Genomic DNA, 113,062 nt, shown 5'->3' on the forward strand with positions numbered 1-113,062 from the left:
TACGACATGCATTGATTACTAAAGACCAGGGCCCACTTGCACAAAACGATCTTAGAGCTACAATTATTGTAAATCCTTAAGATCGCGATCTTAGGCTTCGGCTACAATCGCCATCCACTTGCACAAAGCGATTGTAGGCTAAGATCATTGTAAGTTACAATCAAAACTTACAATTGGTCGGAACCAATTGTAAGGAGCTAAGATCATTGTAGTCAGTAGCAAAATGGCGTCCAAGTTGGTGTCAATTTCACGCAAATAATTAGCTTTGCGTTTGGGGATTGCTTTCATATTGCATAAAACTGTACGATTCGCCTTGACACTTCAGCGACACAGAGAATGCAACATCGATTTAACGTCAGAAATATCGTTATTTGCGGTAGTGAACAACATCATTATCGAGTCGATATCATAGAGTACAATTCTCACCCGGTTCAGTGTTGGGAAAAGTATGAACACCATACCTTTTTGATAAACAAAGAAAGGATAGTAGATCTAACGAAAGGGGTCTGCATGCGATTAGCAGTGGCCATGACCTTTTCAATAACTCAAGGGCAGCTAATTTTAGTTTTTACGCAAGATGGGAGTGGTTTCCCTTTGTAGATTATGCCGTTGCCGTAAAATCTGCCATGCCCAAATACAATGCATGTTCTGTAGTGACAGAACAGATATCCACATATTTCTTTTCGGTTAATGATTTTGTCTTAGTTTATCACTGAAATAATCTACAGTTGGATAAAGTACAAAATTATGTTTTTTTCTACTTGTAAAAATTGAATCTGACGAGAGACAAGAGTTTTAATCTATGTATTTTAAATATAATACAAGTATTTTTCAAACGGAAAAATACACTAGCTAGGGTATGTTATTTTTTTTTTAACAAAGCGAAAAAATAATTATCAAGAAACACTCCCACAGTCATGTCACACTTTCATATCTTTACAAATCTAATGGTTGTGGGATATATATGGGATTTTACTCCAAATGACATCGATGCCAAACTATGTTCAACTGACAGTCACTGGCAAATCATGGTACATTTAGGTGTTATGTCATAAGGAAATTTTATTTATGTGTTATCTTTTAATTTCATGATTATTAGGTCAATAACTCAAGACCCAATCTGTTAATGTATTTGTTTCTATTTCAGTATTTGCATAAAACATGATATTTCTGTGGTTGCAGTATCACATGTTTAGTTCATAAAAACTTAGAATGTAGAAAAAATAGAGAATAACCCTTGAGGTACGAGTGATTATACATGTTACCTTCTACGTTATCGCTTCCTTCAACGTTATCATTTACTTCAAAGATTTGTGGGTTGGGGTTGTTTGGGTTTTTCTTTTGTTTGTTTGGTTATTTTTATATTTGTTGTCATGACAAATCTGCAAGGTGCGATTAAAGAAGGAATGTCATCTGTGTGCAGTAACCAGTTCCACGTTTTATTTGCGCTGCATGCTATGCGCACTTGAAGACAACTGTAGACAGGAGTCGAGTTTAAGAAATTTCTACCTCCAACGTTGAAGAGTTCGATCTTAGTTAAGATTGCGATCTTAAATCTATGCTGTCTTAAGATCGTGTTTGTGCAAGTGGATTAGAGCAATTGTACGGTGATTGTAAAGTTGATTGTAGGTGCCTAAGATTGATTGTAACTAAGATTGCTCTGTGCAAGCGGGCCCAGTTCTAACCCGGTGAACTTTTAGGTTCACTACTTAATCGGGTTACAGACAATCCCACATGTGACCACGAGAAAACGGGGCCAGATTTCTTCTAAAGCATTTTTACACTACAAACAGATTATAGAAGAATGTGGGTGAACTTGCATGCGAGATAAAGAAATATTGAGGCTATTTAATTTCCACACTGACATGTATGGTTTGGTATCAATGTAACACTAATATTCGATTGTTCTGAGGACACGTTTTCTCTAAAAAACATAATTCCTTGATTACATATTAATTAAATATTTGAAGGGCAGTTAGAAGTGTAATAATGACAAAAGCAACATTTATGAATGTCAAGTTCTTTTTTGTGAAAAAACACGTTTCGGAGTTGTTGATGGAGTAAGTATACACTCCGACACGTCGTGTTATTCATAATATAGAACTTGATATCCGCAAATCTTGCTTTTCTTATAATATTAAAAACCAAAGGTGAATATAAGTCACATATGAGTGTGTGGTAGAGTTTGAAAATAAATAGAAGAGTTACTCCGTTTTGCTGTGTATGGATGTACGGTTAGTAGGTTCAGGTCCCGATTACTCGAAACAAGCTCAGTGCGCTTTTTTTTTATTAAATTTTCATTTAAGAGTTTACTCAAATCTGAAAAACGCATTTCCATGAATGAACCGAAATCGATATTAACCTCATACAAAGTGTACTATTTGAATTTAATAAATTGAATGCTTTAGTTGTTTTCGTATTTTTTATTTTAAAAATGCAGTTAAAAATTCAGCTCTTTTGAAGTGTCAAACTCAGTTTGAAATTTGAATGAAAACTTAAGTGTGTTTCGAGAAACAAGATTATGACCACTTACGTCAGCTTGAATCATGCCAAGTGAAAAAAACCTCGACAAGTCGTGTCAGAATATCCATCAAGTGAAACTCCTTGATGACGGCAATCCAGCTTATGGTGGCGTTAAATCCGTCAAGCTCACTTCCAACATATGTTTATGTCCCGTTTATATTTCTCATTATCATTGTTAAATATAACACACAACACATCCTGAAAAAAAAGGTCAGTAATAAACTAAGTCAATGAATACCCTATATTTACTATAACTATTTACTAACCAACCAGGCAAAAGAAAATTATCCCATTTAAAATAATTGTATGGAACAGCACCAGCACACATTCAGGTGCAACTCCGGCTAGTCAGGCGTTGTTCTATCAGCTGTCTGTCACCCCCGGTGTGAAGCGTGAAAACAACTTTTTCCGTGATCGACATGAAAACAAACGCGTCAGAGTTCATATTCTGTTGGGTACAAAGGTTTATTTATGTTTTGGGTACTTATCCCAGTTTCGTGTTATTTTTTTTTTTTTTTGTCGTTCTCATTTGAAATCAAACGGACCTTAGGACACGCCATCAGCAGACGAACAGTCCTTCGACGGATTGGTATTGCTGGTATGCGAGTGTTGAATGGCTTTGACACGTCTTCATCGTCAACGCAGACCGACTATGGGCACGAAATGTACGACGGTGTCAGCGACGTGCCTGCATGGGAAAGATGCATTATGGTTTAGGGCTGCATTTGTGGCCAGAGAACAAGAAGACCGGTAATCTGAGTGCCAAGCGATACACGGATGAAGTGTTGATGTCTTGGTGACCTTTATTCGAGAACGCAAGGCCTCGTAACTCAACTGTTCGAGAGTACCTGCACAACGTTAACAACAGTGTATTGCCTTGGTCGGCGCGTTGAACATCTCTGGGATCATCTTAATCGTCAGCTGAGGCAGCGTGTAACACCCCTAGAGAACTGACAAGAACTTGAACTGACCCTCTTGGAATAGGATTCCTGCTGGCGTCACCATGAGGAAACTTGTGGTGGTCTATATGGATGTCCAGGATGGTCAATGTCGCTCGTAATGACTTGATCCTCGACTCCTGTTTCATAATGTGACTCCTTATTCATTTTTTGAATGAACTCAGATTTGTGTCATTTTTATGTCAGTCTGGAATATGAAGTTTTAGATGCAGAAGAATCAGAACAGAATGACGAAGGGGTTTCACCACTTGAATATTCTGACTCTTCATCTGACGTTTCAGACAACAAGTTAAACTTCATAGTGTTTAGTCCAAACATATCGTTCGTCTTCATGGACAAGATTTTATCTTTCATCCTCCCAAAGCTCTCATTATTTCTTCCCTTGGTTTTGTGTGCTGCATATATACACACGCCTAATACGAGACCAACAAAAAGCACTACACCTAGCACGATCAAACCCGTGTACAGCTTGTACTCCAGCATCAAGTTATACAACCGTTTATACAAAGGCGGAGGTGGCGTTACGGCAACGTTGTACCACGCAGTATGCCATATCCTTTCTGTCGCCGGGTCTGTAACTGCGCATGTCCAATTTCCTGTGTAATTACTTCGTACATTTTTAACAATGACTTTCTCACTTGTGTTCGTCTTTACACCGGGTACATATTCTGTATCGTTCACGAACCACTTTATTCGTATCTCAGGGTACATCTGAGACAAAGCATTACTATTGCAGGTGAGCTCCAGTGCTTCAGTCTCACGTACACTTTTTGTGGGGCTTTCTGTCTTCACTGTCAATGAATAGATCCCAACCGTTTTAAAATTCTTCTTGCTGTATTCCATCAAACAGACATACACACCGGTGTCCTTGAAGTTTACATCCCTGATGGAAAATGTCCCCTTGAATAAAAACATCCGGGAAGCATCCATTACAATGGGGTATTCGTTAACGGACCAATGATATACAGACTTGGGATACTCAGCTGCAATTTTCTGCGAGATTTCGTTTTTACAGGGAAACTCCACGCTGTCACCTGCGGTCATCACGAAGTCAAAATGCATCTTCTTAATGAACTTCACCCACATTTTCTCGGCTTCTGATGACAGGCCGTCATCTATGAACTTTTGAAACATCTTTTTGTTTTTAAATTTATCGTAAAGCCAGAACCGCTTTTCCCTATGTAACGCCTTATCACCCGAAACACCGTTGTTGTCACCAGTATGGCCATCAGTCCGGATTCCTGAAGTAACAAGAAAACAAAGTCCTCAATATTCTCCGCAACGGCAAAATACTCACTATGACTATGTCTACTAATTATAGGTCAATGTTTTGGATTGATATGGCACACTGAAAGGAGAGTATTGTAAGGTTTTACAGTTCGGTTCCGGAAAAGAACACTGCCAACAATTTCAGTCGAAGTCGAACTTGTTGCCATGGAAACGCTAAAAGTAAAATTAGTACACTGGTGTAGCTCCCGGGAGGCATATCTAGGGATCATGGTGAACATGTATTCCAAGTTTGATAAAGATAAAGTTTGGAAGATCTGCTCCGAGCAAGATGGCATCTTCATTATCAGTCATGGTCACAGCCTAAGTCATGTTTCCATGGAAACCGCATAAAACACAATTCCTATCTGGGTCTAATACCCTAAAGGCACATCTAGGGATCAAGCTTGATGTGTGCAGTTTGATTAACCTAGCATGTATAGTTTAGGAGATCTGCTCCGGACAAGGTGACACCATCATAGTCAACGTAAGCCATATTCCCATGGAAACCGCAAAAAATAAAATACACATCAGAGTCTAACCCCCAAAAGGAACATCTATGGATTATGCTTGATGTGTATACCAAGTTTGGTTAGGTTATCACGAATCGAGTATTGTGGACCATTCTCTAACCATGCATTATAAACCTCTGGTGACGTCATCCCTTTGTTTTGCACTGCACCTTAACCTGTCCTTAAGACCTGGATGTCACCAAGATAAGTCTATCTGTGACTTAAAGGCCTCATATATATGAGGTATCTTAGTCACAGATAGACAATTTAGTGACGTCCAGATCTCCCTAAGTGACAGCAGTTGTGCTTTCAATAGAGAAAACTGTAGAAATGACAAATGAACCAAACTGATCAAATTTTGAAACTTTGATAACTTGACACACTGACCTAAGCACGACTGCTTTTCAATTACAATAAACAAGGTTTGTTTAAAGCGGTTTATTTATCAATATACAAGTTAAAGTTCATAACAAAAGAGAATTGGAGATTGGTGGTTTCCTCGTGTTTGTTCGAGAGGGACTCCATGACCGGGGCTGAATTTTTTTGTGCGGGGATTCCTCAGACGTACTTTTACTCCTCTTCGAATTGCCGTACAAGATGTCTGAAACCGTAAGTAGGATTGAATGCCACAAGATGCCCCATACAACGATTGCCTTTGTCAATCCTGGCCGTCCTCGCGTTTGACCTCAAACACGAAATGTTGCAACGCGTCGTTCAACAAATCGTCGGGTTTGTATCACGTATAACCAAAGTCAAGCAGTGTCTTGAAATCATACTTGTAAACAGGGTTGGCCGGGGTCGGTTCGGACACCATACGTTGAATAGCCTCTGTGTCCACAGGTTCACCAAACTCCAGACGTTTACCAAGACTGTCATTTTCTTCTGTGTTCTCTTTGTATTCAATAAACTTACTTTGTGAATAGCTCTCCGTCTCTCTTCTTGACATGGGCTCCCACTCTCTGCGTTGTGGCATGGTGAAGTTGTGGATTGTCAACTGTCTGTAGCTCCTTTTAAAGGAAACGTTCTCACAAGCTGCATGGGAAGTCTGTCGTTCACATGCACTGAGCCGTTATGCGTGGGTGTTCGGATCAAACCCGATGCTGGTGTCTTTCAGCACCCTTGTTTTTCGTTGTTTTTGACAATGTTTCATTTCACTCAAACTCTGAGAACGAAAACACAGACATGCTAACTGTACAAAAGATGTTGGGACCAAAAGATGTTTCGGCAGTGTAATTTGTTCGATGTATCTTTGACCAAGTCAGTGAAATAACCCATCATCTGTTCTTTGTTTGACATCTTCTCACGAAGAGTGTCAATTAGAAAAGATGGAAACAGAAAAAGTAATTGTGGGGCAATGATGATTTATTCATTAATTATTTAAGAGTATCAATTGAAGTGCACAAAAATGCAAGCGTAACCTTCGTTAGATTTTTTTTTAAAAGATCGTTTTGCAAGGTAATTACATGAAAAATGTCCTTACTGTTGCCACCATTTAAAGGGAATAGAAAAAAGTAGGTTCTATTTATGCTGTCTCATAAAGTGTCTCAAAATGTTTTAAACTTACTTTTCTTAGAATTTGCTTTAACGGAAAAGCTGCAAGCAAAGTTACCTATTATATTATATATATAAAAAAAATTTCATGCCTCAGTATTCTTGGGAGTCACAAGTTGAACGTAGGTAGGTTAATGAAAGTAATTTCAAACAATATCGCACCTGCGTTTGTTTTTCTTTCTCAACAATAGTCTTGGCTATCGACGGTAACCATAAAGATGACATTATGGACATTAAAGAAAATCTTTTCATATTACAATGCAAACGGAACAGAAGAAAATATTATTTGTATTGCTCACTTGAACTAAATACTACGGCGTGAGTGAAGAGGTCATTCATCTCCTTGGTCTCTCACTGAAGCGCAGACTTTGAGGGCAAAGTTAGTTTGATGTCTTAGTAAAGCATCAAGCAATGGCAGCGCTCATGCAGGTGTTAATTTCATTTTATCAGCTTTGAAATTTAATAATCTGCTTTTCTGTGTAATTTTACAGTCGTAAGTAGGCCCATGTCTGCGCTAACGTAATTCTCAAAGAACGTTCATTTTTTTCAGAATTTAGCACATTTTGAGTTGGAAAAATAAAATCGGCATCCAGCGGGGAGAATTTCACAGATGAAAAGGATTATTTCTTCCAGCTTTCCTCGCATTGGCTAGTCATTTTGAGATGCGACAAGGTTAACAAATAATCAGACCCTACATTATATTACAACACCACTGGTGCTTAGTATTAGTACTTAGTATTAGTAAATTTTACCTATTTTAAGGTCGGGCGTTTGAAAGCAATCATGAAATGTTCTTAGCCTTTTTAGGGAATCAGATCCAGTGTAACCGGTGTTTTAATTTCCTCGGAACACAGTCCATCCATTTGTTTTTGATAAATATGTGTTTTAACAGTCATGAAAGCCATTATTTTGGGCTAAGTTAGACAGCAAACACATTTTCGCTTTTAATTTATCACGCAGAAAACACTTTTAAAATGCCAAGAATGTATGAAAGCATGAATATACATCACAACAAGCAGGAGATTGCTGATGCCTGATGGCATTTTTCGCGTTCAGTGCGATTTAAGGAAATTTGTTTGTTTCACAAGTTTTTGTTATAATGTGATGTTATATGATATCATATAATATAACGACAATAATAATATTTTATTCTACCATGACTTCAGTCATTCAGAGGTACGCGTTCGGGTTTAAATCGAATTTAGAGCTATTATAATTCCGTTATACACCTCTGATTTTCCAACACAGTATGTTTATCTCCTAATTACTCACCCGTTGAAGATACCACTGCTTAATAATTTTACAAAGTTGTTACACATTGTGTAATAACATCGTGATGCCGTACGTGCGACGCCCAAGTGTTTTACAGTTATGACGTCACAATAGTATTAGACCTTGCTTGACTCACGGAAAGCTGAGAGTCACTACACTCGTTACATTCTTAGGAAAGAAGTACTTAGCTCGATATTATTTTGCTAATGTTGGTGAGTAATAAATAAAATGCTAAACTATGTCCCGTGTAAAACCATATTTATGAAACTCGTAAATGGTATCGGTAGATATCAAACCATTCACTCGTTTCATAAATATGGTATTACACGGGACATAGTTTAATATTCGCTATGTACTACGTATAGGAGAAACTACTCATCCTCGGGTGTGGTAGGGATTGTGAACCCAAATCAGAGGTGAAAATCCGAGGACGATCAGGGTTCACAATCGCTACCACACCTGAGGATGAGTAGTTTCTCCAACTTATCAACCGTCAAGTGACATATGGTATTTCATAATAAATAAGTAATACATGTCATTTGATTCGCAACAACTCGTGTCATTCCGGCAAACCGGTCAAGGAAAGGCGCTGATTCGCACGGAATGCACGTGGTAACCTCAATCACGCACGTGCAACATGCACAGAATTTCATTCGCCTTACGGTCGTGAAGGATACAACGTGACAGACAAGTCAGACAGCGAAAGAGAGCTATTTCTCACACAGAATTCTTTGAAAACGTATTCCGAAGATATTGGTAAGACTAATGACAGCGACGATTTCAACTTTCGGTTTGGGGAACCTTTAAGCGAACAAGAACTATCAGCTAAGATACGAAGTTCTGTGTCAAAACGAAAGAACATGAAAAACAACTGGGCACTCGGCATTCTTAAATGATGGCAGGAGGAAAGACGACATAGATGCATGGACGAAAAGATTGCTTTGTCTGAGAGCTGTTTGAAAGGGAATTATTTACTAGAGATGTCTGTCAGTGATATTAACACTGTACTTAGGTACTTTGTTTTCGAGGCACGAAAACAAGACGGTGGTTCTTATCCATCATATTGCATCTGTACTGAAAACGAATGACGCATCCTTCGAACTATTTGAAGACGAATTTAAGGACACCCGTAATGCTCTTGACGCTGCAATGAAAGAGGTCTGCGATGGGACTGGGGTCAAATACTCAGAAATCAACAGAACTTATCGCATTCGAAGAGCAAAACATCTTATGGAACTTAAATATTCTCGGTGACGATACTCCCCAGGAGCTTCTCGATACGGTACTATACCCTGCAGCTGAGTACAAGTTTACTGGTACTGACTGACAATTTATACAGTTCTCAAACACCAAATAATATATCAGTCGCATTATACACGCATTTGGTTTGTAACTAACTCTATACCAGTTTTGTCAGTTTTAAGTAATTAGTTCAAGACATACCGATAGTTTGCTAGTTTAATCCATCAAAACAACGCATAAAATATTTTATATTGGTTTTATGGAATGTTGTTTTGAACTTAAATGTTACAATTTTAAATTTTACAGGGCTACACTTTGCGCTGAGGGGTGGAAAAGAACAACGAAGTCTGCGAATGGTTAGCAGCCCTCAGAGTACTGGTCCCCATACCGACGGTAGCGGTAGACGTTTTCTGCTGTATGTTGAAGACGTGTCGAAGACCAACTACGGTGGATTAAGCAGAGGAAATTATAGGGGAAAGAAGTACGGACCTACGAGAATACTGACGAACCAGCTAGAGGCTATGTCCGCATATACGAGAGGTACAAAACCATGTGGTGAGTTTCAATAGCGTTTTGTCATGTAACGTTTTGACGAAAGTCGATTTTGCAATTAAATTTTATTGAGCAAGTTTGTTATTTATGTTCCACACGTTTTCAGCCCAAAAAGCCTAGATGGAAAGGATGCGTTCTATCTAACTCCACTGAAAATACCCAAAGAAAAGGAATGGTTTCACTTGATTCCAGTTTGTCATAACACTGGTGACCGCAAACCATTTTTGAGAGGCATGAGTAAACACGATGTGGGGAATTTCCAACCTGATGAGTGAGACAAATGAGAAAAAAAAATTGAAAAAAAATTAGGAAGTCCCCACACCCGACTCAGAGATGCAAATTACCCCAATTGCATACATAATCATGATAACTAAATTGTAGATGAAATCTGAATACCCTGGCCCTGTTCAGATTGTCCGTACATAGATTTTTCCTAAATAAGTACTCGTTTGTTGTCATGTTACAGACCCCTGGAAGTGATTGTTTACCAGCAATAAAACAATAAACGTTTCAGCTCTTTAACATTTTGTAGTCGCAATGATTGAATGATCAGAAAACAAACAAATGAGTGGGTGTGTTTAGTTTTACGCCACAGTCGGAAATATTCCAGCTATATGATGGCAGTCTGGAATCAGTTGAGTCTCTAACAGACAATCCATTAATCCACAGCATGATAAATGATCTCAGCAATTAAGAATCAATGTCATGTCAACCTGGCCAATAAGTATGACCGCCCCATCACATTAGCATGGGTTACTAAAGATCAATTTTAACCCAGACCTTCACGTTTTTACGTCCTCACAACGAAGCTTGAGCTCCTTTTTGATTTCCCTTGTCAGTGTGTGACACTTCTTTAACAACTCATTGCGCACATGGTTTGGCTTGCTGTCAATCCACTGAAATGTTTTATTTTTCAAAAACATGATGTATGCCTCATTGCAGAGAGTAGTTGCATTTGGCCGTACAATGAGTAGGTGATCGAGTAATCCAAATATACTTTCGGGAAACTTGTTGTGCTTCACCATGGATTGAGTGAGTTCTCATCTCTGCACTGACTTTCTCATGGTCACCTCCTGGTAAATGATCCTTCACAGCCTTCTCAATATATGTTATCCATGATGAGAACAGGAACTGTAACATCTGCTGACAAATGGTATCAACATCAGACTCTGCTAGTAGATATTCAAGGACGCAGTCATGTTTCACGTGATCTAGAAAAAGTACTTGCTTCCCAGCTAGGAATGCCGACCTATTAATTGATGCCTCTCTGAGAAATGATGGAAGAAGAAAATAATGCTGATTCAGGTCGAGAATATGTCCCTTGGCTTCAATCACTCTCCACAATGGGGATGTCAACTGCTTCTCTGTCAGACCTAAAACCTTTGTGCCCGCACGGAATGCTGGAACTTTGGAGTCAGCATGAACTGTTGTCAAGAGTGTGTTAGATTCACCATGAACTTCTCCCATGAATTCTGTAATATCTTTGGAGTAGTAGTAGACTAGGCCTCCATCAACAAACAAAATATTAAACCTATTCCCACGAAAGGGGGCAAATCGGAGGATTTTATCCCTTTGGTCGTCAATATAGTCTGCAAATGTACTGTAAGCTCCATTCTTCTTGTCCCTTCCTCTTGTGAATGCTTTGCATGCTGTCCTCACATAGCGAACTGTTCCAACTTCAGACATCTTTGTAAACATTGTGGTTTCAGGCAAAGCTGGAGCTCCTGTATCTGTCAAGTCCAAACTGGACTCAAATTTCTTCAGGGTAGTGTGGGTTAGCTCTGCTAAATTTACAAGTAGGTGTAGTCCACAAAAGAGATTGTACATTTTAGCACAAGCACCCTTCTGATCCACAGTCAAGTCCTGTCAGTTAGCTGACTTCAGGAAGTATATGAGATATATACTGAGTCAACAAGTCATTAAAGTGCTTCTCTGTTGCAGCTTGATCAGACATTGTGCATCTGATCTTTGAGAGAATTTGATGTCCAGTGTGTTTATGATCAGCTTCTGATTCCTTTGTAGTGTTATCCAAGCTCCTATCGATATTCGACTGCACCATTTTGAAGGAATCTAGTGTTGTTTTACTTGACTTGTTTGCCATATTTCTTAGTCCCAGAACCCACATATTTCCTTCTTCATCACTGACATGATATCCACCAAACTTGTCGTTTCATCAATGTATAGAGTCATCGTTTCTGCTGCTGGTTATACTTCAGCTGCCTGCATTTGTGACAATCCCAGTCGCCTTGTAGTCCAATTTCTCACAGTAGACTCTTTTGGCAATCGGTCAGTGTCTGTTTTTCCACATAACGATGCCACAGATTTAATAACTCCACCAACGTTATCAAATGCCACCTTATAATCAAGTAACTTATATACACAGAGTTCTGTTTCAGGTTCTGTTTCACATTCTGGTGTCTGTATCATACAGTCCAAGATGATCACTTTGCAGATCTCCAATAGACTGCTCAAGATATCGGCAATTTGATTCCAGCTCTTCATTCCTCTTCAATAAGTATGATATTTGGTCAGATTTTTTCTTCATTTCAAGTTCCAGAGTTGCCCTCTCCTTCTTCAAGGGTACAATCTGTGATTCAAGACTAGCATTTGTGGTTTCAATACAAGATATATGTCTGCTTAGTTGAACTACCTCTGCTCCCAAATTGGACTGAGAAGACTTTAGTGAACTTCTTTCCTATGCCTTGTCAACTTGACATATATTCATTTCTTTTCCCAGTTTTATAGCTCCTTTTGTACATATTTTGACTTTCTCCTTCAGTTCTGATACTTTCTGTATCTGTAGATACTTACCACGTTTCATCTCTCTCTGTTTATTACGTTTACTAACTCTTGCTGATCTGTGATCTTTGTAGCTGCTGTGAATGTTAAAAAATCTACACTCTACTTCTATCTGGGGTAAAACTCCAGTACAAGGCCATTAGTAATACACTTCCCACTTGGAAGAACCGTTTGGGGAACATCAGACGGTATGATGCCAAACTCATGAGCAAGTGCATATTTATAAGCCATCATGAAATGTCACAATAAAGTCACATAAAACAGATGAATCACACAATCTAAAAATACAACAGCCAATCAGCTCCTGTGTTTTGTTGCATGTCAAGGGCAAACAAGCCATTTCTTATTTGCAATTTCCATCTTCAAATACATGTACATTCGGATTTTCATGTTGCGGACAAAGACTTTGAATGTATGATACGAAAATCTTCCACATTCCTTCAAGTCATGAATGATTATCTTTTCTGCTTCATTTATAACAGTTGGTAGAACACGTTCCATGAAATCATATAACTTTTGTGCATGGACAACATTGTGCATTTCTGTGACAGGCAAGTCTCTAAACATGGATTTTAGATTTCCCAAAAGAAATTTTCCTTGTCGAGCCATTCTGCAGAATTCAATTGCATTTTCATATCATGATAAAGATTTGGAGATTTATACAATGTCACTGTCGAGATGCATTTTCTTTATAATCTGAATCAATGTAGTTGAGTCAAAATACCTCAAATTAGTTCAAATTCCTCTGCATTGATTTATGCATATCTGCTGGTTGACGTTTCACGCACGACTACCTGCGAAATGTAAACAACTAACATGTATCTAAGATAAACATGTCGGCCATCTTGGACACGATGGCTGCGTTCTCAACTTTTGTTTATCGTGTTACTGCGTCTCTCTCACACTTCACATATGGTCATGGACCGTTTTAGTCGGACCCGTGAAGGTACCGGGGTAGAATAGGCCTTCAGCAACCCATGCTTGTCGGAAGAGGCGACTAACGGGATCGGGTGGTCAGGCTTGCTGACTTGGTTGACACATGTCATCGGTTCCCAATTGCGCAGATCGATGCTCATGTTGTTGGCCACTGGATTGTCTGGTCCAGACTGGATTATTTACAGACCGCCGCCACATAGCTGGAATATTGCTGAGTGCGGCGTAAAACTCACTCTCTCACTCACCGTTTTAGTCGTTTGTCTATACATTCAACTTGCGTTAGCCATCAAATATACAAGACGACAAAGGTTACACTTATGCATGTACGTTTATGAAGGTCTCTATGAAGTCTACTCACCTTGGTCTCTCTCTGTCCAAATGCAAAAACGCGGCAAATCGTCAACTACAACTGGTTTGAGTGGGCACCAAACCGGAATTGAATGCATTTTCTACCTTCACGTGTTGAATATTTTTCCCCATAGCGTTAACATTGTGAAAGAACACGTAACAGTGAACCCATTCTGCAAACCAATACCCGTTTCTGTAAACATGCCACCAGGCGGCGTAATTGTATTTCCGGTGCGGTCTCTAATAACACGCTCCAAGATACTGGCAAGCGCATCTGTAGAGCAGCCGGTATCAGTGGGAAGAAAAGCAGCCATTCTCCGTCACACGATTGTATCAAAGCAACGTCGATGAGCAGACCATATGCGAAAAGACAGGTAGGTAATTTGATGTTTTTATATTAAGCATCATTGTACATTTAAAACCACATTTTTCAGATGTTGATATTTGCAGTTTCATTTCAAAGTAATGATATGTAGGCCAGTTTGCATACTAGAATAAACAGGCAAAAAGGAAAACACTGTTCATATTTCATTATTTCATCAATTTTTTTTCAGGCCACAGAAGTGACGCTGTTCAAAAAATACAAACGAACACATGACGACCAGAGAGCGGCTGTGAGCGGTCTTCTTTAAGCTAAATCCCGGAAGGTGGAGGAGAAATGTCAAAATGAAACACCTGAGAAGAATGGAGACAGCCAAGAAGTAAACCACTCAGCTAGAAAGGACTGAAATTGAAGGCCGCTGTGTCACTCTTACCTTCAAATTTAAATGAAACAATGGCAATAAAATTCTGAGCGTTAGTTTTGGGGTTTTTTTTACAGTGAAGGTTTACAATTTTGTAATCCCTCTTACGAGGGTTCACAATGTAATTGTATTCCCTGGTATCAGGGTACATAATACAATTGTAATCCCTCGTACCTCTAATGTAGGGGTTGTGAAAGTGAAGCCATGTGATAAGATAATTATCAAACACACCTCCTCATGGTGGAAATGAGTCTTCTGATTTGCATTTGAGGAATATGGTTCCATTCCTCTTGGAGTGCCTGTGTAAGTTCTGCAAGACATCGCCAGGAACACCAGCTCGCACCTTACGGCCAAAGATGACCCGTAAATGTTCAGTGGGATTCAGGGCTTTTCGCCGGCCAAGGAAGAGTGTCAATGGTGTTACCCTGCTTGAAGATAATCCTTTCGTGCATGGGCGTTATCATTCATGAACATGAGACTGCTTGGCAGCGGATGATTGTCACAATAAGTCGCAACTCCGATCCTCTATGATTTGAGTACCTTTGTCCATTGTGGTTGCCCTGCACTTGGACAAGATCAGTCTGGCAATCAAACAACCCCAGACAATCACCGAATGTAATTTCTGGTTGGATGCCATGTTGATGCAGGGCAGTTCCTCCTAGACGTCATATCCGACCTCTCCCATCAACCGTGTGGAACAAAAACCTGCTTTTATCTGGCCAATGGATTCTCCTTCAAGACCGGCTAGTTAAGCCGCGTCTTGTGGTGCTCCAGTGTAACAGTAACTATTCTTGCATGTGTATCCGGGTTAGGAGAGGACGTAGAATTGGACAACGTGAAGCAGGTTCACTGATTTCAGCCTTCGTTTCACCGTGCTAAGGGACACTCTGGTGTTGACTTGCCACATATCTTGTCGATAACGGGTCATATCTGGCAAGTCCAAAGTGCAAATTGTCATCACGAGCATTCGTGTTTTGAAGTCTTCCAGTTCGCCGTCTGTCTTCAACGTCCCCAGGAGCCACGTACTTTCGTATCAGACGACCGATGACCGTATGGTAAATAATGAGTCGCCTCCCAATTTCCCCACATGACCTACTAGTATTAAGCATACCGTTGATTTGCCACCGTTAACGGTCACTAATTCATCGTCTAGGCGTAGTTGGGCAGTAGAAAAGAATGGATTTCATTCTGTAATGAACATACGAAGTAACACATGAGAACTTGAATTTTTTCGAGCTTGGGATTACCATGTATCAGCAACTATCACATGGCACTTGTGTTTTGCATGTTACCCCATTATTACATAACCTCGTTTCAAACAGTATTTACCGGATTTCCCATGTGTTGTATTCTAGGTCAACGTTTAATGTTGAAGTTGGTGGTGCTTATCTTTTGAGCGGATAATGATATGACATGATACAGGTTGAAGTATTGTATGGGCTGTAGGGCAGCCAAGTGGTTAAAACGTTCGCTCGCCATGAAGAATAAACCCGTGAAGGTCCCGGGGTAGAACAGGCCTTCAGCAACCCATGCTTGCCACAAAAGGCGACTATGCTTGTAAGAGGCGACTAACGGGATCGGGTGGTCAGGCTCGCTGATTTGGCTGACACATGTCATCGGTTCTCAATTGCGCAGATCGATGCTCATGTTGATGATCACTGGATTGTCTGGTCCAGACTCGATTATTTACAGACCGCCGCCATATAGCTGGAATATTGCTCAGTGCGGCGTAAAACTAAACTCACTCATGAACATGTGTGAACCTCATTTTTGGTTTTCCCGCCTAAACTAAACTAAACTCGCTCACTGAAGTGAGTGTCTGTAAAATGAAAATATAAGATCACACCATTCTAAGTATAATTATTCGTACTACGTTTTTAATCGTATAATGTGTTCTTTCGTTTCATCCATGATCAAATCGAAAAAGATGCTGCTGCTGAATATGATGACATTATTACCATCACTATTATTATTATCGTAATTATTATCAGCGTGATCAGGGAACGCTTTAACCACTAGGCTACCCCACCGCCCCTAAAATGATAGGAAGTCTCAGGTTGATAGAATTACATGATTATAGAATTCTGCCGTTTTTGACAGCAAACGAGTTCACGTTTGGTTAGGGTTAGGGTTCGTGACACTTGGTATCCCGTATTCAGTAACTGTACCGAAAAAAAAAACATATCCTACCTTGAAGACTGAGGAGTGATGCCACGACTATACAACTAAGCACGGTCAGTGTAGCCAAGACTAATTTTGTCGGATTCATTGCTGCGGTTGTTGTTCCCGCGATCATCTCTGTGACGTAATGACAATGATGTACGTCATGATCACTGTTACGGCGCAACCGCCCAAACATCATGACGTCATCCTCAACTTAGAGTTATCTCCCTTTTCATGGCATCGTTGCCTGACTTCCGTAACAACGTCTTTTTTACGGATATTATTTTCCGAAATATATACAAATGAACAACAAAACATGAGTAGCTCAGCGCCAGGTGAGTTGTACTATATATTTTCAGGGAGGATGGTTTATGGTTTGTTGTTGTTTCTGTTGTGCTTTAGTCTTTTTCAATTTTCATGACAAATTCGAAATTAGCACTGATGTACATCCTATTCCTATGTGATTTCAACGAGGGGCAAGTAATTAAAAAATAATGCTTATACTTCAGTATATGCCAATCATATTCATCTTCAACTGTAGTCAATGCTTGTTTAAGGGGCGATTAACGGAATCGTGCTGGTCAGGCTCGCTGACTTGGTTTGCACATGTCACATTGATGTACATGTTGTTAATCACTGGATTGTCTGGTCCTGACTCCATTATTTACAGACCGCCACCATATAACTGGAATATTGTTGAGTGCGGTTGATTGATTAAATAACAACCCAAATGCGAAATCTGCTGTCGCCTTCCCATTTTCCGCTCAAATTTGCAGATATCAACAACTTCAACCAAATAAGTGACATATACCAACGTCTGATTATTTAAGTAACAACACCTACATGGATGACATATATTTAGATGCTTGATTAGGAGATAAACATACTGTGTTGGAAAATCAGAGATATATAACGAAATTATAATAGCTTTAAATACAAAGTTTAGAGCTATCATAATTTCGTTGTATACGTCTGATTTTCTAACATAATACGTTTATCTCCATTCAACCATAACTGCGTTATTCAGATTTTAAACAAATACATAATGTGTTGGAAAATGAGAGGTATGTAACGTGATTATATACCTAAGAATGACTTTGGTTAATCAATCACTTTCTAGTATTTGCTGAAGTCATGGTAGAATCCTCATTCTGTCACTTTAGATTCTGTCATGATTGTAGGCACGCCAGTGTGTGACTGGGAGTCTGTGGTCTTAGGAAGGGACAATAGACCAGATGCTACACCAGATAATGGGGCAAATGGAAACAGTGAATCGCCTTTATCTACCAGGTGCAGTCTGACCTCTAGGAAACTCCAGTTTGAGGTGTGTATTTGGACCCTCTGAGATATGTATCTCCACCAGAGGAGCTTCGAAGGTTTAACAAAACAGACTTTAAGAAATTATTATGATATGTAAGGATGGATTTGATCTCTAAACGAGAACAGTATTTTTGATGTTTCAATGTTTGGATATTTTGGTAGTTATGTGTAGGAGGTATACATATCAAAATAAGTATTATGATTAGATTTTGATGATAATGTAGCTATCACGTTTTACTCTCACTGGAATACCATGTAATTTTTGCTTGACATCGAGACAGCATATTTAGTAATTGGTCCCGTTTAATTACATAATATCCCTGCTTGATTGGTACATGAAATATACCTGATACAATCTGTGATTCAGTTGTGTTGACGTAAAGCTTGTGTTATATCGCTTTGACAAATCATTTAATTTAAATGTTACGTTGTTTGTAATTGTCATTTTGCGGCTATTTTCAGCCAGACGGTAACGGAAATACAGCTGGCGCTCCACGCATTTCATTAGAGTCATGGAGAGACACTCTAGAATGTTCACCGCCATTCCAAAACCCAGCCAACACGCACTTTGTGCCTCCAGCTGGACACCAGCAAAGTCCTCATCAGCCATTGCAGACACGGGCCCACGGGCCAGGCTGTACAAGCAGCTGTAGCAGAGCACCATTTCGAAGTGAATACACAGGTTTTCAAAAATATGACATTGGTGAACAATATACATCATATGGATTAAATTATGAAACCCATACATATGGTCCCCGCAGCATCAATGATATCAACAGATGTATCGTGTATTCAGCTCAGTCTAATGATCTGACTCCGATCAGTAATATGTTGAAGACGTGCCAAGCGTTTCATCCTCTGGACGCAGTTCCAAAGACGCCTCGGACGTCTCCTGTGAAGGGACCAGTACGGTCATTGATGGACGGCGGTGATGCATTGGATGTGAGGGGCCTGGCTTCACGATTGTCTAAGATGCAGTCGGAGTCCAGTATGCGAGATGCATTGCAGGAGTACATCCACACCCACGTCCCTTCTGTTGATGGTGCTGTGGACTCGCTGATTGAGGACACTGTCCAGCAGATTGCTACAGTGAGTCTTCGAGACAAGAATCCCAGGAGATGTGTCTCTGGTCTTACAGCCACACGCGACTGGCTGAAGCTTCAAAATGCCAGTGGAGCAGGGGCATCTCCTTCCACAAGCAATAACCATGGAGGGCCCCTGCCAACGGATCCGGATCGGTTAAACTTTAAGTCTGTAAGTCCGAACCAAAATGCCCTGATGTCAACAGATCATCACCAAACAGCTCAATCTTCATCCATTCCAAATCAGTCGGTATTTGGTTCAGCGAATCAAAACTCGCAACCCGTACAATCCTTTTCCAATGGCTCTCCTGTATATGTTAACCTACCTTCATCACGTTCCAGTTGGGATGATTCCAATCAGTCGCAGGTGTCCCAGATTCAAGGTGTGTCATCAGAGATGGCTGACTTGGACAACATGAGACTGATTAGTCTACACCGGCGAAATGAATACACGCTCCCAGGATGCAATAGCGACAACCAGAAGGTGACTGAAGTGTGCGACATTAGCGGCGATGTTCTCTACACCGACTACGTGTCGCCAGAAGAACGCCGATACGAGCATTACCTGTCAAAGACGAGCCACAGGTCCAAGAGGAAGTTCCAGGATATTGAAAACGGGGAAGGGCATTCTGGAAAGAGGAAGATGTTTTTTGTGAGGGAAGAACTCACAGATTCCCGGCTTATTAGGTTCAACAATGGCTCTTGGAATTAATGATCAAATTATTTGCAGTCTATTAATACACTTTCATCATCGGAAAATGGAACTTCATTTAATTCGATTAGATGCAGATTAATAAACTAATTAAACCTCGATCAGTGTTTTATAAATTAAGTAATGCTTGAACTTTCTTAGTACAAAACGTTAGTGTTATTTATTTGTCAATGTGAAAAATATATTTATAATATGTATTTTATCTGAAACTAGTAAGCTGGGCACATTCCAGTTTAAATTGCAAGTGTATTGTATTGGAAAGCGTCCGGGACGTCGTCTGCTATATGTTTGGATAATAAACTCCAGTGTTATACAATAATATTTAAAGCTTTCTTTTCATTGCGTTGTAAGGTTATCATAATCGTTTCGTTTAGAATGTGGACACATGAAATCAGCGGCAGTGGAGTTGCATAGTTGTTAAAGCGTTCGCTCGCCGAATTCCACTCTTGGGTACAATGTGTGAAGCCAATTTGTGGTGTCCCCTGCCGTGCTATTGCTGGAATATTGCTAAAATCGACGGCAAACCTTACTCATTCACGATCCGAAATCGTCAAATACTGCCACGATACAATATCTTTTTCGTCATTTATAAGGCATTATCGCTGCAGTCTAAGTAAATTTAGTCGCAGTGTATTTAGTTACACTCAACCACTGAGGATAAGTTTACCCAGACTGTTATCGCTGGAAAGTGCAGGGGAAATTAAACTGTTTTGTTAAAATATGTTTTGGACAAACAACTTCGGCAAGAAATGAAACTCGTGTTTGTGGGCTAGAAACTTTCTGACAGGTAGCCCGAATGGCTCTCAAAATTTGGAAACTATTTCGGACACTTTCGACATGTTAATGTTCTGTTGATTAACGTATATGCAACTATTGTTATTTATTCCATTCTTGCTCACACATCCAGAACAACACTGTAAATTTTTATCATGAAAATATTTTTTATTCATGTAATAAGTCTGACTTGCATATGAACATGAAGACTTGTTAAGTTGTCTGCGAGTGGTGCAACAGGAGTTTGTAACGCAAAAAAGAAACAAGCATCAAGATGTACACTATCACTAATTAGTGTTAGATCTGACGTGGTCAGTGACAGAATATACTTTGAAATTTTTTATTCTGCGTTTTCAATCCCTGTGAGCAGGAAAAGGTCGACGTGACACGAGAATCAAGACGTGAACGCAAACTTGTTTCGGTCTTTGAAGGGCAGCTTACTCTGCACAACCAAGCACTTGCCGCTAGATGGCGGGTTAACGTTGCTATCTGTAAACAATATGGCTGACCACTAGCACGCTTTTGCATCCAGCGAGGTGTTCGACAGGCCCTGTCATGTTATGTAACGTTACCTAATGGAAATTATGTGACACGGAACTGTACTGAGATTGTTGCGGACATGGATTAACGAGAGAAGGTAAGATGTGACGACAGAATTGAATCTTATGCAGAATTTAAATTGATGCACGTCTACGTAGCTTTGGAATGTTGAATTGTTGTCAATATATGCTGTCACATTGTCAGTGTTGTCAATGAATTGTCCAACTAAAAGAAGATCTAATTACACTGAACGATCGGTACTTAGAACTGCATTGGCAGTTCGCCATTTAAAACAATTTAACATATAACAGTTAAATTTTCTCACGTACATACGTTTAACGATGTCACGTTAATCCATTAAGAAGATTAGAAACTTGATTCCATGGATCCTAAAAATTCCTACATAGTATATATTGACCAGTATATATTGAGATTTGCTTGGCGTTTGACTGATTATATTCAATGAAAAGCAATGTTGAAATGTCTGGTTAATTTTCAAAGAACTTACTTTCCATGCCCATACTTTTACAAGGCCTGTAACCAATTTTGTTGTCAAGATTAGGCCTTGTTCGTTTCAAGTAATAGGAAGTTAGAGCGATTAGATGGGATTCATAAACCTTTTAAAACATTTTCTATTTCAATGCCCAGCAAATTTACAACTATTATGGGCTAACAACTGCAAGGTTATCATGAATTTGTAATGTCTTCATTTAGGCATTTTATTCCATGAACTGTGAACAGTATGTATAATTAGATACAGTAGTAGAAATAGAAACAAATTCTCATGTGTTACCATTCACGTATGCTGTGTCATTACAGACATGCAAATTTATGTAGAGTGTACATTTTTTTTCATGTTTACCGCCATATGAGCAAAATCTTATATAAGATATAAAGAAGTAATATCTCCAAATGTAGTCGTCAGTGTCATGAATTAGTGATACCAGAAGAAATGTCATTAAAAAGTTACAAATCTTCCCATCTCAAAAAACAACAGGGTAAATATTATTTGGTTAGGAAATGAAAATGTATTCTACCCAAATTTACTCCTGAAGGAATTAACCAGGCACTATATTGTTTTATGCATAATGGTGTTAATTACAAAAAACAAACACTTGCATTGCACTTGGGTAAAGAAATAAATGGGTATAGAAATAAAGCAAATGAAAGCTGTTTCATATCAGGGGGACAAGAATGAAGATCTGACGACATCTCCAGAGGGGCCAATGCATGCTAAAGTGCTGCTGTAATCAAGGTAGCAAATACAAATACATAAAATAGTGAAAGTCCTTAAGCTATTGATAGTCAATAATTGTCCTCTACAAAAGCAATAATATCAACATAGACCATTGATGTTTAAACCTGTAATCTATGTATTACTACATTCTCATAGCGGTAAATGGATGTTTATCAGGATTGAAGCTACTTATTCCTTATTTGTTTTTTTCCTGCCCATAATGTTTATTTTACAGGAGAATAAAAACACTGTCTGATCTTAAAAAACAAAGTTAATGCCATGTTTGTACAGAATATCCTCACATACCATCTGGTGTTTAGCTGAATACCACAGGGTATTATGATCAGGCTGTGTTTAGTCGCCAGTGGGGATCTTTATCTGTATTCATCAGTCTTTTCAAAACCAACCATTTGTGAATATCATGTTTCTTCTATTGATAAGCCATACATCAACACCCATTGATTTGTGAGGTGGCATGGAGAGGGGCACTTCACAGTGTTGTAAGTTTTAGAGAAGCCTATGCCGGACATTAATCAATTTGGATCTCCACAGTATTGACACTTCTAGAGTCTATGCGGGCTATGTTTGAGGTGGGTGGTTTTTTCTACAGACTATTGAAATGGTTATCGTGCAGAATATAAATACTGGTGTGTATTTCACTATGGACTGATGTGTATTAATGTTTCAGCTCTATAGTAACCTTGTATATTTTAGCGATCAGAAAAGCACACGAGCTGTGCAGCCACATGAAATCTTTAAAATGATTAGTCAAAATTCATACATATGTTAAGCATTCAAAGTAGCTTCTGGCCTTAGAGCCATATGCAGGCAGACTGTGAATTGGGCCAGTAATATATTGTTGAAGCTGTCCCTACTGGCGAACAGAAAATCTCAGATAATTTGTTCTTTATTAAATGCACATGAATATGATAAAGTCAGTTATAAAGTGTGAAAAGTCTATCTGCAAATGTTTTTTTAAAATCTTAGTTTTTGTGTTTGTTTGAGTTCTACTGTTTCCAAGGGGTGACAACAACTTACCATCTTCAGTTACCTATCATTATACCAGTTCTCACCAATATTCATTTTCATATTAATATTTTATGTTAATGTTTTGCAGGGCCAGTGAAATATGAAGTGGTCTAGCAACATTTTTATTTAACTAGCTCTGCTTGCTCATGACTTTTCAAAATTAATTCATACACTGCATATGTTTAGGTTGCCTGAAACAAAAATGAAACAAAGGCAACCTTGTGCATGTGTGACCCTGTGTGACAGTGTATTTTACTTAGATGCTTTTATCAAGTGCTGTTGTCAGTGTTTACTGTGACACAGAAAAAACCTATGTATTCAACATAAATTGTCTGAAATATGCAGTGAATGTAGAAGCCTGTGCCACTCTTGGTGCAGTGCTACTGGGCCCCTAGTTCAGATAGTCTAAACTTCTAAAACTAAAAGTTTGCTACGCAAATGCTTAGTCTCTTAATATATATAATTTTGATAATAACAAACTAGCCCATGCAAAAGGAAAAGGACCCCCAGGGAAACCAGAGATCCTGAACCTGAGGGAATCTAGACTTGCTTCATTTAAGGCTTTAGCATTGCAGAGAGGATTTGGCAGTAGGGAAAATAGTGTATTCAGGGACAGTGAGACAGACTAAATGTACCCGTGAAGGTCCCGGGGTAGAATAGGCCTTCAGCAACCCATGCTTGCCATAAAAGGTGACTATGCTTGTCGTAAGAGGCGACTAACGGGATCGGGTGGTCAGGCTCGCTGACTTGGTTGACACATGTCATCGGTTCCCAATTGCGCAGATCGATGCTCATGTTGCTGATCACTGGATTGTCTGGTCCAGACTTGATTATTTACAGACCGTCGCCATATAGCTGGAATATTGCTAAGTGCGACGTAAAACTAAACTCACTCACTCAGTCAGACTAAATGTTTGCCAGTTAACTGCTCAATGCTGATTAAGTACCTTACCTGCCTCACCTTGTTTTTTTGTTGTCATTAAGCAGTCCCAAACACTGTTCTTGTCCAACAAATATCAACATGTCCAAATAGGAATTTAAGTCTTAATTTTTCTGTCTTTCATTCAACATTTGTTTAACTCCTATATTTAGAATTCTGTGAGTTGTAAAAGGTGTGACTTTTACATATGGAAACAGACAAAATTACATTCTTACTCTTGAGTGTGTTCATGCATATATTTTATAATGATAAACAGCAAGATATGGTACTCTCTGAAACTAGACTTTTTCAAATCATAAACAGCTTTTTATGTCAATTATAGTTCACTGATGTGTAAATTTCCATGTAATTTCAATGGTAACCACAAATCCAGATGTTTTAGTGACAAGAGTGAATGTAGTCTGTTCCATGTTATTTCTGTAAATCGCTTAGTTCTGTTAATAAATATTCTGATCCAGGACATTAGAATTTCCTTATTAAATCTTGATGCCACTTTTAGCATTGTGATATATACTCTTTTTTATTATTTCATTTCATAATTTTAGCAGATAATCTGGAAATGCATGTATTTTACAATTTGTATTTGTCAGAGGTTTATTAGTCTTGTTTATCCACAGAGATTCCATGGAGTGCAAATAGCAAAACAGTGTTTAAAACCTTGATGGCAATCAGTTACTCTCTGATTCTGTAAAATTTTGAGAGAAACAAGTCCATTTTAATTCAATTTTTGCCTCAGCGTGAAGGGAAAATTTCTGAATTTGAGGACAGTCTCTGTCTAAGTAAACTTAGCCCCAGTGTTATTCCTTACACTTGTACCCTGGGTCTATCAAAACCTAGCAGGAGGTTGTGTCAGGCAACCTTTGAGATTGATTAGTCAGAGCACAGCTTACTTACATTATAATACCAAATCACGAAAGTGGACATTCGCACATACCTTTTGAACTTTTACCCACACAAAAGTTTGTACCTGAACGTTTCCGAATGATATTTTCCCTATGATCGCATCTAGGTGATGCACATGAAGCACGCCACAACAGTGAATAAACAGTCGCTGAAAATAGCGTTTTTGGCAATATTCAAGTATGTTGGCTTGCGGAAATATTAGTCAATGGTAACCATGTCAACAGAAAACAAAAAGCATATATACTGCAGGTAAAGTATCAGTGTTATATACAGATTTTCGTTTGTTGAGAGATCATTGTCAGTGACTGGTGTATTTTGTAAGTCCTACCAAACCCTAGACAGTAGCTGTTGTCTGATTAGTTAAATCCGTCAAGCCGTCTTGCATTTGATTGGACAGTCATAGGTCACTCAAAGGCTACCTCACACAACCTCCTACTTGGTTTTGTTAGACCCAATGCAGGAGTGTAACAAATAACACTGAGGCTAAGTTTACTTAGACTGAGGACAAATCTGGACTTGCTTTGTTTGGCTTTATGCAGAAAGGGCATAATAAATCAGAAAATAAAACAGCCAATCAACACCATTGGATATGGTGTTTCCATTTACAGAATGTTGTTTCCATTTCAGCGTTTTTTAGGTAAAACACTAATATGGGTATTACAAACAATAACCAACTCATTATAGGGAATAGCAAATTATCTTTCCCTAGTTTTATTAATTATGTAATTCTTCCGCCAAGGCTCAAGAATTAAGTAATTAATATAACTTGGGAAAGATAATCTGTCATTCCCAATCACCTATTATTTATTGTCTAAATGTTACACCTATTTCTCAATGATTAACTGGTTAGTGTTCAGATACATGGTGTAAAGTGTCTTGTATCCATTTGAAAGATATTTTGAGACCATAGGCTATGCCTGGCAAATAGCCTTATCAGTGACTCTGTGTGTTACACCGACCTGGATAATGCTATGTACACCTGTATCTGTGTAATGTAAACCTTTAAATCCACTGTGTCTTATATAAACATGATCTCCAAGATGAAATGAGCAAGTATGTTTGGGAATATGCTTCATTTGCAATAGTTGCTATGAATATGTAAGTAGAGACACATGCACAGTTTTTCACATATATTTGGACACAGACTTTTGTATGTTTTATGTAAGCTCTTCCACCAAGGGGTCTTGTCTTATGATTAGACTGATCAAATCATGTTAGGTTAAATGTTTTTTTTGCTGATTATCTGTTAGTAAACATTGGGAAGGAAGACATTGCTGTTTTTTTTTTGTTGAGAAAAGTACCTGAGTAAATTTTGAAAGTTTAGTCTTGTGAATTTGAGAAATAATTGAAACGAAGAAAAGGTTCATGTCGAAATTGAATGAAACAGCAGTGCTCTTTATACCAATGCATGTTTCCTTAAAAGATGTGAGAAAATGGATCAGGGACAAGAATACAGATGCCATGTTTATCTAACATAATATGAGAATGTCATTAAAAATATTCTTATGCTTACTTGGACTGTAATGATTCACTTCTTATTTGGTAAAACACATCCTTTCACGCAGTTAGTGTGTTTGTTATGATCACTAAAATGAAAATTCCCATGAATTCATTTAAGAGTGCATTTTTTAAACCAAATTTAAAAACATCTCAGTCAAGTGCCCTTTAATGGCAGGTTTAGACAACATTAAAGCAGATCTATGTATAATGAAAACTGGCTGAAATATTGTTGCTGAAATTAACCAACCAACATATGGTGTAGAGACTGTGACGAAAGAGAGAAAAGTCATGTTATACATGACCAGCGAAGGTCTGGGGTAGAATAGGCCTTCAACAACCCGTGCTTGCCATAAAAGGTGGCTCTGCATGTCGTAAGAGACGACTAACAGGATCGGGTGGTTAGAATCGCTGGCTTGGTTGGCACATGTCATCAGTTCCCAATTGTGCAGATCTTTTGGGGAATATGGTTATTAGTGTGGAGAGAAAAACACAGACCAAAAAATTAAAAATTGTTCAAACAAGCTGGTAATCATGAAGTAGAAGTTTGTAGTGAAAAATATTGCGCTACTGTTCCTACACATGGAAATAGTTGCAGTCTTGTAATAGTGACAGAAAAATTATCCCCAATAAGACTCCAAGCTGCCTAGGTATCACATGGTGGGTTCCTAAATGACTTACATAGCATTATTCACATGTACTTGCAACCATGTAAAATGTGATTTTTTTACCTTCACAGATGATTACATTGGATAAAGAACCCAGCCTTTTTTGAACAATGATGTGAAAAAAAAACAGTTAAACAGCGAACAACCAAGTTAAGCAATATGTCTGTATCCGTGGAGACTGCACAGGACAAGGATCCGCCAGGATCAGTGACTGGACATGTAACCAGCAATCCTGACCTGAATGATCCTACTGCACTGGCCAGCATGTTGAAGCTGACCTCCAGACTGGACGCCAGCAACAATTCAATCAATGAAGCTGATGAGGTTGATGACCAATCAGTCCTCGATTTTGTTGATGACTTGTCAATGGGGAAGTATGACGCTGATGAGGAAAGCGATTATGATATTGACACAGGAATGGACCGGCATCTGGAAGTTGATGAGGTGTTTGAAGAAATAAAGGAGACTATTTCGAGGAGTTTAGAAAGAAAAAACTCAGCTGTGTCCAACTTGACTTTATCATCATCAAGCAGTGAGGGTCAAGTTGTGAAAATATCTGACAACTTTACATCCATTCCATATGGAATACAGCCAAGAGCTACATACGAACATGGGAAAAAAAACTCTGATATTATGGGAGGTGAGTATCGCCACAAACTAGGGATGGCTAGAAATACCAACATCATCTAGCCTTGTCCCCCAAATGTTCCAAATTCCATGTTCCATAGTCCTTGGGGAGCCTTTTATAAGTTTAGCCTCAATGAAATTGGTCCAGCAGACTAACATCTAGTCTCTGAAATGAAGGTTAATAAAAAATAATCGTAAAATATACTGATAAACAAATAAAGGAACAGGAAAATTCAAGCATTCTTTAAATATTTTCCAGTGTTTATCACCTGGTCTTTGAATAGCACTGTGGATGGAAACCTGAGAATAAATAAGGGAACACTGCCGTGAAGTGCTGTTTCCTTATTGGTTTCTGTCATTATATATTGAAAAGGAGCCCAGAGACTTTCTTCACTTTCAGAAACTTGTAATCTAGACTTGTGACACATTCTAGATTTGCATGAGTTTTCTTAGATATATTTGTGCAAGGGTCTGTATAACAGATTAAGCAGACAGGTGCTTGTTTCCTTCCCAGCGCTCAGTGTGGTATTCATGTCAGATCATTAAGGAAACAGGATTCATACAAAAGCCTGGAATTTGGTCAGTTAGCCTTGAAAAGCCTGGAAAATCTTTTTTTGCCTTAGAAAGCCAGGAAAAAAGACTTAAAAACCTTGAAAAACCCTTCAATTTCAAGTGAAAGTTTGAAGTGAGGATTGTGTCTGCTAAGCCAGTCAACACTGAGGGCTGGTTTTCCGACCAAAACATCTCTAGTCCTTACACACCTTAGGCTGGAAAACTGGCCAGGCAGTAGTAACGTCAAAATGATGCCAAGGTGACAAGAGCCAGGGTGTTTTGGTATAGGTTATTCATGAACATCTTGCTTTGTAGTATTTATTAACTACCTAAGAATCCTAAACTTATATGTTTAGCGATTCATTTTCCAGGCAAACAGACTATAACTATGTACAGAAGTTGTGTTTGCCATTATATTCATCATGTTTTCATACGCTCTTATTGGCATTGATTTTGCCTAGACAAGCCTTGAAATAGCCTTGCTGTTTTGATCTTGAAATTCTGTATGAACCCTAGTAAACATTGCCCAAAAACAACATTTGCTGTCCACCATCTAATCTGATGTGTGAAGTTGAATACATTGTAGCTGTACCTGTACTTCATAGCTTTTTAACTTTTACTAATGCATTTTGATTCATTAGCCTTGAGTATATGAAAGTATGAGCCATTTGCGTCAAAAAGGGCACTTTGCGACGAACATTTTCTGCACAGTTAAAGAATGAACAAAATTTGAGACACTATGACACTGTCCATGTCCATATGAATGAGAACAAACTTAGTTCATTTCATGGTCTGAACTTACAGGAAGGCTTTGAAATATCCAGTCTGTATACTAGTATATCAACACTGGAAATAGACAGGTGGATACAATACATCTGAAAGATTGATTTTAGAGACTTTGTCGAAGGATTATCTGTTGAATACATCTACTTAAACAAAACTACTGACATGCTTCTGTTTAGATTTTCCCTTAAAGTTGAAAAGTCACTTTTTCAGTGATTTTGAATATTCTTGTTCACTTGATGATAACTGAAGTTTTCAATTTGTGGGTATAAGAAGTGCCTTGTTGTTACTGATTTCTGTTTTGCTAGAAAATTTGATCCAATGCTTTGAAGTTTTAACCTGACATTTCCAGTAGACTAAAATTGTTTCTCTCATACTTTGATCTGTAATCGTTCAAAGTTCATAGGGAAAGAGAGTTTCTAGTCAAAGCAAATGGGACAGCATGATAATTAAGATTTCTAAGTGACATAGTTTGAACAGTGTATTTGTCTCCCCTGTCAGTGTCGTACAATGGGAGGATGAGACAGTTCATCATACTGGATGCTAAAGGGGTGATCACCTGGAAGCGGGATGCTGTGGACACAAGAGGTTTGTGGATTGAGTTTTTTGTGTTATACATTGTTTGTTTGTTATACCACAGTCAACCATATTCCATCTATGCTGTGGCGACTTTTAGTAATTATGACAAACCAGTGGTTGATGATAAGAGCAACAACCACTTGATGGCTGATGCAATTTTGTTGAAGACCAAAAATTGTCTGTCTGTCCCTCCATTTGTGGTCTTACAGGAAAACTCACGAAGATCTGAGTTAGGATTGATCTTTTACAACCTGAGTTTGTTCTGAGAGGTGACTAACAGGATCGGGTGGTCAGGCTTGACATGGTATGCAATGTTTATCTTAAGAGTGAGTGGGTGAGTGAGTGAGTTTTCACAGCCCTCAGCAAAATGTCCAGCTATGTGACTGCCGTCTGTTAATAAGCAAGTGTGGTACAGACAGTCCAGTGATCAACAACATGAGCTTCAATCTACACATTCAGGATACAGTGACATGTGTCAACTAAGTCGGCGAGCCTGACCACCCAATGTTGTTAGTCACCTCTTATGACAAGCATGGATTCTGAAGATCAGTTCTAACCCAGATCTTTGGATATCACAAAAACAAACTGATATGTAGGAGTTCAGAAATGGGCTTCATAGAAAATACTAAAGTATGTCCCGTGTAATACCATATTTATGAAACGACTCAATGATTCGGTATCTAATGAGCAAAAGCAAGCGAAAGCGACTTAGATACTGATACCATTCATGAGTTTCATAAATATGGTGTTACACAGGCCATAGATCAGTATTTTATTTATTACTCACCCAACATTAGCAAAAACATTTCCTAAGAATTCAATGAGTGTGGTGACATTCAGCTTTCTGTGAGTCAATCAAGGTCTAATACTATTGTGACAGAGGTATTAGCATTGTGACGTCATAACTGTAAAACACTTTGATGTGATATGTACGGCATCACGCGATGTTATTATACAATGTGTAGTAACTTTGTAAAATTATTAAACAGTGATATCTTCAGTGGGTGAGCAATAAATACACTTTACACACATGAGGAATGCAGCCAAGTTTCTGGCCTGACAAGGGAGGGTTTCAATCACAAGACTTCCCTACCAACTAATATGAGGATTATGTGATTATAACAATGCATGATCTCTCATATTGTTTCATTATTTTGCCACTTAAAACTTATTAAGATAATTCACACCTAAACCACATTGGTTAGTGAATAATTAATGGGGTGCCAATTGCATAGCTTGATAAGAGGTGTCAGTAGATCACATAGTGGAGACTGTAATCTACACTTGTCAATATCATTGATTACATATGGCACTGCAATTGACGCATGTACATTTCATTCCTATTGTAGAGTGCTAGGTCATGGTGATACAGGGAGCTTGTGCAGTCCAGAATCTACTTGCACAAAGCAATCTAAATTCCATGTGAGCATCGCAGAGTCATGGGAGTTTGAATTGTTATGGTGCACAGATCACTTTGTGCAAGTGTGTAATTACAAATAAAGATTTCATCCATAGCTTCATGTGTCAGATGGTGTATAAGTTTGGGAGTAGGGTGGTAAAAAGTCTGCAAGGCTCCATGGAGAAACATCAGAGTTTTTCTTTAAGTAAAAAAATAACATCTTGAAACATGAATACACAATGTCATTTAGAAAGTGGTCAAATTTAGCATATGTTATAAATGGGATTTCACTTGCTCGGTGAAGGAGATTCTTGTACTTTTCTTGGGTTCCGCCTCATCCAGGATTCAAACCACACCCTCAGAGTCAGGTACCTTATTGCTAGCACACGAAATCAGCTTCTAACCCAGCCAGCCACTGCGACCTCCACAAAAATGGAAGTTGGACAAGTGGTAATCTACACTGCGTTTTTTTGTGTACCCCTCTGATAAGTGTAAATTGACAGTTCCGACATCTGAAACCTATGAATACACAATGACATTTTGAAAGTGGTCAAATGTAACATGTCGTATTTAGGATTACTTATCAGAGGGGTACACAAAGTATGATTGTATAAATATGTATTTTAATGCTTAGCACTAGCAAAGTAAAGACCTAATGTTATATTTCAGTGACCCAAGCCCTGACCTATCCGAAATATGAGTACCGACTCATAACACACCTTGTCTATGCAAGGAAACACAACTGTTACTTTGCCCTGGCAAAAGATTTTAGTTTAAAGGTGAGACAAATCTTTCCAAACTCATGAAACATTGACAAATCTTCTTCATAAGTTTTGATGCAAGACAAGTTTATTTTCATATGTTTTCAATGAGCTAAAATACTGGAAATGTGTTGAGAGATTTAAGCTAACTCGAGATGGCCAGTGTCAACAAGATTTCCTGGTTTCTAAACCTGCTTGTTGGAGACAAAAATATCAACTATTCTTTGGTAGTGTTATTCAATTCCAATTACATGTATAAGCAAACATGAAGCATTGAGAAGTTGTTGAGTCAACTACAGCCTTCAAATGCTGCAGTAAAGACAACCTTCTAGGATTTAACTAGTCCTTGGTAAAATTCAACTCAAGCTAGTGGGCAAGCATTAAGTTTGTCAAGGAGTGAAATACTGAATTTGTGTGTATTTGTTGTGCTTCCTGCCTGAAGTAGCATTGTGTGTAGGAGAAATGGGAATCAAGTTTTCTTGTCAGGTCTCCACAATATTGTATATTTGCTGTTCTGCCTGCTCCAGGTGATGAACCGAGACTTTGTAGAGACATGTTCTGTGAGTGCAGACCTGAGTTCTGTGTTGTTTATGTTGTTCAACCCTGTCCGAGATGAGCTAATCACTGGAGGAGTCGGAGGAACAAAAGTATGTGGAACATTTTATCAGATGATAAGAATTAGATAGATTCCCAATTGTTTGTTGATGTTATCTTGTATCTATGACAAGATTAGAGAATAACCTACGAGTTACAAGGAATTTTGTTAGAACAGTGTCTTGGTTATTGTTTGTATTACCGATAGTTGTTATTTTTGTGTAGCTGAATAAACAATGCCATTTAGAAAGTGATCAAATGTAACACGTTATATGAATTTGAGATTGCACTTTCTCAGTTAAGTCCCACAGTGGATTCCATCCCAGACCCTCAGTCAGACACCTAGACGCCAGCACACAAAATGGCTGAGCCATCTAACCTACTCAGCCACCGCAGCTTCCACAAGAATGGAAGTCAGACAACTGGTAGTCTAGACTACAGACTTTAAGTACACCTTGGATGAGTGTAAACTGACATGGCTGCCACAACAAAAATCTGTGATTACACAATACCATTTAGAAAGTGGTCAAGTGTTCTGTCTTCTTCTGTCTTTATGGGTACCTGAATAAGACTTGGTCCTCAGCCCTAGATTGAATAGGATTGTCCAACAACAGCGAGACTGCGTGGGATTTACAGATGTTGTGTGGAGTATTCACACTTACCATTGTGTAATGAGGTTCACAAGATGAATCAGAATGTAAAAGTTATGGTTGTGCGTAGTGGGATTATACACCATTGCTTCAGTAAAATGTAATGTTTTTCTTCTCAATACATCACATACTTGTGTAAGGAGCAAGGAGTGGAATTGAAAGGTAGGGTTCTGACTTGGCTGAATCATGTCATCTTGAGCATATACAAGTATCGTGATACATATGAAATCACACAGCTGGTTTATCACCCCAGACATAATGATGGTGGTGGTGTGTGGACCTGTGTACAAAACTCAGGTCACAAATCAGTGAAGTTAAGCAATGTCGAGCTCGGAGGGTACTTGAATGAGTGACCGTGTTCGGCTGCTTGACTCCAGAGAGTTTCTAGAACTTAAGTCCTGCTTAACAATGGAGCACATGTGACAAAGGTTGTTTCACCTTAGGCAAGTGCAGAAAATGGGTACCCGGTGGAAAAAGTCATGTGACTAACCTTCCAGCACCTGGCAGCTTAGGTTATCTGGGGTTACCATGTGCTGTGCTATTCATTGTTAATGCAGAGTTTTGCACCATATAAATGGACACATTATCAATAGCAGTTGTACCCTCCGTGTCCAAGATTCAGAATTGTAACATCCTCTAAAAGATAGCAACTCTAAAGTCAGTCAGATATTTGTAGATCCCTCATGCTGGACATTGGGTTCACCTTCCACATCATTATCACTTTGGGTTTCGATCCACACAATAGCACTATTACATTCATAAGTCTATGATAAACTACAGCGAGTAACGACTGGTCATAATGCGATGAATACGTTTTGGATTTGACCCCTGAATAACTTCACATAATTTAAACAGAATTTACTTCCTGTCTTCTCAAACTAGTGAAATATATAGAGGATATTATATGAGTGCCTATTTGATACGATGTTTACAACTTGAGTGCCTAAATGTTGGTAACTCTGATATACTCATGTTTAGGCACGAGTTTCATTTAAACAAAGTATGATGTGGGCACAAATATAGTTTGCCCTAGGACATCGTATAGAAGATATGAACCCCCAACATTTATTTGGATGTGATTATGTATTTTACTGTTCTGCTACAGGTGTGGCATTTTCATCAAGTGGCAGCCAAGGCATTTATGGAGCTCAAACCACTGGCCAACTTCAGGCTGACCCTCAGGTACAGCCTCATCAGTTGTGAAGATCAATGCTCATACTGTTTATCACTGGATTATCTGTTCCAGACTCAATTTTATTCAGACCGCTGCCATATAGCTGGAATGTGGCAAAGTATGGTGTAAAACTAAACTCACTCACTCACTCAAATATTTTTGTATGATTTTAGTTCCTCAAAGAATTCTTGGAGGAAGAAAACTAACTGTGGCTGGATGTTTGAAACAAATCTTGATCTTATTTTTTGATAGAGTTACTCCAAAGTATGAGTAAAATGACTGGAAATTATTACCTACTAGGCCTAGATTTTCGAAGCCTCTTAAATCTACGATAATCGTAAGTTAATGTTAATGTATGACACTTATGTCTCTTAGTGCTAAGAGATTGAGCTTTGAAAATCTAGGCCCAGGGCAATAAAAGCACCAGTCCATTACAAAATATGACATATGGACATTGGACTGTATTTTAAAACAAAGGCAGAAGAATGTTATTAGGAGATATATGATGTGTCTTTTGTAGTGCAAACAAAACCTCAATACGTCATTTTCATGTTGTATATGCAGCTATTTTGAAGCCTGACAACTCAGAACAAGCTCCACCTGCCAAAATAATCATGACTTTATGGTTCATGACCTACACTGACATGTATTCTCCAATATATAACATTGGTGTGTTGTAGGTACGAGCTGCCTAATGTCGGAGGGAGCTGGGTGAAGCGGGTGGACATTGACTACAACCTGGATCACTTGTACTGCTGCTCCGACACAGATCTCCATGCATATGACATGCAGGGGAAGCCACTCTTCCAGTTCTCCAAGTTAGTTTGATGACAGTTTTATGAGACTGTGTTTTCTGTAATTTGTGTTGTTATTGATTAAGTGATAGTTATTATTGGGTCACAACATTTACAGTTTGGATTTATAGTTATTATGGGTCACATTTCGTATCATGGTCATGGTACTAGTATTTTCGCGACATGCCTTTTAAGGTAACGCTTTACTTGTTACTATCAAAATTATATATGTTTCTTCCCAGTTGAGGTCAAAATATATATTTATAACAGGGGATTCTGAAATAAACAGAATATTTTAAAATAATTATAAAATTATGTATAGCCAAGTGAGCTCATCCTCCTGTTGATTAAAGTTGACACCCCATTGGTGCCAAGTGGAGCTCATTCTTGGTGTTCCCTTTGGCTGGAAAATGTTTAAGGGGTCATTAACCTTGTTCATAGACTTGTTTGCTTGCTCTCTCAATCTTTAAATAAGTTAACATTTGTAAATTGACATTTTTTTCTATGAAACTTGTATCATTGCATAAGTCCTGATAATCCTTGAACCTTCCTTGAAACCTGGTAAAGTCCTTTGTTATCTGTAGTGATGAGCATAGTGTGTTGATGATGACCACAGCCAGAAATTGATGCTGTTCAGACCAAAGCACCAAAGCACTGTAAACTACAATGACAATGACTGCTAATTTAAATAAAACCATAGTTTGTTTTAGACTAAAATATAACTCATTTGGACAGTACAGTTTGTGCTGTTTGCATTTCATCACTTGCGTCCAAGTTTTTCTGCAAGTGTCAGTGACAGCAAATTGAACATGAGTATCATTTTCTGCTAATTTGTCCATATTATGCAGAAAGTTGTCAGAAGATTTTTTCATCTTATCACCATGTAGATCCATCAATTTTGTCAAGTATTATCAATTGTTATCCTCAGCCAATAAGGAGCATATACTATCCTTATGTATTTATCTGAAAAGAAATCTGCCAATATGAACTCTAGATTTTCCACAATACGATAACATTTCTTATCTTACCTACCTTATATCACTTTGCACACCATCTTTGTACTAGGCCATGTGACCACCCTACTGAAATATATTGTCATTGTCATTGTTGGCTATTTTTCCAATGTTGTCTGTTTGTATGCATGAATGTATTTCAGGTTCATCTAAAGTTTGAATGTGATTCACCTGAGTTTAAATCATGGCAATAACGATGATATGAACACAAGTTGTTGTGATGTTTATATGTTTATTTCAGAGCCCACTCCATGTCCATAACAGGCTGTCAGTATTCTGTAGCATCAAAAGTCTTGGTAACTGCATCTGTGGATTCAGAGGGTAAGTATCACAATGTAACTGGATGTTGAGGCTTTGGGCAGCATGCAGGGTGACTGATTAAGCATGTGGTTTTCATAGCATTGCCTCCAGGAAAGACCCCACCTCTACAGCATTACCCCCCATCAAACCCTCAAATACATGGAACACTTTTCATGACACACTTACATCCTTTACATCCTATAATGAATAATCAGTCCTTAAATAATGATAAGGTCTGTCATAGTTTTAATTTGAAGAAATAGCGGTAGCAGCTGTGTAATTTTGTCATATCCACCATGTTCTGGTATAACCCCCCACCCCCACATCTTGATGAGTCATATTTTCATAACCTTCTCTCAATGTCTCACAACATCTTGAGTTGCTTCATCTTAGTATTACATTCTTCTGACACATTGCAAAATACCAAGTGCAGAAAAAACAGACTACCAAGTATTTTGAGTTTGATGGAATGAAATGACAAACATGTCTGTTTTTGACCTTGTTATGCTTAACATTCCCACACTACTCCAAATGTTTTCACAACCTGCACATGTTTAACAAGAAGATGATGAGTTACGTAAGCATGATAATTTACATATGTTCTTGAACTGTTTAATTTTATTGCAAAACCTATGGACACTTTTGCACAGTACTGACATTTGTGTAATTTCTTTTTGCTGATTTGCTCAATGTTCATTGCACAAGAGATTTCAGTGTCAATGATTTTCAGTTTTTCCCATTGAATTACCAGGAGTTGAGAAGTAAATTTGCAGGCATGCAAGTTGTAAACAGCTTAAGAGTAATGCAAAGCTGTGTAGACTGAACACTTTCAAAGTTCTGCATTTCCATCTAAAGCAATTCTTGGTAAATGTTAGGAAGGCTTTCTGCCATCTGTCTACCTGCTGGAACTATATTTCAGTGAAGGTGTGGAGCTTGAGAGGTGGTCTGGTGCACACTTTCCGGGGTCACTCTCGAGCCGTCACTCACCTCCTGATTCACCCCGACACTTCCACCATAGCTATCACGTCCTCCCTGGACGGCACTGTCAGAATGTGGTCACTCGACACAATGGACGCTCTCTATAGGTGGGCTGTCATCGCAACAGTGAAAATATGGTGTTATGGCATATTAGTACTTGCATCAAAGTGTATCCTCTTTGTGATTTGGGCATTTATTATATATCTGAGGAATGTAATAAATATTGTTTTAACTCTGACTATAGGTTTAGAAATAACTAATTCTGTTGTTTGTCATTGCCACTTAAGTCCTTGTCAATTATGCATACTAGAGCACAGTAATTATGCATGCACACCATTTCAAGATGCCACACATTTTGCATGGACACCTGTTATCTTTAGCATGTTTTAGTTTCTTTGTGTAGACGATCACTCAGGGCAATGAGTTAAAGGAATGTACAATGTAATCTCACTTAGTAGTTGTTGTTTCACCTACAACTATTTTGTTGTTGTTCTAATTCCTGTCAAAATGACCTTGCGGGATGTTATTGTAGCTTGGTTGTTTCCTCTGACGGAGTTCTGTGGATGGGACTGACAGATGACAACCTCCTCTACATCAGCACCGCTCGCAACATCAGCATCTGGTCTCTCAACTACTTTTACCAGTTCTGGAGTCTGGCCAGAAACGAACTGTCAAAGTTGAGTCTGGTTGGCTGCAAGGGGAAGACAACTCGGATAGTAGCTCTGGGAGAGGATAGCAGGTGAGGTGTGGTCAGTTCATCCTGGAAGGGAGACTGGTGGGGTTGGAGGGGAAGACGACACAGATAGTGACTCTGGGAGATGAAAGCTGGTGAGATGTGGTCAGTTCGTCTCATGGGGAGACTGTTGGGGTGGAAGGGGAAGACGACACGCATTGTGGCTCTAGGAAAGGATAGCAGGTAAGGTGTAATCAGTACATCTTAGGTGTGAGACTAGTAGAGTGCAAGAGAAAAACTACCATGGTAGCTAGTAGTGTGACTGAATTATCCTGGGAGCCAGACCATTGGAGAGAAACATTACCTTGGTAGCCAGCAATCTGGGTAGGACAGAGGGTGAGGTTGAACAGTACATCCTAGGATTCTGTCTAGTGGAGTGGGATGGAAAGACAACAGTTATATTCCGGTCAAATACAGAAGGTGTAGTCAGTGTATCTGTCAAGAGAATTTTTTGGATGGGAGGCACAGAATACTCAGGTATTGACCCTTGGAGAGATTATAGAGCTAGTCATATGGATTGGTAGGGAAAGACAAGATGGAAACTGCTTCTGCTACTATACATGGATATGGCGAATCTGTCTGTTCCAGTTTGCGGCTGTTTGCCCGCAGCAATCAGAAGAACATGTCGACAGTGCTGCCCCCTCCCAGCATATCCCCGCTACAAAAGGTGCTCAGTGTGTGCTACAGTCGCGAATTCAGTGTCGTCTTCATGCTGGTCAACCCTTGGGAGATATGGGTCTACACAACACGGTCAGTTTCTTAACTTCCTTTCCAGGGATCAGGGGTGGCCCTGTGATCTATGGCATCATAATGTGCTGTCTAGAGTTGTGTCCCTTGAGCATGCCAGGAATCTGTGATAGTAGATCAAATCTGTTTTGCCCGATTGTGTTGTTAGGCATGACACCACACTACTGTCATGGTTTTCACCCAAGTAGTGAACTTCTAAGACTTCTAAGACCTACATCGTCAGAGCAAGATGAAATCTCTAGTGTTTATTACCTAAATGGTGATAAGGTCATAAAAATGGCTGTTCTGTACAGTTTGTGTTAAGTAATTGAGTGAGTTGGTAATTCACCCCTTTAAGCAATATTCCAGCAATATCATGGGAGGGGACATTAAACCTGAGCACAATGGGCCCATGTGGGGAATTGAACCTGGGTTTTCAGTATGACAAGTGAATGCCTAAATCACTAGGTTACCCCTCCATCCCAGTCCATGTTTAGGAAGAGGGCCTGCTGCTAAGATAACTCTTCTCATTGGTAAAAATTATTGGTTTGTTTTTTGTACCAAGGTGGTTGATAAGGTCATAAAACTGGCCTTGCTCACTGTGCTATACATGTCCTTTACAGTACTGACCCAGCTTGTCGAATCGCTGTGTGGAACGTCCAGGACATCCAGTATGTGTACATCGTGAACAGGTCCAGGAATGAACAGGAGACTAGCCAAGGTGTCAGGTAGGTTTTGAACTGCTCAAAGGGAGAACTAGGCTTTACATGAAGCTATCTTTTTAGAATAACAATTTCATTCAAATCACTTTTGAGAGCTCCTTATAAGATGCATATTTACATATAATGCGCTATAGAAAAGTCACACAATGAAATATGCAAGACAAATAAATGCTATCATATGAAAACTTTTTATGTTGATGCTATGTCAAAATAACAATGCATATTTACCCACTGCATCAAAGTCATGGTGCATATTGTGTCATTTCATGCCAATCAAAACAAACTTAAAGTTTCTCTATCTCCAAATATTCACAATTAAAAAAATCTTGAATAATGCCAGTCTAAGTAAACTTAGTCTCAGTGTATATCGTTACATTCCACCACTGAGTCTAACAAAAACTTGTAAAAGGTTGTGTCAGGTAAAATAGATTTAGACGGTTAAATAGATTTAACCAATCAGACAACGGCTACTGTTTAGGGTTCAGAGGGACTTTCAAAATATGCAGGTCATTGACACAGATCGCTCCACAAACAAACATGCGCATATAACACAGTTATTTGACCTACAATATATATGCTTTGGTGTTTCTGCTATGTGGTTACCATTAGCTAATAATTCTGCAAGATGACATCCTTGAATATTGCCAGAAACACTATTTTCAGTGACACTTTTCGCACCATTGTCAGCGTTGTACGTACATTATGTGCATCACCCGGAAGCAAGCGTACGCTTAAATTAGCATTCGGAATTGTTCAGGTACAAACCTTTTCGAGATAAAAAGTTCAAAAGGTATGTGCGAATGTCCACTTTCATGATTTTGTAAGGTGTGTTCTGATTGGTCAATCTGAAAGGTTACCTGACGCAATCTCCCATAAGGGTTTGTTAGACTCAGTAGTGGAATGTAACGAAAAGTACTGTGGATAAGTTTACTTAGACTGGAATAATGATAAATGCAATAAAGATATGCAACACAGATAGAACAACAGCTATTGTTTGTTAACCCTGATTACTGATCAGCAACCAGTAAAACTTGTTTTCTGTATATGTTCTTTAAATAAATCACTAATGACAAGCAAGCATGGTCAAAAGCTTCCACTCTCTCAAAGAAAAATATCTAGTTTTGATGCTGCAAACAGGAAACAATTTCATTAGAGGACTGGTAGATGATCTAATAGGCAAGCGCTGTGTTTCAAAATTAGATATCTTAAAGGGATGAGCAACATATGCTATTCATGACGTGGAAGTGAAATAACACGATGGAAACAAGGTTTTGAAAAACACTGTCTATAATTGTGTAGTATCAATCTTGGTAATTTTCTTAACACCAAAATGGATGTAGACTAAGGTAGATATTATTTCTTTCAGCACAAGTGGATAAAGCTGTATTAGCCATTAGCTATGTAATTTAGCATTTTCAGTTATTCATCTTTGACTTGGACATTTTGTCATATCTTTGTTATTGAATAAAAACAAATGTCGTCCCACCTCATAAACCTCTGTTTGAAATGAATACCCAGATTTTAGGAATATGGTAGACATAAAAAAGTACAGCCCCCCACTTGAAGTTGGAAATACTCACTTAAGTTTTAAAAGTATTGGTATCATACTCACTTGGTCAAAAGCTTATTACAAGCTTTATATAGGAGTATGCAAGTGATTAAATATTCTTTTTAATCCATGCCTGTAATGTCATTGAATGAATGTTGAATGATGAAATGTCATTAAGGATATACTAACTTCAGACCCAGTAGTAGCTCATCAATCCTCCATGGAGGCCAGACAAGTCACCGAGCCACAGAGAGTGGTGTGGGGAATGAGGGGATCGCAAACTGCCGTTGTCTGTGTGACCTCAACGCCTCGGCCATGATGTGGACAGATGAGGGCTTCTGTTGTCCAGTTAGACATTCATACCTTCTCCTGGGAATGGAGGTATGATGACTTGCATGCTTGAGTGAGTGAATGAGTTGTGTAACACCGTACTCAGCAATATTCTAGTTATATGGCAGCTGCCTGTAAACAAGGGTTGGGTTAGATACCATTCTGATCAGTAAGATTGCATTGTGTTATTGGTATATCGCAATACACATGTAGTGCAATATTTTTTCAGAGATTCAGTATATTGGGTAAAGAACAAACATGAAAATTTTGCAGTTATCTTTATGGTTGAAATCAACACTTACACATACAGATGTTTTCAATGACAAAAAGAAAATAGAATCCACCCATGCAACCTAAGTTTGAGAGAGCTGTTATCAGAACCACACCATATATGTTTAGAGATTTATAATGTAGAAAATAGAATTGACATGTACCTACCTACCTACCTACTCACCTACCTAAGTACCTACCTACCTACCTATCTACCTACTCACCTACTCGCTTTCGCTCGTTTGATACCAAATCATTAACTCGTTTAATAAAAATGGTATTTCACGGCAGCGAGTTTAGTATTCTGTTTATTACTTGCCAACATAACTTGACAGAAACTGCGGCGAAATTGCCTACAGTGTAAGGACTCTTAGCTTTCAAGTCCAGCAAGGTCTAGTAAAATCGCATTAGCAGTGTGACGTCACAACTTTGAACCATTTTGACGTCATAGGTCAAGCGGTTTTACACTAGTGTAATATTGAAGTGAAAATATTACACTGCAGTATCTTCAACGGGCGAGAAATAAATACATCCATACATACATACATACCACCCAATGGAATGAAATGTAATGGGATGACGTCATGCCATGCCATGTCATGTCATGTTGTATGATGAAATATAATACTCTCTGCCCAGGATGGCCGAATATTTTTCATGGACCCTGTGGTGAAAGGACAGAAATACATGGAGTTCAAAGCTTCAAAAGATCCTGTAAGTACACAAGACACATTTACTTTAACCTCTCACTACACCAGTCAAGTACATGGTTTGGTTTGACTGCTTCACTTCCTGTTAGATTGCTTCACACTGTGCCAGACCTATTAGCTAATGAATCAAGACTTTTGTCCGGCCTCAATTCATCCATTCACATATTCAGTGAATCAGACCATATCCCTTCATTAATTCGTGAATTCCATTTACGGTTTGGTGGCTCAAGAATCAAATATTCAAAAGAAGTAAATTAATAGAGGACTTATCTTTTATTTATCTAATCTATATATGCAAAATGGAATATATGTATTAGGGCATTTCCAGAACAGTGAACCAAAATATTGGCTACAAGATGAATTGTTGTGATGTTACATTCATTATTATATTATTGTTAAAATGTATAGACATTAAATATGAATATGAATAATACATCCACTGCTGGTTTGTTATTATATTCGTTAATACGTTTGTATTTAATTATTGTATTTGTGATCTATGTTGTATTCACCTCATGGTGTGATTGTTGCTGACCTACTATTCACCCTGCAGTGACGGGATACCAAGTTGGGTGGTAGTTATATAGGACCCTCCAGTGGATTTAGCCCAGTTTGGGTTGTATACTCCCAAAGGAATTGAGAATATCATTTTAGTGAAAACATATTAATTGAAAATGATGTTATGATTGTGTAGCACCAGGAGCATGCTTACTGATCTGAAACAGAAGAATTGATGTATGAATTTGTTATGTCTCTGCCACTAAATATTATGATGTCGCCAGATTGAGGACATGAGGCACGACCCCGCTCACGACTCCCTGATAACGCTATGTTCTCTGAAGGAGCTGATGCAGATACAGATCTGGAGCCTCCCCGACCTGGCTTTGATGCATGAGGTCTACTGCGCTCTGGACCTCGCACACTACGCAAGAATTGTAAGACCAAATATCTAACTTCATATCTCAACAGTCCTGTCTTAAGACGATAAACAATGTATTAACATTAGTGATACAGATTTTAGATCAGTCAGTTGTTATACGAAACCACTTGTGATGACAGTCATATGTTGATTGTTGTTATTTGCCTTAATAATGTTTTACATGTAAATAATCTTCCCTGTTTAGACTGGTGCAGAAGATTAACATTACCGGTTACAGTAAGGGCAGATAACCATTGTAACCATTGTAACCATTGTTCTCAGTCAGCAAGTATAAGATAAGAAAATCACGCTGTGTAGCAGGCTAAGTTCATATACTACTCAACTGAAATCAGGCATCTGAATATTTTCATAATTACGACTACAGTTAATTTATGGCTGTGAGTATATCAATATTCTACCTTCCAGTTGGATGTTCCTTAAAATATTTTCAACAGTATAATATACAGGATATTTAGATTTCTGTGAACTGACCTCACGTTAAAAGAACAAAAGAAGTTGTATATCCATAAATCATGGTCCTCACTCCTCACATTTAGTATGAAACTATTTTCTCAGTATTGTGGAGCATTCTGTTATGTGTCCCTGTCTCTCTCTCCTCAGAACATGACGTTCTTGACTGGCCACAAAAGTGGTTGTGTTAACGACTACACCTTGACACCAGCTGAGGATCTGGGCATGTACAAAGCCAAAGGTGATTGTGTGGTTGCATTCTCATGACAAGGGGGATGATGAGGTCTTGAAGTTAAAAAACCAAACTCCGGGTTCAGTTCACCTGTGTTAGAACATGTAAATCATTCACTCGCTCTTGTCAAGTGTAGTTTTAAAATGTCAGTGACACACAGTTCTGCCCAGAAAGATGAATGCTATAGTGTGTGGATGGCTGACTTTTTGTGCTGACTTTAGGTGCCTCACTCTGACAGTGTGGGTTTGTGTCCTGGATGGGATTAAAGGTACTGGAATCTGTACTTTACTGAGAAAGCTTAGTCCCAAATACATCATGTGTTACATTTGACCAGTTTCTAAAATGTGATTGTGTATTCATTGTCATAGATGTTTTTTTTCCAGCCATATCACATAGGGTGAAAGTTTTGTTTGAATATCATTTGACTGTGTGACTTGTTTCTTCAGCTGTCCCTGAATTTTCGGAGGCTGTAGACATCTACAAGCGTCCCGAACACAATGAAGCCATCATTGCTCTAGATGCCTGCCAGACCATGAAGATATTCTGTTCGTGCAGGTACTAACGAAGTCCAACTTAAGCCTTGGAAAAAATATGACATTTAGTTTAGTTATGTTTTTCTCTCACTAACAATGTATCTGTTTGCTGTTATATTTCTTATTCCACAAATGGTACATCTAGATGAAGGCCTGGAAATATTTGATTCTGACAAACCAGTGATTGATATCATGAGCAATACCCATGCCTTAATCTGGGTTCTACTGAAAAGATCAACTTTTTCAAGGAGTTTAAGCTCCTGATCCATATACCAGTATTTACTGTATGTGACCTGCCTTGTCCTCTGTCCTCAAGGGTTACCTTTTATCTAACAAATGTCATTTGGCTCTACGTGAGCTTTGTGATGGGATTTTTACGTCTATTTTCTTGTTTCCAGTGATGAGGGTGCTGTCAAGATCTGGGATGAGTTCAGGGTTCTGCTGACGGAGATTACACTGGACAGTTCACTCAGTGCGGCCTGCTTCCTCAACGACTGTGGGGATATGGTAGTGGGCTTCAAGAAACACATGTTTTACATCGACCATACTAAAGGTAGGTGGCAGCCATTGGAAAATGGCAATGAGGTGAAATCTTATTTTGTAATGTTGCATTCAGGATTATTGGACTTGTGTAGCAATGTACATGCATGCGCCTGTGTTTGTGTCTGTTTAGCTGCTCAGGGCCTATTGAATAATGGTAGACCACTCATGTATAATATATTGACTAAGAAAACAAACATGCATACACACATGGTGACTGAAGAGGACCAGGTGGTCAGACTCTTTGATTAGGTTGACACATGTTGTCGAATCCCAGTTGCATAGATTGATCATCATACTGTTGAACACTAGACTGTCTGGTCCAGACTCATTTGTTTACAGACTGCCTCCATATAGTTGAAAAATTGCTGACTGCATTCAACAACCAACCACCAACAACCAAATCTCTTCGCCCCCATAATGCCTATTGCCAGAGGAGTACATGTACCGTCTATCAACATCTTTTGGTTTGACATGTCAGGGGACTTTGAAACAACCTTACTCTAAGTAGATGTGTTGTCACTGAAACCAGATGTTCCCTGAAGCACATCTTTACAATGAAATATATGTGAAAGAATAAATAATTGTGTTGAACATATTTATTTAGGAATGTATTTGTTTCAGTTTGCCCGTCTCTGACTCCTCCAGAAACAGAACCAGACACGTTTGATCAAGGTGGGTGACCTGTCTGTGAACAATATTTACAAGATAGATGTATGTTCATCTAAATTGGTAAAGAACTATATGTCATCTGACAAGCCATGCCGTATGCAGAAACATTTGTGGCGTATACTGAACAGCATAGAAATGCAAGTTTTGAAAAAATGAAATCTCATAAAAGTGAATGTTCATGTTTATGTCTTTTATTTTAAAACTTTAAAAACAAACCGAAAGAGAACTGTGTTTCTTTTTGCTGTTCAGTATAGTTCAATAACTGTTGATTATAACACTCGACTTTTACACAGTGACAAAGAACTCAATGAGACCAACATATCCAGTTAGTCATGTGTCCAACAAGGGTGTTTTGGGCTGTTTTACCATAGTTTTAAAATCTCAAAAAGAGAACTGCAACAGAAATGTCAATACAATTTTTCTGAATATGTCAAAAGCAAGTTAGATAATATGAAATCAGACTGTCTACCTAAACCATGTACCACAAAGTGCTTTTAGTGCTGAATGTTCATAACTTAATTGACATAGGGATAGGATAGTTGTGCTGTGTAGCGTCTGTGGAAAAGGAATTCTTATAAATTATTATCAGTAGGTGTTTAGAAATAAATTACATGTACAGTAGCTGAAAATTAAGCATTTGAAACCTAACTCTTTGAATACGTTTCCAGTGTCAATTTATCTGTATAATCTATGGGTAACTTGGATCTATACTGAATATTAATGTCTTGTCTTTAATTAGGATTAGTTAATGGTTGGATGTTGTTCCAGCTCTGTGTACATAACTGGAGAATATCTCAGCACATGTAGTCAAGGGGAGACAATTCTTACAGGACTTAAAGTTTACGAAGGCAATCTTCTATGTTTGTCTCATATTGTGTGTGACAGTGTTCAGATGAGTGTAGAGGACAATATTCCGACATTATTCCTGCCTGGCTGTTCATTGCAGAGTCGTTTGTGTATGAAGATCCTGCCGTTATGTACGAGGGAGCTATGTGTAACCCTGACCCTATTACTCTCGCTAACTATCTGGTGAGTAACAGAGTAATTGGTTGGTTAGTTGGTTTGCTGTTTAATGCCACACTCAACAATATTCCAGCTGTGCAGTGGTAGTCTGCAAATAAGCACATCTGAACCAGACATTCTAGTGTTCAGCATCATGTGCATTTTTCGATGCCATTGTGATTTGATGACATGTCAACCTAGTCAGCAACTCACTCTTGTGACAAGCATGCATTACTGAATGATTCTAGTCCAGATCTGTATGGGTTGTAGAATAATAGGACATTTTAACCTTGATTATTTTTGTCCTTGATTATTTCATTTCCGTCAGCATCTTTTGAAATATTGATAAAAGCAGGCTAACACTTATTTCAGCATTGTTAAATCGTGTGCTACAGCAAGACACCACATGTAATTATCTGATGGTGCTGATTGTTTCAGGTGCCGTATGAGCTGGAGTTCTCTAAAGACTTCCTGGAAGGAAAGCTGCAACTTGACCCCATGAAGGCAAAGAAAGATGAGGTAGGCTGATTGGTGATGTATGTTCAGTATATATAAACACCAGAATGGGAATCTATTGAAGTGTAGAGCCATATTATCAGGGTTGTCTTTCTCCAGGGATTCACGGGACGTAAATTCCTGAGTCCATTATGCATTAAAATTAACAATGGATTCAACAATATATATACAATGAAAATTAGGAGTATGAGCCCCACAGACCCTAAAATAGGAGTGAAACAGTTGGTTCAAAAATCCCATTGCCCGACGCCCGGGACAAGTCAGTTTTCAATTCGGGCAATAAAATAATGGTATCTTACTTGTCCGTGGACTACTAGATAATTTCCACTTATGGTTTCAAACTTCAAATAATCTTGGATTTAATTTCATATCTGCTCATAATGAAGCCATTAAAGTTTGCAGTAATAATGCAGTATAGCTAGTAGAGAGTGAAATTATCACTCTTCGATAAATAGTCCAGTAAACATTCGCTTTGTGTCATAAAATCAGGACAAGTGGAATATTAGTCAGATCACTTTCTTTCTCGTTCTCAGTTACTTTCTTGAAGTGGCTTTTAAACATATTTTTGAACCCTGGAGTGAAGGTAAATCCCTGTTTCTCAAGAGCCAGCATATTCCAGCAACTATTCGACGTCTGTGTGGTAACCTAGAGTCTAAAGCATGAACTCATGGAATATTGCTAAAAGCAGCATTAAAACCATACTTATAGATAGACAACTTCCTTTTTGAAATGACTGCAGCATTTCAGTGCTGATGCCAACACCTTTATCAGGCAGTTTATGCAAGAAGATGCTAACTGTGTTATCAACTGCACTGAAATGTTGCATCCATTTTAGTAAAGAAGTTGTCTGTCCATTTCAATTGTTTCTGTTCATGATACCAGCTTGTAAATGCCACACAAAGAAAGTATATGTTGGGAAACAACAAGCATACCCTCTTCACTTCAGTCATCGTTGTCCTCTACCTGTTGTTGCATGGTTGTATTCATACCAAGCTAGCTCGTATTTCTGAGGTTACATCAGATCTATGGCTGTCATACTTTCAATGTTGTCATTGTATTATCTCTAATTCTGCAGCAGTATATTCCCAGAGCCCATTCACAGATATGCCTCTATTGGTAGTAGCATGACAAGGACAAAAGCCATTGAATGAAATGCCTTCCTGACAGAAGCAGTCATGCTGTTCCAACTACAGTCCATTTGATTTCATTTGAGACCAATGAATTGATCACAAACACAAACTCTAATAATTGAAACAAAACCAAGTTTTGCACAGTCACGTGAAATCTACAGACCAGCTCTGATGATTTTTTTTCCTACAACTACATACAACTCACTCATAAAACATAGCAAAAAGTGACAACAAAATGATAATCGTTTGCTAAACAACTTAATTATTCAGGTGTCCAAAATTGAGACAAATCATCACAGTTTATCTGTCAATTTTATGTGAACATGCAAAATTTGGTTTTGTAGCAGTTATAAGATTTTGTGTCCTAAATTCATCAGTCTCAAATGAGATCCAACAGACTATAGTTTGAAGTCTATGCTAAAGACTGGGAGTAAAAGCACATTGTTCAATATATGTTCCAGGAATCGGAGGAAGAGTCTGAATTTTCAATGGCACCTACTGAAATCTATTTCTCCCCGCCAGACACACCCAAACCCCTTTCAACCCTTGATCTCACTCTGGGGTCAGAAGTCAGTAAATATGACCTTGTCAAGCACATGGAGAAGACGATCCAGATTCTCATAGAACGAGGTGATTCATGGATTTTGATTTGTTACCATCATCTTATTGCTGTTTGATAAATAAATAATCCTTAATAAAAAGTATTTACAGACTTTTTAAGAGTGCAATAGGTGGGGAATGGGCTAGGATTTTTCGCAACTGTATGTTTTTGCATTCTTCCAGATCTACCATATTTTTCTCTGAAAGGTGTGAATCATATTCACACCTTGCCAGAAATGCATAATTTTTCAGAATATCTATATTTAAACATTCAATAGTTACCTTTGCATCTGGTGCGGAAACCAGTCACATGATTTGGTATTCGAAATGAACTCCCCACAATAATAGTATTGCAGACAATAATAGAGCTTAATTATATAATCACAAAACTGGTTCTCAGATAGCCATTTTTGACTCTGCTGTACAGATGAAAGACACATTGAGCATGACTATTTCAGCAAATGCTCCTGTGTATAGACGAGAGAAGACTCCTCAGGAGAGACCACCCAGCTCTGCCAGAGACTCTGCTGGTACACCCATAGTTACCCCCCTGCTGCTCGACACTAATGGATACTGATCATTTCATGTAGTCGCAGTCTCATTGTAATCCCCTGAATTTCGATAGTCTGTAGAATTATATAACTGATAGTAGTGACATTCACCACAGTTTCTAGTGGTGTTCCGATTAATCGATTTCATCGATGATAAATTGGTAAAAAATAGTGATCAAGGAATTGATCATGATTTCTATGATTGATCGTGATTGGTTACTAGGCATCTACATGTCTGTATAATGTATGCTAGTAAGTATTGACACTGTTTACAGTGTGAATTTCACTCATTTAATACATATGTCACAGTATGTGTATCCATCTTGTGTTATGTCAGTCAGGATCTCGTAATAAATGCAAACATTTATGCAGATAACAAGAAGCTGCCTGATTTGGAAGTTAAACTCTAACTTTTTGATTGATCATTTACCGATGATTGATTGTTTGGTAATCCAATGATCAATCAGGAAAGTTCAACCTATGCCCAAAACTAACAGTTGCCAATGGGCCACAGTTCACTGTAGCATTGCATCCATGAGATGCTGCAGAACTCTAGGAATCCTTGGGTTAAGCCACATTGTGTCTTTGGGTTTCCAGCACCATACCTGATAGTGTAGTTTGTAGATAATTGTCAAATACTTAATTGTAGCTTGGCTGATTCTAGCAGCAACTTTGGAACTCCGTTGAATAGTTTTGAACTAATGTGGCAAAAAGTGGGTAACAGGTAAGTGAGCAGTTAATGAAAGTATTTGCTCATCATGCAGTGTCCAGGTTTGATTCCACACATCTGTACAAATGTAATGATAATGAGTAAAGCTCATATTTCTCCAGGATTATTGCTGAAAGCAACATAAGACAGTGCTCACTCATAGATAACTTCTGTGACCGCTTTCAGTCCGATACACTGGATTATCTTTTTTTCAGACAATCTTTCAGATATTCTAGTCAACAGCAGCAATGAGATTTGTCTCTCTTTGTCTATTTTCAAGATGTGCCAGGGTATTACAGATGTTACAGTTTCATCTTGTTTGAGAAGTGTTTCATTGTTTTGATGGCTTAACACTGCTTACAACACAGATTTTATTATCTTGATCTATTGTAGACACTCTACTGTAGTCATTTTCTTTTTAACATTTCTTGTTCACCAGATTTATTCTAGTCATAGAGATGTTGTTGTCATTTATTGTAGCTACAGTGGGACTTCTACACACGTTTACTCATTTTAGACATTGTATATAAAGATATATATAGTAACAGTTCTCATCATAGATGAAGAGATATCAGATAGTAAATAATTTTTGACAAATTAAGTTGGATGTTGAGGGCATGATTGTTTAAGCGTCAAGAGGAATTGGCAGTAAAAATACAGTGATAGAATGATTTTTAAAGTGTGTTACAAAAACAGCTATCTAAATTGAACTTAAAAGTGGCATATGGCCCTGTTTTGGAGGGTTTAATTCACCTTGAAAGTTGTCATCGTCCAGGTGACGTCAACACAAGAGACAACTATTGCATCATTTTCTTAAAGTATTTTTTGAAACATTTCTGAAGGACCTTGAAATTTCTTTTATAATGCCAGCCCTTTTTAAAATTCACTGACCTTGGGCCACAGGACTGGTGTCAACTTCAAACACTGGTGTCTATGCTAAACAGTGCCAGGATGTCTCAGTGGCAGGCACTGTTAAGACAGTATTCATCTGGACCAGCAAAGTGTGACACTCACAAAAAACTTATTAATGTAGTAAAATCACTCAAGGTAACAGTGTCACTTTACATGCACTACATATCAGAGTTGGGGAAGAATAACTCTGTTTATTATTTGTGTGTATTCTGATCTGTGTACAGTTTTTGGTTCATTCAGGATGTATTTTCAGGCAAAAAGAAGAAGCATCGGAGAAGAAAAAGAACAATAGTTGTCAGTGATGAAGAGACAGACAAGGAGGAAAAGACAAGGGAGATAACGCCAATTGAGTTCCCTGTATTTGGCAGCTCCCCTGGCCCCACCCCCTCCCCATCCACACCCTCCACACCCCTGTCTGCAAGTGGCGCTGAAGATTCAGAGGTGAGAGTGCTTTTGAAACAAGATGTTGTTCAGAATTTGCTGTGGTAAAGGTATTATATTAATCTGTGTGTGTCTGTTTTAGATAGCAAAAGAATATGTTGTCTGAAAAAAATGAATGCACAAAAGTCTATTTGCATATGCCAACAAACAACATGTGACCAATAATTCACCTGTCAGAATGATTATCTGGTCAAAACTGAAATTTAAGAGAATTGCAAACAAGTTCTTTGCCTAGACTGCATTTTAAGTCCAACTTTCTGAAGGTCTTTTGCTCCATTGCTATGACTAATTGGGTTGAAGTCTGCAGATAGTGGTCTCCTGTTTTATGTAGCCGTCAGTGGCCCAGACAAGATTAGATTATGCATTTATGTCCATACAGAGGAAGAGTGGTCCTTGACAACCTACATAAGAATTATAATGGCTTTCACCTTGTCATTGCCACAGCTGGTCATGACACTATGATTTGAATTCATTAGCAAAAAACCTGCCCTGGACTAATCTGATCTTCAGTCCAATTCTGATGTGCCTGCTCCTCTTTGACCAGAGACCAGCCTCATAGAAATCATTATTCACTAAGGTGCCATCAGATGTTAACATCATTGGCATTCCTCAGGTCATTTCTGAGTGACCTCTATTAGCAAGATGACCCTGTATACCGAGTGAGTAAGTGACCTATACGTATTGTGACCTCTGTTGGTTCAGGGTGAAGGCCAAGTCCGAGACACGTCAAGACCAGATGTTGACCCTGCTTTGACACATGAACAGAAGCTACAAGGTGAGTTATACAGGCACAGTGACAACATCCTCCTCTACATTCTACCAGTGTTAAGTCAAATACTAGCTCAGAGATTTGGGGATGTGTCTGGATTAACACACCCTCGATATCTTCAGGGTATACATTAAGGTAAGTCTCCACTATACCCTGGATGCATCTACGGCTTGGCCTGAAAAATTTATTACCTCCCTTTGCTGGCTCCACTTTCTCACAGTAGCCAATTAGCTACGCTGCTGTTACAACTGAACTTGCCAGTGTCAAAGAAGATAGCGGTCGCAGCTGCGAAGGTTCGTTTGCAGTGTGACTAACATTTGGGGAAATCATACAGACACATTGATAGGTCTGAAAATTAAAGAAAATACATGCAAGAACACTTGGTAGGATGAAACGCCAGCCAAGGGAGGTAATAAATTTATAAGGCTTAGCCATAGATACATCCACTGTGTAGTGGAGATTCATTGGAACGTATTCCCTGGAGATATCGAGGATGGGATTAACATTGTAACACAACAATATCAAAGAAATAAAAAAAACTTTAATCTTCAATGCTGCATGTGTGTTGTTAAGTGTTCATAATCTGAGAGATGGTTTATGAAATCATTTCATAATTGCTGTTATTTGTTGAATTATTATAAGGTGTGCATGCCAAATTGATTGTGACAGAGGTTCGTAGTTGCAGTGTGAGCTCACTAAAACTTGAATATAAACCTCATGCACAAAAAGTTATCATATACACCTCTGTTCAAATGATCAAAGTAAAACATGTTTGCCTTTTGCATGAAGTAATTTTCATAACCTCTGTGATATTCTTATAGCTCTTATAAAGCCAAGAGTCGATGAAATTTTGCCACCTCCACCTCCAAATGATCCCTGGGCGAAACTGGTTAAACTTTTTGGTAATAAATATACCAGATAGACAGTTATAGAGAGAGTAGACCCTTTTGTTTGAAGAGTTCTGTAGCAGGATTTTGAGTCATAGTTATGTGTAGCAACAGTAGATACTCAGTTGTGTAGATACAGTAAGCTGTAATTATTTGTAGAAAGTAAAAAACTAATCGGTGCCCTGTTTCATAAAATTCTCATAAGCTTAAGATCTCCTCACTTTTCTTGTAGCATTCATACCTTATATACTGTAAAATAGGAGATGTGAAAGCTACGAGAAAAATTACGAGATCTTAGGCTTGAGAACTTTGTGAAACAGGGCACAGATCACTGATGACAGAAGGACTAGACATGTGCTTTGGTCACAAGTTCCTGTCTTTCATAATATACAAGGTGTTCCATAATTCCCTTGCTGAGTTGCCTCCCTTGCACAAACCAGGACTCAATGATTGTTGGTCTGAATCCTGTTCTCCCAAATTCATACAGAATTGCTTCCCTTGCACAAACCAGGAACCTATCATTGTTAGTTGAAATACTGGTTCACCCCAATTATGCAGAATTACTCAGTTCAGGAACTGAAAAGGTTATTCAACTCCTGCAGTGGTAGACAACAACTGACATTACAACATGGAGTATGTGAGGGTGGTTTCCTAACAACATTCTCAGAGTGTTTTATCTAACCATTGTAGGTTTGTATCAGCACTGCCGTACAGTCTATTGCCATTACTGATACATTTCCAGGTTTCGTGTCATCCAGCATGTTTGTTGTAGCATATGACCACTGCCATTTAGGAATACCATTAACATGTGTTATCATTAACAAAACATTACATGTGCCTGTATGTATAGCATGTTAAATATGTAGTGGCATTTCTACTTTTCTTTGTTTTTTTGTTATTTAGAAAACTGACAGATATTTGACAAAACTCTTTAATTGTTCACATTAATTCCTCCTTGAGCAATATTAACAAGTTATAACAATAGAAATATGCTTTTTATTCTTTCATGTGAATTAATTTACATTGATCACATTCTTTTTATTTTTTTCTGCCATTTTTAGCTGAGCCTAAAACAACTAAAGCTGACAAGGGTAAAATAGGTTAGCTGCAGTTGTCAGTTGTAGCAGATATGTGTTGTGTTGCTGATTTATTGCATGTTCCTTGTCAAAAGCTGCAAGCGCAATTAAATATCAATTAACTGATTTTCAGTTATGTGCAGTTGATTGCTTTAGATATCTGATAATACCAACATTAATTTGTGCAGTTTTTGCATTTTGCCTGTGAATGCATTGTATGCTTGTCTGTATTTTGTCAATGATTAATTTCTAGCTTACCTGACAAAAAGACAGGAGAGTTTGTGTCATGGCCTACTTGTTCATAATCGAGTCCATTTATTGTTTAAGGTTTTCATAACAAGTTAATTTTATTGATGCACACTGGTCGCACTCTTGACTCTTTTCAATTTTTTAATTTTTTATTTGTCATAGTAAGCTGTATGTTTTGTAGTCACTAGACAGATAGCTGGCATTTGGCATGTGTGTTTCATCTTGTGTTGACATCAATTCTTAATGAAATCTATAGAAGATGTGAATTGGTTCAGGGTATCATAATAGAATGGAGATATATTACCCTTGCTAACAGAGGATGAGATGACGTGTTTGCATAGGAATATCAATACTGTTGACTAAGTTATGATCCAGGAGGGCTGACTTACCTTGATGTAAATAATCTTAGAAAATGGATAATATGAAGCTGTTCTATTTTCCTCCCCATTTCTAAAACAAAACTGCCATGAGCATTAGTTAACCAACTCTGTTAAAATGTGTCTATTTGTTATTAATGTGTAAAACAGTTGAAAAAGCTGCCCTCTCCAAATGGCATTAAATCCAATACTACGATATACAGAGAGGCCTCTACAATATCATCCTCAATCTCTCCAGGGTATACGTTCCGATAAGTCTCCACTATACCCTGGATACATCTAATTTTATTACCTCCCTTTGCTGGCTCCGCATTCTCACAGTAGCCAATCAGCTAGACCGCCGTTATGGCCGAGCTTGCCAGTATCAGCTAAGGTAGTGGTCGCAACTGCGAAGGTGTGCGAAGGATTTTTTTTTAAATCATACAGACAAACTTATAGGTCCTAAACTTTAAAAACATATAAGCAAGGAATCCTTTTACTTCTTTCAGAGAACCTCTGCATGGTTTGCGTTGCCAAGCTTAATTGGATAGATAATTTAAAAAGCGAAAGTGAGTTGTGATTGGTTCGCTCAACTTTTCAGCATATACACCTGATAGGATAAAAAGCCAGCCAAGGGAGGTATTACATTTATCGGGCAGAGCCGTAGATGCTTCCAGGCTATAGTGTAGACTTGTCGTAACGTATACCCTGGAGATATCAAGGATAGTACAGTATATGCCAGTAACACTCTATATGGATATCCCCTGCTAGTGTCAAGGCCAGTGATGATGAAGGAGGTGAAGAAGGAGGAGGCAGAGGAGGAGGGTCTCAAGTTTTCCCCCCAGGCTAAATTCAACCTAGGTGACATGAAGGTGGACATCAAGAGCCTTCTGAAGGAGAAACGTAAGAAAGTGAAGGTCAAGGAGGCTGACCACACCCATGTCAAGTCAGAGCAGACTGAAACTGTCAGGGTGAGTCGGGTAGTTGGCATGAGGGATTGTTTCACGGGTAGATTTAAAAAGATATGTTTTTCATCTTTGACTTGTAGTTTAAAATCTCAAGTATTCAAGCTACATGATCATGGCTTGTAATTAACTGTTTGATATTTGGAGCATGCCTGTCACTGTTTGGGTACACTAAGACACAGCTGACAATGACACCAACCCATTTGTTGTTCTAGTTGCCTCTTACCACATGCCTTCACAGACCTGGATTTGATTCTACATGGGTTCAATGTGTGAAGCACATTTCTTGTGTGCCCCTTTGTGGTATTACAGGAATGTTGATAAAAATGGCATAAAGCCTCATTCAAAGTTATGTAGTATTCTGTTGTTACTTATGTAAAAGTAGTTCTTGTATAAAGTGTATTCAGCACTGAAGAGAAAATAGAAATCTAAGAAATAAATAGAAAATAGAATAAACAATAAATATAGATGCAAGGTACTGGTGAAGCTTTTCAGAATCCTAATTTGTCAAGGAAAGTCAAGTGAAGATTTAGCCCTTGCTGCGTATGTCAATGTTCTGTATTTGGTGATTGAAGAAACATCATCAGTGTTTATGGGGCACTGTGGTAGCCTCTTGGATTTAGTGTTTGTTTATCATGATGATGATAGTGTACTGTAAGTTAAGCCTGTTTCTCGTTTCCTTATGTTACATGTTGCTGAAATATTTCTAAAACCATCATCCAACCATTCTCACTCACCAATTACTGTTCGTGTGTGTTTGTGTTTTTTCTTTATTGCAATATTTGTTCTTCTAGGAGAAGCCCAAACGGCAAATTCAAAAGAAGAAAGCAGCTATTACAAGAAAGATGCCCAAAAGAGGTCAGAAAAGTGCTGTCAGTGACACAGAAAAACTGGAACAGACAGAGGTGAAGGACAACCAAGAGAAGGTAATCCATTCACTGTTATTGACAGCTGCTCAAGAAAGTGCACGTTGAGGTTTTATGGCCAGATGATGTGTGCTTGCTCTTGTTAAAGACACATGGAGAGTTGCAATGAAATTTTCTATTTTTACATTTAAAGCAAACACTCACACTGCTATGGTCATTTTAATGAGTTTTCTTTGTAGGATTTTATTAACAGTCATAATGGTAATGATTTGATTAATTAGATCAGCAGTATAAAATTAATAAATTCATTTGTGAAGATGATAATTATCTATATGTAATATCAGTGGTACTTTGATCCTGCTTTCTGAAACACAATGAAAACCAACCTTTTACTAAACAAGATATGTTTTTCTGCTCTCAGTTCCATTTCCAACCAGTCAGATGTTATTTGAACTCATACAACAAAACTGATTTATATCACTCCTAAATACCCAGAACAACTTAATTTGATTCTGGTGTCCATTCGCAAAATATGACCTAAATGAGTGTTTTTTTCAAGGTGTTTCAGCCAATTTGTAAAGCTATGAACATATTAACTGCACATGCTTGTAGATGAATTCTGAATGAAGTTTGAAGCTTGGCTTGCAATATGTGAATTTGAATTTGAAATGTAGTTTCATGTTCCTACCCCCTAAGGAATTTCTCATGGTAAAGGGTTTGTTGTTCAATATCTGCACTGTATGAACCCCTCAGAGGGAAGAACCCCCAGCGCAACCAGGGGCAGTAGAGATGCCACAATCACCAGAAACAAAGTCACCTCCAGAAGTGGATGGAGCATTAAAGAAGAAGGAAGAAGAGAAACCTTATGTCTTAGAAGCTGACTACAGACCTGACCAAGTACCCCAGGTAGAGGTCAGTGAGCCAGATGGACACTTGGTGCCAGATGTACCATCAGTGCCAGGTCTTCCCTCATTGCCAGATCTACCCTCAGTACCAGGTCTCCCATCAGTGCCAGATCTACCTTCAGTGCCAAGTCTCCAGGAGAGAAGCCAATCAAGGGAGAGACTGAAATCTGGCAAAGTGAGGAAACATCTTTCCTTTCTTGGTGAAGCAAGTCTCCCGCGTGGTGACAGATCAGGGGAGGTCACTCTAGATAGTTTGAGTGATGGTGAAGATAGATCTGTTGAGTTGGGACAGGTAACAAATAAATGACCCAATCATCTGTGTCTGGTTCCTTTGACTTTAGCTCCTACACATCACTCTGAGAATCTGTACTGTTTGTCCAAGCCTTGTGTGTAAACAGACTTGTTGAAATATTCTGTATATTTCTTTCTGTCTATTTTGTCTCAACTATTTTGTGTTTGTTTATTTCTACTCTAGTTTTCCTCTTGCAAAATAGATTAACTTCATGCGTATAATGACTGTGTTGCTTTGTTTTAAAAGAGTATATTACATATTTTGAGAAAAAAAGTACCAGTAGTATTATAAGTTTGTAGGAAACTGTTTAAAAGCGAATCATGCTTATATTGAACCATTTCTGGCATTTTAACTGTAAACATGTAAACATAGTACCAAATATTTAGAATTAAATTTACTAGTAATACAATTAATTTGTCATTCTTTCTGTTAGTTTTAACTTGCTTTGTCACAATGTTTAAATCTCAAAATCAAATGTTCACAATTCTAGTAGTTTCCAAAGAAACTGATACAAACCAAACAAAGTTTGATATCCTTCCATCATTTTATTTTCAGGTGAGACAAGAAATGTTTCATGGAAGAGGTGAGTCTACCAGCATTTACTGTATTTGCCTGAATATAGTGCTGTCTCTTCTTGTCTGACTCTTTTGATATATTTAGGACATATGTAGATGGTACATTCTAATCAAATGTGGATTTGTTATTCCAATAGTGTTTTGTGCGAATACTTGCCAAGCCCTCAATTCAAGTAGATGTTACATGGTCATAAGGCACACTGCTCAGTCTAAAAAGGATGTAATGTTCTTGAGGCAATCAGATATCAGCTTTGAACAATGATTCAACTTTCTTTCTGATTTCTTTTCAGTCAGATTTTGTAATTTGTTTTAAAAAAAAAAGAAGGGAAATTAGGCCCCATAGAATATATACATTACTTTATGGAACTCATTTGCGAAGACACCAGGTAAAATGTTCGCATTGTACAAATTTTTAGAATTATAGAAAGGCTCAAAGTTTTTAATTTTCATTCAGAACTGGCCATTTAATTTATTAAGGAACAGATATCAGGTATGCTTTGCTGAAAGCATACCTCACTCATACTGTGACTTTACAAACTGACTGGCTGATTAGAAATGTGAAGCACAACCTAACATGTTTAGACAGTAATTTTCATGGAGCTATGTGACATTTGCTTCATGCTGATTGGCTGTTTCAAGACAATTGTTCCACTGTTGCATAGTGGTTCCAATGTACCCACAACAAGTTTCCATACTGACATTGTCTCGTATAGTTGATGATGGTGCCTCCCATTGATTGTGATGTTACTTATGTTATGCGATGTTGTTCCCAGTAACATGACCACTTAAGAGAATGCAGCTTTCATATGTAGAATATCAAGAAATTAGATAAATTATAAACTGTAAACAAAATTGTAATTATTGTCAGAATTGTGGGGATTTCGTACCCCTTAGCATGCCAGGTAAACTGCACTTCAGTTCATGTTCCCTGATATTTTTAACTCATTTGTCACATATTTGTCTGATTTTTGGAAAACTGTTTCATTTTGTCAACGTTATTTGCTTGTTTAGTGATTGGATGATTTCATTTAGTTGAGGGCCTAACACAAAATAATGTCCACAGCTAAATCAGTTGAAACTTAAGCTGAATTTGGAAAGTGGACTGTTATAATACCACTTAATCCATCTATTTTGACGGACATATTAACTGCTCAAGGAATTATTAAAACAAAGTCAGTCCATTTTCACAATCAACACAAAACACAGCTGACATCATTAATTTGACGTCACTGTGTTCACTTAAGTGTTTTGTTTTTTTACATTTTGTTATGTTTTGTCTTTATTATTTGAATTTGAATTTTCTCCTTTGAAACATTTCAGCAGCCAGCATTCAGAGAATACCATCAATCAATGAAGAGACTGAGTCGATCCTGACTAGAAATCTGTCTCCACAGTTTGTCCCCCACCCCCCAGATTCCACCCATTTGTCCGACAGCTACTGTGGGCCCCCTGCATCCCCTATGACCCCAGAAACGTCTCTGGGGGAGGGGTCATTCTCGCCCCACCCTCAGCCGATAATGACACCCGAGTCTGTTAATGTTGTCCTCCCAGATGTTACCCGTGATGACGATGACCTTGACATTAGATCCTACAGTAAATTATTTCCCTTCTCCACGTTTGATGTGCCACTTACCCCGCTTTTTTGTCATAGTTATTATTATCATTACTATTGTTCTATGTTAAACCTCTTCGCAAGTTTCCTGTTAAACTTCATTTTGTTTTCTTTATAAATTTAAAGACTTTTTTTAAATTCCTTGCAAGAACTAAATTCAATTTAAGAAATTTTTATTCAACTGTCGGCATAAATTTAGGAATGAATTTTCTCACAGTTTTAAGACTTAAATTGCTATTTTAAATTATTGTTTCATCACAGAGTCTTTATAAGCCCTGTGTATCCTCCCTGTTGATGATGAGGGCCATTACATGTGAAGAATGGAGGTTTATCATATTATTTATGCACTGTGCATTGCAACCCTAACCCTGGTATTCTGTGGTGAAATAATTCCTTTTTCAGATTTTCAAGGATTTTTACACTGTAACCCAATGCATTGTGGGATACATTCAAAATCATGCTACTAAAAGCTAGCTATATATATATATCAGTACTCGTTGATGCAAATCAGTGAAAGGGAGATCACTCTAAATCTGTTTATCTTGTAGTCTGCAAAATCTAGCAATGGCTACAAAACATTTAATACCCATGCTTGAAACAATTCAAAATAAACATGTTTGGTAAGATAAATATGTTGTTCACTGGTTTCTCGGGGCACATGAGTCGATGTACCCTAGATGTTTGTTTATGTTCCCTTAGCACCAAACACCAAGCGTTATCAACCCATGTTCCCTTCAAGACCCTTGAACAACTTGTTGACATTGTGTCAGATAACATCTTATAAGGCTAGTAGAAATATATTTTGAGTGTGTCCCAGGTTTTGCGTGTTACCTGTATTTGTGCTTATATCCTAGATTTCACACGAAAAGATCATCTTAGAACGGCAGGAATAATTTTTGTGTCTCATGAGTCAAAAACTAAACTGCAATGACCATTGGATCAGTCTCATTTGTCTTTGGTAAAGAATACTTGATTTGTTTTGCCATCATTTGGGAATTTTTAGAGGATGCCAGCATACCAGCATGCACACATTTAATTGAAAAAGATAATTTGGCTTTTATGAAGAAATTGATATGAATAATATATAAATAATATCAGCATGAGACAGCTCTTGGATGTCAGTAGAGGTGGCCCAGTCAACAGGATCCTTGTATATACAGCAATTATAGAACTGAGAGAAAACTAACACTCATATAATGGTATGGGTGTATTTAGGTTGTGGGAAAATTGTATAATATATTACTTACATCTGTATATCTGTTTATTGGACACGGCTGTGTATACACCTTGTATTCAGACTGCACATACACAGCACATACCCACTGCACTTGGTGATGGGAAGGTCAATAATTATAAAAGTATATATGTGATTAAAAAGTTTCAAGATTATACATACCATGAGATAAAAGTAACTTTGATCATATTTTCTTTACTTATGTTATTGTCAGGCTCTCGTTGGTCCAGTCTTCAAAAAGCACTATGTAAGAGGTGACCAATGGGATTGGGTGGTCAGACTTATTGTGTAGATCAATGCTCATATTGTTGATCACTGGATTGTCTGTTCCAAATTCAGTTCAATTCAATTCAGTTATTGCCACCTTTGCCAATACATTCTTATGATCACAGTTACGTTTGTCTTGGACTTCTTTTACTAGTCTTTATAGATATTTCAGGAAAAAATAGACTTAGTGTATTCAGTGTATAATTTTATATTATCAACTCTTAATTTCCACACATTATGTTTAAGGTAATTTAGTAGTTGATTAATCTAAACCATGTGTTGAGCAACGTAATTAGTAGATTGGTAACCTTGTGTAAACTAATTGTCATTTCAGTACTACAAAGTTTGTGTCATTACGCTCTTCCATCTCCTATGAAAACACACATCCTGTTTAAATGTTATATGTACCAAAGTCTCAGCTAGTATGGAGTAAAACCATGTATCATACTCATAATTCAAACAAACTCTTTTGTGAATACACAGTGCCACTGAGAAAGTGATCAATTATAACAATATCATGCTTTTTCAACAATATTTTGATCTGTATTATAGACATATTTGCTTCCTGTTGATACAATAAAAGACTTATTATCTCTTACAACTTAACTGAAATTGTTTACTGAAACTTCGAGGTGAATAGCTTCAAAACAGATACCACTTGCCATATATGGAATGTAAACAATTAAATCGTTCCATACATCAAAAACTGTCGTACATGGCTTGTCAGTGTTTGCCGAACTGGCCACAATGACAGTTTGTGTTATAGGACATTCGCAAAGAACATTTCAAGGGACATAACTCTATGGGTTCATTTGAAATAATGTTCGGCTGGTGGAAGGAGAGAGAGTCTGCACTAATTCATTTTAACTTTTTCATTTCATATTGTAATCTTAATTCATATTTTTTTCTAATAAATTAGATGATAACTTAATGTGAGAAATGCAATAATATTATTGATTTTTAGAGGACTGTTTCATGATCGTGTGCCTTTAAATGTTAGATAACACTCTCACAGTAAAGTGCAGGGTGCTGTATCCAGTTTGTCAGGGTCTAGCATTCAGACACACTCTGTCATTGGTGCCTGAAATTGTTGGAAGCTTATCATATGCTGATAATGATGTAGTGTGTGAACCATAAGCAACAGAACTGGGACACATGTTGCAATTGGTGGTGGTGTGTGGTCCTGTGCATTGCGTTCAGGTCACAATCAGTTGAAGCTAAGCAATGTTGAGAGTCCTTGTACGGGTGACTGTTCGGCAGCTTGACTCCTGAGAGTTTCTAGGACTTCAGTCCTTCCCCACAACAAAGCACATGTGATACATGTGGTCTCACCATAGGCACGAGTTTGTTCAAATTTACCTATGGTCACCCAGCAGAAAATGGGTCCCTGGTGGGACTTCGTTATTAACCTCCTAGCCCCTCACAGGCAGCTTAGGTTATCGGGGGTAATAATGATCACATTGTGTGTTTTGAGCAATATTTAAAGCCATTTATTATATTCATGAGCTCTGTGGCTTCCTTGTTCAAACCAACTCAGAGTTTGATTTGGTTAAAAGTAGCATGTACATGTCAAAGCAGCAGTATGTATTCACAGATGATGGAGTGAAGTAGTGTACACAAGTGCTCAGGAAATATTGACACTGGTATAAACTTTGTTCCTCCAAGGGATGGAGTTTTGACAATAATTATTAAGATTTTGTAATTGTTAAGATGTAAGTCATGGATCTGTTCTAAGTGTCCATGTTGTTGTGCAGTGGGGGAGTCGGACTCAGGGATGGACAGTGAGTTCATCTCAGTGTCCCAGCGAGGTATGTACCTGACGGAGACAGAGATCTCGGAAGGGGAGGAGGAGGAGAGGGTGGTGATGACACGGCTGCTGAGTGACCCAGAGAAGATCAGTCTGAAGCAGAGGCCTGCATCCTCCTTCATTGACCGTCCAGAATATGTGCAAGGTGAATATATGTACAGTCAAGCACCACTGTGTCTAACTCTGATAACTCTTGGTTGTCTCGATAGAACTTCTTGATCCTGTCAAAATCCTTCATAATTTGTCATCATTCAAGTTCTTTTAACTCTATAAGATGTCACCTACCTTTCATTTGCAAGTATCCTTCTGAACCAAGGTTCTTTTCCACACATTTACACATAGTGCACCTTGAATCAACGGGTCGTGTAAACTAATTATGGCTAATCGAGTGGAAGGTATCACTTCTTTGTTGTTTATTTAGGATTAATTAAGAAGGAATTAGTTAGGAAGTACTCACTGTTACATCACAGCACTGCTCATAAGGGATTTTGAATCAAAACATTCCGAGAATCCAGTGAGGGTTTTGTGTAGTCACGTAACTAGCATGTGATTGTTGTTTTTTTATGTCTCGAAGTTGGGATATCTTGATATTGTTTCTTCATTGGTCCAATGAAGATCAAGACAGTGGTGCTCGACTGTATTTCTTCTTGTATGTCATTTCTTTTACTTCACACAACTACTGGATTCAGTTTTGGCAACATAGTGCAGTATTTCTGCAAAACCGCCTGGATCTGTTAGTGGAATCAACACAATATTTGTGAAACTAATGCATTATCTTTTAATGAACTTGGTATGTTTGTGTAAATATGTTTATGTTATAAAACTACTGCAGTATTGAAAAAACATTCTCAAATTAAAGGTACAGTTTCATAACAATGGAACTGCTATAAAATAATGGACAGATACTTTTGACGAGAAGTCTGAAATGAAGCCTTTATATTGACTTCAAGGCATCATAACACATGCCGACAGGATTGTCACTTTAATTACTACTTAAGTCAGTTCAAGGGATAACTGACAGTGATATATATCTATATATATATCTCACAATTCACATCGTTTCAGATTCACGCTCCAGTAAGGCCAGGCCACACACAGCAGCTAATGATCACTTCACTACAGAGGTAGGTGGCACGCTTTTCTTCAAAACTAAAATGTATAGTATCATCATGTTTGATGGTACCTGTGTACTGGACCTAAGATCAGGACTTAGATTTTCAAAGCTCTCTTAGCACTAAGAGAGTCCTAACTGCCATACATTAACATTAACTTATGACTATCTTAGCGCTAAAAGAGCTTCAAAAATATAAGCCCAGACTTACATACTCCAAACAAACATAATATTGATTGTGAGCATCATACTGTTGAAATCATGTACTGAAGTCGGGGTCAGTTTGAGAAATGGGTACACAAATCCATTTTATTTCTTCCTATCAGAGACCTGTAATTCATTCTGGGCAAGTTTTTTGTTCCTTGTTTCACTCTCTCTAGCTATCTTCTCACTGACCCACTTTGATATCATGATCTCATTTGAGATAATAAAGCAGAAAGAAATATTGGATGTGTAACTTTTTTATGGAAGCGTAATGAAAATGCTTTTAAGTAATCATGTGGATATGTCTTTAATGATATTTTATCATTATATTTATCAAGTTTTTCATTTCACACCTACTGCAAATTGCAACATAGGGATTTGTTTAGACCTGTTTAGATCCCCTTGGACATCGAGCCAATATCACGGGCCCATTTCACAAAGCGGTCATAGCCCTATCACTGTTGTCAGTCTGTGTTAAAGTATGGGAGTTACGATCACCTTACCGCTACAGTCACTATGTGAAATGGGGCCCTGCTCAAGTCATATTTGTTACAAGAGGTGATGAACAGGATCAGAGGGTTAGACTCACTGACTTTGTTGACACATGTCATCATATTCCATATGCTCATGAAGTTAGTCACTGAATTGTCCAGTCTTGATTATTTACTGACCTCTGTCATACAGCTGGAATATTCCTGAGTGTTATGTAAAACGACAAACAAACAAACAAACAAACAAACAAAACAGCAAGTCATGTTTGATGTTTGTCATAGAGTTGTCTAAGAGGATTGCTTGGTCTGGCTCAGTGAACTTTGGTGGATTTTCTTCAGAATATTCCTTTTGCTTCGATCAATGTTGGTGACAATGTCTGGTCCAGACTCAGGCATTTACAAACTGCTGCTCTATAGCTGGAATATTGCAATGTGCAGCATTTTACAACAGACAGCAACAACCTGCTAGCAAGCAGCCACTATCAACTGTCACTACACCAGTGCAGTTTAAGAAATCCTAAGTTCAAGTGTGCCATACTTACTATTGATATGAATGACTGAGCCATGGAACTTGTATGTCACTGACCAATGTTAGGGGGAAGAAGCTTCCGTGATTAGCTTTAAAATAATGCATTGAGTGCAATGTGAAAAAATAGTGCTTCAAAAACAATGATATCAAAATGTTTTCCAGTTAGCTGACACCCATGAAGATACAGGTTGGAACTGATCCTTGGTAACCCATGCTTGTCATATATATGACTAACAGGATTAGGTGGTCAGGGCCCTTATTCTCGAAACATTCGTAGTCCTAAGAATTCTAAACTTTGATCGCGGCCAATGTGTTATGAATGGGCTTAAGAAGTTCGTAGGGCTACGAACGTTTCGAGAATAGCTAGCCTGGTTTGCTGACTTGGTCATTGTATCCCACCTTTGTTAATCGATGCTCACTTTGCTGATCACGGAATTGTCTTGTCCAGTGCGGAGTGTGGCATTACACAACAAACAAACACAAACTTAGCATCATAACTTCCATATTTAAAACATGGTTTTAGAAGAGCCATAACACAAGCAGGTAATCCCAGTGAAGTTCAGATAGTGGAACCCGTGAAGGTCCCGGGGTAGAATAGGCCTTCAGCAACCCATGCTTGCCATAAAAGGTGGCTATGCTTGTCATAAGAGGCGACTAACAGGATCGGGTGGTCAGACTAGCTGGCTTGGTTGACACATGTCATCGGTTCCCAATTGCGCAGATCGATACTCATGTTGTTGATCACTGGATTGTCTGGTCCAGACTCGATTACTTACAGACCGTTGCCATATAGCTGGAATATTGCTAAGTGCGACGTAAAACTAAACTCACTCACTGACTCAGATAGTGGTTTCAGTGCTGTTTTGAGATTGGGATTTTTGAAGTTGAGATAGTGGTTTCAGTGTTGTTTTGAGATTGGGATTTCTGAAGTTCAGATAGTGGTTTGCTGTTATTTACTGTCATGGATTTTTGAAGTTTACAGGGTAATTCATTGTTGTTTCGAGATAAGGAATTCTAACATTAAGAAATTGTTTTACATTGTTGTTTAGAGGCTGAAAATAATGTTCAGATATTGATTTAAAAGCTATTTATTGACTGAGGCTCATGACACTGGAGCTGTTGTGTTGATTTCCTTATTTTTGCAAAGATTCAGATTTTAGATAGTTATTTTACTTGTTGGCTAATTTTTGCTAATTGATTTAGACTGATATCAGATATTACCCAAAGGAGAAGTTTATAATATATGTATTTTACCACCATGTTAAATGTACAAAATGTCATCATATTTTATTTTGAAGATCGATAACCTCACTACCAACTACCTATATAGCATGTAAACAAAATGGAGTCTGATCTCGACTGGACTTGTAACATCAGTGAAACATATTCTGACAAGCTTAAAACTGCTATGAAAATGATTAAACGTGTTCAAGTTCAGTGTCCAAATGATGCAATGTAAACATTAGTTTAAATACAGCAGTGCAAATTAGTAAAACAAATGTGTCCATAGAGAACAGCTATTCAAATGGTTTTCAAACTTTGGCAATGCTTGCGTCATATTATTACATCATACAATTGTTAGCAATACAGTTTCACAGCGGAAAGTTAAGCGGTTACCATGGCAGCAAGGGGTGAGAAGGAAAATTGTTAAACAGCTACTTTTATGGAAATGAATGATTGTAATTCTGGATTTTACCTCAAAACATCTGAAATCATATTCGCTAAATTTTGAAGGGAAGTAGTACATATTTTCTCAATAACGTTTCATTTAATTTTGCTGTTTTACTGACCCAAAACATAAGCTCTTGGTCAGTCACAATAATCTGTGTTTGTTAAGAGTGATTCTTTTTATAGACACAGCACACCCTTCAACTGTGTCCATGCATTGTGTGATATTATTTGTCACAGTGTTACACAAATGAGCTTCAACCAGTTGAGATTTCTATCAGGGGAATGCAATCTGTCTGGAAGTGTATGGGTGAGGCAACCTACTTATAATGGTGAGATTGAGTTTAAGATTATCTTGGATCATCCATGCTAATCCTCTCAAAGGATTTAGCTTACTGAAGTGGTGTTGAGGATATCTTCTTACATAAATGTCAAATGTGGCTTAACGTTCTTGAAACATTGTCAGCAAAATGTTCTAAAGATGTGTTTCAAGTTATAGGCAAAGATGTAGAATAATTAATTATAAACTCACAAAAACAAGAAAATGTTCTTTATATACTATTTACTTTTTTAGAATGATACATTTTCACTTTTTTGTCTTGTGCAAATTCACTGAAATGCATCAGTTTCACATATGACTATAATTCCGACATTAAAACTGAGATGAGAAATGTTTAACTGAATAGACATATCGCTATAAAATACTAAATTTGATCCTCCCATTTCAGGTGGGTATAACTGAAGACAAAACCTTTATGAAATCGAGACTGAAAGTGAATTGATTCCAGAACAGAATAAAGCTTACAAACAACACTAAAAGATTGATTTGAAAATTTTACCTTCTATCAAATACCAAACACTCCTGAATAGCTTGTTCAACCAATAACAATAAACGGTCTAAGTATATAGAGAGCCATATATTACCCTGTGTCACTTGTCTCTTTCAGTATAGGCAATGTAGCATGCATTACTACAAACCAATGTCAGAGCTTTAAGCCATTGAAGTTTACTGAGGTATATAAGCTGATAATAATCAGGCGGATTGCTGTTTTGTTTCCAATAGTTTTCTCAGTATATATCTGAGGAAGGATTTGGACGAATTGCTGCAGTTCATTCTCAGATTTCACATTGTTTGTTAACTTATTAATATGGCGTGAATATACTGCCATGTTAATGGTGGATTATATTATTACTTCACTATGTGTTCAGTGTCATTGGCGGCACTAGTGGGATGTTAATTTCAATGTGCATGTTGGTCATTTCAATGGATGTGAAATAGACATTGTAGATGTATGAGTTCTGACGTTAATCAGTTTGTGGATGTTATTAAGCGGCTTTGATATGCTGTTTTCTACAAGAAGGTGGGGATATTTTTCTCTGATATTGATGTGTGGATATTTCAATTAGTATCGCTGGATCTTTCATCTGTTTTATCAGTGGAGTGGATTTTGACTTGGGGACATGTACATTTCACTACAGAAACGACAGCACTTAGATTAATGGTGCTTGGAACAATGTGTTTGCTTACACTTGGCTTTCAAACTGGATGGATTTTTCACACTTTCATCTGTGAAAAAAAATTCTATGGATTTTTTTATTGAAACAGTCCAATATCTTCAGTTTTATTAAGTGATTCCTCACGTACATTTCAAACGCGTGTTTATGTCAGGTGCAGAGTTTCAGTGGCATGTATATCAATCTCAGTCTGGCGCAGTCAATATTTTATTACCTTTTTCAGGAAAGTTCAGTGTGACATAAGTCTTTTATGATTTCAAGTTTGTTTCTATTTTCATTGCATATGATTCAGAATGTATTGAACTTTCTCTGTGTTATATTGGCTCTTAAAAATCTTGGATTAATTTGTTTTTGTCCATTTAGATCTTATATTAAATCAGTACCTGAAGTATATTCATTAGATGTTTGAATAGTAACAAAGGATGAAATAAATCAAACAGAGATTGATGGATCTATAGGTCATGCTGGTTTTCACTGACAGAGAACGTCAATACTATTACATGTAGATTTTCCTTCTGTTGATGTTATTTAAATTCATCAGACATTGTAATGTGAGCTTCAGGACTACAAGAAAAAAGTAGCTTACTGTCTTCACCAAAGAAGTGAAAAAGTGTCACTACATACATATTCAATGATCTGAGGGTGAAAAAGAAATATACATGATGCTTATCAAAGACAAATTATCTATCCCAATGCAGTTGGAAATGATAATGGATCTCCCGGACAGTTTCAATGTAAGTATGGTGTATATGATGTATATCGCATGCACATTGCCTGTATATAAGTCGTTATATGACGTGGTCCTGTGCATAATAATGTTTGTGACTGGCACCTGCCGTGGTAGCTAGTAGGATGTGATTGACAGGTTTGTGTAATTGCATGAAATGTATCTGCTTGCTGATATTGACATGGTGGATGTGTCAGCTAAAATTATATGATTACTTTAGTTTAGTAATTGAAATATTTAAAATGCATTGATTTTCATAATATTTGTTGAAATGTATATACATGATTATTTTTTTTAATTGAATTCTAGCTTGAGGAACTATAACCAAAAAATTCCTCCCTGAAATAAGACGCTATGTGTCTATAAATATGTTTGCTACATATACATTGTCTTGATAAGAATTTGTCAGCTGAATGACTTAAATTTGCTATAGTTTCAGTTGAAACAACATCAAAATAAGTTTTTTGTGTAATTATACATTTGGCTTACATTATTTCATTATGACTTTATCTTTAAAGGAGGATGTCCTGTTGTGAATAACACTAGGTGTGTCCCCGACATAATTAACAATTAATAAGATGAGTATATGAATGACAACTTCTTTTGATTGTCTAACACAATGTTTCTGGGCTACGTCTTGCCCCTTCATCACATGAAGAAGGGGAAGGAAGTAGTCCAAAAATGTTGTGTTAGACAATAAAAAGAAGCTGTCATCCATGTACTCATCTTATTATATTCACCAACTTCTAAATGCCTCATAATTAGCACTTCACCCAAATTAATACAACCTGCATTTGCACACCTTAACCCATCCTCAGTTATGCAGGATATTTTATCTTCGTTTTGTTGTAATAAATAACCTGAACCCACTTCCAACAGTGATGCCATGTCAAACCTGATCCCATGCTTGTTGTAAGAGGTGACTGGGGGTCTGATGACATGGTGGGTGTGAGGTAACACTAAATTGGCTCACTCACTTACTGAAATAAATTTTGATGGTGAGTGAGTCTAGTGTACTTATTGTAATAAAATGGAGATTAAGTACCCTTCTCAGTGAGGATGTGCCTCCTCTACCCCAACTATGTGTAACATTATCCCACACAATCATGTCTACAGTCTATCGGGTAACTATAGTTACCAGATATATCAGTATTGGGAAATGATCACATCACTGTTGTCTATACATTCAAAACCATTGCTGGATGTAGAATGAAAAAGAATGTTATTTGGTTTTGAAACTCAGTGTAAAATATGTTTTGCGAAATTGTATGTGCTCAAATTCTTAAACCCATTTATGTTTTATTAATGCCAGGTTTACTAAATGGTTTAATCAGTAACTAGATACAGTATAATAATTGTCTAACAAGTGAATGTTATTTAGTGCTGCGATAAGTAATGTGCGAGCTTTAAAGATTACAGATAGTCAGTGCAAACCAGAGTTTGAACCAGGTCAAGATGACAGTGTATAAAACATTATAACCACTCAATCTGTATTTTAGTCAGTTCATGTTGGCATAGGTAATAATGCAGAACCTCACTTAGATTCTTGATGATTTTCATATGACAGGTATTGGTTTGTGTCAATATTGGGGTGGTTGGTAGTGGTATGGTTTGACTGGTTTGTTTCAACTTAGGAAAATGTGGTTTGCTGTACACCTATGTGTGGTATAACAAAGTAAAGTGTTCTCCTGAACTATTATAGTTAAGGCACAAGGATACTTAATCTATACATGGGGGTGATCAAAGTTTATGTCCTTTCTGAGATATTAATTTAAATACTTACAGATTATTAATCTAAGGCAGAAAACAAACAAAAAAACGATGGTGTCAGTCACCTTAATTAACAATCTTCATTCAGGGCTAACTGGTATGGCATTCTGCGGATGTATCTGTCCAGTTTGTAAACATGCATGTTACCAAGAATACAAATGACAAACGACAATGAAAACGTAACTGTTTACGTTCAGGTTAACTACCCCCTCTTTATAGTTTTAATTTCAGATTGTCTTAAAATCATATGGAGCAATGTGAATGCTACATTTCTACTTCCAATATAAGCTACATCAGTACATCCAGATGGAGCTGACTGGTCAGGTGACTTTCAGCAGATGCATTGTGGGACTGTTTGCATAGGTTTAGTTAAAAAAAAAAATGTTGCTGTTTAATTTGGAGTCGAATTGAGACATTATATCCACCAAAAATATTAAACATTATGTTCCCACCAGTGCTATCAGAGTTGAGCAGCTGTAAACCAAGAAATCAGGTGCTATGGAATAGTTTACTGTAGGATACTGTATGAGGCAATGACAGCTGACATGCATCATGACGTCCATTTCACAAGGGTATATTTGATAATGAGGGGGCAGACAAGAGTGGCATAGTGATGTGAATACAGTGTGACACACTGCAAAAAGTGTTCTTTATGGTCTGACAAAGTACTGTCATTGCCTTTGATCTATTTTAGCAAAGCATCTTAGAATTGTGCATAATATGGGAAACCCTGGTTCAGATGTTCCCTGCCTTCACATTGCAAGACTGTTTCTAAAAGCAGGAAAAAAATACATTCACATACAAATATCTCCAGATTATTGTATTGATCTCAGATAAATGTTCATGACAAACATAGCTTCAGTCAGAAGAAGAACAATGCTGAGCCCCCCACTGTGGCTACTGCAATAGTTTATATAATGAATTGGTGTTTAGCTATTGGCGAGTTCCAAATAGTTGATAATAATTCACGCAATATGTTATATATCTCTGTCATCAGTGATCTGTGGAATCTGAATTTTGTTCTTGTCCCTCCAAGATATAATCAGGAATGTAAGTTTGATAAAGATCAGGATTAATGGAATTGAATTAATGCCTACAGCAGAGAGGAGATACTGTTTCCACCTGGTTCTATATAAAGACGAAGAGGTTTAATTAAAGACAGAAAATGTACACATGGCATCAGTCATTTAACATTTTGTCTATGAACCATCTCATTCAAGCTAAGGTTATCATGAAGTGAGTATCTTTCTTATCAAACTTTATTCAGTGTAAATTCAGGGGATAACTATTCTTCTTTCTGAAATAGACAATGCATCAATGAAAAGTTACTACTGTATGTGGCAGACCCCCATGAGACCATAGCTCAGGCTAAAAGGCAGTTCCAGCAAGTTTTGTAATATTTAACTGTCACATGGCTACTAACTTGAATGGTTCAGTGTCACTGATGTTGAACTTATTTCATTGTGAGTGAATTGTATAACAAATGAATTATAATACTTTAGTCAGTTTTCGAAGAATTTTATAGGTTTGTCGTGATGTAGTAGAGAGACCCATTTAAAGTCCACACAAATGACCACCAACTGTCTCTTATGGGCTCAGAGTTGCTTCCCTTTCCTACTCCAGAATCCTCTGGTAATATGTTGTAAAATTTCACCGATTATGGTTCTTTGATTAGTGAGTCCTGTACTTGTGGGTTTAGTGTCACTAAAGCATTTACACTCATCAGAGGGGTACACAAAGTACGCAGTCTAGGTGGAAGACGCGGTGGCTGAGCGGGCTAGGCGGCTGACTTTGTGTGCTGGCGATTAGGTACCTGACTCTGAGGGTGCGGGTTGGAATCCCGGATGGGACTCAACCGAAAAAAGTACTAGAATTTGTACTTTACTAAGAAAGTGAAATCCCAAATATGACATATGTTGTAAAGCAGGATAACTAACTAGATTTGGTCTAAACAGATATTTTTGTATAAAAAATGCAATTTCAATTTGTGCATTGTGTTTGCCCTCAGCCTTAGTGGGAAGCTGGATAACCTTTCACACTGGAGTGTAAGCATGAAATGTACCACACTGTGTTCTTGTCAATAACAGCAATAACATTACATGTGCCATATACGGCGTATTCACCACTGTAAGATTGTGTGATTTACGAGTTTAAGTGGCAGTTTGATTAACACCATAGCTCCCTGATTGCTTTTATATGTTGCCTATAGCAGCTGTTTTGAAGTGCATTGAACTGACATTGATTGTTTATTTCAGTTGATAGATTGATAAGTGTGTGTGTTTGTTTTCAGGGTTGTAAATTTCGTTGACACCTGAAATGTACATGTGTCTATTGTGGGTGCACTGATTGCATTGCCATGTGTACTGTTGTCTGTTTTGGTTTGTGTCACCTATGACGGATTTTATTGTCTTACGTAGTCAAATACAATAGTAACTGTGATCATATCAATGTTAAGTGACTAGGGTTGAGTTGAACAGAGTGAAATCTGTCAATCATGGCTCCACATATCATCACTATGCTAACAGACTATTGTTAGTCATACATCTAAAATCGTCTTGTCCAGTGATCCTAGAGTAACTTGGTACTATTATATTTGGGTAAAAAAGAAATTCTTCTCCAGGGTTCATCTTTAACTGAAAAATAAAAATAACCACACATTTCACCATGACTTGTGTACAGGGTGCCAACCAACTTTTGGGTTGTCAAGGCTCTCTTGAGTGGTATTTCAGATGCCAGTTTTACATGTGGTGATTATTCCAGTACGTTTAATGTTGTAAAAGGGTGTGTGTCCTGACCATTTTGTGTGTGTATGTGTGTGTATCCAAATTACTAACATAACCAAACAACCACCTTTTGAGGTGCATGATTCATGTAGAATGTTTCCAGTGTATGGTAATTTAGGAACCAAAAGCATGAGATGTGAACTGATCCTTAGAGATGCATGGCCTGATGAGTTCCCATGATAGTTTAAATACCCTGTGCCTCTGAAACAAGAAGTCAACAGAAATAACATGGAGGTACATTAACCCATGTCACCTGCAGGAGCAGTTGACAGTAAACTCACCATACCACATAGCTAATCATATTGCAGGTCAGTTTTATATATACATGCTCTGTTCTAAACTGGCCTAGTAGGCATCAAGCTACATCTTTGAAGCAATAGCGCTGAACTCATTTGTAATCAGATGTTTTTCCATGGGTACATATTCTTCTTAATGAGTCGGTGCTCTTACAGCACCTTTATGGGCCCTTGTGGTGAAAGTATATCATTTGTTAGATTGACTGTGGTATTTGTCGCTAATGTGTAATGTTGATTTGTCCTTGCAGGATCTTCAGGCGGCATTCAATGCTGCCATGCACAAGTACCAGAGAATTCCAGGGTGAGTCAGCAGTAACCTGAACAAGATGTTGATGAAAATAGTTCTTAATCAGTTCTGGCTTGGTATTAGTTGCACATATTCAAGTAACAATGCTTGAATGTGTTAAGTGCTCTAAGCAGGTCCTTTTTCTAGGGAAGCAGTGTAGACTCATATTGAATACCCAGATTTCATTATCCATAGGTCCCAAAAAGACAGATTAAGTGGCATGGTTTATGCTAGTACCAGTGCCACAACATACCTGCCAACTGTCATGCCATTGGCTTGAGACCCACTTTTAATACTCATGTCACATACTTGCAAAACCGGTAAATATAATAAATAACTTGGTTGATACTGATGACTTTAAATCACATAGATAAGTCTAAATTCAGTGTGATAGTGACTTTTCTGGAAAGTGAATTTGTAATGGGTATTGGCTTCAAGCCCCCTTGGACTCCAGTGTCCTGATCCAAAAAGTGTTTCATATCCCTACGACTGTGGTAAACTGTAGAGTTACGACTAGTCATAAATTTACACGTTTTGTGGATCGGGACCCTATGTCTTAAGCTTTTTGTCTCTCTTGGGGTTGGAAGCTTTGCCTCATGTAGTAGCCAGTATCAGATGTTGAGTTTGTTTGTCCAGACTTGAGTGTTGTCACCTGTTATGAAGAGGGAGGTATAGGTTTGAGCTCCATCTTTCTGTTCATCCAGCCATCTGTCTGTTCAAGATGTTGAGGATAGATTTTCTCAACATCCTCTATAGACAGGAAAACCAAATTTGGTATGTGACAGGACATGAAATTGCCTTGATGGAGTTCTAAAAACGAAACCATGTTTAAAATTTGTTACAGTGCTTTGGCCCTTGTCATGCGTTTCTTGACTTAGAGCACATTATCTCCAGTGGGGACAGATTCTCCCAGAAACCATTGTAGATAGGGTAACCAAATATGGTGTCTGTTTTCAGGACATGAATGTCTTGTTGAAGTTTGAAAACAGAAACTGTTACACTTTGTTACAGAGTTATGGCCCTTGTCATTTGTTTCTTGACTTCATGCACAGATTTTCTTATTTGACAGCTTCTGTGTTGCTTTTTGTAGGAAGAATGAATAGTTGTAAACATAGGAACAACTCTGTGGTTGGTGATATTGATAACTGGTGTCATAAGACTGAAATATTGCTGAATGGGGCATTATAAGTAGAAACCTTCTGTATGTTAATCACAGGAAAGTCACTTTGGATAGAGAAATATAAGAATGGTATGGAAATGTTGGTTTAAGTTTGACCAGTTCAGACGGGATTATCTATCATAGCTGGGAATTGGCAGTGTTGAACAACAAACAAGAACAAATTGTGTACAATATGTCATTTAATGTATGCTGACCAGCAAATGAGAAACAACTATGGTTTTTAGTCAAATTTTTAAATAGAAGACATAAAAATGAACACTTACTTTTATGAGATTTCATTTTTTTCAAAACTTGCATTTCTTTTGATCTTAAGTATAGTTATATTTGTTGATGGTAATTTGCTGTGAAGATCTGTTCAACTTAAATGTATTTACAGAAGTCCCCTGTCTCCAGCCAAGCTGCACAGGAATGATGGTGTGTGTTTTGACGAGAACTGGCAAGACAGAGCTATTGAGAGGTAATTCACTTGAGACTCTAATTAGTACATTGTACATATCTTTCAGCCTCAAATTTAACCTTACAAAGGACATTCCAACAGTGCTAGTCCTCACACTCATGACTGTTTCAGAGCTATTCTTTTGTACCACTTCTCAAAGAATTCAATTTTTGTTCAATTTGAAAAATTGAATAGAACCAAGTAAAGTTTTATGTGGATATTTACTTGGCTGAACGGAGAAGTCCACTCGAAACAGGCATCATGCAATGGTATTTTTCAACCTCTGTAGCAAAGCTATATGCTTATGATTGATGAAATAAGGTTTCTACTTGTGTTATAAACTTTAAATTTTAAGGTGTTCATCCACAGCAAACAGTATTCTAAACTGATGTATGGTCATATGGTCAGTCCCATTTTTTAATGTTATTTTGGACACATACTTATCTTTTGGTGATGGCACTGACAGGGTGATGTTTCTCACGAGTCTCTACATATGTCAAAACAAGGAAGATAAGAAGGTTGTGGATCACCTTAAAGTTTTAGTTGAATTTTGAATCGACAGTTGTTTAACACTTTATCTTGATCTATTGTGTCATAATATTGCATCTCCGGACTGACTCATGCCTGGGTTATCTCCCCTGCAGGCACATGCTGCTGCGCATTCAGAAGGAGCTGCGACACTACAATGCAGCACAGAAACGTCAGTTGCTGGAACAGAGGCAGCGAGAGAGGCAGACATCATTGTTCGGTCACTCTGACTGTGGACACAACACAGGTAACGTCCTGTGCTTTTATGGCATGATGAGCGAATGCTTTAACCTCTAGGCTACCCCACCACCCCACCCCACCCCTCCAGATATAGGAACACACGGTACAGACTGTTATGCACACCTCAGTTGAATAATGCTGTGTATATACCAGTATCAAACTCAAAGAGTCTCAACAGAATGAGATTTCACTCAGGACATTGAATGTAATTGCAGTTGTCTGCATGCAAAAAATGAGGCAGCACTATAACTAAAGAAATACCAAATGTACTTGAAAAGTATATTGGAAGAATGATATGCAATTGAATAGTTGTATCCTTTTTCAGATATTTATCTCAACGTAAATATTAAAACTCATGATTGTACACTTCTCTTCTGGCGTCTTTTCCACCCTATCGCTTTCATTCCTGAATATGTCAGTCATCCCATGCAAGTTTACCAGGTACTGTTTGACACTGAATTAATGTCAATCCAGCCACAAGAAAATAGTCAGTTGTTATTTTCTGTCACCCGCAGTTCACTGTTTTCTGCAATATACCACTTGCCCATAATGACTGTGTATATTATTTATATGCATGCACATGTCCAGTTTAGAATGTCTGAATAGGACCTGTAAGTCTCGTTAGTAAGTTTTCCAGATTATGTAACCACAGTCATAATAGTTGGTTAATTTGGTCCTGGACAGACATGTGTAATTCCTTCAAGGATGATCAGTTCCTTACTGTCAACTGACAGCCTGACAGGGTATCAAAACCTTGTTTGTACTAAATACTAAGATCATGTGAAGTAGTAGCCTTATTCCAAGTAGCTTCAGGATTTCTTCAGCGAAAGCTGTGGATGACAGGACTGCCTAAATAGAAATGTTGTGTTAAGAGAATGTGTGCACTATTTACACATTGCCTGCCCTGTCTCCAGGCAGCGCACCTCGTCCTGGGTCTTCAGCGTATGCTGTCCAGCAGCTGGAGAGAGCCAACACCACTATGCCGCCACAGTCAACCACTGCAGCCTCCTCCCTCTGTCCCCAACGACCCCGCCCCCAAACTGCACACATTGGTGCTTTGAAACACCACCTGCAGAAGCAGACTGACCGGAATGAGCTTGCAGCAGAAACTCCCTTCAGGTGAAGGTCAAGGTTGTTTGTGTTGGTGTTTATGATGGAGGATGAAATCGTTTCTGGTGACAAATTATACAAGTAGTGTATTTCAGATGGCATTTTATGTATTTAGTGTCTTTATTTTGCTTTCTTAATCTTTACATTCTGCCTGTCTCTGTATATTCTTCAGAAATAATTAGTTGAAATGTTTAGAAGATCCAGGTTAGAATCAGTGTTCAACCACCCATGCTTGTCCCAAGAGGCAACCAATGATTATTCTTTTCAAGATATACAATTGAAAATTTATAATATTTACAACATAATTGTTTCGACAAATGATGAAACTAACTATGGCTTCTGTGCATGGTGCCAGGCTACCTATGAGTCCTGTGTCGCGGCCTGCACGGGCCAGAGCCTGGTCAGAGAGGAAGGGAACTCCAGAAACCCAGAAGAAGATTGACCCTCAATTGCTGGACCCACGAAACCCTCATGCCATCAGACCCAAGTCCAGTCGCTCAATACCCAGCAAGTGCAGGTCAGTCCATGAGGAAAATAAGTGGTCTGTTGCAGTGAGCGAGAGTGAAAGGAAGGAGGATAAAACAATTGGTTCATTTATATTGTGCTAATTCCAGGCAGCGTGAGTGAAAGTCACTTGAACAATATTTCAGTATATTTCTGAATGTCAGCTTCATGTGAGGAAATGGGTATAATCCATCTGTTGCTAACTTTGTATCTAACTTAGACTTTAACCACATATATATTTGAAGGAGAACACATATATACTCAACAACTGACACTTTGTCATAAATTGTAGTCGCTACATCCTGGTGTCTCGGCCGAAAGATCAGAACCAGCTTCCAGTACCGTCCCCAATGGAAGAGCAACTTCTGTTTGAACGCTTCCCAAACATTGGCATGAAGACTCTTAACATATTCGATGGAACCATTATCCGACAGCGCAAACCAACCTATGGCATAGAGTACAGTCCATTTGCCCCTCAGATGCATTGACAGAGTAAATTCCCTTTGCCCCTCAGATGCATTGACAGAGTAAATTCCCTTTGCCCCATAGAGGCTCTTGCATGGGTTTATTAGTTCCAGTTTGTCAAAATATTGCTATGATACATGGCACTTTTCAAAGCTCTCTCATAGATGAATATATAGGCCCTTGACCCCACTTTACAAAACTCTCATAAATCTAAGGTCTTGTAACTTTTCTCATAGCATTTGTGATCATTAGGTCATTAAAGAAACAACTTTACATCTCTGTGGTTTTGAGTCACAGAAGGTCGCTTGGCCTCCAGAATTCAAACCAAGCTGAGGTAAATGCTATGTTCCATTATTTGGCATTTAGTGGAAGAAGCCGATCCAGGATTTTTTCAGGGGTTCAAAAATCCCAACACCCAGAACAGGTCAGTTTTCATTTAGGGCAATGTCGTGGAATAATAGATATCTGCTCATTATGAAGCAATTAAAATTTTGCATTGTGTTGGGAAATTATTCAGGACAAGTCACTTGCCCTATGGCAAGTGGATTTTCAAGATATTTTTGAACCCCTGATAAATCGATCACATTCTCTGGAATATTGTATTGATGGAATTGCTTAGATATTGTGAGTCTTGTTTACAAGAGTTTGTGTGAGCAGATGTTAACATAGATGGAACAATATTGTAAATTTACAGTCAGATTCAACATATGTAATTGTGACCTAAAATGTCCATTTAATTCACTCACTTTGTTATGATAACACCCCCTACTAAAATCATCACCCACCCATCCCTCAACCATAAATTATGAAAGGTCCCTTACCTAAAACATATCAGCTGAATTGAAGGCATGTTGGTGAAAGGCTGTAAGAGGTATGCCAGTATGCTACGAAAACATGTACATGAGACAGTATTACCGGAGGGAGAGGCATACCACATACTTATCTTACCACCATGTTAAATATCATTTTATTTAATTTTGAACTGCTAGTTGCGTGTGCAAAAGATTTCAGTGTATACATAGTCATGCAGTTGTTAGAAATAGAGCTTCTTGGTGAAGAGCTTGGCGGTTACTGTGGCAGCAGGTAATATTTTTTTTCCTGGTATGTATTAGATTTGTGATTACTGGCCATCCATTGCTGATGGAGGTGGAAAGATTCAGTTATATGCAGGGGATGCAATATGCCAACAGCCTACACCAAACTCTCCCACTAATCACCGTCACGTGACTGATTACATCATCAAAGAACAGGCTGTCAAAATGTAGTTTGAGAGTAGTATGCGTGAAGTGTGTTGCTTGTAAATAGCTGAATGTACCTGCATTCTGACGATCAGATGTTGGAACAGGTCTGGGCTAAATTTTCTATATGGCCCCTTCCAATCCTAACACCATGTAATTGTATTCATTAATCCCCCCAAACAGAAAAAAATGAAATGTTATTGTCAATAAATGGCTATTTCAACATGATCATCCCAAAATATGAAACCTGTGAAGATCTGTGTTGTTCTTTAGTAACCCACATGTTTGTCATGAAAGTGACCAGTTGCTTCATTTAGTCGAACATGTCTTGCTTATGTCATTGTACCTCAGTTAGGTTTTCTATGGTCTTTGTTTTAAGCAGTGTTTTGTACATTTGTTATGAAGTGTGTTTCTGTAAAATGTAAAATCAGGAATTTTACAAATTCTTAGGGCTGTGATATTTACTATTGAGAAATAAAGATAGGAACTATGACTGTTCTGACTTTTTTTTAGAAAAGGATAAAATGAATAACACTGACAGGATGTTGAAACTTGAGAGGAACCCAGGCTGATGATGGGTGGCGCCAAAGTGGATCAGAGGTTCAGGCTAGGTGTCTTCCATCATTATGAAGTGGATTGTCTGGTGCAGACCGGATTCTTAACAGGCCCGCATCACAGCTGGAATACATTCAAGAGCCTACATGCAAACAAGGATAACTTGGACCGGCACAGATAAGGTGTTTATGAGAATTAAGTGGTGCATAGCAACGAGCAAACCCATTTAGTTTGAAAAAGGTAGAGCAGATGTAGGCATGACGATTAAATTGATTCTGTGTGTGGCTACACAAGACTCACATGGTCACATACAACTCGGGGCCAGTGGGTGGTACTCTTATGTGCTAATATGGGTCAATTGTCAGGTTGGTGCTAAACTTATCCTTGTTTGCCAGTAGGTGCTGTTGTACAAAATAACCTTAGTGATAAGACTACCTTAGTGCCATGATTGCTTACTACACTGGCACCCAGAAAAACATGAAACAGTTATTCTTAATTTTCCAGTTAATTTTATACACCAATATTATACATAATGCAAAGACATTTTAACAATAATAAAGTTTATGAAGCAAAGTTAATCCCTAGTTTTTATCACCTTAACATTAAACCTGGAACCAGAACAAATATTTGGAGGATGTCTTGAAATTTTCACATGGCCTTATCAAGAATGTGGCTCTGCTTGCATATACACTACGTATAGGATCATTAGCACATCATAATGTGCCACAGACATGACATTGTACTGATATCCCACCAAGTTTGTTAAGGAATTACACCAGAATCACATGTGCATGCACTGAATCCCTTTTCGGTAAAATTCCATTCTTTCAAATAGAACAATATTTTGACAGTTAGAATTCACACTTCTTGGTCCACCATCTGAATCTACTACATACTTTGACTTCCATGATAATCTCACCATGAAAAATGACTTTCTACAACCCCTATTAATTTCTCCTGTAGTCCACAGACTTCTTTTACCAATTTGTTCCCCCAGTTCAAGGAAATACTTCATGACAATGTTTTGTCAGAAACATCTCTTCAACACACAGATAGCTTAATCTCTCAAAGAACTGGTGTAAACCATTTCCACCCTGAGAGAATCCTCCATGCTGAAGATCAACACAAGCTGGGTCAACCAAGGGAGATAACTGCATCAAGTCCAGATGACTAGCTCAGGTATTCTAGACTCGCTTTAGCCTTCTCCATTTCATGCAAGAATGAGTAGAACTGTGGTAATGATAGTTCTGAAAATGTAGAACATGGTCATTACTAAGGAGTTATTTTTAATGAAAGTACATACCTTCAAGGGTCCAGATCCATAAAGTTTTCATAGCATTAATCCATCATTAAACTCTCCTGTATCATAGGATGATGTGATGCTAGGAAGGCTTTGTGGATAGTTTGTTGTTTATAACTTCTTGATATTAAATATAAAGTATTTATTACTATATAAAATGCATTTGTAAAACAATGTATTTGCTAGGGGTGCTATGATTCAGTTCAATTCATCAAAAATTAAATCTTTCACCTTACCTTCGATTTTTCGATAACCATTAATACTATTTCAATTCAATATTTGAGTGCTGTTCTGTTTTTGAACATCATACTTTATTTGTTTGAAAAGGTTTAATCATTTACATTCCGAATTTCCGAGTCAAAATCTCGGAAGGTTTTCAGTGTGATGTTTTGTTTAATAAAAAACAATGAATGTATTCTGATGTTTATACTTGTATGAAGAGTCAAATCGAGAGTTCAAAACTAAAACTCGAATCAAATTCAGGTCTGGGTGAATCGTTGCAGCGCTACTATTCGCCTCATAGCGCATTTGTTGCCGCCGTCGTGACCACTACTGAACAAATTAACAAACACAGATTCTGATATATTTGACAGTCACAGATTGAATACCTTTACAAAGGCAATACTGACAAATTATGGATAACAGCTTCTTTAATTTTCTTAGGACAACAATTTGTATATCCCCAGGGAGTTGAGATTGATAATTGTGCCATTTGAGACTGACATCCAATGATTGAGCAGAAAACAAAGCGACTTTAAGAAGGTGATCTGGATACTGACGCTATATAAATACAAACATAAAATAAATAATAAACTTATATCGACTCTGAGGCGACCAGCCAACAAGTTGCATATTTAAATGTATTCTGGTGTGACCCCCGGGATACCAACCTTAAACCATCCACTCTTTGGGGGACACTAACTATTACACCATGGAGGTGGTCACTAGATGGTAGGAATGAATGGAAGGAGCTGTTGCTGATAAATCTGTCAGTATTTCACTGCCCCCACCTTCTAAAACACCACTAAAAGAAGTCATTACTTCTGACTTAAAACTTACCCATATATGTGTTCTTGGATCCATTTCCAGTGTTAATAACTAGTTTCAGCTGAAACAGATTTTTGATAGAAATTTGATCAACTGAAAATGAAACATTTGTTTAAACCTATATAAGTTCTCTATCATCAATGGATAATTTCCCTATCATCCAAGTAGAAAGGATAAATTCTATGTCACAAGCACTGAAACAAGGATTTCACGCTTAAAAAAAGATGACAATGAAATCTGTGGGTTTTTTTTAATTGTATGACGAATCGAAAATGATCGAATCGAGGGTCCAATATTGAAGATTGAATTGAATTCATCCCTGGTTGAATTGCTGCAGACCAAGGGTAAAGATACGACTTGTGGCAGTGACATGTAACTTACATGAAAGGCTATTGTCATGAGGGTTTTTGTCAGTTCCAAATTATTGCAGGTTTAAATCCCATATTGACCCAGATGATCCTTCCTTTTCTTCCTTTTCACTGACATCCTATAACTGAGTAACCAAAGCACCTGTGAGCAGGCAAGCTGGAGGTCAGTGCTATATATAAAAAGATCATAAAAATAATAAACTGATGTTGTCACTCACCTGGAGGAAGGTGTTTCCTACTTTGTCCAACTCACTGCTTGATGCTGTCACTGAAAGTTAACAACAGAGATTATCCTGATATTCGACAAAATTAGGACTAGAAGGGGGCAAATAATAGATTTAAAAGAAAGTCTCCAAAATTCAGAACATTGAAAGGACATAATCCACTGATTTTCAATTACAGTTAATCATCCAGACTTCTGGGTGACACCAGAAATTTGCTTCATACATTGTACCCATGTGGGGAAACTAACGAACAAGCACTTTTCCCTACCATCCCTTTGCTACTTAAGGATGTAATTTGGAAACTCTCAGGCCTTTTAAACTAACAAAACATGACAATCCAGTGTCTGAAATGGATGTATTAGGTGGACATTAGTTTAACACATAATCTGAATGTTAATTTGCCTTCCTACACAAATGAAGCTGCTATACTTGCAATTGCATCTAGTTCCTGTTATAACAAGCAATATATCACTGTCACTTTTCTTCTTACCAATGTAACACATTTATAATGAACTTCTCAGATGATGCTAAAGTCAGCAATTATTCCAATGGTGTCACAAAAAATGTCTAGGACAGCCATAAAGTGGTTGATATTATGATGTATATTAAATAGAAATGGGTGTCTGGTCATATGTGATTCAAGCAAAACAAAAGCATCAACACCCCTTCAATGTATCAGAAGGATAAGTGAGTGCACTGGGGGCACATGTTTTATAACAAGCTACCTAACATAACATGCTGAGTAGATTGAGAACTAATCTGTCTCGGTCATACTACATACTACCAAGCCCTCTCTGCAATGCTAAAGCCTGAACCCCCAGGATGGCAAGTATTTTTTTCAGGCACGTCTCCATAAGGTTTGAAAAGTGAACGTTGTGTGGGAATTGCGCTCACGTGGTCCTGGATCTGCATGTGGCTATAAAATTACACAAATGTAGAATATTTCATTTCCTATCCATTGGTATAAGTACAACTGGGACTACCTCTGGGGTTTGAGATAGAGACACTGCTAAATATTGTCCAAAACTTTCATGAGCATTAAAATTTTTCCGTTTTTATTGTGCACTCTGCAACAATTTTTTTAATTTGTCATCTTTACAGAAAAGTGTGAGTGAAGAAAGTACAGCTTGATATCTGAACGACATGTGTATATGAAATGGATTTGTGCTATTGCATAAGGTCATACGCACAAAATCAATGACTCGCAATAAATGTCAAACACTGATTTTCTTCTATGATGTCAAAATTCGAAACAGAGGTCATGCATGAATAAAGATAAGGTGGCATAATTCTGTTATGCTTATGAAATACAGTTCGTTCTACCACCATGTATAGTGTAATAAAGCACACTTTCGCCCTGAACTGTTATAGTTAAAGCACGAGGACATGAATGTTGTTTATAGATTTCTCCGCGAGAATCTGAATGATACAACACAGTTTGAAGATACTGCCCCTATGAACTGAACACTATCCTATGCAAATTTTTCATATCGGCTAGGAAATCGGATGGTTCGGAGTATAAACGGTACTCACATGTGTTAGCTGTATCAATGCATTTAATGAAACTGAGGTTTTGAAATCAAAACTCAAGTCAGTTAAAAAAACAAGGGAAAAACCTACCATTCTGTGCTGATCATGTATGGGGTAATGTAACACTAAAAGTTGATTCAGAGATTTAAAAACCCGTCAGGGTGACCAGTGAGTTTGGTTTTACGCTGCTTTTAGCAATATTCCAGCGATATCACGGCGGGGGACACCAGAAAATGGGCCTCACATTGTACCCATGTGGGGAGTCGAACCCAGGTCTTTGGCGTGACGAGCTAACACTTTAACCACTAAGCTACCCCACTGCCCCAGGGTGACCAGACTCGTGATCTTGCTCCTAAAGCATGGGCACAGCCTGGGGATCCGTGTTGTCCTGTCGCTGTTTACATGTTTACCACTAAACTTCTCAAGCGATGACCATATCATCTGGCTACATACACTCACTTTGGAGTATGAACCGAGAAAACACGGTTTAAACGTCAAGCGGTTGGCAGAAATAAATTGGGATCACTCATGAAAACAAAGGCAAGTAAAGCAGGGCTTTCTAAAGATAAACGGTTGACAAACCATAGCACCAGGAAACGTATGATTCAAAGTCTGTCTGACAAAGGTGTTCCAGCTCACCAGATTATGCAAGTGTTGGGGCACAAAAACGTTCAATCGATCAACAGTTACTCCGCAATGAATGAAAAACACCAATACATCAACAGACTTCTGACCCCACTCCAAGTGACACAGGCCTGTCTCTCCCTTGTCTAAATAATCCACAGAAGCCTCAGTAGAGTCAGTCCCAGTCAGTCGTGTCCCAGATAAGTTCACTTTCCCATAACATCCATGTTGTTCATACTCTTTTCTGGTCCAATTTACAGTGGAGTTTTTAACTTCACTATTTGAAATGGTTCTTCTTGCAGACATCCACCTGCACCAAAAAGGCGCATTTTGCCTGTTGTCAACTCGGACTGTACTGTAGAGTTATCGTTCATGACAAGGACACTGACGCGAGCCAAAACTAGGTCACAGTACGTGTCCACAAAATGTTGACTAACGTTGATAATTGTGAACAGTCTTCTTAGAAACAGGTTCACCTCTCCTGCATTTTATTGTTCCCTTGAAGATGTTCACTGTTGCAATAGTTAATGTTCCAAAAAATTGACAGGTTTTTGCGCTCTTGTATCCCACCACAGTCATCCACTTCTTAACACGAGTAGATCTAGGCTGCTCATATGCAATCTATGACTAAATATTAAACATGCGATTGTATTCGTTAAAATTAAACTCAATCTTTACAAGGTGGTGTGGTTAATAAATCGCCACCAAACAAATTTGGAAACTAATGACATGCGTTTTTCATATCGTTTACTACGGTGCTATATTGTGGCTCGTATGCAGTTTGGTTTTACTACATTACGACAAATCAGCTGATTGCATTGTAAACACATTGCAAGAGTCAACATGGAGTTCAGAGGTACTGGTTTCTCAGTTTAATTACAGAATGGGCAATAAATAGAATAACCCACAAAGTATGAGTGATTACAGGAAATATGTTCCGAGTGAAATTAATGTTCACTGTCCAGAGCTTTAGTTCGTACATCGTGGGTTATTTAATTATTAAACTGTTCATATGAAACAACAATATCTTTCCCAGCATATTGAAGATTGTCCTTGACAGGAACATGTGATCTTCTAACACTTCTGTGGGGGAATAAAATGTGGTATAGTACACTTACCGAGTCAGTTCCCCATGTAAATATTAAAAGCTAAATTATCAAATTAATCAAAAGCTTTCAAAGAATAAAAACGCATACCCTATATCCATATATATGTTGAACATGAATATATGAAGATACTGGAATCAGTTTCATGAATACACATCACAATTCTGAAAGAGAAATCGGAATGATATGGCCATTCTGTTTCCTCTTGTTCAACTGACCTTACCTCAAAGAAATTGCCCAATATGTGCAACAATGTAACATCACTACCAATGACTTGACTTCTTTCAAAATGGCAGCTTCGCTGACAAGGGTACACAGGGATTCAGGGATCTTTTGTACATAAATGCGAGATGTAAGTGATAAGAAATATTCTGATTATGGGTGTAATGTTATGTTTTTATGATTTACATTGTAAATGACGGACGAAGCCAGAAATGCTGTTAAGTACAGTTCTGTATGACTTTGCGTCAGTCTGGCATCACGCTGCACGGAAAGTTTGACCGTTTTGTTACGAGAGTGCATTTTCTGGAAATTGTATTATTCATTAAGTAATAAGTATTATTTGGGTCACAATGTTTCTTGTTTTGAATAACTATTATGGGTCTATAGCGTTCTATAGAGTTACCTCCCTTTCATTATTTTATTTATTTGATTATTTTATGAGGTAAACATGAGGCTGGTCTAGAGCATTCTACGGTGATGGCAATTGTGAATCCATAATTTGCACCAAATTGGAACGCTGTATTCCGTTTCATTTCTCAGATTCCAGGGTTTTATTAAAAAAAGCAAATTGCTCGCCATGTGCTTAATGCCCTGATCTCAAATGCATCCTGTTTAAAGAATGCAAACATAATACACGGTGTCAGAAGTGGGATTGTGTATCAGAAAAGTCTGGATGTCTTTCACACGCCGTGGAAACAGGAGATAGGTAACGGAATGGCTAGTAAACTTCTGCCAATGGAGTCAGCGAACGTAGGTGAAACACGGCAGCAAACTATGGAACTATTATTGTCTGGCCCCTTATCTGAGAAGGACGAGAAATAGAAGTGCTCATATTTCCTTTTTTCACATCGGTCAGGCAGGTAAAGACATTTATAATACTTGGAAATTAACAGAGGTAGGAAATGGCAAAATAAAGACAGTATTTGATAAGTTTTCTCAACATTGCATACCACAACAAAATACCACTGTGATGAGATTTCATTTCTACTAAGGAATCAACAATCTGGTGAAAGCATCGATCAATATGTGACTGAACTGAAGAGTTTAATAAAACACTGTGCATTTGATGATAGAAGATGAGATGATAAGGACAGAATTGTATGTGGAACAAAAGAAACATGTACAAGAACGTTTGTTACAAGAACCTGACTTGACACTTGGGAAAGCAAGAGAACTAGCAAGGAGTTATGAATTGAGTAGGGAGCAAATGAAGGAAATTCAGAGTGATGTACATTCATTGAGCAAATCAAACCATGTGGGCATGGTACTTATGGTCACCATGGTAACAGAAACATGAATGCTACTTTGTGCCAATATTGTGGGAAATATCATTTCCCCCCCAACATACATGTCCTGCTATGTGGAAAGTGTCCCACAAATGCAACAGTCATCACTATGGTTTCATGTGTCGTGCTACCTTTCACAGAGGAAGAGGGAGAACCCATCAGCCAGGGAGAGGACAACATTTCATTTTCACCATGAACAACAAAGCAAGATACACAATATCGACAAGGATTTCTTTATTGGATCTTTGGAAGAGGAACTTGATGACAAAAATGAAGTGTATGTTCCCATTAATGTAAATGACAGTGGGTGGATTGATTTTAAGTCAGATACCGGTGCTCAGGCAAACGTTTTACCAGATGAGTTCAACAAAATTAGAAAACAAGCAGGTCCACTACGTCCAGCTCAGAGGCGACTTTTTGCATATGGGGGAGTTGCCCTTTGCACTCTAGGGACAGTGACATTAAAATGTCAATATGGAGACATGGTTCGGCATTTTGAATTTGTGGTGGTAGATCATAATAACTGTCATTCCACACTAGCATAAGGTCTCAAAGCATGCAGACAGATGGGTCTCATTCAAGTTGTTCTTGTAATCAACCAGTCACAATCCACAACATGAAAGAACATCTTGAAGCAATATGATCATTTATTCAAGCAAGTGGGATGTATAGAGGAGGAATACAGAATACAGTTGGAAAAACATGCGGTACCTGTAGCTCTGGAACCAAAGATTAAGGAAGACCTACAGAGGATGGAAAACATGGGAATAGAGTGCAAAATGGATAAATATACAAGCTGGGTAAATTCAATGATTGTGGCACCAAAACCAAATGGTGAGATCAGGCTCTGTTTGGACCCATGAGACCAGAACAGTTGTATAGAGAGCATTACAAAATGCCACCACTTAAAGATGTTACTGATAAAATTGTTGGAAAGAAATATTTCAATGTACTTGATGCCACTGGATAACAAGTCATCACTGCTGACAATTTTCAATAGTGTTTGGACTGTACAGATTTCTTAGGCTGCCCTTTGGAATAAAGACAGCAAGTGAAATATTCCAGAAAAGGATGGGCAGAGCTTTTGAAGGACTGGAGCAAACCATCCCATAGTCGATGACATTCTAATAACAGGTCACTTTTGCTGAACATGTTCATTTACGACAGACTATAGAAAGCTGAATCCTGAGGAGACATAACTATGTCAGCAACAGGTGAAGTTCTTTGGTGAGGTACTCACAGCGAATGGCATGAAACCTGATGCAGAGAAAGTGAAAGCGGACAAGAAATTAGAGGGTCATCTGGGTATGTTCACATACCTAGAACAGTATGCTCCATGCCTATCAGAGAAGACCCACATCCTTCGAGAAATAACAAAACAAGGCAACAATCACTTCGACTGAGAATCGTGAACAAGCCTTTCACAGCACAAAATCAGTGCAGTCCTTTTCCATGACGAAGGTCCCATAGCTTTTGCAACAAAAGCAATGACTGGTGCACAGAGAACCTACGCAGATTGAAAAGGAGATGTTTGCAATGTGAGAAGTTCCACCACTATCTATTTGGAAGGCACACTAAGGTGAGGACAGACCACAAGCAAGTCTTCAGGAAACCTTGCATGCTGTGCCACTGAAGCTTCAGTGGATGAGAATGTGACTACAGATGTCGCAAACGTGCAATTCACACCCAGCTAAGAAGTTTCAGTTGGAGACATGCTGTCTCATCACAGCAAAGACACGCCCAACAATGTTGATCTCTCACTGGATGCAGACTTCCAGTTCTAAGCTGGTGAGATAGCAAAGGCAATGAGTGGAGATGAGCAGCTTGTAGCAGTGAAGTGTATCAATTTTGGATGATCAGAGGTGATTCAAGACTGTACAACTTCAGTCAAGGAATTTTGGAACTTCAGGGATGAGCTGAGTATTGTAGACATTATATACAAAGGTGACAAGATAGTCATTATGAACACTATGAGAAGGGAGATGTTGGACAGAATAGACACTGGGCATCAAGGCATTGTCAAATGCAAGGATCGAGCTTGAACAATATTGTTCTGGCCACAAATGAACATAGACATTGAATGTGTGATTGACAACTGTAGTACTTGTCAACAAAACAGAATGGCAGATTGTGGCTACAGATCTGTTCCAATCAGATAGTAGAGACTACCTAATAGTCACGGACTATTGCAGTCGCTTCAGTGAGACTGCCCTGTTGGCAAACACGACACCATCAACAGTGATAACACATCTGAAATCCATCTTGGCTCAGCATGGCATACCTTCCAGGATCATTTCAGATAATGGACCACAGTACTTGTTAGACTTTAGACATCTTGCTGATTCATGGAACATTGAACATGTGACCACTATATCCCCAGGCTAATGGTCTGGCAGAGAAGTCTGTCCAAACAGTGAAACGACTTCTAACAAAAGCAAAGCAGAGTGGGTCCAATCCATACTTGTCACTGCTCCCATAGGAGACATGAAACCTCTCCATCACAACTGCTCATGGGAAGGAGACAGATAATCTACCGTGGAAAATCAGCTTGTTGATACCGGAGACACAAGACTCAAACAAAGTCTTCACAGTGCTGTCAAATTCCAAGGACAATCAGAAGTTTTACTATGATCAATCTGCACACAGCAGAGATAACTGCCAGAACAACAATAACATCAGGATGAGACAAAGGAGACAGTGGATTCCAGAACGGTTACAGGACAAGCTGAAACTATCATGCTACCCTGGTATTCAACAGAATTCACGACAGGATGCTCCTAGTCCCCCTACAAGCACCTCTACTAGTCCAACTGCTCCAGTGAAGATCGAGACATCTTTACATCCAACAGCTACAATGCTGACTCCAACCATGACTCCTAACATCGCGACAACCAACTGGTGTCACATCATAGGGTCATCTGATCTTCAAGCCATCACAATAAGATTAATTAATGATGATGTGGGAAGACTTTTAATCATTAAGATCTTAAAGGGTTTTTTTTTTATGAGAAAGTGCTGACTTTGCAGTTAGAGCTAACAAAGGACAGTTAATTTTCTTTTTCTTTCTTCAGAGGGGATGTCACATATTTCGTTTAATTGTGAATCCATAATTTGAACCAAAATGGAACACTGTATTCTGTTTCAGTTCTCAGATTCTATAGTTTTATTTTAAATAAAAAAAAGAAGTAAAATTGCTCACCATGTGCTTAATGGCCCGATCAAGTGTGTCCTGTTGTTTAAAGAATGTGAACATAGAACAGTCGTTAAGGGGGAGGGTGTTACGACAGTGTACTTTCTGGAAATTGTATTATTAATCAAGTAATAATTATTATTTGGGTCACAATGTTTATTGTTTTGAACAACAATTATCATGAGTCACATTCCATACGATATAAGTTCAGTGGTATAAGTATTTTATCGGCATTGCTTTGATTATCTTATGAGGAAATGACTGAATGTATATATATAGGCTAGTCGCCATGTTGTTGACATGGAAATACACAAACTACTGGAGTATATATCTTCCTGCCTCCGTCAACACTTGATCTTCATAACCACTGCCTGACCACTACCTATATTACATTCTGCATAACTGTTTCTCACTCTCATATCAAGACTTCGGTGAGTTGACATTATATTGTGACCCATTACTTTAGAATTGACTCATTTGTATTGTACATGAAACCTCTTGTGAATCTGCATATTTTTGCCTTTGTTTGCTGAATATAATATTATTGAAACTTTCAGACTCTCGGTGTCTTATTTTGCCTGTTCAGAGGGGACTTTTTAGACCATTTGCAATTTTTAACCGTAACAGTTTCTTATGAATTTTCAAATGATTGCAATGTATCTATTTTTAATTTCCTATTTCTTGCTACAATACTCTTCCCCTGAATACTAGTATTCTAAGTGTACTGAGCCATTGTAACCAATGATTACACGGCTGGATGTTGGAAGATTTCCGAAGATGCTACACAATGTAAATTCAGAATTTTTCTTTGCTTAGATTTCAAACAAGCGCAGACTTTTGAGCAAAGTGTTTGTTTTCATACCCAGTATCTTTCGTTTCATTTTATCTCGTTTCATTTTATCTAGACAGATGGTATTGGTGAGAAAGACCATTTGTAATTTGATTCCAAGATGTGTGGGGAATTCAATGATGCATTTGTCGCAGCTGAGTATGAAGTATACATGATGTAATAGGCGTTTCAATACCAGCCTTCTCGATACATGATTTTGTAAACACTATCCAATATGGCGTTCATGTAAGTGTATTTTCGAAAACATCCCAACTGATTCTGGGTTCATCGGTGACATTTCAAAATTTTCATTACTGGTTACATGAAAACTTGACATCACTGATCATTAATATGCTATTTTTGAAAATCTGTACTCACAGTATTTATCTGATTTTCACATTTTAAAACATACAGCAAATAACGCTCTGAATCACAATTTTGTGTAGTGTGAAATATGGCGACATTTACGATGAATATTTTGAAAGGCAATTCTAGGGAATTTAGCTTGGTGTGAGGTAATAGTGGATGGTATCAACAAGCAGTGAATTTTCTGCAGAATTCAAATGTATTCATGTGTGTGTGTGTGTAACGGGGATGGCTCGACAACAGAAAACCAAGCTCTGTTGAGGCTGTAGTTCGGATTTATAGCTGTAGTTGACTAATAACACAAGTCTGAAACAATGTATATGGATATATACATCCTTGTCAAAATAACCCTTTTTATCACATACAAGTTATTGCACATTGTTCAGATAACAATGGTTCCACTACCAATGAACTTATAAAAATAACTCAAATTAATGGTCATCACAAAATTAAAGGTTCAGTTACACAAGATTCTTAGTGCAGTTATGGAACACTTTTGGCATCTTCCAAACACAACAACATAAGCTTGTCTTACCATCCATGTGACAACTTGCATCAACTGACCACATGTTGTGAGGCAACAAAATTATACACCATCCAAGGACCTATAATATATATGTATGCCTTAACTAGCATGAAAATGCTAATTCTCACCAGAACAGTAAATGTACAATCTGTTTGGACTCAAACATTAATCTGAATTGGAAGTGAAATTGACAACTTTAACTCTGAGTCAAAATATACCTCCATCAAATACATAAATTCAGATACAATAAATACTGAATGAACCTTTCAAGAATTGAACATATTTTTGTAGTTTATTCTTTTTATGTAAAATCAAATATAACTAACCTGAATTCCACCAAAGTCAATATCTTCTTCCCATGACTTTCAAACCACCTTGCCCAGTTGGGAGAAAGACAGCAAGTGAACAAACTTCACATTTTCCAAATGCAACTAAATTTAACATCCAATCAAGATCCTGCACATCTTCAGCCAATGAAAACCAAGGACAAAACAGCAGGCCTGACCTCATTAAAACTTGGCTAATTTGCATAGGAACTACTTTCAACCCCTGACCCAGTGACTTTGAATACATCATGGACTTGTGACAATGTAAACCTTTTCACTGACAATTGTATTATTGTTTAAGGTTTCTAATTTGATCCCAAACACATAAATAAGACAAGACATGTTAAAATAGTTTATTTTTCCAGAACACTTTTACATTTTGTGTATTCTGTACTTGTTATGTATTTTAACCTTGTTATATATTTTGTGTTGTTTATGTAGTTTAGCCTAGTTATATATGTTGCACTTGTTATGTATTTTGTACTTGTTACATGTGGTATACTTAGAATTTTATTGGACTTCAAAGTGAGGGTTGAAGAGGGAGGACATATATGTTCCTGTGGCAACCAGGGGGCTAAATGAAGCAAGTCTAGATTTCCTCAAGTTCTGAATTTCTGGTCTCCCTGGGGCTCCTTTTCAATTTACATAGTGTTATGTGTTACTATCAAAATTATATATTCAGAGGCAAAGCATCAGTCTAATTGAGAATCATTACCTCCAAATTTCCACTCCATGTCCACCAGCTGATTGACCATGAGAGTCTGACCCAGAGCACTGTGAGAGAGGGACACAAGATTGTTCTTGTACTGTTCTGTGAAAAAATCAGCCTTCTCCTCTGATAAACCTGGAAAACAAATAAACACCATGTTATTTAAACAAGAAATAACAGAGCATCTGTGTTTGCAAATCTTGATCATCCATCACCATACAGAGCAGCTTGAGAGTATGAGGGGCAAAGGTTAGAGCCTAGAATACTTCTGATCTATGAATGATAAGAATAACTGTAACATAATGAAGACTGCTTTATATCATTCACATAAGTGTAATATTGACCCGGACATGTAGCTGCTTTCTGGTCACGTGACATCTAACCACATTTACCTCTATAGTCTGTCCTACAGACCCTGAAGCAAATATATCCAACAAAGCCCACCCAAGTCTAGAAAATGTGGCAAGTCTAGATTTCCTTAGCTTCTGAAAATGAAGAAAGTCTCAGGGCTCCATTTCATTACACTATTCATTTTCTTCCACTATGAACATTTTTTCAGTAAAATATGTTCATTTTAGAGACTAGGTGTTAGTCTAGTACCCCTATTGAAAAGGCAGAAGTGAATGAGTGAGTTTAGTTTTACTCAGCAATATTCCATGTATATGGTGGCGGTCTGTAAATAATCAACTCTAGATCAGACAATTCAGTGATCAACAACATGAGCATCAATCTGCGCAGTTGGGAACCGATGACGTGTCAACCAAGTCAGTGAGCCTGAGCACCTGATCCGGTTAGTCGCCTCTTACAACAAGCATAGTCACCTTTTATGGCAAGCATGGGTTGCTGAAGGCCTATTCTACTCCGGGACCTTTACGGGTTGAAAAGTCAGAAATGAATGAGTTTGAGTACAGAGAAGTCATAAAGTTTGGTCCTCATGGGCCACGCGGTGAAGCACATTGATGAGCGATTGACAACAGTACACGTATTAAGTACCACTGTATATTTGTATTCATTACAATGTCTGTCTGTCTGTCTGTCTGTCTGTCTGTCGGTCTAGGATGAGACCTCAGGCTGAAAGGCAGGCTGTTCCACAGAGTAGGTCCACCTGTGTCTAAATGTTCTGGTTTTGTTGGAGGGGGCATGGAGAGGCAGTTGATCTTGCTGAACTGTTCACATAAAAGATAAGGTCAACAAGGACGATAAGTATGAGACAATACCATTTCCTCCACACAGAAGAGGGATATACCCACATTGGGGTGTTCAGTTGTTTAATGCACTGTGTGCTGTTCTACAAAACAATCTTAGCGCTAAGACTACCATAAGCCTATGTTAAGGTGAGGGAGTTACGGTCACCTTAGCGCTAAGACTACCATAAGCCTATGTTAAGGTGAGGGAGTTACGGTCACCTTAGCGCTAAGACTACCATAAGCCTATGTTAAGGTGAGGGAGTTACGGTCACCTTAGCGTTAAGACAGCTTGGAACAATGGCACCCAGACCTACAGAAAACGTTTTTGGTCACTGAGTTATGATCTCACTTGTGTTTATCTCATTTGGGAACCATAACTTTCGTTTGAGTAAACCACATAAGTTATACCCACCTCACTCAAACTCAGCTGGGAACTTTGCAATTTTCCACTGTTTGTGAATATAGAATAAAGTTTAAATGTTGGGTTACATGTGTGTTATTTATATTTGATCTCCTATGAGAAAAGATAAGAAAGACTGCAAGTTGCTAAAATAGAAACTCACAATATACGCCAGTTATTCTATATATCCTCAGTAACTTCCATGTATAGCACATGGGTCTGTTTACTTCAAATTCTAGGTTTGCTGAATGTTACCGCACACAAGCTAAGATTTGACATTTTTGGGTGTATACATGTAAGATCAGATGTATTGAGGTTTTACAAAAATTCAAGCGTTCATGTACACAATAACAGGAATTGAGTTTACACATAAATATTTGCATAATTTATGTAGATACACAGATTACCTGTACCTCTGATGCAGCACTCAGTAATACAATCAATTCTGGACTGACATCAAGAGCACCGATCTATTCAGTTGGAAAACCACAACATTCATCAAGCAAGCAAGCCTGACCACCCAACAAATAAGGGTTGCAGAGGACCAAGTGTAACTTGGATCTTCACATGAATGACATACCTAAGTTAACAAGATCTTCTTTGACCTGGGCTGGACTCAAACTCTTCTTCAGGGCACCTGTACAAAGGGAGGTACTCATTAACTGATTTCACATTTTTATTAGGCAGAATGCAGACTTTTGATACTGAACAAGATATGTTGAGGTTTCAGAAGCTACTGTGACAAATGGTTGATTGTGATCACAATTATATTGTAGCGTATCCACTTTGAGTTCAAATGAGAATGATGAATGAATAACTCAAAACAGGGATAAGTGCACAAAACATACACATTACATGGTCCTAAAATGTTCATACCCAATAGGATCTGAAATCTGACGTTTTGTGATTGATCATGTAAACAGCTGAAACCATTATGTAATTTGTGCTATGTTCAAGCTTCACAATGAGGAGTGACAAGCGGCTGGTGGAACAGAACTGGCATGCACTTCAGGTGCATCTCAGCACAGCCATGTGAGATGATCAGTACCAGTCAGGACACAGCTGGCAGACTATGCACCAAAGAGAAAAATTACCAGTCTTCTCATGTGCAAGTTAAGCGAGCAAAGGTTGGCGACATACTTCCCTCGCTTCAGTTTGAAAAATATTTTTATTTAAATGTAAAAATGAAATAGCACCACCATCAAAGGTAGACACCCATTTCCTCACGGGGTTGTGTTCTTATATTAAAATTTTCTAACCTCATATTTCATTCAACATTTTATGCACCACTTGTGTCATATCAAATCGTTCTTCACCTCCATTACTGCAATGATCAGTAACTTTATACGTAAACAGTTACATTATGCTCCTGAGAATTCTTATCATTTGCTGATTTGGAAACTGAGTGAGTGAGCGTGTTTATTCTTATGCTGCTCGCAATAATATTCCAGCAACATCACGCCGGGGACTTCGGAAATGAGCTTCATGCATGTACCTATGCAGGGAAGTGGACCCAGGTCCTCAGCATACCTAGAGACAGTCTTAACTACTACTACCCCACCCCCTGCCCCGCCCACGCCATACTTATGTGGAGAAGTGAACCCAGGTCTTGGGCATGATGAGTGGAATCTGACTTAAGTCTGGCTGTGATGATGAAACCTCATGTTTCGTTCCAACCATTTACAGGGAAACAGGAAACTATTCCATACGATAATGTTAACTCACTATTTGGCAATGAGAGGAGACTTTTGAAAACGTTCTTCAGGGCAGCAGCTCCGACTCCATTTTGTTCTGCAAACTCATCAAGTTGTGACAAAAGACGGGATGACTGGAAAGAAATAACTACATAAACACCTTGATAGAGTTACCATGCTAACATGCAGAAAACATTTATACAGCTTATACATTTTCTGTGTTTACCTGGCATGTAATTTCTACCCAATGGGGTTTGTGAGGGGAGTAGTGTTACTCTTTGATAAGCTGTATAGAATATATCACTATTGTGTTAATCATATTCCAGATGTATGTAACATATTCCAGATGTACACAATAAGCTGGGTTTTTGTCTCAACCATGCACTGTATATATTAGCTGAAATGTGTACAACAGACAACATGACCTAACATTCATAGCCCATGTCAGTGTTTACTGTGTAAACATTATCATGCACTTGATTTTTCGAACAAAATTCCTGAAATATATTTATGTTTACAAACAGATAATAGCACATACAAATATCAATACATTGGAGATCAGGTTTAAACCAACTTCATGCATAAAAAGCATCCCTTCTCAGCACAACAATCGTGTAGGTTTTAGTATTGTCGGATATACACAAATTTACAACACATATTAAGCTTTAGAAGAAAATGTACCAGTAATTGATTATTATAAATTACTATACCTGACTAGATTGGTAAATAATCTAATGATACGCATGAACACACTGATTCTATCTATCTATCTATCTATCTATCTATCTATGTCTCTCTCTCTCTCTCTCTCACACACACACACACACACACACACACACACACAGTTCATTAGTTGTTTGATGATGCGTCCAGCTGATTTACACTTTACCTTTGTAGGTTCAATGAGAAACAGGAACACATACTCCACAAGTTGACTGAATTGCTGAAAGGGAAAAATGAACACGATTTATTTAAAATAAATCAGTCATCAACGATGCAAACAAGATATAGTTCATTTCAACAGAATATTATGTTTCAAAGATTATTCACTCAAAGCGCGGTTTCATTCACATTGAGATAACAAAGAGAACGAACATTGATGAGTATCACAAACAGATTACAATCTATGGGGGCTAACAAAAGCGTAACTTACTTCATCTTGGAATTTATTCAGTGTCTGTATATCACTGAACATTGAATCCGGGGGCGTTTCTTTACTGAAATTGAAGGTGGCCGCCATCTTGAACAATATTGCCGCACGTGATCAGGTGCATGTGCTATTTTTAGAAAAGGTGTTTCCCCTCGTTTTGAAACTCAATGATGCGTCGTAAAATGGTCACCAGCCCGCTCGCGATCACCCATGTTGAATTTATTTGCGCCATGGAAAGGACGACATAAGTGTGACAAGAATAAATTAAACTTTCAGAATAGATCAACACGATATTTACGGATAGTTTTGCTAGTGATATATCAATGGTCGGCTCTCGTACGTTGTGCTCCATCCTCATTTATTCACGGTGTTTTATCTACATTGTAATATGAGTTAATTTAGTATTCAGCAATATTCCATATATATTGCGGCGATTCTGAGAATAATCGAGTCTGGATCAAACAATCCAGTGATCAACAGCAGGAGTATCGACCTGAGCAACTGGGAACCGATGACATGTTACAACCAACTTACCAAGACAGCGTGCCTGACCCCCCGATCCCGTTAGTCACTTCTTACGAAAAGAAGAGTTGCCTTTTATGGCAAGCGTGGGTTGCTGAAGACCTATTCTACCCCGGATCTTCACAAGTAACTTCATCCAATAGTCATGTCGAAGACACAGGTTCCATTACTCACATGGATGCAATGTGTGAAGCCAAGTTCTGGCGCGGCGTAAAAACATAATCTCTCACTCATTCTTGATAACACAACACCACGTTATATGTGCAACCTTGAAACACAATGCAACATACCCAGCAACGTATACATTTATTCTGCTAATTTAGCTGTAGTGACTCGCTCGATTAATTACAGACCGTCCCATTTAGCTGGAATATTGCTGAGTAACACACGAACTAGATATTCATGATTACAAAGCGTTAATGTCTATTTATAACAAAATGCTCTTCGCATCGAGTAGCAACCGCGAAAAATTCTTGAGAAAGAAAAAGACCAATCCCAATTTCGTTTATTATGTAAATCAGGCCTTCAGTATTTTAAGTCGACAGTGACTGAAGAGGTACAATGTTGTGTAAACATATTTTTATTTCAAAAGAAACCTGGGGTCGGTAAACAAAACCCAAAACTTGCTTACCTAAATAACCCTCCAGGTAATGTATGTTGAACGGGAAACTGGGGTGCAATGGTTTTACGCACGTTACACCACAAGGGAGGTCAGTGATAAGGTGATGTATCGAACATATATACATTGTTTACACTTACTGAAGACAGAAAAACTTCTAATCAGTCATCATGGATTTGTTGACCAAAAGAAAGCTTTCGATAATATTGATCAAGAGTGTATGTGGTACAAACTATGTAAAACTGGAGTTGGTGGCAACATGTACAAGTCCATAAGATCCCTCAGAGTTCAGTGAGAGTGAATGGTTATACAAGTCCAGTGGTGCTGAAAATGGCATCGAAATATCCTGACAAAACAAAGGACAGGACTCTATCAAGATCTGTCAAGATCGCCCTTGCAGCCAAAACGTCTGTAAACACGGATTTTATTAACTCTTTATCTACGGACAGTTGTATGGGATATGTGAGACATAGATGTAATGCTGCTGACAATGAACAGTGGTTCAGTATCTTGTGGAACGACAACAATCTTCAACACGGAAATAAATGATGAACCTATAGAAAGTTTGAAAAGGACAATGCTCCTTTGTGTGCGTGTGCGTGTGCGTGTGCGTGTGTGTGTGTGTGTGTGTGTGTAAAATTGTACACTGGTTGTGGGTGTATGTACTGTGTAAAGGTGAGTGGTGAATGTGAAAACGCATGCAGATAATACCGATGCCCGTTTGTCTCTATGTGAGCGCCACTGTGATTACCACTGATACTATGTATGAGTGCGCGCGAGTGTGTGTGTTTGTTCTATTCAACCTGTATATTTGTATGTATTTTATTTGAATCATTTCATCCACTGCACCTATTTTTATGCTCTTCAAGTCTATTATGGCATGTTGGCGGCTTGTACATACACTTTCTTGTTAATTTATGTATACATTACAAGTATGTACAAGATGAGGCTAAAATAAACAACATCTCTCTCTCGTACAGCCTTATCTTGCCGATATATGTGATAGGCATTGACATGCATCATAATTATCATGGTGTACAACACTTGCATGTTTTACATTGTTTGGAACTACACATATGCAGTTGACCTTCATTTGTTGTGGTCAGTTATTTCTACAGGTGAACACAAAAAACTTTAATTCCATTTATTTTAAGTTATCAAAACACTAATGCCTTTGAACATGGCGAACCCAAGCTATCTCTATTCAAAACACACAGAGGGCTCAAAAGCACGAGTTGTAACATTAAGAACAACGAGAACACGAGCAGCCAGCTGTAAAACAATTGTAATCAGTTGTAAAAACACTCGCCAGTTTGACCTAATTAAGGCTTCCATTACGTTAATTACTAGTTACCACTCAATAGACTTTGACGGGTATATATAACCAGCGGGACCTACTTTGTTATCAAACATTGACCAACATGGCAGAGATAGTCCAATTCCTGCATCTTGTTCTAAGATTTGTATTGAAGCTGATTCTGATATTTCTCAAGAGGACCTCTTTGGCGTCTACCAAGATGACTGAATCCAATGAACAATATGCTTGTCTCCGAAACCCAAACCGAAGACAACGCTCGTTCCACTATTCCTCGTCGACGATGTTGCAAGAGAACGTTTCCTCTGGAATTGGTTCATCTATCATTTCAAATGACGACATGGACGACATATCCACCGAAGGTGATCTCTTCTTTGAGCCAGAGAACAAAGCAACGCTGTTCCAAGCCGAGTTGGAGCGACTTGGCCACCAGAATATCATACTACGTGATCGGCTCTACATGTCGGAGTCTCGAAGTCGTCGAGGGTCTCAAGTGACGGATCTCTCAAACGAGACCAGCAGAACCAGAAGCATGCCCAGAGTTTCTGTTGGCCCGCTGTCCAAGAAAAATCATTCAGTCGGCGACACAACACGCAGCAATACACCACGGGCGATTAAATCCGACTTCAGCGTCGATGAGCTCGTCCACGAGAAGTTAATGAAGAAGCTCCAGTGTGAACGGGAGGAGAACAGGCGGCTCCAAGATTACATCAATGACCTGATGTACGTTGTCCTGGAGACGACCCCGCAGCTTCTGGAGAAGTGACTGGCACCTACACAGTCCTTCACCTTACTTGTGTTGGCGCTACGTTGTCCTAGAGACGACCCCCATGTGCAACTTTTGGAGAAGTGACAGATACCTACACTGTCCTTCACCTTGCACTATATGCTAGACAGTGTTCTTTTATGATCATGGACGATGTTAGATGTTTACAGTTATGGAAGACTTGTTAATTTACATGTTTCACGCAACCTGTTATGTCAGACAATTTCTGATATTAAATATAATGAAAAGTAAGTTACATGTGCCGTTTGTCATAAGTGTCGTTATAAATTTATACCTTCCGTTCGTTTACAATAACCCGTAAATATTCTACCGCTATGACATCATAGAACAAATATACACACAGCATTTCAGTGTAATATTACGAGTTAAACCTTAAGATTTCAAGGTATTTGTATTCCATTAACGGCTATTATCCCCCATGTACAAAAGTGACGCACATTTCTAGTGCCATGGTCAGTCGCTGATGGCGCCTAGCACTTGCTGTACAGTAATTGTTGGGGTTTTAAGGGTTTTAAAGCCCATAGTTCCCTCCTGCACATCTACATGGATACACATGTGATGGGACCAATCACAAAAACGGTTTTATGTGACGTGGCACCACTGCTGCTGAGCCTTGTGGTCAAAGCTTTCGCTAGCCACTCCGAAGATCCAGGTTTGAATACCCACATGGGTTCAATGTGTCAAGTTCTAGCAATCTGAAATATTGCCCACATTTCCAGCATTAACCTCGTCGGCGCTAAACCCACATTTCCAGCATTAACCTCGTCGGCGCTAAACCCACATTTCCAGCATTAACCTCGTTGGCGCTAAACCCACATTTCCAGCATTAACCTCGTCGGCGCTAAACCCACATTTCCAGCATTAACCTCGTTGCCGCTAAACCCACATTTCCAGCATTAACCTCGTCGGCGCTAAACCCACATTTCCAGCATTAACCTCGTTGCCGCTAAACCCACATTTCCAGCATTAACCTCTTTGGCGCTAAACCCACATTTCCAGCATTAACCTCGTTGGCGCTAAACCCACATTTCCAGCATTAACCTCGTTGGCGCTAAACCCACATTTCCAGCATTAACCTCGTTGGCGCTAAACCCACATTTCCAGCATTAACCTCGTTGGCGCTAAACCCACATTTCCAGCATTAACCTCGTTGCCGTTAAACCCACATTTCCAGCATTAACCTCGTCGGCGCTAAACCCACATCTCCAGCATTAACCTCGTCGGCGCTAAACCCACATTTCCAGCATTAACCTCGTTGGCGCTAAACCCACATTTCCAGCATTAACCTCGTCGGCGCTAAACCCACATTTCCAGCATTAACTTCGTCGGCGCTAAACCCACATTTCCAGCATTAACTTCGTTGGCGCTAAACCCACATTTCCAGCATTAACCTCGTCGGCACTAAACCCACATTTCCAGCATTAACCTCGTCGGCGCTAAACCCAAATTTCCAACATTAACCTCGTTGGCGCTAAACCCACATTTCCAGCATTAACCTCGTTGCCGCTAAACCCACATTTCCAGCATTAACCTCGTTGGCGCTAAACCCACATTTCCAGCATTAACCTCGTTGGCGCTAAACCCACATTTCCAGTATTAACCTCGTTGGCGCTAAACCCACATTTCCAGCATTAACCTCGTTGCCGCTAAACCCACATTTCCAGCATTAACCTCGTTGCCGCTAAACCCACATTTCCAGCATTAACCTCGTCGGCGCTAAACCCACATTTCCAGCATTAACCTCGTTGGCGCTAAACCCACATTTCCAGCATTAACCTCTTTGGCGCTAAACCCACATTTCCAGCAATAATCTCGTTGCCGCGAAAGCCACGATGAGTAAGGGAATCATTGCCTTTTTTCAAATACGCGTCACTCATTGATCATGATGGATTAGAGTTGTTTTAGTGAGTTGTTAATTGTTTATGTAACAATAGTCAGAATAATACTTACATGTCATTTAGCATGAGGCTTTGAATGCTCCATCAGTGGAAATTAGTTCGAATCCGAGACATCAGTGAAGTTTAGCAACAAGAGGCTGTATAGATTTGTAAGATATTCCAACAGTCATACGCCATAATGTAGAAACCTCGTGCAGTCCAATACAAGTGACAACTGACAACTGCCAAGTTTGTTTTTCGTTTGTTTGTTTTTGTTGTTTTTTTTATTCTGGGTCACATGACCCACAGTACTTATACATAAACAAAACTGCACACAGTTTACAAAACAGTCATCAGCATGTTGTAAGGTATATTCACCTGAGTATAAACAGTCATCATTCATGTTGTACGGGTAATTCACCTGGATTTAAACAGCCACCATGCATGTTGTACGGGTATATTCACCTGGGTATAAACAATCATCAGCATCTTGTACTGGTTATATTTACCTGGGTATTTAAATATGTACATCAGTTAATGGTTGCAGGTTTTCATCAAGTAGGACAGATCCTGTCAACGGGATTAAAAGTCTGAGGGGAAATTAAATTACATTTCTCTGTGCTGTCTTTGATAATCATTATAAATTCAAACCGGAATCAGGATCAGGGTTAGAATTTGTCCTCGGCAACCCATGCTTATCGTACGGGAACAACAAACCTTTCATTTTGAATGTGATAATAATGATTGATTCTTAACACTTATCCCCAGATTGTGTTGTGTGACGTAAATTGAATTTATGTATAATAACTGCAAACAGTTAGTTCTAAGCTGACAGGTTCCTTTATATTTTGATATATGGAGAACTTGGACGATTTTCCATTATGATAACAGTACTTAAGATAATGATAAGCTACTGACATAAACTACAATGTAACGACTACCCAATTAAGTCTGTTTAACTCAAAGAATGTGTCCATATTACATAACTGTCTAAATTTGGTGCTTTATTAAACTGTACTCTAAGACGTTAACTGTCACACCGATCATGTTAGTTGTGATACTGAATCGGTAAATATATGCCGCTGGTGGTTTTCGACACTAAAATCTTTGGACCTTGATAAGCAGAACACAACTGTCTTTGAACATAGCAAATCCAAGCTGTCTCTGTTCAAGACACATGTGCTTCATTGCGGAGTTGTAACAACATCTGAGTGACTGTGTATTATTTAAATCATTAAGAAGTTGCACAACCGGAGTGACCACCTGCGAACCCTTTGTCTCAATATGATGTAAAAACAGTCGGCAGTTTAACCCAATTAAGGCTTCCATTACCTTAATTGTTACGACAATGCAGACCTACACTTCTCTGACCAGTATACAATACACACACACACACACACACACACACACACACACACACACACACACACACACACACACACACACACACACACACACACACACACACACACACACACACACACACACACACACACACGCATATATATATGTTTGCTTAACAGACAGAAACATTCCATAAGGTAATCAAGATGTCAACTTTAGCGTTGTGAATATTGAATAGCAGGACGTTTGTTCCATCATTACATATCGTACACGTACACTCCGAAACGTCATGTTATTCACAATAAAAGTTGACATCCCTAAATCCTGCTTGTCTTATGCATTCTACTTCTAAAGGCCCTTCAAAGATTAGAAACATTAGCAGCACATCATCACACCCCTGTTCCCAGAAATCGGCACCATAGAGGGCAGCATCCTCTTCCCAGCATTATCGTATACCTATAGACATTTTCCACAGTTGAAAGTGTCACCACAGCCAAATATCACGTGGTATTGTGTTATCAAGTTTGAGTGAGAATGATTTTACGCCGCTTTAGTCAATAGTCCAGCACATCACGGCGGGGACACAAGAAATGTGCTTCACACATTGTATCAATGTGGGGAATCGAACCCGTTTTTTAGACGTGCGCTTTCACCAGTGCCGTCAGTCTGTAAATAATGGAGTTTGGGCCGGACAATCCAGTGATCAACAGGATTTGCATCGATCTACGGAGTTTGAATACGATGACATGTGTCAACAAAGTCAGCGAGCCTGACCAATCGATCCCGTCGCCTGTTATGACAAAGACCAATACTCAACCGGATATTCCCTTTTTAGTGTCCCTCCAAAGATTAGGATTACAGTGGGAGTAAGACCAAAGGTTCTGCCGAAAGTGGGAGTAAGATCAAAGTGTCAGGTGAAAGTGAGAGTAAGATCAAAGTGTCGGCTGAAAGTGGGAGTAAGGTCAAAGTGTCAGGTGAAAGTGAGAGTAAGATCAAAGTGTCGGCTGAAAGTGGGAGTAAGGTCAAAGTGTCAGGTGAAAGTGGGTGTAAGATCACAGTGTCTGCTGAAACTAGGAGTAGCATCGATATCAAAGTGTCAGATGTAAATTAGAGTAAGATCAAAGTGTCAGATGTAAATTAGAGTAAGATCAAAGTGTCATATAAAAGTGATGATGTGACACTCTTGCACTTTCTGTTTGCAGAAAGGTTAGCCTTTAAGTTATATGGACTAAGGGTCAGGCATAGGATCAGGAGATCCATCGTTCGAATCCTGTGTGGATTAGTAACCTGACCTCGACTTAGAGGGTATGCGCTCCAACGCCACACTTTAGGTAGGTCACGTTGAAACTTCAATAAAACCGGCCTCTGTAAGTCCCGGCTTTCGATTCCACTCATAGGTAAATGTCTGAAGCCCATTTCGGGTATCACCACCATAATGTTGCTGAATATTGCTAAATGCGGCGTAAAACTAAACCCACTCACTCAATAGGAACGAGACTATACAGTTTGATTTATGTCAGTGACTTGGCTCTTTCCGTGAATGATTATATACGCTATATACCGATGACGCTCAAGGTCTCGCAGCAACTATATTATGTGTTATAAATATCAGATTTGTTATCATAAAGATTGCAGATACACCCTGTCCTGGAGTTGTAACCATGGAACCACACATACTTCAATTTGTTTACCGTGTTTAGCAACACCAGATAGCAAAAGTTCGTTGAACCCTCATACCTCGACCTGACAAAGACGTGCTGTGAAACGGATAACCTCGCTATTTTAACACACACACACGCACACGCACACGCGCACGCGCACGCGCACGCGCACACGCACACGCACACGCACACGCACACGCACACGCACACGCACACGCACACGCACACGCACATGCACACGCACCGGTCTATTGGACCGTACGCGCTACTATACTCGTGTTAAAGGTATCTTTGAAATGGTTCAAGCTAAAATGATCATGATAACATACGCCTATACATCGGTTTGATTCATTAAAACGTATATTTAACCATGAACTCACGAGTGTCCTAATCGGAAAAAAAAGGATATCACTGATCGTTGAGTCATCCCTTTGCAGCGGTTTTTAAATGTAATCTGTTCTGTGTCTATGGCGCATTTGTTCTGTTATTACCATCTAATTAAATGGAAATGGTCATAAACAATTAGCATAAGCAGATACATTTGTATCTCTACAGGTTTCTCCCTGCATTCTGTCTTCATTACTTTCCACAAACATCCGACACTGAACAGTGTGAGAATAACAGCACAACTAAATGAAACACTTGCTGTATTTTTGGGGTAAAATCAAATCGATGCAGTACCATGACTAGTAATGTGTTTGCAATGGCCTTACATGTAAGAGCTGAATAAATGCAGTTACTCTGCAGCAGGACACAACCAAATCCACACCTGTAACATGAGTGATGTTTGTGATGTCGGTTAAACGCTGTGACCACCACGTAGTTGTCTACATCTACTGCAGTATACACCGTTGGCGATGATGATGACACACTGCCTGATACTATCTGTAGTCCATTACGGTGTCTTCCACAGCATCATATTGACGACAACAGCACATTGCCGCCATTAATGGAGGTCATTAAAACATACGCCATGTTAGACTGGAATACTTAAAGTAACAAATGCACTACTACGCACAATTTACAGATCAAGGCAGACTTTATGACCTATAGATTTCACCCTTTACCTTACCCAATGCCTATGGCGAAGACTTCGTTTCAGAACATCATTTCAGCAGAATTCCTACTTTAATAGGTGTCTTTGGTCGAAACAGATCCGAAGTCATTTCAACCTGTCACTCTGTCACCAATCGCAAGATCGATTTCACAAAAGAAACCGTTGATCCCAGATTTTCCCCGATGATATCACTACAAACCTGCTTGCGTGTTCCAGCAGTTTGTGAAGTTTAAATATTCTCCATCTGGCAAACATGCGAATAAAACACAGCCCAGTGGCCTCTTACTTTTAGAAGAGTTCTAACATATATCCGTTTATTCTTTGTGAATGGGTGTTTTGATTGCATTGATATATACCAATCACAATTTTAGTAAAATTCCATTCTGACTAGCCTGACACATGTCATAGTATCCCATTTGTGTAGATCGTTGCTCATAATGTTGATCACTGGATTATATGGTCCAGACTCGATTATTTATGAAGAGCTGCCATTTAGCTGGAATATTTTTTTTCATTTCCATTATTGATCGAACTAGGCAACACTGAATATAAGTAATATGTGTACACACATACACACAGATAGACAGATTCTAAGTTCCCCCAAGCATGTGCATAGATAATAATGTGCATAGATAATAAAGTCATAGTATACAGATGTACATGGGTTTCGTTTCACTTGGAAGGTATAGATAACAGATGGACATTTGAAGTTCTTCCAGTCGTACAAATGGATTATACAGTCATATTTATAAAGATGTACATGTTCACTTTTCAGTTGGAGTCTTGCAATTGGTTGCAGGTAGGCATTCTAAATTCCACCAGTCGTGTACATAGATAATACAGTCATACGTATAAAGATACACACGTGTTTCCCTTCTATTGGAAGATATAGTTTACAGATAGGTATTCTAAGCTGATCCACTAGTATACATACAGTCATATACTAGCATGTAAAGATGTACATGTTTTTACTTCCTGTGGGAAGGTATATGTTTACAGATCGGTAGTTTAAGTTCATCCAGTCGTATACATAGATAATACAGTCATATACTGCCATATAAAGATGTATAATGTTTTTTCTTTCTATTGGAAGGTATATGTTTCAGATAGGTGTTGTGTTTTCACCCATTTGTGTACTATAGCTGGAACACTGCTAGGTGCGGTGTAAAACGCAATTCACCCACTCGGTCACCTCGTAAATAACAGAAATTAGGAAACAGAAGAATTACTCGGAAATATAGCTGGGAAATACATTTAAATATTAAAAAACACAACTGTTATCCCCCAAAATTGCTTCTTTGTAGATCTTTACTTCCACAAACTTTTTTTTTTTAAAATGTGACCCCTCTGAAAGACAACTGCAGCACATAGACCAACGCTGTTCACGCCTTGGACGTACCCGTCAAACAGCCAAAATACACCTAAACAGTAACTGGGACATTGGGCTTCAGAAACATTAGTCAGCAAATTTCATCTTACGTCGTCACCATTCAGTCCTCACACACCTGGCTACTGACAAGCATGGACACTGCAGATCGTGGAATATAACCTGTGTTATACACGGTTGATAACACCCACCCGAACTTTGTGCCCGTAATTCTCGCCGTGCAGTTCAAGTGTGTGGTAGACTCGTTATCTACTACAGAGTCACATAATTCCACCGATGAAGTCACTACAAGTACTAGTATACATTGCACATCACTAGAATGTTTACAATGATATAACACAATGTGTGAAGTCCAATTTTTGTGTCCCCTCCGTGATATTGCTAGAATATTGCTAAAAGGGTCGTCAGGCTAAACTCACTCAATGACCCAATGGAAAGTGTGATGACAATCGTAATAACAGGGACGACACTTTAGTCACTCTGTCCTCAGTTGTATTTTTTTTTTGGTCAATATTGAATGTAAATGTTGATTTCTATGAATGTTCTTTACACGTGTCACATGTAACAGAAGTGAACATCCATTGCATTCATCACAAGTGACCCGGCTGCATATCACTTCAGACTGGAGAAACTGTGTTGATAGACTGTGGTGCTGGGACAACGGGCAATACTGGCGGACAGACCATGTAAAATGTTAGTGATGGGACAAAAGAGTCTTTGTAGTGTTTCTGTATGAGCGACGAATGTATAGTTGAGAGCAATTGGTTAATTGACTGTAAATGTAACAGTAGCTGTGAAGTCTAATGGTAAAGATTTACTATGAGAAAATATGATGATAAAAATGCGATAAGTGTTGATTTTTTCCAAACATAATTTTCCTAGATCACTCTTGTCAATAATTATAAAACGTCAGTATGAAAGAACACACAGGGAGGAATCTGAGCAATGTGTATGGGTGAGAGGTGTTCAACAATAAGTCACTGAAAGTATACCATTGCACGTAAAACACCCGTCCACTGTCAACATATTGTACGTACAACATAACTGTCAACATACTGTACATACAACATCCACTCTGTCAACATACTGTAGGTACATCATCCACTGTCAACATACAATACGTACAACGTACGCTGTCAACATACTGTTTGCACACCATCCACTGTCAACACACCGTACGTACAACATAAACTGTCAACATAGTGTACATGTAACACACAGTGTCAGCATACTGTTCGTACAACATAACTGTCAACATACTGTACATACAACACCCACTCTCTGTCGACATACTGTAGGTACACCACCCACTGTCAACATACTATACGTACAACACACACTGTCAACATACTGTACGTACAACCTACACTATCAACATACTGTTGGTATACTATTCACTGTCAACAAACTGTACGTACAACATATACTGTCAACATACTGTTGGTATACCATCCACTGTCAACAAACTGTACGTACAACATACACTGTCAACATACTGTTGGTATACTATCCACTGTCAACAAACTGTACGTACAACATACACTGTCAACATACTGTTGGTATACTATCCACTGTCAACAAACTGTACGTACAACATATACTGTCAACATACTGTTGGTATACTATCCACATGGCAACAAACTGTACGTACAACATATACTGTCAACATACTGTTGGTATACTATCCACTGTCAACAAACTGTACGTACAACATACACTGTCAACATACTGTTGGTATACTATCCACTGTCAACAAACTGTACGTACAACATACACTGTCAACATACTGGGGACGGGCCGCTCGGTTGTTTGTTGCTTTGTTGTTTTACGCCGGACCCAGCAATGTTCCAGCCACATGGCAGCATTCTGTAAATAATCTAGTCTGGCCAGACAATCAAGTGATCAACAACATGAACATCGTCTCACGCAGTTTGGATACCATGATATGTGTCAACCAAGTCAGCCAGCCCGACCATCTGATCCCATTAGTCACCTTTAACGACAAGTGTGGGTTACTGAAGATCAATTCTAATCCAGATCTTCATGTGTATTTAACGTAAACGTCGCAGAATAACGACTATCTAATGTCCACAGTAGCAGATTTATTAAGGCGTCAAAGGCAAAATAGCTGTAAAATATGCTTCAGTTAATTTAAAAGATGGTACCGTGTGTCTAGACAACAGATGTCCGGATGACAATGGGTGTCTAGATGACAACAGGCGTCCACATGACACCACCCACTATTCACACAATTTGCAAGAAAAGAGTTCCTCAAACCGGAAAGAGCACATATATTCCGAAGGACGTGTTTGTGAAGAGAGCAAAGGTCATGAAGAGGCTGCAAGAAACATATAAAGTCACTATATGGCGTGACATTCGTGAAGGACCTCGAAATAGGAAAAAACACTTTCCGCATGAACACTAATAAGTGCCAAAACACTTGAATGTGTTCATGTTCATCAAATATTGATGATCGCTGTTGACGAATAGCTGAACGTAAACAATGGCTATTTGAGCTTGGAAGATGACATAATCCTTTTTCGTCATACAGCCGTGTGGTTTGGTTTGATTTTTGTAGGTATGGACATCTGAAGGACCACGTTTGCTTTGCTCAACCAGCAATATGTAAATCAAATTAGAGCATTGCTTCATAAGGTCTGAATCCCAGATTGGACCTGGTTATGGCCCACGGGTTGACTGCACCATAGTACTGCAGGTTTCACTAGGACAGCAAACTGTCACCGGGTCGGGGGGTGGGGTAGCCTAGTAGTTAAAGCGTTCGCTCGTCACGCCGAAGACCCAGGTTCGACACCACATATGGTTACAGTGTGTGAAGTTCATGTCTAGTGTCCCCCGCGATGATATTGCTGGAA

General features: G+C 38.4%; 4 protein-coding genes across 4 annotated transcripts; 2 read left to right on the plus strand and 2 right to left on the minus strand.

Moving 5' to 3' along the window:
- Positions 1 to 3,659: 3,659 nt before the first annotated feature.
- On the minus strand, positions 3,660 to 6,233 carry LOC137297256 (uncharacterized). Its single transcript, XM_067829269.1, has 2 exons — positions 6,077 to 6,233; positions 3,660 to 4,723 (listed from the first exon to the last, which is right to left on the minus strand). The coding sequence occupies exons 1-2, from the start codon at positions 6,231 to 6,233 to the stop codon at positions 3,660 to 3,662; spliced, it is 1,221 nt and encodes a 406-aa protein (XP_067685370.1).
- Positions 6,234 to 8,740: 2,507 nt separating this feature from the next.
- On the plus strand, positions 8,741 to 20,299 carry LOC137296643 (uncharacterized). The gene is made up of 4 exons (XM_067828457.1): positions 8,741 to 8,839; positions 9,632 to 9,880; positions 18,048 to 18,190; positions 18,649 to 20,299. Exons 2-4 carry the CDS (start codon positions 9,679 to 9,681, stop codon positions 19,978 to 19,980), a joined length of 1,677 nt encoding a protein of 558 aa, XP_067684558.1. The 5' UTR covers positions 8,741 to 8,839; positions 9,632 to 9,678; the 3' UTR covers positions 19,981 to 20,299.
- Positions 20,300 to 27,727: 7,428 nt separating this feature from the next.
- LOC137296160 (uncharacterized) lies at positions 27,728 to 81,474 on the plus strand. Its single transcript, XM_067827862.1, has 37 exons — positions 27,728 to 28,208; positions 30,032 to 30,118; positions 32,178 to 32,287; positions 32,797 to 32,916; positions 34,619 to 34,695; positions 35,368 to 35,505; positions 36,736 to 36,815; positions 37,714 to 37,879; positions 38,305 to 38,511; positions 39,094 to 39,255; positions 39,855 to 39,959; positions 41,697 to 41,883; positions 42,742 to 42,816; positions 43,595 to 43,747; positions 44,353 to 44,443; positions 44,881 to 44,989; positions 45,366 to 45,520; positions 46,132 to 46,182; positions 47,126 to 47,208; positions 47,620 to 47,700; positions 49,289 to 49,457; positions 51,853 to 52,040; positions 52,743 to 52,815; positions 56,149 to 56,348; positions 57,137 to 57,268; positions 57,962 to 58,405; positions 58,961 to 58,988; positions 60,301 to 60,573; positions 63,848 to 64,045; positions 64,966 to 65,024; positions 70,117 to 70,152; positions 75,243 to 75,295; positions 76,837 to 76,917; positions 77,541 to 77,671; positions 78,579 to 78,783; positions 79,130 to 79,291; positions 79,571 to 81,474. Exons 1-37 carry the CDS (start codon positions 27,728 to 27,730, stop codon positions 79,764 to 79,766), a joined length of 5,346 nt encoding a protein of 1,781 aa, XP_067683963.1. The 3' UTR covers positions 79,767 to 81,474.
- On the minus strand, positions 81,475 to 99,730 carry LOC137296161 (COMM domain-containing protein 7-like). Its single transcript, XM_067827863.1, has 8 exons — positions 99,624 to 99,730; positions 99,360 to 99,413; positions 98,502 to 98,604; positions 97,357 to 97,413; positions 95,196 to 95,324; positions 84,470 to 84,519; positions 83,896 to 83,944; positions 81,475 to 82,783 (listed from the first exon to the last, which is right to left on the minus strand). The coding sequence occupies exons 1-8, from the start codon at positions 99,708 to 99,710 to the stop codon at positions 82,707 to 82,709; spliced, it is 606 nt and encodes a 201-aa protein (XP_067683964.1). The 5' UTR covers positions 99,711 to 99,730; the 3' UTR covers positions 81,475 to 82,706.
- Positions 99,731 to 113,062: the final 13,332 nt, after the last annotated feature.

Source organism: Haliotis asinina, chromosome 9 (assembly GCF_037392515.1).
Source record: "Haliotis asinina isolate JCU_RB_2024 chromosome 9, JCU_Hal_asi_v2, whole genome shotgun sequence".
In the NCBI taxonomy this organism is placed as follows: Eukaryota; Metazoa; Mollusca; class Gastropoda; order Lepetellida; family Haliotidae; genus Haliotis; species Haliotis asinina.

Coding starts and splice junctions, on each gene's coding strand:
- LOC137297256 (XM_067829269.1), bottom strand. CDS start 6,233: ATGCCACAACGCAGAGAGTGGGAGCCCATGTCAAGAAGAGAGACGGAG. Junction 4,724..6,076: donor GGACACAGAGGCTATTCAAC/GTATGGTGTCCG, acceptor TTGTTACTTCAG/GAATCCGGACTGATGGCCAT.
- LOC137296643 (XM_067828457.1), top strand. CDS start 9,679: ATGGTTAGCAGCCCTCAGAGTACTGGTCCCCATACCGACGGTAGCGGT. Junction 9,881..18,047: donor GAGAGGTACAAAACCATGTG/GTGAGTTTCAAT, acceptor TCATGATTGTAG/GCACGCCAGTGTGTGACTGG. Junction 18,191..18,648: donor CTAGGAAACTCCAGTTTGAG/GTGTGTATTTGG, acceptor GGCTATTTTCAG/CCAGACGGTAACGGAAATAC.
- LOC137296160 (XM_067827862.1), top strand. CDS start 27,728: ATGTCTGTATCCGTGGAGACTGCACAGGACAAGGATCCGCCAGGATCA. Junction 44,444..44,880: donor GGGCATGTACAAAGCCAAAG/GTGATTGTGTGG, acceptor TTGTTTCTTCAG/CTGTCCCTGAATTTTCGGAG. Junction 45,521..46,131: donor TTACATCGACCATACTAAAG/GTAGGTGGCAGC, acceptor TATTTGTTTCAG/TTTGCCCGTCTCTGACTCCT.
- LOC137296161 (XM_067827863.1), bottom strand. CDS start 99,710: ATGGCGGCCACCTTCAATTTCAGTAAAGAAACGCCCCCGGATTCAATG. Junction 98,605..99,359: donor TTCTCATTGAACCTACAAAG/GTAAAGTGTAAA, acceptor ATTTCTTTCCAG/TCATCCCGTCTTTTGTCACA. Junction 82,784..83,895: donor ATCCAAGAACACATATATGG/GTAAGTTTTAAG, acceptor CTACATTTTCAG/AACTATCATTACCACAGTTC.